The sequence below is a fragment of the Tyto alba genome, unplaced genomic scaffold (assembly GCF_018691265.1).
Source record: "Tyto alba isolate M040663 unplaced genomic scaffold, T.alba_DEE_v4.0 Super-Scaffold_13, whole genome shotgun sequence".
In the NCBI taxonomy this organism is placed as follows: domain Eukaryota; kingdom Metazoa; phylum Chordata; class Aves; order Strigiformes; family Tytonidae; genus Tyto; species Tyto alba.
In genome coordinates, this window is record NW_024881275.1 from 46,348,751 (window position 1) to 46,492,929 (window position 144,179).

The window sequence follows — 144,179 nt, forward strand, 5'->3', positions numbered from 1 at the left end:
AAAACATTTTATTCTCCTTTGATTTGTCTGAATAAATACTACATTACTCATTATCATCTATAGAGCATTTGAAGTGCTTGAACACATTTTGCTGCATGTCTGAATTTCTGTATTTTTGAGATATGCATGACATCAGTGTATGTGAAAACATGGGATATATTGGTAGACTGGTCCATTTCAGCTTACCTACCTTCCATGCACTGGCTAGTACAAGATGAGTCGACACACAACTTGATAAAAAAAAAACTTGTCATGTCTTCTCATCCCCATTCAGAATGCAGTTTTTCACTAGTGCTGGGGTGAATGAATGCAAATGACCAATGTCTGTTATGCTCTGTGTAATAGCAAAGTGAAGTTTTCATATCAAGTTTGAAAATGTTGAAAGTTAGTGTTATGGTATTATAGCTTTGGCAGCAGTCTCTTGAAACAGTGCAGTTGGGCATTCAAGGGGGTATTTTGGTAATCTACCAGTTTTATACATTTTGCATGCTTACTGAGGGAAGCTGTACCATTATAAAAGGTAGCTGAGCAACATTTAAAACAGAAAACATGAGATTCTACTGCCACCTGACAGTGTACTGGATGAGGTTTTCCACTGCTGGGCCAACCTGAGGGCTGATGCATTAGAGACTTGTGAACACAGGTTGAAATTTGTAGTCTCCAGGTTTGGATATAACATGGTTACTTGTTAACATCTGATAAATGGTTTTGTTTGTGTATATTCACATTCAGCTACTGTGATTATTTTTTTTTAAGATGGAATCCAGGATCAGTTGTGGATTAGGCATGTTATATATTATTTGTAGCTGCAGTTGCATTCCAGTTACTGCTTTGAAGCAGTCTTAAATCTCAGTAGATTTCTTCGTAAAAACAGGTAGCTTGCTGTCTGATTTAGATTAAGAGCTAATCTTTTGTTCCTTGGGACACTTCCTTAATTCTTTGCATCTGTGGTCTGCATTCATGAAAATTAAAGGCTTCTGCTGGTTGGATAGGTTTGTTGGAGACATATATGTTTAAAGAGATACAGATAGATAATGACAGTTTGACCGCACTCCTATATGCAGCTTAGAGATTAAGCACTTCTGAGGGAGCTGCTTTTAGTAAGGAAGGAATACTTTGAAGATCCGTGATCCTTTCAGCACATACAGACGACTTAATTTTGAGTGACGCATTTTTAATTGCTCACTTCTTGAAATATGTGCATAAAAAATTAAAACTGAAAATTGGGAGAAAATTACCTTCCTCTGCTTTGTATGTTTGGTAGTGTTTTCTGGATGATGTCCACATTTTTCTGTTTTTATTTTTTTTACTTATGTTTGCAAAACTTTCTTTAACAGTGGAGGAAAACCTTAGATGTGATCTTAAGTAAGCGGTGAAACATGAGTGCAAGTGTGTTATCTGGAACTGAAGATCTCTTTATTGATTCCACCTATTAAAAATTATAGAAAAACATGGCGTTTGGCTGTGGATTCTTCCAAGAGCCATTTGATAATTACTGAAAATTCAGTCAGGTTGACAGGATCCCTCACCTTACTTTATGATTTAATCAGCTCTGGTCCTCATTGGGGGAACTGGCCAATTCCTCTATCTTTCTCCTTTCTATATAGTTGAATTTTGGTGCTAAGAATCTGGGAGAGGCTTGGTTTGATAACTCAAATCTTGACAGCTGAACTATTTTTGGATGGGCTTTTTTGGTGTAACTCTTATTTAGCTGTATTGCCATCAAGAATGTTCAAAAAGTTGGATTTCAGCAAGGCCCTGTAAGCAAACTTTAAAAATTCAAGTGATGAACATGGACATAGTAAACTGAAGTGCTGATTTCTTTAGAAGATAAAGCAGCATGAGAACCACTAAAGGTCTGTCTTAGTGTAAGGCTTATATATTAAATTTTCTAGTTACAGGAATCTGAGAAGAGAGAAGTTAAGGTAAATCTTATATAAACATATTGAGTCTTATTGCTTTTAAAGAGGGTCGTTTTGAAGAAAAAGTCCAGAAATTGTGTTTTAATTAATCTTTATTAGATATTTAAACTTGATTAGGTACTGTGAATTCTCTCTGCATGTAAAATGTATATTTTCCATTCATGCTTATTATTGCACAATTAAATTTTGAAATGTTGAAGTGAAATCATGTCCTGAAAGCTAGGCTTGATATTTGCTTCTGCTGACTGCAAAGCTTGAGGTTAACTGAGTGTTGTGAGTAGGCTGGTGTTGTGTCTACCAGACTTCATATGTGGCACTTGAAGTTCTGTTGTGAAGCACCACCTTGACTCTTGCAGCAAATCATGGTGCCTTTTGGTACATGTTTGTAGTTCCTTTGTCTGTTAATGACAACTGACTAATACCGTGTCTTCTTTGCATCCAACCAGGATGCAGTTCTTGAAAGTGGGTAGCTTGACATGATTATTGCAAGAGCAAAGAAAAAACAGTGCAATATAGATTAAGGGAAGAGTAGAGAAGAACATCCAGACTCTAACCTACACATCATATGTTTTTTAATTCTCTCTTCAATGACCTATTCCTACCTCCCTCTACTAAAACCAGGTTTAGACTAGCAGAAAGAACCTGGTTTGTAATCTGCTTTTCCAGCTCTTCTGGAAGTGCTACTGACTGGCTATAGACAAGTGACAGTACCAATTGCTTGACTTTTTTTTGCAGAAGTTGCTATAAAGCAGGACTTGCAATAATAGGGCAGATTTCCACTAGTTATTTCTGAATTAAGTTGCTTATGTTACACTGCTGTTACATCTGGAGAGTCAGGCAACTTAGCTTTTAAAATAGAGATCTGTGAAGAAGAATTGGTGTTAAGAGTGTGTGTGGCTAGAACTTGACAAATTGAGGAATCAGTTGTTTTAGACCATGTTGGTTGAAATCAGTTGGTGCCTTTAACCTTTGGCATGCCTGCTGGTGTTTTCTAGTGCTGTCAGATTTCCTTGACCTTAACAGCAGGGAAGAGAAAGAAAATGAGCTGTTAAGCACATACCTTCATATTCAGTCATGGGGTTATGCTCACTATTGATAGTGGATAGTGATGCCCAGACATCAAGCCTGGGAGGAGAAGTTCCTCTGCGTGGTCATTTAGGTAAAGTTGAGATAGTTTGCTACTCAGTGGTAGCTTCCTTCAAGTACAGAATGGAAAATGTACTGCTGCAGGATATGCCTAGTGCTGATGAAGTACATTTCCTTGGAACAGTGGCAAAGCCCTCATCATTGCACCTGTGAGGGTGACTAGTGCTCATCAAAAATGCCTTGTTTATCTCCATTTTCTTAGTAATTCTAAAAGGATCCTCCAACATTGTCTTGACGAACACAGAGTAACACAGAGACTATGTCTCAAAGCTGCATGAACAGAATTAATGTTTTGTACAAACCAAAGCAGAGTTTGAGCGTAACTGAAATCTCGTCTGCCCTTTGGGACTGCTGGGTTACGTGCACCATTCCCTCTCCCAAGGCCAGACTGCAGTTTCCCCAGCAGCAGCATTATATTTATACAGTCATTGGCCATTGCATTCTTTGCTGCTCCCAGGGATATTTCAGGTGTAGCACAAATGTGGAAACCTTGTTGCTTCTTAGCTGTGTCCTTTATTGTCTAACAGTTGCAATGTAACAAATTTTTTGTAAGTAACTTAAAATTAGAGTTGCCTGTGCTTTGAGTCAATCCACATCTTCTGTCAAGAACTTGCAGGCGGTTGACATGTGAAAGCTGAAGAAGGAACGCATCATTTCCCTCCCCTTGATCCTGTACCTGGTGCAGGGTAGCTCTAGCTACCAGATGCCCAGTGAGTAGGAGCAAAGGGTGACTCGGCTGACCTGTGGTTCTGATCTTGATGAACCTTGAAGTGCTTGCTTGCTCTCTGGGTGAGCTTGTTGTAGACTGCAGTTTAGACTGCATTGAACTTCCAACATATGCTCCAAAAATGCAAATTAATTTTTATGAAGGATACATGTTGTCATAGAAGCTTTTGTTACTAAAAAAGGATTAAGAGGCATTGTGAGAACTTTCAAAACTCTGTAGTGGAATGTACTGTATATTTGCAATGTAGACTTCTAAAAGTGATTGTCATCTCTGATAAGGACTTAGCTTGCTCTGAGGTCCTTATTGTATTTACCTGTATCTGTGATTGTACTTTCTGTACCTGTGATTTTTCTGGTTTGGATGGGGTGTGGAAGGACAGAAGAGATAGTCAAGTCCTATTTTTTGCCATCATTCAGGTAATGCAATGTACTGAGTAATTTTGCTACCAGTGAAATGAAAATCATACCTGTATGTATATAAAGGTAATATAGACAAAATAAGCCTTGTTTAAAAGTAGATTTAATGTTTGGCACAATGTCCTTGAACAGAATATTTTCTTTTGAAGTGTATTACAACTTAACCAATGATCAATTAAAACAAACAAAATGACTTTGCATTTTTCTTTCTTTAGCAAGGGAGAAATGACCTGAATACTCAGAGCATTTCCACTGCTGCTTTCAGAACAATATTCAAGTGTTAAAGAAATGGTTCTCATTAGTATGTTGAGGTTACCTGAGCCTCCTGGAAACCAAGTATATTCAGAAGTGTCTCTTCTTTTGGAGAGGAGTCCCTGCAGTATGCTCTGTGGTTTGGCAGCTGAATTTTAGATTGCTGCCTGTATTGGGCTGTGAGGGGTTCTTGCACAGGACCTTGTGCAGTGTAATGTGATCCTGTCCCCCAAGGGAGGCTCTTGCATAGGTGTATCACAGTAATTGAAGGTCAGGAGAGCAGGGACCAGTGGACAAGATGGAGGAAGGGCGAACAGTCTGTAGGGAGGCTGGGGGAGTGGGACATATGATGATGGACGGCAGATCTGGGGAATCTGTGAGAGAATGCTGGAGAAGGGGGAATCATTGCTGGAACAGTACAAAGAAGGTGCCCAGAAGCATCTTTTGACTCCACACTCTCAAACAGGAATGGGGGAAGTGGGGTCTTTTATAGTTGACAACAAGCCACTTGGTGACATTGAGAGTTTGTTTGTTTTTTTGGGTTTTTTTTTTTTTTTTTTTAAAAAAAAAAGTAAAAGCATAGCAGTGTAGGATTACCACAGGGGATCCCCAAGGAGAATGGTGGAAAACTGGGAGGATATGGAAGAATAGATGGGCATGACCAAAGGAGGATGGGTGGGATAAGCATGGGTCAAGAAGGAGAAGCATTAGCAAGATGAGAAGCAGGCAAAGCAAAGTTGTGTTGGGGAAAGGCCATTGCCACTGGTAATGTTTTCCTTATTCTGCTTATTACTTCAAATAGTCTTGATGGGTTTATAAGAACTCAAGATAGGCCTTCTAGCATTTTCTCACTGAATAATCTTTCTTCCTGTATCCCATAGAGATAGAGAACATGCTGTTACTTTTGCTGTAAATTTATTTACTCTTAAGTGCAAAGCTGCTGAAAAAGGTACTGATAGCTACTTCCAGTCCTTTGCTGCTGCAGCAAAGAAAGATAGTTGGCTGCATCTTTCTTTGCCATATACAAAGCCTCTGGCTACTCTGACATATTTAGAGAGATTGAGTTGGGAGTATGGTCCACAGCAGATGAAAATCCTGCAGCATCAAGCTGGCAGGTGTCACTAGGTAATTACACTAGGTAATCAGTGTGTTACAAAGAAATAGCATGGCCTTAAGTTCAATGTCAAGCGGAGCAAACAAATTTGCAAGAGCCAATGGGGGATTAAAAAAAGGCATCAGAAACACTATGTAAAGTACTGTGTGTACTGTGGTATGCGGAGCAGCCTGTAGCAATACAAGCTAAAGCCTGCCAAGTCTGCACTGTGGGCACCTGATCGGGATGCTGGAGTGCTGGAGATGATGCAGTTTGACTTGCCTCAGCATTGCCTCTGTTGTGAGAACTTCTGGCAGATTTTTACTGTTTATGGCAGAATTGAGCAAAAAGCAGTGAAGAAGGGAAAATGGAGCATATAGGTAGGTGAAGATTTGAACTGGAAGGATCCCTTTTAGTACACACTGTAAGGGATTCTTCACCTCCTGTGATACATAAAACAGTGCTGACTGTTCTTCTGGGGTGGCTTCTGTTTCTAATCAAAGGTCTGGGAACACACAAAATCATGGCTGTGAAGTTCTCCGGTGTGTAACGCTGTTGGCAGATGTTTTGACAATTGACAGGGTTAACACAAAGGATACAGACACAAAGAAATAAGCTTTAGTTTAAAGCAGCAGAAAGAATAAGCAAGGTAATGCACCTAGTCATTACTGCATAAAGCTAGCTATAGTGATTAAGAAAGATACATCACCAATTGCCCTCAGACTTTACCATCACCCTGACCCATGCATCAGCTGGGGAGCCCCGTCACAGCGAAGGGTCGGAGAGCCTTTCCCGGCAATTGGGAAGTCCTACGCAGGGCGTCTACTCGTAGGTGAGGTCTCCGTCTGTGCTGTGAGAGGGCCCGGCTTTTATACAGTTTAACAAGCAAATCTGTACAACATGCACGGGAGATAGCTGGTGGATTGACTTGCCTCACTGAGGCACACCAGGATCTGGGCAGGTCCAAGGAGTTCCTGTTTTTCTTTAGGTTTAAAATTTATAGTTGCTTCCTGTTGCTTACTTACAGTTTTCAGAGGTTGTTCCCATGGTTTCATTTCATGCTGATAAGATGCTGGTTGCTGGTCAGGGGGTTCACTCAGAAGTCAACTTTAGCTCAAGGCCTATGGTTTAGACCTTTTTATTTCAGCAGATTCAAGAATTAAGTAGTTGTTTTTGTGGGGCTGTTTGGGGGCTAATGTTTGGTAAAGCCTCACTTGACCATTATCAATCGATGAACTTTGCTGCCTGCTTCCTTGTGCATGGTTTTGGTGAGCAACAAAACAGCAGAAACACTCTGGAAGTTGCACTGTGAGGAGATGGGATTGCCAGCGCACTGCCTCCCTGCAAAACAATATGCAATGTATTCAGCAGACTTCAAATGTCCAAGGTGAAACCTTAAGAGACAGCTCATCCAAATGCTCAGGAAGCTAATTTAAGACAGGCCTCTTCAAAGGTTTAAGGTTGCAGCTGCTAAATCTGTTTATTTCTACTTTATGAAACAAACTGAAGTACATTAGCTATGAATTTTGAGTGCCAGCCTAAGCCTTGCTGGCTTTGGAAAGAGGAATATTGTGTTTGTGGAACAATTTATGTGGAAAGTAGAAGGGAAGCGCCTCAAAAAATAGGGGGAAATCAGGACACCTGGTTGTACTTGTGCTTGTTTATGTAGGAATGTAACGTACTGTGAAGAGCTGAATGTTCCCTATCTTAGTATTAGAGCTTGGTGTTTCCACTGGATCTGCTCCTCTCCTGATCCCTGCTCACTAGGTCCTGTCAGTTGCATTATGAAGCTCAAAAATGCTAAGTGATATTGACAGCCTTCCTAGTAGACGTTAATCGAGTGTTTGACCCAGGGCCTTTCCTGTTGTCTTTGGTTCCAAGACTTCAGCTTCCTCTGGGCTTCTGGAGTTTCTAAAGCAATGGATTCATCAGACTTCATGTGGAAACTGAGCTTCAGTAACGCAGAACCAGAAACAGTCAACCTGAAGCAGAGAGCAGCTGTGATGTCTGATGACTTCTTCTTTCCTGCTGCATGCCTGTTCTGTCTGCGTCCTGTCTGTGATTGACCCTAGAGGCAAATAGGGAGCCAGGTTTGTTATAGGGATGTATGAACCATAAGAACTGGGCTCCCACAAGTGCTTCAGTGGGTTGAATTAAGTTTGTGAAACCAGTGCATGTTCTGCATAGTTTTACTCAGACTTTCTTGCATATTATGACTAAACTTGCCTCTCCTGCCCTCACTGACTCATCATCAAACCAGGGGTGAATGCAGGGGTTTTATTACCATTTTTTTTCACAACTATCTTGCTTCATGATGGAAGCTTCCCTCCCTTTTCCCACTCCCACTTCTCATGAGGCTTTGCTGTTCCTACCAGCATGAGCCTAATAGCTATTAGACATGGAAGTTCCTCATGTGCTTCTGTGCCCACCTGCTGCAGCTGCTTCCCTGCGTGTACGAGGCAGGGGCCACTTTCAGACCTCTGTATTTCTTCTCCTGTGTGGGGGGTGTTATGGGGAGCACATGTCCCACAGAGTTGAGCTGCAATTGTTTACCATCTCCAGATGTATAAAAGGGTGTTTGGGGATATCCTAGGACTATAAAATCTTCCTAGGAATGCAGCCAAGGGGGAGAGGCAGAAGGGACTCTCTTCTGTGCTCTGCTTTTCCTAATGCAAGCAGTTCTACTCTGCCTGTCTTTGGCCTCGTGGACTTCACAGTAGGTGATAATCCTCTCCATCCTGCCAGGAAAGGAGGTGGCTGCCCTAAGCCAGTCCTTCTGATGGCAGGTAGGGCTGTGGCCAGCACAGGTCTGCAAGGAAAAGCGGCAGCTTCTCCGCAAGAAGAGAAGCACTAACCTTCTTCCATGCAACCCTTGGGGTGGGTGACAGCTGCATTGCACCCGTGAATAAAATGCACCTGACTGCAAGTGGAATTACTTTTCAGAATTATGTTTCTTTGTTTTGATTGCCATCTGCTAGCAGAAGGACATGGTCATAGCCATTTCACGTTTGTATCACACATCACACTAACCATGTCACATGTGTTTGTGTATTTTGTATGTGAATGCTGCAGAAAGGGGTCTGCTTTTGGATGTTTGAATTTATAGAGCTGATGATGCCTGAGGCAGGGCTCACAGGGGTGTAGGGGGCTGGGGCTGGAAAAGCAGTAAGGCACCCAGCTCATCTCCCCAAGCTGTGTTTGGGAAGGTGCTGTGCAGCTGCTCCTGTTTCAAGCTGGAGCACTGCTACCTGCTTTCCTCCAGGAGCCCACAGGCTCTGCCTGTACTGCTATTTAACTGCTACCCCATGGTGTATGATCCACTACTTAAAGCAGGAGCAAGTAATCTACCTTGCTGTTGTCATCTCTGAGCTGGAGAAAAGGGAAAGATGAGACAATGCACCACAGCAGTCTCTGAACTGGGAGTTGGTGAGAGAGGGAAGACAATTGAGAAGAGCATAGGAAAGCAAAGGGCTAAGGAATAAGCAGGTAGATCACAGGACTCTGCATTGCATGTGCCCAGGCTGTGGCGAGTAGATGTGACCTCAGTACAGATGTGCAAGTATTTAGAGTGCAGATATTCGGACACAGTTGCCTTCGATGGGAGGAGGAAGAATAGACTAAGCAGCCAAAGCTTCCTGGCAGTGCAATCTGTAATGCTGTCCCAATACTTGCCCTGAGCCCCTGTAAGTGAGGCTGTACTGGTTGTTCAGCTCAGGCTACTTTACCCATGGTGAGGTTGTTGAGCCATCACCTGTGCCTGGGTGGTTCCAAAGGATGTCTGCCTGTACTGTCAAGCACTAGTCTGAGACGTGGCATCCTCGACATCTCTCACCAGTATCATATGCCACAAAATCCAGCTGGTCAGCATGTTAAATTCTTAAATTTGGGTACTGAATTAAGTTCTCTCCTGGTAAGTTCCCTGTCTGAAGAAAGATGCCAGCAGCTTCAAAGAAAATTTGGTCTGCGTTTATTTACCTTCATGCAGAAAATTATAAAATTCAGCCTAGGTGACAACAATTCACAAGGAGTTGATAACAACAAGACCTTAAAAAGAAAGATTTGAGATTTACCTGGAGGAATGGTTAGAAACTGCATCTTTAATATGATCAAGCATCATGTGTATGGTAAATAAAGTTAGATGAGCTTCAGCATCTAATTCTGTTGCTGTCAAGTGTAATGTGTCTGCTTCAACTGAGAAATAATAAATGCAGTTCATAAATTTCAGCGCTACACAAATACTGTTAGCAGATTATTCCTGATACTGGAAGATCAGCATATGCTGGAGGATTAGCATACACTGGAAGATCTATTGCTGTGATCCATGAAGACATTTAATACTTCCTATTCTTCTCCATAGATAAACTGAAATGCAAATCTATTTCCCAAAGGCACTTTTCATTGCACGAGCATTTGTTGTTTGTGCAGAAGCATACAAGGAAGGAGATGGTAAGAGACCGTGCACTTATACAGCAATGTGAAATTAAGGTCCAGGTCTGCAGAACACTGGGGAACCTTTGTATCCCTTAACTGGACAAAGGCTGCATCATTTTTAGTGATCTCCATTGGACAGTGCACTGAAGGCACACATCCACCTGCTGCTCCCACCTGTGTCCTCTTGCTAGAGCCACCTCTCCACTTTCTCTCATCAGGTCACTAGAGTTCAACATAAGCAAAACCAAACATTCTTCTTCTACCATTCTCTCAGAAAAAGCTTGAGTCTTATGACTGAAAATTTCCTGAAGCCTGTGTAGGAGAGCTTGGGGAAGGTGCACATGGCTGGGAGGAAAGCATTATAAAAGGTGCCAGGGGCTGTCTATGTGGGAGCAATGCTGACACCAGTCCCAAAGGCACATGTTTGCTCAGAGCCCAAGAGCCTGGATGTGTCCTGGCTTCATCTGTGGGCACAGCTTTGCTTCTGAGCTGGATCCTCCAATGTTAGAAAAGGGAGAGAGTAACATGTTTACCCTAAAAAGTAAAATGCTTTATTTTTAGCACTAGTTACTACATCAACATCTTGCCTTAGCCCTTCCTGTGTATTGCTCCGTAGCATCCCATGTCCTTTGCCAGGAGAAATGCTCTGTTGATAGTGGGCAATTTCTTCCTTCTTGTTCTTGGGTGCATTTAGGATGATCTCTGTATTTTCAGCCTCACACTTGTTAATAGGTTATACTTTCTTCTCTCGTGTGGGTCCACAGGGTTAATTATAACATGATTACTGAGGTTTGCTGTTTCTTTGTATATGACATGAATTCTTAGAATGTGAGAACCATGCAACTGCACAAGTTAAGCAAAACTTATGCTAAAGGAATTAGGCAATAGCGAAAAAAAGAAAAAAAAAAGAAGGCTCAAAACCACAGGACAAGAGCAGACATCTCTGTTAGACAATTTTGCGGCTGCGGCTAGAACAACCTCAACAACGTGTCTAATCCTATGGTAAGTTGCAGGTGCAGGTGATGCATCTTAATTAATTTTGCAGATGTGCTGGGTCTATGTGGTGGGGGTTTTAGGAGTGTGAGACTGTGAAAAGCTTCTTGAAGCACCCCTGGCTCCAAGCTGGACCTGCGTCTGGCCAGGGCCAAGCCAATTCGGGATGGCGACTGTGCCTCTGCAATAACATATTTAAGAAAGGGAACCTGAGAAGAGTTTGGGATTTTTGAGGAGGAGTTAGAAGAAGCACACCTACGCAAACACTGGAGCCAGTAGAAGGGGGACAGAGGAAGTTGGGAGGAGGTGAGCCAGAGCAGAGACCACTCCTGTATCCCATGGTGAGATGGTAGGGCTGCCCTCTCTGCCACCCATGTCAGTTTGCAGTGGAACAGAGGCCGACCTGCAGCCTGTGGAGGAGTCCACACTAGGACATATGGATATGCTTAAAGGAAGCCAGGACTCTGTGGGGAGAAGAAGCCCCCGCTGTTGTAGTTCATTGAGGGGAATAATACAGTATATTTCACATTTGCAGGTGGTCCTGGTTAATAATTGATAGACTATACTCCATGCTTGCAGGTGTATACTAAACTATAGATTGCAGGATCTTGGTATTTCAGGATTGCTAGCTGGGAACGGGCCTAATGGAATTGGCCCCTAAGCCAGGGATTGTGGGTTTGAGATAGGACTGGGATGGGAAAAAAAATCCCCCTTTATGATCATGAGCAAAAGGCAGACTTGTTAGGGGAAGAAAAAAAGAACATACATTTATTACAGACACTAACAACACGTAACAGAGTAGGACAGTGAGAAACATTGTCACATCTTGAGAACACCTTCCCCCCACCCCTCCCTTCTTCCCAGGCTCAGCTCTGCTCCCAATATCTCTACCTCCTCCCCACAGTGGCGCAGGGACAGGGAATGGGGGGTGCAGTCAGTGCTGCTGCTTCTTCTACCTCTTCTGGAACTTGTTCCTCCTGGTCCATTGTGGTCCCCCTCTCACAGGAGACAGTCCTCCACAAACTTTCTCCAACATGAGTTCCTCCCACGGGCTGCAGCGTTCCCCACACTGCTCCGTCATGAGTCACTAACTTTCTCTGACTGGATTCCCTCCCACGGCTGCAGCCCTTCCCGAGCTGCTCTGGCATGGGACTCCCCCACATGCTGCAATCCTCCCAGCACTGAATTACAGCAGCGGGGCTACCTTTTCCCATGAGACCCCGGCCTTCTTTGGGCACAGAACCTTGATCATCCAGGCAAAAAACACAGGCCATAAATCAGTGTCTGCTCCACCGTAGATCTTCATGGGTGGCAGGGGGGGGCCGCCCTGCCGTCTCACCACAGGATACAGGGGGGTCTCTGCTCCGGCACACCTCCCCCCTCCTTTCTCCCTCCGTTCCTCCAGTGACTTTGGTGTTCATGCAGCTGCAGCAACTCCTCCTCACCAGTCCTGCTGCCCATCACCACTTCCCTTCTTAAATACGTTATTGCAGAGGCGCAGCCGATTGGCTCAATTTCCCAAACAGAAGTGGAGCTGACGTGGAGCTGGGGGAGCTTTGAGAAGCTTCTCACAGGGGGATGCCCCGATAGCCCCCTCCCTTGCCACCAAAAAACCCCACCACTCATTCAAACCCAGGACATTCTGTTATGAGCATGGCTGAGCTACAAGGCTACAATTTCTATGTGAGAAGAGTCAAGTCAAAGGCCTCTTAAGCCCTGAAATTTCAGAAATTCTTGTTTGCCAGTGATACATTTGTGGTGAGCAATCACCCCCCTTCCCCTGAAAGGAATTTCAAAGTATTAGGAGGAATGAAGTCCTTCAAACAACCTACAATACCATGGACTGCGCAATGGGAGGTCAATACTTTTGGTTATTTAGATAGATTCTAAAAAATATCAGGGTTGATACCTTTATAATGGGTCCTACCTGTGTGTTTCCTATATTCAGATGTTCAGTTGTGTCTGGGATAATGTTTTTCCTCCTTTTACATGTTCAGTTATCGATGCTGAAGCCATTCAGTTTTGGAGCAATGAGCATGAACAAGAAAGCAGCCTGGCACTCCTGGCAAACATGGATTGAGGCAGAGCCTTGTTTTCAGATATGTGGCTTTCACAGAATTATCTGCTTATCAGCCTCTCTGCAACTCCACTGTTGGAGTCATCTGAAATAGTGGTGATTTTACTATTTTTGTTGCTATGGCATTTTTGGAAAGCTGAAGTGGTTCCCTGGTTTTACAGTATAGATGCAGTCATACCTCCACTTAGGTTTTTAGCTACAACTCAGGTTTCTGTAGTGAAGACCAGCCCATACAGTTGGGTACCTGGCTTGGGCAGATGTGCCTCCGTGGTGATGCACGGACCCTGTGCTGCCTGAGCTGTGCCCCTGAGCCAGGTCTGTGGGGTGGTTCTGTGGGAGGCCATAAGAGAGAAGGGGTTTCTGTGGCATTAGCAACATGCTGTCTTCCTAGCAGGAGAGTTTAGTAAGAAATTTATGCTTTGCAGTTCTTCTTTTTACTAAAGAGCAGAATAAATATTGAAGTGCTAGTAAGATCCAGCTGAACTGTCTGAATAATCCTCTAATAAACTGCATAATAAGAATATGAATTCTTCCTTCACTTTTTTCACAGAAGTAGGAGATCAGATGTTTGCACTGGTCCATAATTGATCTTTAGCAAATAACACATCTTAGCATCTTTCCTGCTTTCAGATATGCCAATACAGACTTTCAGTCCTAGGGACATGGAGGATGAGATGGCACAAGCTCTTCTTTACTTGCAGTGTCACGGTTTGCATAGTCACCAGGATTAGGTGCCTTCTATGTGGTGGAAGTCACGGCAGGCCAACTGAACTATGGGGCTTTGCATGAGCAGCTTGCAGTTATACAGACTGGTGCTTGTGGTGTGCTGGCTGGCAGAAATACCTTGCTAGGCAGAACTGATTCTGTTCCTGTTGCCTCAGACTCAACACCAACATCTGACAAGGGAGCTGGCTCAGAACCACTGCAGGGAGGACTGTTTTTGGAAGCTTGTACTAGGGCTTGCAGGGACTGCTGCAGGGAGCAGGGCAGCTCTGCGATGTTGGGTACCTGCTGCTGTCTTGGACCTCTGACTTGAGGGCAGACATTTTGGAAACATGATATATGACACCTGGGAATCTTCACGCTGCTTCCCCAAGGACCCCATGCTAGATCCACCTGCCTTGTGTGGCCTGGGTCCCTGGAAGAGGGTCTTGGTGCACTTGGTCTTGTGGCTCAAGGGCAGATCAGACCTTGGGGTTTCTGGAAAGCTCTGTGATACACTGTATGTGATGGTGTGAGCCCGAAGCATTGGAACAGCCAACCATGGAAACACAGGTTTAATGGTTCAGCGTCAAAGAAGGGATCTGCTCATCTCCACTGGCTCATGTTGTAGCAACATACCCTTTTGTGCCATGGGGCAATGGACTGAGTAAAAGGTGCCCTCAGACAGACCTCTGGAGACACATGGTCTTCTGATCCTGCTGCTTCCCCCTGCCATATCTCATGATTGAGCAGGAGACCAGGGGAACCAGCCTATTGTGTGTCCTCTAAATCCTGTCCCAAATATCTTGGAGAGGGAGGTGATCCCTGCCCCTGCTCCTCTTCCTGTCACAGCAGCTACAAAGCATGGGACACAATGCTCTTATGGGCCAAAGTTGTACTTCTTAAGTCTTCTTCATGCCCTTCTGCAACACACATCTCTGCCAAATACAACAGTGCAAGAGGATCTTCTGTTCAGCCCAATCCTTCCTCAGTGCTGTGGAGGGGCTGGCATTTCCCACAGACTCTCCTCCTGCTCCCCTGTGTCTGACAATTGCTCTGAGCCATGGGGCACAGCACCTTTTGAAGCTTCTCACCCTCTGCCTGAGAAGCACCTGGCATTGTGTGTGCTTTGGCCCCAGAAGAGGTTTTATGTACATCCTTCAGAGTCCTGCTGCATGTCTGGGTGCAAGGCTTGTTGGGTTGCAAATGATGCAGAGCACTGGGGCAAGGCACTCCCATCAATCAGGGGGTCTTGGGTGGTGGGAATCAGTTGACAGCATCTCCTTTCAGTCATCCACACAGCATGGTCTGCCTCCTCCTTGCTCACTCTCTGTAAGCCGGAGTGCACAGGACCTTAATTTGCTAGCAAACAGATGCATTGGATATGCAGAGCAGCCATACGCATAGCCAGTTTTACTGCTAGGAAGGCTTTAGTGGCTATGAAATGAGATAAGCTGAACAGTGTTACATTGGTATTGGTGGACAAAAGAATTGACAGTAAGGGTTCTGCATAACAACAACAAAAGATATATTAAGTCTGATGTTATGTCTGTTCATGAAATAATGAGCGTTTCCAAGTGTGTCCTAATTTCAGACAAAAATTAGAATACAACAAGACAAACAGAAAATGATGGGTTATGCTTTTGGAACAATGTACTTTAATTGAGCCAGATGGGCCCAGATGTTTCCTCCATCTCTGACTGAAATGATCACCTATTCAGAGAGAAATGTCGTGGAAGAAACTGTAACAAAGATTCAAGAGGAAATTTTTCACAAGCAATGATTACATTAAGGGGACTTCAGGCAGCTCTTACTGCTCTAGTGAGGCTAATTGTGCATGAAAATAGGAACGTTTGAAGGCTGACTTAAAGAGGTGCTTAACTGCTGCTCACAATTCAGTTTGCATTTTGATCTAAGAAAGACTTTATAATCAGCCTCCTCTCTCCTCAGCTGGCTGTGACTCCACATTTCCTTTTGATCATCTGCGCTTTCCATTCCTGGTTAATGCAAGCAGACCTGTTCTCTCTGTGTTTCAGCTTTCTTGATGAGTTTGGTAACAGCAACTATTTTTCTTCTAATCAGTTTTTAGAATTTTAAGTTGCACCTGCAAGGAATGGTTTTATATCACTGCAATGTTTGACATGATGAACCTAACCAGAGATCTTTGTAGGGTGTCTCACACCATAAAGTTCTTCCTGCTTCCCTGCCACATGCCTTTGAAGCTGCCAAGGGGTTATGCATGCATGGGGAGGTGGGAAGCATGCATGCACTCATATTCGGATGTGTCCACAAGAAAAAGTGGAGATTCAAGACTATAACATTAAGAGTCTGGTAGGTGTTAGAAAGATGTTGAGGCCATCAGGTCTGGAATGGGTCTAGGCATGGGAATGCTTGATCTGTCTGTCCTTGGTGCTCCCTTGCTAGCCAGCCTGCACTCCCTGTTCTCCTCACCCTCCTGGCTGCAGTCAGTCACATGTGGTATGATCAGAAAGAAGGTTTTGTCTATTTTTCTGCCCGAGGCTGTGGTGGTCAGGTGCAGGGCTGCATGGCAGTTGTCCTTGTACAGCCATGACTGCATACCTTAGTATCCTGTTACTTGATCCTTCTCTTTGTTTCCCTTGTCCTTCCCCTTCTCAGCTGAATCCCCTCCCAGATAAACAGCTCCCTCAAAGTTACTGCTTTTCCACTGGCTCCAGTTTTCTACATCCATACTCAAGTTTAGTATTTCTGATATGGCTATCCATAAAACCTCTGTCCCCTATACTATTACTGATGCAGTTCCTGCGTCACTACTGGCCTGGCAAGAGTCATTCCCCCAAAGGTCCCCAAAGTGCACCTCCCTGTGAGGTTTGGCCACTTCTCACATCTCTGAATGGCCTGTGAAACCCATTCAGCCCTCACAGTGGCCTGGAAATCTCCATATTCTTCCTCCATCACACTCTGTCTGGAAAAGCTGACAGATCACCTGCAAGGCCATGCCTCAGCACCCTCTGTGGGTTATCAATACTCTATCTCCACTCTTCATCCCAGCCAGGGAGAGAGGAGACACGGAGAGCAGCCACCCAAGTCATCCATGAAATCGCCTTGCAGGGAGGGCAGGAAAGACAGGGGAGGGTGTGACTCAAGGGAAACAGACATGACTCAGCTGCCTTGTGACTGACTTTTAATTAGCTCCTGTAGTATCCTGATGTTCCCAGTTCATCTTGTGAGATTCCTCTGGAGATTGGGCACAGCACCTTCTGCCTCACATGTTCTCCCGGTAGGATGGAGGTGGGAGCATCCCAGGTAAACTTCAGCCCCATCTTCCCCTCCTTGGATAATGTGCCACTCCAGAGCTGAGGTATTGCCCCACTCATGTGAGTCCTAGAGGCTGGCCACAAGCTGCAGGCGGGCAATGCCTTCCTGCCACCTTGCAAACTGCCTGGCGGGTCATTTGCCGGGGCAGCCCACAAGAGTGTTGCTGGGAAAGTAAGGTCATTGGCTTTGGCACTAACAAAGTCTTCTGAAGAATAACTCCCAGGTCTGGGGGTCAATTCTCCTCTTCCAAATGCTTTCAGAGTTAGGAAAAGGGGCCTCTCCTGCCTGGTCCTGCCTCCAAAGTGCTCCACTGCCAGACTCTGTGTTGGTGCTGTGGCTCTCCAAGTCTCACCACACCCCAAGCAGGAGCTGACAGGCCTTGAATGGCATGCAGTGGGGCCTCTGACTCTTCAGAGGGGTTCACTGGGAGCTGTGTACCCTTCCTCCATGAGCTGCATCTCAATCTAACTCAGCTGGGGAGGAGGGCAGGGGATCATGGATGAGGATTAAACTAATTAGCATTGCAGAGTGGCATTTCTCTCTCAGGTACATGTGACTCTGCTCCTCCACTGCTGGGAACTGGTTCCTTTTAAAGGGGTTTTTCCCAGGCTGGGGGAGCAAAAACCTCCATGGAAACCCACTGCTCTCTTCTCCCTGTTTGATGGGAGTGTTTGACTCAGGGATTCAGATTTGCTTTACAACCAAACAGGAGACTGTTTCCTTTGGCTAACACAGGTCAGCATGTTTCTCACCACATGACTACAATGCTGTTGCAGAATGGCAAGGGAGCAGGCACAAATGCAATGTCTGAGGTGGTACATGAGGTGTGGGAAGCTGCTGCATCTATCAAACATGAACAGGTTCTTCTTGGGAAGAGATTCTCTAAATAAGAGCAGTGGAGTGCTGGGCAGCATGGACCAACAAACATCCCTGCAGAGGCTCGCTCCTCTTCAACTTGGCAGCTTTCTTCCAAGCTCCCATTAAACATTGCAGCCAACTGATGTTTTAGTGATTTCTATGGGGGCCTGTTTGTAGGCTCAAATGTTCTAGAGCTGTACTGATAGCATAATAGTTCCCGAGCCAAACTGTCTTGTAGTTCCTGTTCATAGTATAGGAAAAGCTTAAAGCTGTTAGACAAGTCTTTAGCTCTGCTCTGGATTCCTGTATGTGGATTAATCACTAATAGCCCTAGGGAGCAGAGCTAATACTCATGTTCAGTTGATACAAGCAACACTACAAGCCAAACAGCTGTTAAAAAAAAAAAATATCCTATGAAGGTAGTAACTCCTCACCACCCCCTCACACCTGTTACTTAGTAGCTTACAAAATCTCATTTCTGCTGATGGGAATAAAGAGGCTTTGTTTCTCCCTCTTTTCAGTAGGTTTCTGGGTAGGAGTTAGTTGCAGAAACAAAAATCATGTGAGTTCCTGGCCTGATCTCAATGTAGGAAGACAGTGCCCTACATGACACTTTCCCATCCTGGGTACACCTGCAACAGAGAGCTGATCTGCAAACAGCAGCTGGGAGAAAGGGAGATACAAAATCTCTGTTCGTCCTCAGGCAGTATAGCTGCAGAACAACACAAACCTGCCTTGAAACATGCCACAGCAGCTGATTACCTGCAGCAATTGCTACCACAAGATCTCAGAAGTGCTGGATATTAATTTAGGAAACTGACCTTTAGGATAACCACCAGTCATTCCTCAGGCACCTCTGTTACGATGCACAGAAGCATGAGAACCACAACTCCCAAATGGAGCATGCATCCTGGGATGTGGGAACATCGTTTCCTCAGCTTTGGCAACCCAGATGAAACATTACTGATGATGTGGACAATTTCCATCTTGTGACTGCATCGCAGGCTTTCTTTACTTTTGGTGTGGTTTTTTTTGTTGTTGTTTTTTGTTTGTTTGTTTGGTTTGTTTTGTTTTGTTTTTTTTTTTTTTTTTTTTTGCTTGTTTGTTTTCTCTTGGAAATACAGGGTGGTAAGAAGATGAGGTAAAGACAAACTGCAGCACTGTGAGACACAGCAGCTCCTTAGTAGACTCACAGAAACCGTCCTAGGATTGCAAAAGCATCTCATAGCTCTAGTTGGCACTGGTGTTTGAGCACTTAGCGTATGAGATACTGTAAGAGTCACTGAACCCTTATCAAACAAAGGAACTTTCAAAAAAAAGAGGAACTGCTTGACAATGAATTTGGACACAGCATTTTTTCCCTGGCAAAGGGGTTCAGGCATTTTGAACCCTGGCATTCAGCAGATCTCACATGGAGGGACCCCTTTGGAGGATCCTGTAAGTAAGTATTTCAGAGAACTCCCTTCAAAGCAAGCATCAGTTGCACAGGGGAGTCTGAATATTTATTCAGCCTTAGCTCTGCCCCTTTGAGCATGACACAGCAGCTCCTCATCATGAACCCCCCACTGCTCTCAAGTCATCAGGACTGTGGCTTGTGCTGGGAGTTGCTCACAGAAACCGCAGGTGACAGCTTTTCCTATGCTGGAAATGCTGTATTTTGCTTCCTGGCAGCCTAGAAATGGGCAGGAATGTATCTGCCATAGGCAGGAATGTATCTGCCAGTACCTATACACTCTGGTTTCTTTCACAGGAAATACATTCCACCAATGTTGGTAAAGGAATATGGTTTTATCACCAGGTATAAACACAGTTTTATTGGTTTGGTAGCAGAAACAAAAATTTTTAGCAGTCTTTAATTTCCAAAATAATTTTAGTTTGTTGTGAAATGTATGATGCTCAAATCTTCCCATGAAAATACCTGAACTTTGTGGCTGTCGCAGCCTGTCCAGGATATGCCTTCTCACATGGGACAGGTGACAGGTAAAGGCAGAAAGAAACCTTTTTTTTTTTGAAAACTCACAAGGGCCAAGTTGCTTTAATAAATGTCATCTGGTTACCAGCAATACAGTGCTGAGTGAACAGAAGTCACCTATAAATAAATGATTACTAGCTCCTGGCCTGTGAAAGGAAATGCCTGCCTTAACACTACAGTTGGGATGGCTCTCAATAATGTCTCCAGCTCAGCCCTGGGAGGACACTTACTGTGGGATACTATTAAAATGAAAATAGCACAGGTCCTCATCTCCTCAAGCGGCTGCACCCTGGTCTGCCACTACACTCCACAGAAAGCTACAGCTGGGACTGTTTGCTGCCTCGTTGAAACATGTGCCCTGTCCTTGCTGCTCCCAGTGGGTTGGTTGATCAGGCAGGCAGACTCAGCTTCAAACTGGAAAAACTTGTTCCTGGTGATATAGCCTGGACTCCACATTACCAGGTAGATTGTGGTTCAGAGATGCCTGCTTGGTTTTCACCTGTAATCCTGAAATCTAGTGACTAGTGCATGGAGCTACTGGCTTGAATGTGCAGTCACCTTAGCAACGGGCTCCCGAAAACGCTGACTTCTCTCCACCTCTCCTCCCACATTTCCCTTTGCTGTAGAAGCTGGCTTGTCCTGACCCATAGGCTGTCTGGGGAACCCAAGTTTCTGAGGAGTCTCAGCCCCTTGTGTATTTGGGCATCAAACCCACTTCCACTACCATGAGCAAGCCTTCCATGCTGCACAGTAACCAGGAACCTCCAGCAGCCGAGCCCTGGCCTAGCACCAGGTTGCACCAGTGGACCATGAGGTTGGCTCCCAGGTTAAGACAGCCACTGGCAACCCTGTGTCGTCTTTGGCGAGGTCTGTTCGCACCTACACAGTTAAAAGGGATGTTCTTAAACCACCTGAAAAACAGGCATGGACTGACCTCTCTCACCTCCAAGGGCCCTGGAGAGCTTTAAATGGATGATCAAAGGCTGCTGAGCAGTTAGCACAAGTGGTGTCCTTGAGTGGTGCCCACCGCAGCCTCTCCTGAGCAGTTGGCTGGGAGATGGACGAGCAAGTGTATCATCATGAGGGGGGAGTCAGCATGTGCTCTTCTGAGGGGATTTGTGGGCACCAGGGGAAGACCCTTGCAGGTGAGGGGCACTGCACTGCCTGCCTTGGAGCTGAGGGAGCTCCCTGAGACAACCCCCTTTGGCAGCAGTGTATGTGCCACCCAGCATCCCACCACCATAGGGACTTCCAGTGCCCAGGAGAAAACATGCCATGCCTGAGTGCTTCTCCCAGAAACACGTTTCTGAGGGTTTTCCCAAAGAGAAAAACCTCCTGATTCGTGTCACTGCTGCCTCCTGCATTTCACAAACAACCTTAGTAAGGATGTTACTTGTTTCACATGTCTTGCAGAGTAAGTCAAATGCCTCATGAAAACTTAGAGAAACCTGTGCCAGCCTGGATCCTCTGTGCAATGATCACCCTAGCCCTCCAAACAGATCCTGCTCTAACAGGGGCATTGTGTCTTCCTCTTTCTCCCTAGCTAGTGTTGGGTCTAACAGTAACTAGATTTGGCTGCTTTAATGATATGATAATCATTCTCCTTCTGTCCTACTTCTAAGCTGCCTGGCATTTGGAAAGGTCAATGGTTTAATTCCTAAAGGAACTGAATACACAATTATTTTGTATCTGAATAAAAGAGATAGTGATTTTTTTGACACTCTGTACTGGGTCCCACCTAAAACTTTCATGTTAGTCTAGTTCCCCTAGTATACAGTTGTCCTGGGTTGAGTGAGTGGTGGAGTTTTTTGGTGGCAGGGGAGGGGGCTATCGGGGCGGCCCCCTGTGAGAAGCTTCTCAAAGCTCCCCCAGCTCCACGTCAGCTCCACTTCTGTTTGGGAAATTGAGCCAATCGGCTGTGCCTCTGCGATAACGTATTTAAGAAGGGACGTGGTGACGGGCAGTCGGACTTGTGAGGAGGAGTTGCTGCAGCTGCATGAACACCAAGGTCAGTGGAGGAACGCAGGGAGAAAGGAGTGGGGAGGTGTGCCGGAGCAGAGACCCCTCTGTACCCTGTGGTGAGACGGCAGGGCGGCCCCCCCCTGCCACCCATGAAGGTCTATGGTGGAGCAGACATTGATTTGTGGCCTGTTGCTCCTGCTCGGAATAATCAAGGTTCTGTGCCCGAAGAAGGCCGGGGTCTCATGGGAAAAGGTAGCCCCGCTGCTGTAATTCAGCGCTGGGAGGATTGCAGCATGCGGGGGAGTCCCACGCCGGAGCAGCTCGGGAAGAGCTGCAGCTGTTGGAGGGAATCCGGTTGGAGGAAGTTAGTGACCCATGACAGAGCAGTGTGGGGAACGCTGCGGCCCATGGGAGGAATTCAAGTCGGAAAAAGTTTGTGGAGGACTGTTTCCTGTGAGAGGGGGACCACGATGGAGCAGGAGGAACAAGTTTCGGACACTCCCCTAGCAGACCTGAGCCCGGGAAGAAGGGAGGGGTGTGGGGGGAAGGTGTTCTCCAGATGTGGCAACGCTTCTCACTGTCCCACTCTGTTAAGTGTTTTTGTTAGTGTCTGTAATAAATGTATGTTCTTTTTTTCTTCCCCTAACGAGTCTGCCTTTTGCTCGTGATCATAAAAGGGGGATTTTTCCCCATCCCAGTCCTATCTTGAACCCCAAGCCTGGCTCTCTGTCCCTTCTCATTGCCGGAGGGAAAGGGAGAGAGAGCTGCTGTATTGTGGTTGGCTGCCGACCAGGCCTAAATCACAACAACAGTATACCTGCAGTGCATGGACTTTGCAACTCCATCAAGCAAAGAAGGTTTATCAGCAAAAGGCACCTTTTGCCAGTTGGTGTACAGCATCTATCTTGTCTGTGGTAACACCTTTTAAAGAACATTATTTTATGAAAGCAGAGGGTGCAGCATCTATGTTACAACGGTCAAATGCACTGCAGTGGGAGTCAAATTGTCCAGGGAGATGGGTACAAGAAGGTAGGGCGATGGAGTGTGCAAGAGAGCTCAAGCATGGGTTTCAGAGCACTTGTGAACAGACCCACAGTTGTGCCTCTCGAGAGGATGCTGAGACAAACTTCCTCAAGGACCTAGAGGAGCTCTGGCTACAGCTGAGGGGAATTACAGAGTGCTGAGAGGACACATGTGCCTGCCAGAAACCTCCTGACCTGCCTAAAAATTACTGTGAGCTCCAGGGGGTTCATATTCTGTGCCTTTATTTCTGTTTCACTGATACGAGTTTCCTCAAGGGCAGACTGTCTAGTGCCTATTCTGACAAAAATCTGTCCCCAGTAAGGCTCATGATATCTTCAGGGTGGAACCATGGCCAGTGTGGCCACAACAGAGAGATGGCCAAAGCAGCACCTATCTTTGCTTGTTCAGACTGAGTGGGAAAGTGGAGAAGTGGGATTCACTCCAGCAGTAATGATTGGGTGACTTGTCCTGTTTTCCTTGAATAAGTAAGACGGAAGGTGGTAGGTGACTCCTGTTTTCCCTCCAGACTCAGCAGGCGTAACATCAGCTCTGTGGTGACCCTAAATGTCAGGCAGGTTCATGATGTAGAGCATGGGCTGTTGTTTAAGTAGATTTCTCAGCCCCTGGTCTCTAGACAAGAACTGAGTTCCAGGGGTTAGCTCAAGAGAAGGCAGATTTTGCAAAGGAACTGAAATTAGAAGTAATGTATTGAAAATTAACTGTGTATTGCAGCAGGTGAATTGAATGCACTATAAATATTAAACAGAATAAATGGTATGTGATACAAATTCTATAAATATAACAGAAGGGAATACTTGTACCAAACATTTTGAAAGCTTGAAGATATTAAAATAGCACAGATGGCTAGCCAAACATTGCACAGACTTCTGATGTAGCCTAGCTGGTTTTACTTTGGATTTACAAGAACTAGCCTCGCTCTTTATCTTGTAGTCAGTTTGAGTTACTGAGGAGATTGATGACACGGACTCCAATATTAAGACTGAAGACCCTTTATTATTCAGAAAGCTGTGTTTTTATCCCCCTACAAAGTTGTCCACACACCCAACATAAGTGCTTATTGGTTAACATACATTACTCACACACCTATTCTAAACATTTAATTGGCTAGCTTAACTACACATGTTTTTTCTCTTGTCACTATAACTTGCTTTTTACTTTTTTTGCTCCGGGTGTTCTTCCAAAGTCCTCTGTTGTTCACTGATAATTTTCTTATTTTTCTGTTATTCAAGAACCTTATTTTTTTATTATTCCAAAACCTTCAAGGTCTGTTTTCACCTTATTTTTCTGTTATTCAAAATCCTTATTTTTCTCTTCTTCAAACCCTTATTTTTCTGTTCTTCAAAAACCTTCAAGGTCTGTTGTGACCTTCTTTTTCTGTTATTCAAAAACCTTTAAGGGCATCATGACCTTCATTGATGTAAAATGTCTCCACAAGTTACTAGAGAGTAAAACAAACAAACAAAAGTCTGCATTACTTCTATAGCTTCTTGCTGAAGACCATGTTCTCTTGTTCCTTTTTTCTATTTGATCCAGCTTAATCTGAAGGTCTTAACATAATACTCACAATCCTTCAGAGAAATCTAAGGCCTCTGAAAGAAACTCAAAAAAATTATTGCCTTTGTTACATTCTGACTTCTTTTCATATACAACTTTGGGATAAAAGCAGCCACTCTGTTGTGTTTGCACAACACCCAGCTCAGCAGATCTGGTCCATCTCCAGGGTTTCTCTGTTCTGCTGAAAAGCCTGCAAACCTTCCCTGTGTTCCCCAGGCAGTCATCAAGCTTGCACTCCTGCAAGAACCCAAACTGGATCTCTGGCTGACTGAAGGCACTACCAGGTGTTTTGCTCCTGCACCTTCCTTTGCTCCGTGCCAGTCCTGAGACAATGCCAAGAGATCTCCACTCCCATTCCTATTAGCTATGCCAGCCTGGAAAACAAGCATATTCCCACTGCTTGTATAAACAGCTACGTGGTGGTATTCATTGTGTCCCATCTCTATATAAGGTGAGACACTGAGGTAAGCACCTGTGCCTTGCCGAAGAAGTGGACTACCTTCATTGCAGTGACTCCTAGCAGTGATAAAATAATGCAGGATTTCTAGCAGAATCTTGCTCTCATCAAAAAAACTATGTCAGCGGCTGCCATCGCACTGCAGTCCTTAAGCAAAATCTCAGGGATTAATTTGAAAATACTTGGATTAGATTTGGGAAGACTTCTCTGGAAACTTTGTAAAATAAACTCCGGTTTGGTAGCATAATAAAACAGGAAGGTCTGAAAGCATTTCTCCCATGGTGTTATGTCATATTGTCCTTTCCTTGATTTCCGTGCAGTCTCCTGTTCCCTACAAACTCCAAATGAAGGAATTCCTTGCACTGAGAAAATATAACAAAGCTGCTGCTTGACAATGGCTCTTGCATTTAGAGGTGTGTTGCTGTTCCTTTCCTGGAGCAGTCCTGGCTGTTAATACAGCAGTGTGCATCCGTCAGTGCCTGAACCTGAGCCTGGCCCCATGTAAATAATTGAAACCTCCCACAAAATAAAGTTCTGCTCATTCTGAGTGGGAAAAGCAGGTGCTTGGTTAATGTTACTGCCTTTTTCTCAACCCGTTCTTCCGTCAGCAGTCCCCAGATGGCACTGTTCGGCCATTTTCTGTGGTTTTTTTCTTGTTTGCCCGTTTTTGTTTTGTTTTGTTTTGTTTTGTTTTAACGTTCTTAGGCAGTATACAGTCTTTGAAGGAATGCTGTATCGTTCCATACAGAAGGAAGGGCTGCTCCCTATGAACCATAGCTTCATAACAGGATTGATTTTGGAGCCTCTCCCATACAAATGGATTCATTCTTTTTGACTGTCAGTGTTTCACAATGTTCTGCTCTCCTCAAATCCCTTCTTTCCATGACAGATCTCCTCTCTCACTTTTGAATATTCTTCAAGTATTGCAGGCAGCAATAAACTGTGAGGAAGATGCTGCTGTATCTGGATAGATGGTATATCCTGAAGTATCATACTCATAACCTGGTATCTTCCTTTGCAGCTCTAAATTTCCATTCTTCCACTGACAAGGGTGTCTGTGTTTCTTTCCCCTTTTTAATATCTTTTTTATGACTGCTTCCATTGTTAACTCATACTTCAACTACTTAAAGAAAACCAAGATAACTGATACGTTTTTCTCCAGATAGAGTCACAAGCTAATAAGGGATTTCTAAGCTCTTAATAACTACTAAGATTGCTATTGCTGTAGTTTGAGGAAAAACCAAAGAATAATTTTTGCTCTCGCACTCAGTACTCAAGAAGGGGGCATATGACCAGGTAAAACCAGAGTAACAGTATGTACAGAAATGTTCAGGGAGAGGAGCATGGTGGTGGTGAAACCTGTTCTCAGGTGGAAAAAATTACATTCCTCATCTAGTAAGGGAAATGATAAGGTTCAGAAATAAAGAAAATGTCTGTTCAGTAAGGTCATGTTAAAACAACAAAAAGAACATTGTGGTTTGAGCCCAGAGGGCAACTGAGCACATACACATCCCTCCTCTCCCCCCCCAGCTTCTTTCCAGGCTCAGTTTTGCTCCCAATTTCACTACCTCCTCCCCACCGGCAGCACAGGGGGCAGGGAATGGGGGTTGTGGTCAGTCCTGCTGCTTCTTCATGCTCAGAACAGGGACTCCTCACATTCTTCCCCTGCTGCAGTGTGGTGTCCCTCTCATGGGAGACAGTCTCCATGAACTTTCTCCAATGTCCTTCCCTCAGGCTGCAACTCTTCCTGAGATGCTCCAGTGTGGATCCCTCTCACATGTTGCAGTCTTCCACATGCCAAATTACAACAGCAGGGGCTTCTTCCCACAGAGCCCTGGGCCTCCTTTGGGTGTAGTCACCTGCTCTGGCATGGGGTCCTCCACGGGCAGCAGGTGAGCATCTGCTCCACTGATGACCCCAGGGGCTGCAGGGACACAGCTTGCCATCTCACCATGGGCTGCAGGGGAATCTCTGCCCTGATGCACCTCTCTCCTTTCCTCCTCCTTTCTTCCACTGACCTTGGAGTTCGCATAGGTGTCCGCCTCACAGCTCTTCCTCACAACTCCATCTCATCCACCTAGGTTCCCCTTCTTAAATACATTACCACAGATGTGCAGCCACCATCACTAATTGGCTTGGCCTTGCCCAGAGGTGGGTCTGACTTGGAGCTAGGAGAGCTTCAAGAAGATTCTCACAGGCCAACACTGTAACCTCCTCCCCCACTACCAAAAACACCTGCCACAAACACACAAACCCAGCACAGTGAGGCAGACAGACTTACTGTTACTTGGTTTAGGATGCTAAGGAATAACTGATTTAGCAACAAAGGACAGAGGTAGTAGGTGCTGACTGCAATAGTCCATTCAGAGACAGGACTGATCCATGATGTCCTATGGGTCATAAGAAATTTTTGACACAAGAAATAGAACTGGATTATTTAAGGAGATGAGAGCAATGATACAGCATGAGTTTCAGTAACCTAAAGTGGTAAAATTATTCTCGTGAGAATCAGCAGTCAGAATTTTTGTTATCAGCTGGAAATATATCAGATGTGGTGTAAGAGAAATGAAATGTGAGAGCATGCCAGTTACAAAATGATCAGAATACTGGTGAGGCACAAATGTAGAGAAGCTCTTCAGATATGTCATGGCCATCGCCAGCAGAGAGGAAAGAGACTCTCAGAGTCACAAGTGACCTATTAAGGCCTCCTTTGAAACATTGTGTGCAGCACTGGTCACTTGCAATATTGAAATGAGGCCCAGTGTGACAAAGGATAATCTTGGAGGATGCAGCACAGCCGAAAGGGGCCAAGGTGCAATGACAGTGTCCTCTACAAAGTCATCAGTGCAGGGGCATGGAAAACAAGTGTCCTGGGTTGAGTGAGTGGTGGAGTTTTTTGGTGGCAGGGGAGGGGGCTATCGGGGTGGCCCCCTGTGAGAAGCTTCTCAAAGCTCCCCCAGCTCCACGTCAGCTCCACTTCTGTTTGGGAAATTGAGCCAATCGGCTGCGCCTCTGCAATAACGTATTTAAGAAGGGACTTGGTGACGGGCAGTCGGACTGGTGAGGAGGAGTTGCTGCAGCTGCATGAACACCAAAGTCAGTGGAGGAACGGAGGGAGAAAGGAGGGGGGAGGTGTGCCGGAGCAGAGACCCTCCTGTATCCTGTGGTGAGACGGCAGGGCGGCCCCCCCTGCCACCCATGAAGATCTACGGTGGAGCAGACACTGATTTATGGCTTGTTGCTCCTGCTCGGAATAATCAAGGTTCTGTGCCCAAAGAAGGCCGGGGTCTCATGGGAAAAGGTAGCCCCGCTGCTGTAATTCAGCACTGGGAGGATTGCAGCATGCGGGGGAGTCCCACGCCAGAGCAGCTCGGGAAGGGCTGCAGCCGTGGGAGGGAATCCAGTCGGAGAAAGTTAGTGGCCCATGACGGATCAGTGTGGGGAACGCTGCGGTCCATGGGAGGAACTCATGTTGGAGAAAGTTTGTGGAGGACTGTTTCCTGTGAGAGGAGGACCACGATGGAGCAGGAGGAACAAGTTCCAGAAACTCCCCTCACCGAACATGAAGGAAGTGGCAGCGCTGACTGCACCCCCCATTCCCTGCCCCTGCACTACTGGGGGAGGAGGTAAAGATATTGGGAGCAGAGCTGAGCCTGGGAAGAAGGGAGGGGTGGGGGGAAGGTGTTCTCAAGATGTGGCAATGCTGCTCACTGTCCTACTCTGTTATGTGTTGTTAGTGTCTGTAATAAATGTATGTTCTTTTTTTTCTTCCCCTAACGAGTCTGCCTTTTGCTCATGATCATAAAGGGGAATTTTTTCCCATCCCAGTCCTATCTCAAACCCCAAATCTGGCTCCTCTCAGTGCCTGCCCTGAAGGCTAGACAGCTGGTATTACTCTAGCTGGTAGAGTCTGCTGACATATGCAGGGTTTCAGACATTTATACCATTGGAATCAGTCCGTCTACTTAAGTAGTTTTGCAACTTTTCATTGAGGACTTGTTCTTCTTCCTTCGCATTTTATCCAGCCCATTCAGACAGAATGAAAAACTACCACTGCATCAGAGAATCTCGAGATCTGTTCTAACCAACAGCACACGCAGGGATCAGGCTCAGTGATCCCAGCCTACGCTTGCCCCTCTCAGAGAACCTGCCTGGATGGGAGCACATGCGCAGTCCTAAAGTCAGGGTTTTCATAAGCAGGAACGACTGTTTACATCTCTGTACAACCCTGTGTAGAGAGAGGGGAATAGAGACATTGCTACTAAGCAGTATAAGCTTTGAGTGTGGGACTCTGGGGGAAACTAATGAGCAGCCTCTTTCTTCAGTTAGTCCTTGCTCTGCGGCTTTGCTTTCCCTTTGAAAGCAAGTAATTTCATCCTGCAGCAAGGAGCCAGTCTGCAGTCTACAGCAACAAAACAGACTGGCTTCCTACATCTCACCTCCTCAGGGGTTATATTCTTCAGTGATCCCTGGCTGCTTCAATCTGAAATCCCATAAACTCTGCAAGCATGGTCTCCAAAGTATCTAAACTTGAAGACAGACTATGTGCACACGTCTGTATGTGTAAAGCTAGACAATTAACTATTTGATGTGTATAAAGCTATTGAATTATTTTTAATTTATTTTTTGCTATTTAATTCTCCGGTATGTGCAGAAATTCCTGTTTTGTCTCAGATTTGAGAAGCAGGGTTTACACTGATAGTGCTTCTGCATTGTCTTTTGCCTCCACAACTACAAACTTTGGAGACTTCTCAGTGCACCAGGGTGGAGGAGGGAGATTCACACTTCAGTAAACAGTCTTTGCTAACCTTTTCTTATGTTTTACCATGACTTAAATACAGCAGAGACCTGACATACATTAAAATTGCCAAGTACTGAATGATGGAGAAATGACAGGAGAAAAAAATTACTATGTGTCCTTCCAGAATTCTAACTACATAGTAGTGCTTTCAGAGTGTCAGATTGCCTTTGAAAGTCTTTTTTTCTTTTTAAATTTTTATTACAGCTTCACTTAAGTGATATGCTACATGCCCCTCGTATGTAAAAATAGTGGTTTTTACCTACACTGGTCAATTTTGCCACTGTGCCCATTCCTGCTCCTCTTGTGTGTTCTCCCATACAGTACTGAATGTATTAGGGACAAGTTTAAGGAGTATCACTCTGAACAGAAAAAGGATGCTTGTTTAAACCATGAGCATGAGATGTTCACACACCTCACCTTGACAAGTTCAGAAGAAACATGCGGGTTTCACATAAACACGCACACACTTGCATGTGAAATCCTGCTAAATTAGGATCAGAGAGGGAGAATACCTGAGGCAGTTCAAAGAGCAAGGTGGTAAGCTGCAGGTCCCCAGAATTTATTAACTTAACAGCAGGTAAAGGGATCTGATTCCCTACAAGGGGATCAGTCAAAATAAGATTAAGTAGGAGGAGGAAAAAGAAGGAAAAAACCTGAGGAATGTGGCTGCATATTGGCTGTATTTGAAACTAGAGGAGAGGGGAAGATTCGGCTTATTTTTCCAGTCAAAATGTGAAACATAAGAAGTAAAAGAATCAGGAGAAAAGGAGCTGGGGAAGCAGACATGCTGGATACTGTCTCACATGTGCAGCATTTCATTAAGAGCTGGGAGAGGACACAGAGACTGTTGGAAGTTGGTGTGCTCCTCCCTCATGGGACATACCAACTTTCTGTCTTATCTGCCTTTTAATTGTTGCCCTAGTAAAGCCTTGACGGATGCCGGAGAGATCAAAAACATCACCTGGATGCTTTAAATGTTGGTTGCAAAGAACTTCACCAAAGTGTGTTCCTACTGGTTTAGTGCAACCAGTGGTAGGCCTGGTGAAGACAAGGCTTGGTTGGTTTCTGCCTGCTGATTTCTCAGAGGGTTTGGGGCAGTGCCTCTAGTGAGGGCTGGGCACAGAGCCTTAAATTCCTCCTTCCTCAAGACACAGAGAGGCAAGTTTGCTTGAGTGGCTGCACAACCTTTCTTGACACTCTGACATGAACATTGAACCTTTTAAAGGCTATTTAAATTAGAAAGTGCCTCTTGGCATAAATTGGTGCACACAATGTTGGTTGAGTGCTTACAAACTGGGGAGCAAACAAACTTTCCCTCTGAATTCTCATTAAATGACCAACTCTCACAGGGCACAAATCTCTATGCACGGTGGAAAAGGTTACACTCAAAAACTTGTAAAATGGCCACAGAAATATACAGCAGCGATTGTGAATATATTATACAATAATACACTTGTAGACTAATAGACAATTACTCACTGTGGGAAAATAAGAGAAGGTTGGTGAGGAGGACTGTAAACATGGTCAGGTGACTTGCAACTGGGGTGTTGAAAAACACATGTATCATACTAATTGCTGTTTGGCCTTGCGTGTTGGACAAGTAGAACATCTGTGTTTAGGTAACAGGCCTGTGATAGACTTAGCGGCACCCTATTGAACATGCTTGAGATTCCTGCCCTGCTTTGGGAAAGCACAGTGGTAAAAGATGCCTGTGCAAATCCCTGAAATACAGACAAACCCAGCAGGTTCAGTGATCCTCTAACAAGGACCAAGCTCCAGGTCCCTGTGTTTCTGCTTGTGTGCCTCTGTTCAGATGCTGCACTGGGGATTCCCTGGTTTGAAGGGTAATGAAATAAATTTACGCTTTGCATTTCGTCCATGATTTTGTGGTTGTTCCTGCATCCTGCTTGTGTCAGCTCACACACTCAGTCAGATCTAAAGTCTTGCACAGGGCTCAGATTTTTTCCTAGGTATTTGATGCCTGCAGTTAAGTGCAATAATAATGAACTTGGAAGCATGTTGCTGCAAGAACTTGTCAAATGGCAGTGGAGATGGATGGTGATGCTATTCAGTAAATGGCCAGAGATAGATCCTGGGGAGTGTGAGCCCCATGCCAGCTAGTGTATTGGTATCTGTGGTGAAATCCTTTAGCTTGAACAACAAAATTATGACCCTCTGTGAGTATTTGAAGGTATGGACCATGGAGAAAGATGCAGTGTTTGGGGAATTTCCACCTTATTCCTGAAAGTGCTGTAATATTTGCCCAGGAAATAAAAAGAAGACAAACATTTCTTACTTGCTGTTTTGTGATTTATAAACACTGCCTATGTTAGGGTGTTTTATATTTGTTAGTGGAGTTAATTTTTCTTATTTTCTCCTTGAAGAGTCTCATTCACTGGTTCAAGTTTTAAAGGAAAGCAGAAAATGCCCACAAGAAGTAACAAATATTTTCTGGAAATACAAATAATGTAACTTTGAGGCATGTTACCTAAAGACGTTTTAGAGCTTCAACCATACATATGATGGCCTGCAGTAAAGTCAGACATTTCCTCTTGCCCTTCCCTGCTGATTAAAAGCCTTGCATGTTCTCTTTGAATTTCACTGTCTATAGTCAGCTGCAGTTACCTACTGAATACTATCTTTCATGGGCTTTGAAAGTCATGCCTCTTGGAAGAAACAAACTGCATCTACAAAAGTGCAACTTCCTTTTAACATAACGGCTTTACATCTTCTTCATAAATGGAAATATTAGAAGCAGTCTGAGTAGATGCCTAAGGTGGTAAGAGGGACCAGAAAAAGTACTTCCTACGTGGCCTAAATGTAGCACAGTGCTCAGGGACATATTACCCAGTCTGTCATGTAAGCAGCATGAGCCCGCAGGACATAGGCTCCTTGACTTCTTCTCTGTATCTGGAGGCCCTAGGAAAGACTTCCAGGGATATGAAGGTATACAAAACTTTTACCCCAAACCCACTCACACATGCCTTTCACATCAAGGCAGCCTTGTCTAGTGACAGTTGTCGCAAAGCCCAGTAGGAACAGCTGGTCAGTGAAAACTGTCAGTAAAAGTACAAACTGACCAATCTAAGTGGGAAAACACTCTTAAAAACATGGTACAATGCATTTGGCTTGTCTTTACACAGAGCAGATCTTACTTTGTGTCAAGGGAAATAGCCCAGCAGGATAACTGTTCTGGAGCCCAATTACATCAAGTTGTAGAGTCACATCAGCATATACATAGCTATGGGATGACTGCTATAAACAGGTGAGGTGTCACACTGTCAACAAGCTGTTGTAGTGCAGCTTTGTCTGTTAACAAACCCCAATGAGCTTGGCCCAGGACAGTGACTGCTGGACAGGCAGTCTGTGGCTGATGGGGTACTCATATCAGGGAAAATGTGTCACTCACAGGTAAATCTAAGTTGTTCTATATGCTGCAGAAAACTGTACCGCATCTTTCTAGCACAGAGGTGGGACACACAGAACCTACTTGGGTAGAGATGAGAAGCATTTTTTTGGGGGGGAATGAAATCTCAACTTTTGAGGTTATATTCCTCTATCAATGAGCGTAGTGAGACCATTATCACCTCTGCTTCACTTTGTAGAACATCTTTATTTTCCTTTTTCAGAAAATTAGACTTAAAAACTTGTTTCTCCATCTGCCATGACCCACCTGCTACAGTCTGTATCCTTTCCAATGGAAAGGTCAAAAGGTTACTACTATTCATTGTTATTAAAAAGGGAGAAAAAAAAAAATTCGCTTGCCAAACACCTGCAGCAGTCACTGACTTTAGTTTCCTTCCTCACCTGCCACGCATCTTTTGTTGCAACTTTACATAAGATCTGTCATCAACAGCTCAAGCTTCAAACTTGCTTTGGAGGAGACAGTTCACAGAACTGCTATTTTCTGCAGCAAACATCAGCTCTCAGCCCAGGTTACTCTTGGGAAGCCGAGGCCCTGACACCTCGGCACCTCCCTTTTCCTTCTGCATCACAGCTCGGAGGCGGGGCGGCCTCACCCCGTGGCCCAGGGCCCTTCGAGCGCCGGACGCCAGCACGCTGCCAGCCGCTAGCCCGGCGCCGCCTGCTGATGCCATCCCTTACCGCTACGGCCCCTCGACACCCACACCAGCAGCTCCGCCGCCGGAGGACGAGAACCCCGGCAGCGAGGCCCGTCCCCGCCGCAAGGCCTGGCACCACCCCCTTCCCGGAGGGCGAGCGCGGGAGCCTACTTCCTGTTCGGGGTCACAACCGCTCGCGGAGGGGTTGGCTGGCCGCTGGCCAATAGTAGGGCTCCGTGGACGTGTATGATTGGCCAGCGGCGGGGGCGGGAAGAGGGCGAAGGGGCGGAGCGCGGCGGGTGCCGCCCCGCCGGGGAGCCGGAGGCGGGGGGGCCTGGCGGTGGACGGCACTGTTAGGGCAGGATGCGGTTGCGCTCGGGTGTGTTCGCGTCCTCCTGCCTCCTGGTGGAGGCCCTGGGGGTCGCGCTGTTCCTCCGCGGCTTCTTCCCGGTGCCCGTCAGGTCCCTGCCTCGCAGAGAGGCCTGGGGGGACCCTCCCGCCGAACCGGCTCCGCTCGGCCCAGGTAACCAGAGCAGCCCGCCCCACCCCCAGTCGCTGAGGCAACCTCCCGCTCCCGCGTCCTCGCGCCGGCGGCTTCTGGTCGCCAGAGCAACCGCGCCCCTTCCCGCCCGCAGCCCTGGGCAACGGTTGCCGCGGTAACACCCGCCCCGGGCCGGGCTCGCTGGCACGGCTGTGCCCCACGCTTGGGCCAGAGCCCGGCAGGGCGAGCGGCGGAGCCTCGGCGGGGCTGGGTGTGCTGCCGCTCACCGCCGCGCCTGCCGCCGTCGGTTTGCGTCGGGTCTGCTGGGTTGCGAGACTGCAGAGGCAGGAGCAGCCGCTGCGAGCCCGGTGCCGTGGGGGCCCCTCAGTGCTGCAGGACAGCTCTCTGTAGCGCCATCGTGTTTCCAGACCTGCTTCCGAAATTGTTTCGAACTTAACTAATTTTGTATGTAGTTATCGATCACTGCCAGCAGTATCTGTTCACGGTCTCAAAGAGCTTTAACCATCAGCTGTCACATTTTTGGAGGGTGTGCTTTTCAGTCGTTTTATTCCCCTCTCCCTATCTCTGATGCAGCCATCATACCCATACTCTTTAATGGTAAGTCGCTTGCATTAAATAATGTCATTTCAGTTACAACATTTCACATGTTCACTCTGTTAACTGACTGTTTGTGTCGTGCTTGGGTATCATTGTTTCTGTGATGCTCACTGTGGTGTGTGAGTGTCATAATGCTACTTTAGTGTAGACCTTAACACTTCAGTAGTGAGGAAAGCAACTGGAGTGACATGGGTTTCCTTCACAATCCAGTCAGATTGCAAAATGCACAATATTACTGTCCATTACTGTTTCTCTGAAATCATGGTCTCTACAGGTCCTACTGTATTCCTTAGCTGAAATTGAGGAACTAACATTTTCAAGCATATTTTTAATGAAGAGTCAGTAGAGGATATGCTGATACATAGCTGTCTTATATGTCCAGTCACAAGTTGTATTAAAAGAATGTGAAGAGGAGGAATGTGTACTTGAAGGAGTATTCACCAGTGTTTGGAGCTTGTGGGGTGAGACTTCAGGTTCAGTGGGCAGCTGAATTGAGTAGTATTTTGCTCATACAGAACTCTTGCTCGGGACATCAAGTTATGGTTACAGTGGTGGAACAGGACTGTAACTGCCAAACTGAGTCTTTAGCACCTCGTTATTGTTAATTCTTCTAAGGTATATGACATTATCCATGTTGGGACAGTATTACATAAATTGTGAGAAACAATGGAGGGCAGAGAAGGTTGTATATAGCATGGTGTGCTGATACCAGGTAAGCAGGAACACTGGAAGAATCTAATCTGGTAACAGACCTGAGTGTATGCTGGCAAATGGCATGCTGCTTTTTAGCTGGAGACTACCAAGACTGTCAGAGATGTTTGACAGGCTGCTGTGAGTGAAATGTTACATTCAGATGTGATTATTAGCAGGAGTCTAACGTGGAAGGAGACTGGGTGGAAGGGAAGTGTCAGACAATTGGGTTTTGAAAATAGCTTGATTTGAAGAGTATAAATGTGTACCACAGGGCTCTACAAAGACCTTGAATTTAGGTGTGCCACTAGTATCCTAGGTATAGGTAGGCAAAGTGGAATGACAGTGGAAGAATAATTCCTTTTGGTTAGTTCATGGGTTACAGTTTTCTTGCAGAGTGATCTCTTGGTCTGGATGGTAAGCTCTAAAGACAGGGGATTGCTTACGAAACCGTGATATGGAAGGCTTTCAGCCTACTTTAGATCTGTTCAGAAAATAGTATTTATTCAGTGCTTTTGTATTTCCTGAATGTTTCACTTTGTGACCCCTGACTGACATTGAATTCATGGTGTCTTGCCTGTGGGATGACTGTATAATAGTAAATCCTTACAGCACATCATAGTGATAAGTTTTTGGTAGAACCTGTTTTTTTTTTTTTCACTGCTTACAAAAGTTCAGCTTCATTTAAAGTAACTGCTTTCTAAATAACCATAGCAGGGATAAATAAGCATGCCTAGTGCAAAGATTTGCACAACATATCGCTTTAGCTATCTTATAGTAAGTATTTTCAGATGGCTTGTAGTCAACTGCTAGTTCCTTTGTACTTCCCAATACTTTGACTTAACTCATAAATGACACTGTAGGAGGGAGTTGTGAGTAGCGTGTAATGTGTTTGTGATCTGAACATTTATGGTGTCCTGCAAGTTTTGTTTCCCTAAGCAAGTGGATGGGAGTAAATTATGAGAAAGATTCAACAGTACAGTACATCCAGTTGTGTCTTCTTGTTTTTCACTAAGAGCCAAAGCATGCCTGCTAAGTTGATAATTCAAATCCTGGAAAAACAACATTATAATTTTAATCAGGGTTGCTGGCAGTTAGTGTTTTGTTGCTGTTGAGATTTCCTTCTTCCCCCTGTTGTGTCTTCTTCCCTGGTTTCCTTATCTGGAAAAATCACTAGCAGTAACGAGTCTGTGACTGTCAATTTATTGCTGCTTATCTATGTACACAAAAATACAGTTTCTGAAGTTGTTTTTGAGGTTCTCAAGAGACAACATTATCTGTGACCTTTCCAAATTGTCAACCCCTTATCCAGAAACATGTTTTATTGTAAAGGAATGTAAAAGCCCTAACTTTATATAATGCATGTGCTGAGAAGTTGATTTCACCACAGTATTGTCTGAGTAGAGATCTCTGGTTAGGATCCATTCTACTTCCCTTTTGTCCATTTGTGTTTTTTCCTGAGATATGGGACCTGTAGAGATTGAGCCAAAAGCTGCTGCTGTAAAAACTAAATGTCACTGTATGGACCAAGCTCAATGCAAATGAAGAGTTGCTGCAGCCATCATTAAGTCTTTACAAGAGAAGGAGGTGGGCTTGAAGATGTGACACTGCCCTCTACCCGATGCACAGCAGCATTTTACTGTGCCTGTCCATGTAGCATGTTCAGGGGATTCTGGAATTGGATTTTGGCCCTGCAACTGCCATCACCGAACTATCCTGGCATACAGTCTTCTACCTTGAAGGGTGCAAGTGTGCACCAATCTTTTCCCTTCAAATTTCAGTGACTCACATTTTCTTTGTAATTTTCCTGTTCTTTTATGGTGAGATTTGTTTGAGGGGCATTACTTGAGATATGATCTGATGTATAGAACTGGGTATTAGCATAGGTGAATGCTGCATCCTTATTCTAACAAAAGTTGTCTGTTGGGTATATGTAGTTCAGCTTTACTAAATTAACCACAGTGAAGGTAGCAGCTATCCCTTTTTGTTCATTTGAACATTCTCTGTTTCGTAGCTTTTCCTTAGTTCTCTCAATTTCACATCATGCATTCCTTTCACATTTTGTTTTCCTTCCTAGATGCTCTATTGGATTTTTTGTTGTTGTTGTGACATTCCTGTGCTGGATGGCCTGAAAACACAGCTCCCTCTGATTACTTCTCATGTGTGCTATAGTTTGCAACTTCTCGTTTTGCATGTAAAAATAATAAAGAATTTGGAAGCACTCAATCCTGTGGTGAAGTTGTCCTTTAACTTCTGCTTAGACATCGCTAACATTTGCTGATGACTTTTAAATAACCTTTTTTTGTTGCGTAGGAATGGTTTCTAACTGGACCAAAATTCCACCACCACTTTTTGAAAAAGTTGTCATTGTGCTGATAGATGCTTTGAGAGATGACTTTGTGTTTGGATCCAAGGGTAAACAGTTCATGCCGTATACTAGACAGCTTGTTGAAAAAGGGACATCCTATAGTTTCATTGCGGAAGCAAAGCCACCCACTGTGACTATGCCTCGAATTAAGGTAAGTAGTATTGTTTAATTCAAGAAAGTTTTAAAGGCTGAGTTGTTTCATAGGCTCGGAGTTGGCATAAAGGACATGTTTGCAATGTTACAGCAATTTGTGGTTGAAACTCACTTTGCTGTAGTAGTGCATGTGATAGAGTCCTGATTTACCATGGCCCAGAGGGGCCTCCTGCAGTAAAGGTCAGATCGGTGATCTAAGCAAAGTAGAGAGGCTGAGTAAGAGGAAGAGGTGGCAGCTTCCACATAAGTCACTTTGCCTTGTTTTGTTCCTTTATTTGGTAGCTCTGTGGGGAGAAGGTCTATGAGAATCAGTTAAGGGCTGTGAAGGCCCTAGTGCAGGCTTAAATGATTGACGTAATCTTTTTGTTTGTAATCATGGGAAGGCAGTGGCCTCTCAGTTGTCAAATTTTCCAGTTGTCTTCTATCCAAGAACATTTTTATTGGTATTTCTATGTGTTCTTGTAACTTTCGATAGGAAATCTAGTTTCATGTAAATTTGTTTTGTCATAGGGGTGTTTTTGCAGAGCTTAAAAAGAAAATTGTGCCAAGTTCTGGGTAACTAAAAGATTTATTGTGGCTGTGTCATCAAATACAGGCTTCTCAGTGATGCATCTGAGTGACATTTCTTGCACTGAAGAAGCTGAGGTAGTGAGCTTTGGTACAGCAGCTAGAAGGCCAGTGAGAGGGGGAGGGAGAGACAATCTGGTAACTCTTGATAGGTGGACTTCATTGCATTTTCCAGAAGATTCTAAGTCATTGTTTTGAATGTGCTGCCATTGTTACTGTTGTGTTAAGACAGTTTACTTAGGCCTTCTAAACAATCTTCTTGGTGATTTAATGACCAGTAAATGAAGCAAATTTCAGCTGGCATACAAAGTTTGCTTTTCTGCCCACTAATTAAGAAAATAATATTTTCACCTTTCTGTAAAGCAGTTATTATTTCTGACATTAGCTAGCATTGTGTTGTGGCAGGTGATGTGATATGGCATGGCAGCTCATGTTCTTTTACTTTATTATGTTTCTTTATTGACAGTATAATTTCTCCGCCCTCTGCTTCATTGCTTCCTCTTACACTAATACTGTCTTCTGAGTAATGGAAACTTTCTGGTTTCTGTTAGTATGTCTCTTTTCTTTTCTTGTTTTATGTAGGCTTTGATGACAGGTAGCATACCTGGTTTCATTGATGTGATTGTGAACCTCAATTCTCCAGCTCTGTTGGATGACAATCTGATATGGCAGGCAAAAACAGCGGGGAAAAGAGTAATCTTTTACGGTGATGATACTTGGGTTAAATTGTTTCCAAAGCATTTCATGGAATATGATGGAACAACATCATTTTTTGTGTCAGACTTTACAGAGGTGAGAGGCTTTATATAATCTCAAATTAAATAATGTGAGTACAAACACATAGTGGCAACTTCTAAGAATGAATGAGTAAAACTATTCTTGTTCTGAAATATGAACCAGGCAATTAAATAGAAATTGGATTTATTTGTGTTTTCAGTATTAGCAATGCTGGAGCTAAGCATTTCAGTCCCTCATGCATATGCTGTGGGAAGTGTTTGGGTGATACAGTAACAGTGTGTTACTGTATAATTTTCCTAAACATAAGATGTTCTCACAAAACTTGTGGTAAGAAGTTAGACCACTTGCTTTATTTAAAAATTCCACTCCCCATGTTTCCAGTTTGCTATCACATTTCTATTCATATATGCCATCTAGAAAAGGCCCATTAATATATAATCTTGGTCTCTTGGAGTCATACATGTAGTATCGGATGCTTTTGTAGTTGCAATATGAGTAGTGTTTCAGTATGTTATTATAGAGGGAACATAGAAAGTAAATGGTGTGAAACTTCTTATTCTGGGCACTCTAAAAGAGTACATAGTTCAGCAATTTTAGTTCATATTTTGAACCCTTATAATTTGTAAAACCTCAGGCCATTGACTTATTGCTACTGATGTAAATATTTTATTATCATGTTTAAGGAAGTTAGATCTGTCTAATATGTGAATTGGAAGACACTTCTAATTGGTTACTCTAATAAGACTTACAGAATCTTCAACATGGAGTGGAAAAATGCAAACATGCTGCTGGTTGATTATGTGGCTCTCAGGCTCTTTATGCAGTCTTTATGCTTTCTGAATATAGTCCATTGAATAGAAAGATTTTTATATTTTTTTTTAGGTAGTTATATCCAGAGTCAACAAAGCAATGTTGCCTGTGAAATTTTGTAAGGTTTTTTAATATCCATGGAGCGATATATGCAACTAAATATAGGTTGTCAACCTAAGTAGGAGAACATGTGAGGTAGGCTCCAAATAGAACTTTTCAAATAATTTTTCTTTCTTGGTATGTCATCACTTCTCTTTCTCATAGCAAGTTCAGTCTTCTTGTGTTTGCACAGTAGCAAAAATCAAGTTGAAAGAGCAGGAGTGTTTTTTTTCCACCGTGCTTCCAAACACCAAAGAGAGGCTTTTCCCTGTACCTACTTCTTGCGAAGTAACAAATCAGGAGTGTAAAGGATGCAAGTGACTGAAAATTTATTGAAACAGTTTTTAAAAGTATCTGTGGAAGCATGGCAACCTGTTTACTCTGTTTGTGTGATACCTCATAACCAGAAAAAAGTGAAATGGGCTGAAAAATCTGTTTTGTAAGACAGATTTTGTGACTTCCTGGCATGGAACTAATCAATCTGGTTTTTTTTTTTTTTTTTTTTTTTTTTTTTTTTGTTAACATTGTGAGTGACTGTAATTCTTACTGGCTTCTACAGAATTTTCATGGGTAGTGTGATCTAATTTTTCTATGCTTTTTATAAGAGATAAATTATTTTTACCTTTTAATTGCTTTCCTTTTATTTATGAGGTTGATGATAATGTTACCAGGCATTTGGATAGAGTGTTAAAGAGAGAAGACTGGGATCTCCTAATACTACATTATCTGGGGTTGGACCATATTGGACATATGACTGGGCCAAACAGCCCATTAGTTGGACCAAAACTTCATGAAATGGATAACATCCTGAAGAAGATTCATATTTCTCTTCTTTCAAAGGTAATGTAGCTTCTTCTTGGATCAGTGTCTGTTAGTTGTGGACTAACTTCAAAATGCTTGCTTCTCTTACTTCCCTGGCCATTCCTCAGTCTATAGGATAGTGTAGCATTTTTAAGGATTTACTGGCTGACCTTAGTAATATTTGTTAACAGTCTCTTCTGAACAGCTGTGGGAAGTAACTCCGCCCTGGTGTGTGGGGAGAGGCCTGCATGTCAAAATTCTCTTATCACTCATGAATTAAAATTGTGGTTGTTGCTTTCTAGTAATGAAATTCAGCAGAAGTAATAAAGGGCATGCATAGCTAATGGCTCTGATTTTTACAATTGTGAAGGCATACCTCATTCTTAGATATTGAAAAGATTCAAATGGAAATGGTGGTTGTAAACAGCATTTTTCTTATGCTAAATGTAGCACATAAATTACCCAATCTGAATCTGTTTTTAGATTTGGAAATACAGGATGTTATGTACCAAAATAGTCTGGATGTTGAAATACCAAGTCCTAATTCTAAGTGGCCTGAAGCTTTATTCTTGTTTGTTTTGCCAATTGCAATTCAGAATAGCTGTTCATAAAATTTCAATAGTATTTTTAGACAAATGGATACTAATGGATGAAAAGAGAGTTTAAATCCTGATTGTGGAAGTTATAATCTCATGCATGATGCAGTGGTTTTGCTGCAGTTTGTTAGAAGTTTTGCTTTTGTCAACTATATGCAAGCCTTTGTCTCAGTTTTTGAATACAGAAATAATAAAAGCTCTTTACTTTGGATACAACAGGTACTAGTAATAACTAGAGATGACAAAAATTTGTTTTATTATGGAATAACAACATTTGTTTTCTGCCATCTTTGATTCGTTAGCTCAAAATTGTTGGGACAGGCCTCACTTATGATTCTGTTTCTCATGCTTCAGAAAAATAATCATAATTTGACAACAGTCATGTCACATTTCTACATCAGAAGCACTTGAGAGACTAGAGACTATTAGAAATAGGATTTTTTAATATTAAAAAATCCTATTAATATTTACAATATTAATAATTTAGCATATTATATTAAAAACTCTATGAAGCTGAAGAAATGGAGGTGGAGAATGCTTCTCTGTTACTGCTCCTGGACTCTTGATTTTCTTCCCACTGTCTGATGACCTTTATTTAATCCTTCAAGTCAGTTGTTCGTGACTCTGTAAATGAGGGGATTTTTCTAAAGATTTTTTGTGTTTTTTGTAACATACTAACAAGTATGTTAGATATGTATGTGTGCCTTAACTGTTAAAAATGAATATTAATGCTAAACACTTAGTTGCAGACATCTCTTGTAATCTGTCTTGGGTGTTGCGAAACAATTTTAAAAATGGAATTTGAAAAATACTATGTGTTAAAATGAAAATGATAGTGAAGCATTATGTCTACATAGCTTGTTCATACAGTAACTTAAATTTATTTCTGTGGCTTGCAGGAAGAAGGTCCTCTGCCCAATTTGCTAGTTGTTTGTGGGGATCATGGAATGTCTGAAACGGGTAGTCATGGTGGTTCCTCTGAAGGAGAAGTGCGCACCCCACTGCTGTTTATCAGCTCTGCTTTTGGAAAGAGAAGTGGTAAGGATCAAATAGGCTTGACCTTATTTAAAATATATTGCCATCTCTAATTTGTATTAGCTCTAGAATTCTTCCTGAAAAGTGCTTTTTTTTTTTTTTTTTTACAAATACCTGGCAAGGAAAATTCTGTGTGACCTAAAGCTCTGATTTTAGCCAGAGTTTGCATCTGTGGTTGAAAACTTAAGTCATGGTGAAACTATGACTTAAGTTTTGTAACCACTGAGAGAACTGGGTGTTCCTCAGATGATAATCTTTTGAAGCGCTGTCCTACTTGAGTGTTGAGAACTAATGGGATCTGTTGTCAGGGACCTGGGATACTTGTAAATGGATAGGATTAGAAGTAAAATTCTATTTGAAGTGAGTTTTGAATTTTGTCTTTCTTGGTTGGAATATTTCCCTGTCCTCCATTCTTCTCAGACAGCCAGGGTAGTGGAATGAATGACAATTTCTCATAGTGAGAGTAACAGGAAAGAGGAGGGATTGCTGTTGTGAAAGGCAGAGAGATGGCAGCTATGAAAACATGACTATTGATTGCTAAATGTTAAAGAAAGAATGTGGAGCACGTATGTATTTACTGTGTCGGTCAGGCAGTTAATTTTAAATTATTGATGCAAATTTATCTGTTTCTGAAACTAATTTTCTACTTATATAATGTAACTTTAGGTAAGGGGTAAGAAGGAAATGGTGTGATAGAGAATCTTTAGAGTCTTGCTTCAATAAAGTCCTTGACTGAGTGAATTGGTGAAATGTAGTTATACCACGAGTGAATACTTTTTCCAAATAATCCTTTCCTCCACCTTTCATTCTGCCTCTTGCTCATTTCTGTCTGATTTCCTTGCTTTTAAAGCCTGTTTGCAGAACCTTGCCTTGTTTATCTTGTTGGAGGTTCCTGCAGCACAGGGGAAGTACATTTACCTATCTCTCATTTATAAAGCTGTTACCCACCTGCAATAGAAAGCATTGCTTGAGGAGTCATTGAACTCTTTTCAGTTATAAAAATAGAACAAAATCAAGAGCTGACCAAAGCTCTCAGGTAAGTTTTTGCTTTATAAATTCCACTGGTATGTGTTGACAGCTAGGCCGCATGAATGTAGATTCTGTAAATGCAGTCTCTTGTTCATTGGGATTAGTTTCTGTTACGTTTAAATTGAACACACAGTCTTTACAATACAGTGAAATACATCTGTTCACCTGTCTTTTGGGATTGAGTTTATGATTTCTAATGATGCCCATGTAAATATCCTTTAGCTTCCTTCTCATTGCTACAGTAATCAGAATTCTGGTGAATGCTCCTATGATCCTACTGTAAACAAAATGTACTGTGGTTAATTTGGTAGACCTCAAAATAGTAACCCTGTGGGCTTTTGCATTTAGTACGCTGTCAGAATATTACTTGTGTAGTCTTCTACAGAGATGTGTCACCCATGATTGGCTAAATGCATTTGGTACTTTGGCTTTTTTTTTAACCAGTTAAGAATTTGCCTTTAAAGATGAAATCTGAAAACTGCTGACATACAGGCACTCATGAAAAGAGGCTTTAGGGATTAGAGATGGCATTCTGTAGAAGTATGGGATTAATCAGAGCTAGATGAGAAATGAGAGAATTTCTGATGCTCTTAAAGGGAGCCTTGACAGTAATAAAGACTGTATATAGAATTATTTCTGTACTGTACTTCAGTTAAAACACTCAGTGCCTAGAGTTACAAAGAGAACAAAGTAAAAGCGTAATAAAAGAACACTGCTATATAACTAGTAAACCACACAAAGAAACAACTGGCTAGATAGTCTTAAACAAAAGGGTACTTTTGTTGTGAAATCATTGATGTGTAGATGTTTGTGGGGCTGAAGGCTAATCCTGATAACTGCAGTAAGGTAATGGGATCCCACACAGAATCCTTTAAAAATCACTTGGCTTGCCTGCATGGAGCCGTGAATTTAGTCTTCAGCATTCTTTACCTGACCTCTAATTCTGTTTGCCTAGCAACCTGATATTAGTTAAATTTTGAGGTGTTGTCATTACATTGAGAAGCTTCTAGAATGCTGTCAGCATTATTTTAGATTCTTATTCTTCATTCATGCATTAAATTAGTCTACATAAAATTCGCTTTCTATTCTTTCTAATGTAAAAGTTACCAAACCCTCTTAGGATGTAGGATGCAACTTGATATTCAGGTGATCTTCTGGACCATCTCTTTTCTTATTTGTATAACATGTTGTGTTTATAGTAGCTGCAAGCATTGAAGAGTGATGCTTCGTAAGAATTTAATGAATTTTAGTTTTACAACAGCAGAGGATAGCAGCTGAAAAAGATCACTCAGCTCTCTAGAATACTTGAAATAGCTGATCTAAGGCCAACGGAAAAATTTTAAAACTACCAAGATGCCAAATGTTTCTAGAGAAGCAGAATGGGCCTATTATTGAAATACTTTTTTCCCCTCTTTTTTTTTTTTTATTTTCCTTTTTTTTTCAATTCTAGGTCCTCTAACCCAACCTGAACTTGTGCAACAAACTGATTTAGCTAGCACACTGGCGGTAGGTCTTGGTCTACCAATTTCAAGAAACAATGTTGGGAACCTTATATTGCCAGTTGTGGGAGGCAAGACAATGAGAGAACAACTACGTTTTGTGCACTTGAATGGATTCCAGCTTAGCAGACTGCTGCAAGAGAATACACCTGTGTATGAAAAAGGTAAATAAGCTAAAAAAAAGTTACTTATACAAAAGCAGATTGTTTATAACACAGTTTGGACTTTTAGGTTCAAAAGTATAACACGGAACTGGAAATTAGCCATTCAGTTGAGAGCAGTGTTCAGAGAAATGATACTGAGTTCAGTCTTTACTGTAACCTGCTGTGGCACACTTCCTCTGAATACAGTTTTTTTAATGACCAGTACTACTACTAGTAGACAAAAGAGTAGAAATAATGATGAAAGAGTAAGATTAAAGTAAAACTGCCAGTGTAGTTAAATCTCAGTGGATTCATATCTGCTATCTGCGAGGTTAACTTACATAAGGCACTCATGCTGAGCTATTTGGAGGAATAGCACAATGGAGTGAGTTTTCTAATTTCAAAAAAAAGGTGCTTCAAGTAAAGCTGGGAAATAATTTAGACTAAGTTATCCTTTTATTTCATTCTTATGTATGAATTTACTTGGAGTGAGCACCTAGAGAACTTCAAAATTGCTTATTAAAAATACACATATGTGTGCGTGTGTGTGTATTTGGAGGAAAGAATACAAAACAAGTGGAAAAAATAAACCAAAACTAGCAAAATGTAGTATTTCATTAGGAAGCATGATACAAACTGCAGTATAAGGAAGCAAATTAATATGATCATTATGTAAAAAAAATTGAGTCAGAGGATGAAGGAGAATATTTTACCATGGACATTAGAAGATGATTTAAAGTGACTGTGAAGCTTGAAATCCTTGTCACTTGATTTATAATATGTTAAAACATTAAAATAATTGGATGAGAATACAGAGCTGTGTTAAAGCTATGAATAATTAAAATGGGTAACAATATAAAGTTTAGCAAGATGATCATTGTAGGTCAAAAATTAATTATCTTTAAACAACACAGCTTCTAATCATAATTAAACCATGACCGGGAGTCTAGCAAAATAGATGCCACTTATGGTAGCAACATGCCAATAGCAGGACCCATGCTCCATGTATTCTGATATTTTTTTTTTCTGACAGATTTCCTCACAACCCATTTGTGTCAAGTGAGGAAACTTGCCCTGTTGGTGGAGTTCAGAATATGATAGTGTTACTAAAAATTCCAACACAAAGCTCCATCTGACAATATTTCTTCAAGCACTGGTGAAACAAGCTGAAGCTTCTACCGTCTTCTGGTTTATATCTTCACTTTCAGTATATTTTTGTCTGGGAACAGCTTAACTTCAACTTGTAGCTTTCATCTGAGAAATGTGAGAAATTTTTATGCTACTTGCTTGTGAATGCAAACTGCTATTAGAGGTGCTACCCTACTGGAAAGGAGCTGAGGGGCAAAGCATCCATGATAAGCTTCTCTCCTTTTGGTAATGGAGAATCTTAGTAATATGGAACTAGATCCAAGTCATGGTAGCTTTTTTTTTGCAGATTCTGAAGGTGAATTTTCCCTGTTGATGTAAACTTCTTACAGTCTTGTTTTTCACAGAGTGTCCTAGGTGTACAAGGCTGTAGCTTAATGCTTTGGTCAGAACAATTAAGATTGACAGGGGAGAGATGTGCTGTTTGTTTAGTGCTGTTTGGTTGATATGGATGCTTCAGGACCTAGAAATAGTAAATAAAATGTCACTAACTCAGTGACTAATGCTGCAGTCTAAAAGCATGCATGAATGGCCCTTTAATTTGGGTGGCTTCTAAGTGAAGATAAATGCCATGCCACCTATCCCACTACAGACACATTCACATATCTGTGTATCTGTTGTGATTGCTATAGGAAAGGGATTATCATGCAAATAAGGAATTATATTCAGTAATCAGATTCATCTTCAGGAAGGGTGCCCATTTTTATAAAGGGTAAAAGTGAGGACGCTGGGAACTACTGGCCAGTCAGCCTCAATTCTGTGCCAGGTAAGCTCATGGAACCGATCCTCCTGGAAGACATGTCAAAACATATGGAATACAGGGAGGTGTCTAGAAACAGCCAATGTTGCTTCACCAAAGGCAAATTGTGCCTGGCAAATCTAGTGGCCTTCTGTGATGGAGTAATTGCATCAGTGGTCAAGAGAAGAGCGACGGATGTCATCTACCTAGACTTCCTTTGATACAGCCTCCCCCAACATTCTTGCTATTGCATTATAGAGAGATGGGTTTAATGAATGGACTCTTAGATGAATAAGAAATTGGTTGGATGGCCGTGTCCAAAGACTTATAGTTAATGGCTCAATGTCCAAGTGGCAACCAGTAACAAGTGGTAATCTAGTGAAAGATGTTCCTGTCCATGGTGGTGGGGCTGGACTAGATGATCTTTAAAGGTGTCTTCTCTTCCAACTTGTACCATTCTATGATTGTAAGTCAGGAAGGTGAGGAGGGAGAGTTGCCCTTTATATGAGAGAGCAGTATCAATGCCTGGTGCTCTGCCTTGAGGGTGGATAATGAAACAGTTGAGAACTTGTGGGTCAGGATTAGTGGACAGACCAATGTGGGCAATATTGTTACTGGTGTCTGCTACAGACAGACTGACTGGCAAGAGGTAGGAGGTTTGCAGACAACTTGAGGAAGCCCCATGTTCACCATCTATGGTGCTCATATGCTGCTTCAACCAACCTGTTGCAGTTCAAGCTGAGAGAATGGACAGTGAGGTGGACTGAAAACTGGCTCAGCTGCTGGGCTCACAGGGTTGTGATCAGCAGTACAAAGTCCACCCGGAGGCCAGTCACTAGTGATCAACTCCAGGGCTTGACACAGACCCATACTGTTTAACATCTTCGTTAATGACCTGGGAGATGGGACAGAGTGCCCTCAGCAAGTCTGCACACAGTACAAAACTGGGAGGAGTTGTTGATATAGTAAGTGGGTGTGCTACAATTCCAAGGCACCTTGACAGGCTGAGAAGTGGGCTGACAGGAACCTCTTAAAATTCAGTGAAGGGAAACGCGTAATTCTACACCTGGGAAGAAGTATTCCCATGAACCAGTATAGAACCTTCCTCTTTCCTCAGCTGTGGTGATACCACATCTGGGCTCCTGGGTCCAGTTCTGGGCTCTCCAGTACAAGAAGGGAGTAGTTATAATGTAGTGAATGGCCATGAAGGTGATGAAGAGATTCGAACATCTGTCATACATACAGGCTGAGGGTGCTAGGACTGTTCAGGTTGGATAGAAGACTTGGCAGGCATCTTACCAGTGTAGATAATACGTAATGGGAGGGAATAAAGAAGATTGAACCAGTCTCTACTTGGTGGTGTACAGTGAATAGATGAGGCAGTGAGCATAAATTTTGTTTAAATGAAAGAAAGCTTTTTTTTTAACGTAAGGGTTGTCAGACACTGGAATGAGTTGCCCAGAGAGGTTGTGGAGTCTCCATACCTGGAAACATTCAAGACCTGGCTGGACACAGTTCTGCGCAATCTGCTCTAGCTTACACTGCTCTGAGACTTTAGTTTTTATTTGTGGGCTATCTCATCAGGGTTGTGCTGCCAAGTCTTGAACTATACCATTTCTGAATTCCACAGACAAAGTGTGCTGACAGGTTTTTTAATGGAAAAAAACCCCAGAAGATAACGCAGTTAGACATCTCACATTTGCTGCTGCAGGTTGAAGCTTTCCAGTGTAGATTCTTGTTTAATAAAAACTGGTGGATCATAACATTTCAGTTGAATTCTAAGAGAAATGCTTATAACTGGGGCTTCAGTTTAAAGTGAAAGATGCTTGAAGGGATAGCCTAAGCCTTGCTTCTTTAAAAAAAAAAAATATTTTCAACCGTTCATTTCAAAAAGAGTAGATTCTTTTGAAGTGGAAAACATGGAATTCCTGCAAAGAGTATTGTAATTTGCAGCACAGAGATAGGGCAGCAGCTATTCGTACCTTGAATATGATGACTGAGTCATGGTAAGAAAAGATTCATACATTGTAAGGTACAGCATAATGTGTACATTCACTTCTAGTGCAATGTTTGTTTCATTTTTTATACAAAAAGGTGAATTCAGTTATTAATTGAGATGAATCACAGTCAGATGGGAAGGCAGAATGACCTTTATGTGCTGTTCCATGAAGAAGCCCTAGAGTTCCCTGGATGCAACCACTCCAGTGTTAAGAACAAACAGGAACAGTACACAAAAATATCTTTGCCTTCAGGTGTGTTTTAAGTAATATCTTATTAATAAAGAGCAGAATAGAGGCAGCTCAGTAACTTTTTTTCTTTTTTTTACTCATACAAACATGCATTTTCTAACCAATAGGTAGTACTGCATTTCATGGGACTTGGGTTTTGATTTTTTGGGGTACGAAGGAATCTTCACAGTTAAACCTATCTTCAGGTAAATTAAATTTTAAATGAGAAACTTGAAGCTTAAGTAAGGGCTTGATTATTTTGAAGACAACTTTTTGAAACATACTAATAAATGATAATGTGAGACATTAGGTTTTTTTTTTCTGATAGAGATGGACGCATGCAGCTAAAATAAAAGTCTGGAAAAAGATAATAAAAACAGCTGGCAAAAATTAAGAAGCCAAAGGGAGAAATATCTAGAAACACACTTTGGGTTTCTGAGTGAGTTCTTACCTCACTCAAAGTTCTTACAGTAGGCAGCTGTAGGTATCGAGTAATGCTTCCCTCATGTTCTGAACTCCTGAACATGCATCTGAATGATGAACTAGGATTGTTTCTTTGAAAAGCACTTCACAGTAGAATGAAGTCACACCTGAGAGCAATTTGGATGTTGTTATTAAAATGAGTGTCCACCTTTCAATTGGGAACTAATCAGGAACTTGTATTAGATGTGTGTGTTCATTGAAATAATTTGACTGTTACTGCGAGTTTTAAACTGGATAAGTCGCTTTTACATTATCCATTCTTTTCTTACTGGAATTAAGTGAAATTGTTATCAAACAGATGCTTGGGAAGCATAGCCTTTTGCTTGTGATAACATTGTAGGGAGGCTGAAGCAGAAATGGCTTATGTAGTACTATGCAAGTAAACCTTTGCCAGTGCTTTGGGGGACCTGTAACTGGACAAGCTTGCTTCAGATTTTGCTGCGATTTTAACTTGTCTTATGAGTATCCCATGGAGAAGCAACTTGCAAATGTTACCCACCAGTTATCAAAATGCTTCTCCAACAACTCAGAGTCTGTGACCCTTCTCAATTTATTACTTACTACATACAAATATGCCATTGAACAGTTATCATTGGAGGTTTCAAAGGAAATTTGGTAACTACAGTCCTTTATTCCTTTCTGTAGGACCTTTAAATAATTCACTTAATTAATATAAATGTGGGTTTGACAAAAACAGTCATCTTTCATAACATGGACAGAATGGATTTGGTGGGCAGTAACATGGAAGGAAGTAGATAAGAATGAAATAAAAGTGCTAAAAGGAGTCAAGGAGGAGGCTGGGCAAAAAGCATGAAAAGGGAGCAGAACAAGAGCAGAAGTTGTGGAGAGAATTTATTTAAATTTCAAAATATAACTTGAACTCATTTCTGAGTTCTGTTTAATGAAATAGTGTCGTGTAAAATCTCAGTTTGATTAAAGCTCATTTTAGATCATCCTTCTGGATTTCTGGATTTCCTCAAAAGTATGAATAGTTAACTCTTATTTCAAATATATTGGAGGAGGAACTTTCTCAGGAATCAACTGTTCAAAAAACTATGGTAGGGAAATGAAAGTCTCCACGTGCACTGGCACCTATCTCAATATACAAGTGTTTGCTGATGGCCAAATTGCACTTTCTAGCAGATGCAAGCCTTCTGCATAGCAGGATCAGCAAGCTTTGGAGTCCATTAGAAGAGTTAGGAGACCAGACTGGACATTCTGAGTTAAACACTGCTTTTTAAAATTCTCCCTTTGAGTTCAGCCTGTAGTAGATCATGAAGTGTCTTGTAGTGATGAGACCTACAAATGGTAAGCTCAGTTCTTTCATGACTGTCCAAGAATTGTGAAAATAAATACTTCATTCATCTTCATTCACTTGAAATATAATTAAAAATGTTTCTGGATTTAGTAATGTACTTGTGCTGAAAACGCATAACAAGGAGCATGCTAGTTTTTTTCCAAGTTTGGTACACTGTTGATCTACTGGGAGTAAAAATGAGCTGTAGCTTAAGTCTTTGTAACACCAAATTTACTTCAGTCATTGCTTTAACCCTTGCCATGTGAAACTGTACAGCAAATGTTTTGCCTTACTTCTAGCTAAGAAGGTAAAGATTGCAAAATGGGAAGGTAGTGATAGGCTCGTTATAGAAAATTTTCCAAATTGGCCTTTTTGCCCTTAAGTTGTCATTAACTTTCAAGTGAAATTGCAGGGAAATAACCAAGGTTGTTAATATGAAATGAAACTACACATTTATTTATTGCAAAAAATACAAGTATGTGTTAATTCTCAGACCTAGCTTAATGTCCAGTGAGATAAAAGTTTCTGAAAGTTATGCTCTTGCTTTCCTTGTGCTGTCAACTGAATTTATGTTGTAATTGCATCCTATACTCAATACTAATATCATATAGCATGTTGGAGTATGGGGTGATGCCTCTGTAAAATGAAGAGGGAAAACATACCTTAAGTTCTTTCAGGAACACCACTGGTTTCCACATCTATAACAAAACACAGAAACTGACCTAAGTGTTCTATTTTAAATAAATGCTCTTGAAATTAAACTTACATAAAGTGAATACAATGCTCTTCAGGTGCATGTAGGACTCACAGTAATAATTTTGTCAGAAATTGTTTTAATTTTTTTTACCTTGATGCTTGTAGGGAGTGTTTACATTTTTGCCATGCATGAACGAAATGATGCTCTTCCATTTTCACCTGCAGAATCTGGTTATTGTCACTGCTGAATGTATCTTTTTGAGAAGTTAATAGGCTATCAACTCTCAGCTTTTTATGAAGCAGCTTTTTGTGTAAATGTTTGGTAATGGGAATGTTGATGATGAAAATCAATGGTAGTTGATGGGAGAATAAAATAATAGAGTACTTCCATGTGTCCTTTGAATCGACTTGAATCATTGTCTCTCCACACCTACCCTTTGACATGTATGAACCAGAACAGTTGGTGTGAAGTAAAGGTTCTGTGGATTCAGTGAGGGGAAATACATATTGGAGAAAAGCTACTGCTGCTGTACTTGCAACGGACCTCTAAAATGTAGGATTTGGCTGTTTCCTTCTTTCCCATGTCTCCTGTTTTCCTCACTCATGCTTTTAAAATAAATGTAGGGAGAAGAGAGTAATTCATGTGTTTCTACAGTATAAGAGAGAAAGAAGAGACTGTAATGTCTCTGTACCTATATTAGAAGGCATACTCACATTAAAACCTGAACCCATAGAATTCAGTGGTTGAGTTAAAATTACTTCTTTCAGGGACATAGTCCAGTGCTAGTCTTGTCTTCATCCCCAGTTGTGAAATCAGACCACAGTCTTCATATGTGTTGTCAGTGTTCACCTGCAGTCCTGTTTATACATATATTTATCAGAAAACTTAATCAAAACTATATTTCTACAGGAAAATATACCCTAGGTATAGACAGCAGATATGTGTCCTGGAGGTTGAGTTTTTTCCTGAGTTTTTCTTAATTTATTGCTTGCTTGGTTTTGTTTTGGTTTTTATTTATTTTTTTTCAGGTCAGAATTTTTTTAGATGTAGATAGGCCATCATGAAATCATCTGCCACAAGACTCCCATACGTTGGTGGCAGCATCAGATTTTCTCTTTTTTAGTCAGGTTAGACTGCAGGCCATCCTTATACTATAGTAGAGTTACTAAGTTTCACTACCAAGGATTGATTCTCACCAGTTTAATAGTCCAAACACCTAAAGCCGAAAGGTACACTTCAGCTCTTAACTTGTCTATTACTGCTTCAAAATCTCATATCCTGTGTGTTTAACTTTGTTTTACCAACTGACTCTCACTAGCTTTGCAGCAAAATCAAGGTTTCTAATGCAGTGTGTATGTCCTTTGGTGTTTCCTCCAGAGCTATTTGATCATTTCCCACTTGGCTGGTACAATATGGGCTGGATAATGAGTGGGTCCAATAGAAAACATGACTTTTTTCAGCATTTAAAGCATTTGAATAAGTTTGTCCTAGAAACCTTTTGTAAGAGTAAATGGATGTTTTAATATTTTTGTCACTTAGAGGTCATGACATTTTATCAGATTAGGGATTAATTGCTTTTATTCTGAGTAACTGGCTCATTATGGTCTTGCTGCAGGAAGATAACGTAACCTCCTAGGTATGAAAAAAGTTTCAACCCCTATAACAATTTATTTTAATACTATATGAGCAAATATAAAAATATGATCATGTCTCTGATTAATCCTCCTTTGTTCATGGATCCTCTGACTTTTTTTTTTTTTTTTCCGTTTTTCCCTCCCTCAGATCCTGGATATGAACATTTTAAGATGGCAGAAAAGTCCCATAGTAATTGGATCAAACTGTATTTAGAGGGTAATAATTCAGAAATACTCTTAAATCTTGGCAAAAAGGTCCTGAAGCAATATTTGGAAGCTCTGAAGACTCTGAGTTCTTCACTAAGCAAACAAGTGGCACAATATGACATGTATTCAATGATGGTGGGGACTGTGGTCATTATGGAGGTACGAAAATACATTGTTCTGTAAAAAAGCTAAGTGCACAAACGTAAAAGTTTCTGGTTTTTGACTGCTTAGTGTATGCTCTTACTGGTCTTTAGAACTACTGAATATGAACTTTTAGAGTTAGCTGACTTTCTGCTTGGATGAGACTAGTATAACTTGGCCTTTAAAATGATTCAAGAGAGCTTTTCATATAAACTACTTATGTTTTGGTGTAACTATTTACTGTAAGTATGCAGATGTGCTACAACTTAAATTACTCCTGTATTAGTTAGCCTTCTACTTTGTGAGTAGCCTTACTGCATTAAAAAATAAAAAAGTCTGGCAAGTAAGTGAGTCACGGAATCACGATTTTACAACCAGTAAGGTTATAAAGTAGGTATGTTTATTCAGTGCTGGGTGCACGGGGAATAGTTTCCTCCAAATTCGTGCTCACCAGGAGCCAAAAGGGGCTCCCTTTTATTGTATAAAATGTTACATATTCATTATCTATCCTAATACATATGCATCACTACTCCAAGGATGAGGGAATATTACAATTAGTTTCGAGAAATCATTTACATATCCCCCCACCCCAAATTCCTCCTGTTGCGCTTGCACAGTGCTTCCTGGTGGTCGTGGGCAGGGGTCTTCAGATGAAGGCTCATAGTCTTCACTGTGTTCATTAGTTGACCCTTACTTCTGGGCAATCTCAGTCCTGTGGTCACGTACACCTTGTCCTTCAAGTCTGGGCTAATTTACAGCTCCTTTGTCTTTATGGCTCAGTGGTTTCAGTTCCCCTCTTATCTCAAGGACAAGAGATACCAGATGTGGCCCATCCTGTCTTCCATTCAATCACGAGGGAGTTACCTTCCTTTGATACGGACCATCAATAGCCCATCTTGTTCTTTCTTATTCCATTGCAAGGGAGTTACCATCCTTTGATGGATGGAGGCCATCTGGTGAGCATCCCAAGAAGGGAGGGGCTATCGGGTTGGTGTTAGCATCCCCTGAAAAGGGGGGGCTATCAGGTTAGTGTTTCCTCAGATCGTAAGTTCCTGCCTGTTCCTTTTTATCTAACAGTGAACATAGCTGCTCAGAACAGGCAATGCCTTGTGTGGGTGATTTTCACAATTCTGAGAATTGTTCTTTGTACTGATAGGTGTAGAGCTTTGATAGGAAGTAAAGCACCTACTATAAGATGCTGGGTTGCCACTTCATATCTCATGTAGAAATAAAGATAAGATATCCCATGTCTGGAATTTTTAGTGGTTCTCTGCAATTGATACTTTAGGCAAATCTCAAATGCTGAAAATAGCTTTTATGATAATGCTTTGAGAACCGTGCTGAAGGGATACCATACCTGGACACTGAACTTTTATGTATAGAAGCTTGCACTGACCTTTTAGATGACACGCCCATCAACTTTTGTAAAAATAAGTGTTGTTCCCTAGGATGGAATACCTACTACAAGCTTAATTTAGTCCTTGCATGTGTGCAGTTCTTGTATACAAATGCTATTGCAGTACTCAAGAATCTGCCTTGCTTTCCAAAGTCTTTTTGTCCTGATATGAAATTTCCACCCTCACTGAATAAAGAAGGGTAGGAAGTCTCACAGGTGATTTCAAACTACACCATGCTATAAATGCCATTTCTCAGATGAGGAGTGATACAGGGCCTAGATAGGAACAGGGGATGTAAGGGTTAATATGGGAATAGCAAGAAGGGGATGACGAGGGAAATAGTTGAGATAAGAGTAAGGGGATGACAAGGGAGATAGTTGAGATAACAGTTTGCCTAATGATTTGCTAAAAAGTAGATAGTTTGTAAAACATGAGGAGCTGAGGCATGGAGTCTTTAGGCTTTATCAGTACAAAGCCGGTTGGGACTAGACCTACGGTTTGGACAACAGCCAGTAAGGGACTGAGTCTGCACGAAGCCTGGGGTCACAGAGCGGACAGGAGGAAGAGGAGCTTGACTTCATCCCCAAAGACCCCAACGACCACCACCAGAAGGCACTGCGCAGACTCAATTGGGAGGAGATTATGGAAATGCTAATTATAATAAGAAGCGGGGACAGGTAATGCATATGTATAGGCGTATTGCGAAATATTATGGATATGTAATCATTTGCTCTATAAATATAAGGCAACGGTGCCATATCGTTGCGTACAATAGGAGGAGCTATCCCCTGTGTGCCCAGCGCTGAATAAACATACCTACTTTACAATCTATCAGATTGTGGAGTCTGTTTTCCGCACGTCAAGGAGAATACATCTAGGACATTTAGGACAGTGCATTTGCTCAAAAGAGCTAAATTTAGATTTGTAGATAACTACAATTCGAGCATTTTTCTATCATGAGTGCTGTCTTTGTTTTAATTGTAAGAGCTCTATTAAAAGGTAAGACCTAATCCAGTTTGATACTGTGAAACATATTTTCATAACAAAGTTGACTATGTGAAGTAGAATATGAAGAAGAAGGAAGACTACTGCAGTGTATTGGACTTTTTTGGTTTACTTTACTATGCCTCACTGTATTGTGGGAGGAATTTTAGACAGAGGCCTTCACAATAGGCAGTGAAAGATTACAGGTCGTCAATGGTCTGATATAGTTGTTTTTATCTTAATTAGTTTTAATCTTGCCCTAGCGCAGTCTGACTGAGCTCAGTCTAGTCATAGCTCCATCTGTGCCCCTTGCAAACCGTTTTAGCATATGGCTGAATTTTCCCATTACTTACAAAAGTTTGTACATGGATAGCAGAAATTATTCATGATATTATTCATCTCCACGGCTACAGTTACCTGAGAGGAAACTTGGAATTCTGCCTGATCTGTGTGCAAGTTACGGCAAAGTGAAAGTAAAACCAATAAATCAAATTAAGATGAGGAGAGGTACAAAAAATAAACACCAGGAGAACTCATAAGCTTGAAATACAGCATACACTTGTGTGCCACTATGAGAATTTTCCGTGGTCTGGGAAGCTATGTAACTCATCAGGATCTCTATGTGTATCTCTCACGTAGTGAGATAAATTGCCTTTGACAGAAGTGTGTATGTAACCTTAGGCATTTTCAGGTGACAAATAATGGGTCAAATTTGTTTGCTTAGGCATTATTTTGATACTGGGAGTTAAAGCTTTTACTCTCGCAGCAAATGGAGATCATGCATGCGATCATTTACCACAGGTGAGAAGGTGCATGGTAGTGTTTTAATCTCTGGTAACTTGTGTGCCCAAGCCCTTAATAAATGAAAACACAATCTTTGATTTTCTCATTTATATGGTAAAATCTTACCGGGGACAAAAAATTCAGCATACTTCTTCACAGTTTTTTTTACGAAGTACGTATACTAGCAGAGTGATGTCGATGACAACAGCATGATTTTTTGTGTGAATTCTCAGTGTATATTTTAGCTAACCCCAATTCTTTAAGTATTAATTTTCTATTTTTTTTCTAGGTCCTGCTACTGCTTTTGCTCAGTGTTCCAAAAGCCCTGAGCAGCCGGGCAGAATTTGAAGTGCCCCTCTCCCCTCCCCTCTTCTCTCTGCTATTTTATTTGATGTGTCTGATGCTGTGTGCAGTTCACGTCATTGTATGCACATCGGCAGAAAGTTTATGCTATTTCTGCAGTATGTCCTGGTTAACAGCAGTTGGAGTGATGATGCTGATTTCTGCACTCATGTGTGGTATTTTATCTGCCATTGCAAAGATATTTGAGAATTCAACACTTACACTGAAGGTAAAAGTATTACGGTTCAAAATGTTTTGCTCTTTATGGCATACTTTCAGATAAAGTTTTATAAAAGTTTTCTCTGTGTGTACTTAAAGAAATTGTTATTTGTAATGTAATTAGAATAATTTAAAATTGTAATTGAAATGTGGTATGTTCACTGTGGCATGATACCGATTCTTATAATGAAGATCATAGAAGTGCTTATTTCCACATTAAGAAATGTTCAAATTAGTGTAAATTATTTTGCTGTTGATTTTATAACATCAGAAACAGTTACGCTGTGTACAAATTTTATGCTCTTAAACAGTGATGTTTCACAATTGCAGTTAAAGGAAGATGTATGGTATTTTGCAACAACATGCACTGGTGATGATCTGTCCTTTCTCAAATACCACAGAAATTAATGAATAAGAAAATCCTTTGATGGAACCCTTTCTTATATTGGTATTAATGCTATTTTAAAAATAGTTTTGAAAGTGTAACGGAGCAAAATTAATCTGTCTTCTGATTTTTAAATTAAGCTTTTAAATTTTTTTAATTGTAAGAAATTGAGTTTGTTATAACCTTCGGAGTGCTCAAAAATGTTCTCAGTTATGTGAGTAGTTATCTTTGTAAACTACTTGATGAGTTTTATTGTTGTATTGAATAGGGTTCAGGCAGTTCCAATGAAACAGAATTCACAATGTCTTACTCTTCTTTCACTGTGAAATTTAGGATGCCAGGAACTGTTAGTCATACCATAAAATCAGCTTCTAGCTGTTTTTTCTGATACTTGTTATCTTTCAAAGATCTCTGAAATTCAGTAACTTTAATGCTCATAGTGCTCTATTCAGTGGTGCAGCCTCTGTGCAGTAGAGTCCTTTGTCCATCTGGGTTTCTTTGAATCATGCTTGGGGCTTTAGTACCTTTTTTTTCATGTGTGGCAACATGTGGCAGGTACATTGCTTTAATGATATGATGACATATTTCTTCAAGCTAAAAATACAAATTTCTGACTTAGAGAAACATTTAATAACTTCAATATTTAATATAATTTAGAAACTTCACTACTCCTAAGTGGAGATTAATATTGCACTCTGCAGCTATATGCTGTAATTCCTGATCTTAATTATAAATTTAAATTCTTATGAGTAAAACTGCTGATTTTTATTATTCAAACTATACCAGGTTATGATTTTGTTTCTGTAATTTTGGAATTTGTGTTATTCCTTCTTGGAAATGCTGCTTTTCTGTGAGAAGCCTTGAACTAAAGCTAATGCCTTTCTCTCAGGAAGACAGATTTTATTCCCCCTCCCTTTCAGATTTATTCAGTGCTATTTTTTTCAGTGTATTCAAAGTGATTAAAAAGGGAGTTTTTTGATAGAACAAGGTGTTTCATTCTTAGGTTCATCAGCGACATAAGATTTAGGTGTGTCTGTTGATCATTTAGACTGAAATAGAGTAACAAGTTAGCTAACAACATCTGCTTAATGAAATTAGGGAAAGAAGTTTCATCTTGGGTGTAGCTGCTAACAGAACAATCTTTGTACGCATAAATCACAGTTTGCTTTTGGTACTGAAAATTTTTATGTCAAAGCAGTGTTAAAGTTTTGCTGCCAAAGCTAGTGATGCTTGTGTATTGTTTTTTTTTTTTTTTAAAGGCAAATGAGAAAGTAAAATTAATCAATGTGAATGGAGAAATCTGCTGAATGAGATGTCTAGTTGTACAGTTTGTTAACACTGTTGGTACTTAGGGGTGTGTTGGTCTTTAAATGGGCTCGGTTCACTTCTGCCATTTCTGAGTTGTTCTGCTTAGAGCCTTTATTAGTTTTCTGTATTTTATTGTAAACAAGGTAGAAATTCTTAGAAAAAGTAAAAGGATGTGGTCTTGAAATAATAATGACCCAGTGTATTCTGTAGAAACTTCATGCTTACTTGCTGTGCAATAATAAACAAACACAACAGTGGAAGACAAACTCATTTTTCATCTTAATTGTTACCAGTTTTACAATTTTAGCAAACAGTAAGAACCTAAAAATGATGACTGTCTAGACCCGTGTAACATTTGCAGACATTCCACTTCAATCGAGTTGAGAGCAATGACAACAAATTATAGCTATCTCCTCCAGGTTGCGAGCCTCAAATCAATGCAATCTGTCACCAGAAATCTTTCTTATATATATAGAGATGGGTTAATTCCTTATTACACCCACTACCGTAGGAGTAACTTTGAAGTAGCTTTATATGACCCAGGAAAAATGCTTTCCTACTAGGTCAAAGTCTGGAATCTAGGAAGATGCTGCTATTCCTTGGCTATTGCTAAATTTAGAGTAGGCTGTTACCTTTTCAGTTTGGCCTGAGTCTTATTCCCAACTGTTCTTGGCACGTTTTCATCCTTGTTGGTGAGAGACAGCTGCTGGCATGAACAGCTTCCTGCAGGTGGCATATATATTTCTAATACAGCTGCTCTGTCAATGATCACAGCAGCAATTGCAAAATGCCTCCTGGTATTCAAAAGTTGAGTTGGGTGGAAGGGTTTTGCTTATGAAAGGAAACAATTGCTAGCTCCCTGATGGAGGAAAATAATTCCTCAAGGAATACATAAAAAGAAGCACCCATATAATCCATGCTGTCCCAGTTTTAGAATGAACCTTTCTGAGGAATTTAGAGGAAGTGCCATTTCCATACTCATAACCTGTTGGCCATTTCTGATGATTCCACCTAGTCAGCTATGCCTAGAGAGCATGGACAGGAGTATGAGTAAGGAGTCTTTATCTATCCCTTCTATTTCAGTTGTCTTCCTTCCCCACCCCTGATTTGTCTGTACATCTGCCTTTGAGGACTAACGGAGCAAAACAAGATACACTGATTAGATATTATATCCAGAATACTGTATCCAGTTTCATATCTTTGCCTCCAGCACCCCACATTCTGCATATGAGAAACCACTGCAGCTGGAACTTTCTTCCTGGTTGATGTTAGAGCTTTAGATCCAATCCCTTGTTGCTTGAAGAAGGATATTTCAACAGCAGCTTGTCTCCAGTTCCTCTTTGGTATCAATTATGAGACCACCTGGAATTCAAGAAGTGGAAAACCCCCTTTTTATTCACAAGTGAAATTCAGTGCCACTGTCAGTAGCACTTATGTAATTTTAGGAGAGGGATTAGTTGGTGTTTCTTTGGCATGAAGATGCTTATTTTCACATCACCTTTGAAAATATCTCCATATGGCTGTAGTGGAACTGTTATCAATTCAAGCATTTCCTGTTTGAACTAGAAAGGTGAGGGAATATCTAAAATTCGTGCCTACAAGTTTTCTGGAATTTTACCTAGATAGGACCTCAGGACATACCAACAGATGATCAGATCATCAGCTTCAAGTCGATAACACATGAATGAGGAGGCTTTTGGTAACGTTTTCCATAAGGTTTGTGTGTTGTTCATTTTTCCAAAGCTGGAGCAGATAGAAATAAATATACTGGATTCTCCATCCCAGGTCTGTCTGTGATTGTATTCCTATATGAAACTTATCTCAAAATGTGGCAAGCTGAAGTATGTCTTATGAAATGTAGGCAATAGTAATTCTGGTTGAGGCAGACTTAACTTTGTATCCAGACCTGTAGAAATTAATTTTCGTCAGCCCATCTTCAATCCTATTCCATAGGTGACTGGATTGCTGGATGTATATCTCATCTCATCAGTCAGATAAGTTTTGCTGTTTCTGTTCAAGTTCCAAAGCAAGCTTGATATATTTTGTAGGTTTAGTTAGTAAGTTCCTCCATTCCAGACATGTATAAAAGGAATGACGTGGATTTACTTTACATTTTTACCAGTCTCAGGGCTGTTCCAGAATGATATGGTGGGTTTTTTTGCAGATAGCTGCTTATACAAAGATAGAGCCCGGAGAATGTGAAAGGAGAAGTGGATAATCTAGTGTTGCTTGCAGTGTGGAAGTGAGAGGTTATTTACTGGTAACTGGGGCACAAATTCACACATTCATGTCCCACCTTCCATCTCCCTCTCCAATAGAATGCCTAGACTTCGGGGGGGATATTGGTTGTCTATATATGCTGTGTGTATATGCTCTGTGTTGATCTTGAAGGGCTTTCCATGTGAGTTAGGAATATTAAGCTAAAATATATTGTGAATCAAGGTGTCTGTGACCTGTGCATCTCCACAGTGTGAATCTGCATATGGGCTCTACTTTTGAAAGAGCTTTGAAGCCCTGCTCTTTTGAGCAGAATCCTGAATCAGGGTCTTGCCAGTAAAAAAAGCTAAAAGCCTTTCCTAAGCTCATATTATGCGATAAAGCATAGGTATTTTAAAAGTAATTAAGATAAGCTCTCCTGTTAATCACTTCAGAGCGTTTTTTTTCTTCAAACTGTTTCTGTTCACATCTGAAGTTTTCTCTGACGTGCTGCTCATTTGTAATGCTTTTTTTTTCCACTGTGGCTGAATATAGAAACTGATTACCAAGTTCATGAATTTTCTGAAGACCAGTGCAGGCAGTGTTAGCATCTGCTTCCTGACTGTTATTTATAGCTTCTGATTACTATGTTTCTAGCAGCACCAGTCCCTTCTTTTAATGACACTTTAGGCTTTAAATAGTTCTGCAGCCCTTTACAAATTCCAGAAAATCATCAAAAATTTTAACTTCTTGTTGATAGCTTCACTCCAGTTGCTTGGTAGTTGACTTAAGTATGGTGTTTACTACTACTACTAGTTGTATTTTTTCCCCTATTTCAGATAGAAATTAAAACCAATAGTCTTTCGAAAATAGAACACAAAAGTTAAAGCTCGTCAAATACAGCTTTTGAGAATTTTCATTATGCAGAATTATAGTGTTTTTTTTTTTCATTATGTAAACAAAATATATCTCTTTCTGTTTATTTTAAAATACCCTTAATTTAAAAATATTTTTATTTTTCCTCCTCTGTGTGATATCCTAACTGAATTGAATGATGAAAAATTTTTATGTAATTGTACCTAAAAATTGTTTTGCACTTTTTGACTAGGGGAAAAAGAAAGGTGATCGATGGTGCCTTTACTGGGTAGCTTTCAAAAATGATCCCAAACGATTGTGAAAATATAGGAGCAAGTGTGATCTGTAGTATTCTGTCGCAGGAAAGTTGTCATCATTGGGAATCAAAACTGAGTGCAGGGAGTTCAAATATCAGAAGGGAACAGAATAAGTATTTAAATTTTGGGTGATGGTGAGCATGAAAAATAAAACATTTCTCATCTGAAAAATTATTGTAAAATTCCTCATGCATTAACTATGGATGATTAATTTTTGTGAGAAAGAGTTTTATCATACAGAACCATACAGAAGTCACATAATTGAAATTATACCCAGAATATAGACTACAGGGGGTTTTATTTCAAAATGAAGAAAATGTAAGTTTTATGGGCAGAGATGCATATATTCTATTGTTTATGTACTGGTACTTCTGCAAGCTAGCAAAATACATTCAAAGATAAGACAAAGAGGCCAGTTTCCATGTTACTTAATTAGTAATGCTGTTGTATCAAATGTTAAAGCTACCTTGATTTGTGAGACTATAGGCTTAAACTGAAACCCTGGCATTTATAAATTTCTAAACCAAAGATTCTGTATTGTTTGCCAAGATACTGGTGAGTCATATGAGTCTCTTAGTATCTGGGGTGCCTGCTGAGTTCCTGAGGGTTGGAGACAATCAGCAGCTAGAAAGACAGAACTGTGAACATCAGAGTAGGACCTATATTTCTGTGCCTGTAAACCAGATCTAAAAACTAAGTACAATACAAATAATCTAAGGTCAGACAGTATAAAAAACTGTAATTATAACATTCCTAGTAAGGCACAGTTCATGTATGAGAGATTACCAGCGAATGTAGAAAAACTTGAGGAAGCTATATTCAGTATTTCTTAGATCATCAAGGCTCAGAAGATTATAATTTGCAGGATAATTTTTCATTTTGCCTAATGACTAACTCTGGTCCAAAATATGGTTTATCAATAAATGCCATTGGACTTTAATCCTTTGATGTGAATAAAGGAGTAAATTTTTTCTCTTTTCACTGGAGTTGTAAGAGTCAGACAAGCAGGCAAAAAATACAGTTTTCTGGCACTTGGACATTTCACAACAACGCTGTCATTTTCATGAGGCTTTTGCATGTTCCCTATTGATAATACATCACTTCTTCAGTTCTCATATCAGTGATGACAGCAACCAGATAAAAGAGAGCAACCTCTATATAGATTTTGTGTTACGTCTTATAAAGAAGACAAATTAATTGTATTGAAGACTGGTTCATTGTCATTTGTTGAGGATCTTAGATACCTTTGTTTCTGCAAGCAGATGGTGCTTATGTTCTCGTTCATTATTTAGTTAGACAAGATCTTTAAGGTCAGCATGATGGAATTACCAGAGTTTAAATTTTGTAGTTTAGCCATGTACTGTTCTTGTCTCAGCTTTGTGAATTTCGTGGTTTTTGGTCTCTGTATGGACCACATTGCTCTACCGTGTCCTTTTGATCCAAATACCAGCTTACGGTATTTGAAAAGGAGTGGTCTTTAGAGCACCAAAGAAATTTCAAATGCTAGTAAATTTAGATTGAGCCTGGGCAGTTTTTCAGATTATGATTGTTCTTGTGCTAAATTTTTGGTGTTTTTTTCCCCCATTATTGTTGTGCATAAACTCATGGAGAATTATGTGTTGTTTTTTTGTTTGTGTGGTTTTTAAGTGAATTGCCTTTGGTGTAATATATTTCTTTAATAACACAAGAAATGGAGGTGATTTGAATGGGTGATAACTTTAACTATGCCTCCTGCATTCTTTCACATACATCTTATAAAATCTTGATTTTGAAAAAGTTGTTTTCCTCAAAGCAAAATTCCAGATAGTGTTAACTAGCTTCTTGCATCAAGTGTGTTTGTTGTCCTCTCCATGTTACATCATCTTGCTTATTGAACAAAATTGCATATGCTACTGTCAGTAAATCTTAAGCATAAGTGAGACTTGCATCTAAGATGCTCACGGATATTTGTATTTTTTATACCCAGTTGTTACCTGTTCTAAGATTAGTGAGTTTCTATATTTTATATTCTATATTCTTCTAACAAATGACTTAAACAGTTCAGGAATTGTAGTACACTATGCATCTTTAAATGTGAATACATTCTCTCTCAGATTTACCTGTATTCAGTGCAGTTTTTAAAAGTTTGTCCATAAGGTCAAATGTAGGAGGATGGTGTGGTTGAGGTATGAAGTTAAAGAAATTAACATGAAAATTGGTTCAGAGATCTTTGTTTTGAAGTAAAAATGACTTTCAAGTTGTTTATCGGGTGTTTAAAATTCCAGTTTAAGAGATATTCTGTGATATTCTCTAACAGAGAAAAATTAATGAGAAAATAAAATGGTAAAGCATGTTTTTTGACAGTGTCTTTCCCAAAATGCTTCATAAGTATGCTACCCTGTTTATTAAAATATGCTATGAAGCCCCTTCTGGCTTTGGCGGTGTCCAAGGCTGGGGCACTTGTCCTGCCTTGCTGCTGGAGCCCAGATGTGCATGCCCAGCCTGGCACTCTGTCCTCATCTTTGGCTTAGACTTTGAGGAGAAGTTAAACAGACACAGGTCTATCCAGTCAGTGGCTCTGTGACCTCTCACACATAGGTGTGTACTCTAGACCCTCCAGTTGCTGATACAGACCTACAAGCTTGGTGATCCATGGTTGCTTTTCCTGTTGCTGACACCCTGACCTCTTGTGCACTTTGATTTCTCCAGCTGCTGGTACCTCAGGCACACAGTCCTGATGGCCTGTGGTCCCCACTTTGGTCTCTGGCACATGGACCCTCATTCGTTACAGTCACTGGAACTACAGACGTATGGGTCTAATGATCTGTGATCCCACTCAGGTTTTTGGCATTTGCTTTTACTCTCTCTGGTCTCAAGCTGCTGGCATGCAGGCTTGTCCCCAGTTACTTGCAGTGAGACCTTGCAGCACCCACAGGTGGGACAGAGAGTGGAGTTGCACAGAAAGATAGTTAGGAGAGGATATAATAAGACAGAACAGAACACAGTGATCAGGCACAGAGCTCAGTCAGAAAAGTGCACTGGCTGGCACTTGCTTATATGTGACTCTGTCCTCTTTATCCTTCCTCCTCTCACTTTGCCTGCTGCCTTCAGCCTGTTCCTCACCACGCCGTCTCTCCCACCTTTGGCACTTTCCTGATGGATTGCTTAATGAGTTTGTGTAGATCCACAGGCACCATCAGATATCCATAATACTCATTTTCTGTCACTTTGCCCTTATCTGTTACAAAGTCCAGGCTGACGCTTTTCAGAGCTATGCCTGTCATTTCTTAATGGCCTGTCAATTAATGGCTGAAGAGTTTTGGCCATCTTTATGATATCCCTTAGTGCTTACTTATCAAGCTTGTGTCTCTGTGTGGTCTCTTTATGGCATTCCATTTTACTCTGGATTCCCTGTGAGCTTGAAAAGGTCTTTAACCTGACAACGTCAATGAAGCAGATGCTCTCACCTTCCACATGCCTTTATGCTCTCTTTTCATCTACATTGTTGAGGGCAGTGATGATGAAGAAATTCCAAGTAGCTGCTGTGAACAGGAAATTGAACTAATGGAGGCATTAGACAAATAATATTATGGTTTTAGTTAAGCACAGCATGTGAAGTAAATAATAGATGGTTAAGGTTTGAAGTAGATGATGTGATGAAAGATAGATTTCAAGTTAAGCAAGGTTAAGGGGTGCCATCAGGCTGTCTGCAAGTAACTTTTGTTAATTTGAGTAGTGAAGTCTGTCACTGTACTGATGTTAGCACAGATTTAAACTATTAGAAAATTACCTATTATCTGTATCTCAAATTTTAATTTTGTAGGATTTCTATTTTTACTTCTGCAGCTGTGCAACAGGGAGAGAGCTTGTTTTAAACCTTCGGTCACAAAGTGGTAGGGATTCTTAATCTGTACAGTTGTGATGATTATTCATAGAGAAGTTTTTTCCCTTAAACAGAACGTAATTTTAAAAATATTATGTTGCAGTGCTAGCTAAATAGGCTACACTAAAATCATTCTTTTATAAATTTGGGGGGTTTTTCAAGATAGAAATAACTTGTCTCATTGTTTATTTTGTTTTCTTATAGGAAATTGCTGTAAGCACAGTACGAATGCTTAAACAAGTGAAATTTTTCTATACTTTTACCACTGCTGTATTTTTTTTTGTTTGCAGGATTCAGTTGTGTCCAGTTCCAGCTGGTCAGAAATAGATGTGGTGATTCTGGCTGGAACAGTTGGCCATGTTTTGAGTTTGGGGGCAAGCAGTTTTATAGAAGAGGAACATCAAACCTGGTATTTTCTTATCAATACACTTTGTTTGGTGCTGTGTCAGGAACTTTGTAGAAATAATTTTGTTCTGAAAGAATGTAACCCTCAACATAGCATCACTATGAAACAAAATTTTGATAGTATTGGGGAAGCCTCTGAGTACAAGAATATAGACATTCCAGCAGCCAGTATTGGGCATTCAGAATTGGGCAAGGCCACCTCTTCAGTCAAACTCAGAAAAGGATCAGATAAGTGGATAAGCTTAGCAAGTCCATGGATCATCCTTATTTGCTGTCGACTACTTCGATCGTTGAATCAGACAGGTGTCCAGTGGGCTCATCGACCAGACTTTGGACATTGGCTGACAAAGTGGGTATCTGATTTACTGTCATACTTTCTGTCTTATTTAAAAATTATTTTGTGTTTTGTTTGGTGAAATATGTATACGTTTCTATACAGTTTCTGTTTAGAAAGTGCTGCAAACATGCGAAGTAGGTAAATAGTGAAGTAACATAAGGAATTTTTCATTGCTATTTCATGCAGGAGTAATTCCTTGTGTACTAACAATAGTTTATAATCTTTGCCCAGCACCATGACTTATCTAATTAATGCCAATTATATGCGATACATTTATCAGAGGCAAAAAGTAAATATTTTCCATGTGTAAGTCAACAGTGTCTGGTTTGGGAAATTAAAAATTGCTTAATAGAGTTAAACCCTTGAAATTAAGGTGGAACATTTTGCTTAATTCCACACTTTATGAAGTTGCAGAAGACACTGCACGTAGAATTCTATCACAGGTATCTAACATGCGGGTGAAAAACTGAAGGAATTTTTCAAGTGTAGTATGATAAGCAAGAAGGGGAATTTTTTATAACTTGAAGTACACTGGAGAAGGGCTTGTACTTTTTCTGCTACCTTTTAGTATTGTGAAGTACTACAGTCATTATTCAGTGATAAAAAGTACTTGATACTTGAACTGTCTTCTGTACTTCAGCTGGTGGATGGAGAAGCAGTACCTTGTGACTGACTAGTCAGGGTTTTGCAGACAGCAGATGGGAAGGCTGTGACCTGTATGATAGAGATTTCTTGCCAGTATCTTACAACATGTAGATGAAATGTCACTCATAATTCATTAAAAGCAACACGAGAACATGAACTAATAGGAGACTTGTTACTTATTGGCATCATCACAGATGAAATGCTAATTGCTGTGACAGGCATGAGTACCGAAAGACATATGAGGGAATTTATGGCATAATAGCAGTTGTTTTATACCAAAGCTTTCACCATGCATTCTTCCTCTTGAGATGAGGTGAGGGATTGAGGAAGGAGTATCATATTTCCAACATTAAATCCACATGATAGAGAACTCCTGCCTTGTGAGCTAAGCCAGTGAGCCAGTGAGCAGGATGAGGTGTGATATGGTGTAACTGGGAGGATTTTTATAATTAATTCTGAGCATCTTCTAAAGATTTATTTGCCCAATAATTTAATGAGCCAAATGTCTTCTTCAGGCTGTCAGCCCTTTTATTTGGAGTGTAATAGTTCCACAGTGCCATGAACCAAGGACTTGATATTCTTGCAGCTGAAAAATTGTGTTTGTTTCAGAGATGTGCTTTTGCTTGTATGGTCCCCCAGGAATGTTTAATGACACTGGGAACAATAACAACCTTCTAAAAATTATGTGTGCATGCCTGGACTTAACGTCCAAAGATCCTTTCTTGGTTACATGTGCTTCCACCTCTGATTTCCTGGTGCTAGGTATGTCTGTAGAGGAGCAAAACCTGCTATAGCCTTGGGCTGTGGGCACTGATGGAGATAGCACAGGTAGAACGTAGCCTGCAGCTAGAACAGGTGCTTCTGGGGCTTCCTGATTTATAACAAAAGCTAGGAAATCCTATACACCCAGCTCTAACACTGTTGCCTGTCAGGAGCTTCCAAGCAATCCTCTCAGGCAAACCAAGGTTCTTTACACCTGTTCTGGGTTAGTCTTTTTTTTTTTTTTTTCCCCTGTTGGAGAGGGAGGGGGGAAAAAGGAGAGAGGAGGCTATTTTTATGTTGCACTTTTTTTCTCATGTGAATTAGAAATATCATGTTTTGCAAAATTCCTATCCATCTTTGAAAACAACAGAATCATAGAATAGTTGAAGTTGGAGAGGACCTCAGGAAATTACATGGTTCAGTCCCCGTATGCAGAGCAGAGTAATCTGGAACAGATTGCTCAGATCCTTGTCCAGCTCGGTCTTTGATACCTCTAAGCATGGAGGCTCCACAACTACTCTGGGCAACCTGTTTTCTTTTCCCAAAAAAATTCTTCCTTCTATTTAAACAGAATTTATTTTATTTCAGTTTGTGTCCATTGCCTCTTGTTCTTTTGCTGGACGCCACTGAGAAGGATATAGCTTCATCTTTTTTTAATACCCTCCATCTCCCATCAGGCTGGTAAGATCCTTGCTGAGCCTTCTCTTGTTGAGGCTAAACAGTCCCAGTGCTTTGAGCTTCTCCTTGTATGACAGATGTTCCAAGCCCATTACAATTTTCGCAGTCCTTCACTGTACTTGCTCCAGTATGCCCATGTCTTTTTCTGTACTGGATAACCCATAACTGGACCCGGGGCTGAGCACAGGGGAATAAGCACCTTCTTGAACCTGCTAGTAGCGTTTTTCATAATGCAGCCCCAAATGTTGTTAGTTGTCTGTGCTGCAAGTGCACATTGCTGGCTGATGATCAACTCAGTGATGATCAACTCAGTGTCCACATGTCTGAAAAGATGGTCAGACTCCAATCTGTCCTGATGTGTTTAGCTATTTGTTCCAAGGTTCAGGCTTTGTCTCTTCCCCTCGTTGAACTTCATAAGGTTTCTGTTGGGCCATTTCTCCAGTCTGTTGAGGTGCCTCTGAGTGGTAGCAGACCCATCTACTGTATCAGCCACTCCTCCCAGTTTTGTATTGTGTGCAGACTTGATGAGGGGCACTCTGTCCCTTCACCCAGGTCATTAATGAAGATATCAAACAGTATTAGCCCCGGTGCCACGCCCTGGGTTTGATGTGACTGGCCTCCAGGTGGACTTTGTCCTGCTGATTGCAATGAGCCAGTTTTCAGTCCACCTCACTGTTCACTTTCCTAGCCTGGACTGCATCATGTTGCCTGGGAGGATGTTATGGGAGATGGTGTTAAAAGCCTTGTTAAAGCTAAGATAACAAACATTGCCTGCTCTCTGCTCTTCTACCTAGCTAGTCATCTCGTCACAGAAGTCTGTCAGGTTGATTAAGTATTACTTCCCCTTCATAAAGCCTTCACAGCCGTATTATTAAAGCTGTCTGCCTCCCCGTCCAGTTAGGCTAAAGTACAGCAGGTAGGTATGAAAACCAAAACTTCAGAATTTTACAGGTGGATTGCTCCCTGTGCTTCCACACCAAATCATAGCCTCACATTGAGTATGTTTGCCTGGGTCTTGAAGCAAGTAGAAGAATAATGGTCCTACAGCTATAATCTTAGGCTATGACTGCTTGTTTGTCTCTAATAGTGTATTAAAGGAGCTCTTGCCTTATAAGGCAAGGTACCTGCTGTCTTGCTCCTCCCCTCACTGGCCCTGTATTTTACCAGCATAGCTGTTGCTTTGTCAGTATGGTGAACTAAATCATTGAATAGATGTGGCTGGAAAAATAACCCAAGACAGAGTGGAAAACTCATTGCTTTCAGATCGATCACTTCCCACTCTCATTTACCATCCAGCTTCACAGGCAAATGGGCTGACCTAGTAACAGGAATGCAGGAAGGGAAGAGTGTGCAAGCCAGCACTGCTGCTGTTGAAGTCCCTGTAGAAACAAAATGTAGAAGTACCTTCATCTTTTGAAGTGCTGCAGACATAAACAGTTTTTTCTTTCTGCTACTGTCAAGCATTCCATACAAAAATCCACTTGCCTTTTAAATCTGCGAAAGAAGCAATAATTCACAAAATTCTACTTTTAGGCACTTTAAAAAGATTGTGGAACAGTCCATGGTGCTGTGCCATGTCAGGGTAATAGGATGTGTTATTGAGGCTGCCACGGTTGTCCCTTCTCCCTGTCATTGGTGTAACAACTACTGCCATGTTTAGGGAGCAGGTGAAAGAGCAGAACCCTGGCATAAGTTGACTTGGGCTGCTGTGGAGCTACATCCTGACTTAAATTAGTGGAGCAGTTTTCAGTCTAGCAGGAGAATATGATATATGTTACCATGCTGACATATACTTCAGTTGCTTTATAGGGTTAAAAGATTGTCCAAATAGCAGCATTTGAAGTGCAGAGTTTTTGGACTTGAGTGATGGGTTATAGGTGAGTTCTTGGGTCTGAAATGGCTCACTGGAAAAGCTTCAGAAAGATCCGTCAACAATGCAACTAAATCTTTTTACATTCTGTGGTTTGTAGAGTATCTGTGAATTCCTATTTGGCGAGTATGGTTGCATTTTCTTTGGTTGGAGGTTTCAATGTCTTTGTTGCTTCTCCTTCACAAGAGAACAGGGTGGTAGAGATGTCTGTTTCCCTAGTGTTTTGATCAGGATTGAGATGACGTATTTTCCTTATAGCATAAATTAAAAGTTGGTGATAAGCTGAGTTCCATAAAGCACTTGTTCCTCTTCCCAAAATGCACTGCTAGTCTGTAAGGTTGATTGTTATTCTATTTTTAGTGTGTGTTTAGTTTGCATAGTTATGTCTTAATAACACATTTTTTAGTAATAATAAATTAGAACACTACTTAAATTATGTGTGCCCTTGTTAGTTTGAGTTAAAGCTACTCAGGATTTTTCTAGCCAGCCTTCTATTTTGTTGCTAAGATAAACTAATGAACAAACTACCTTCTTTTTTTTTTCCCCTGTATTGACCTGTTAGACATCAGTGCTCATGCTCAGACTAATATTTTGCTTATCTGGACAGTGCATAAGGGGTGCAGCATTTAAGATGGAGATCATTGTGCAGGTTTGTGCATGGAAAAACAAAAACAGCAAAACACAGATCAACCTACCTGTAGTGTGTTGAATTTGGCTACTAGGGATACATTCAACAGTGCTGAAAGAAAGAAAATATTCTTTGTTGTTTGCAAAGACTGCAAACCCTGCTACAAAGAAAGAAACAGAAAGACTTTTGTGGGAAAAAGAACAAAAAAATATCAGACAGTAGATGAAGCAGAAGAGAACTTGCAACCCCCAAATTTGCCTGAAAATCAAGTTTTCTTTTTAATTAGTTGGTATTCGGTTAGGTTTATTTGGTTCTTAATCTTGGTCAGAGCTGATACTTGGAAGGTGTCAGAGCTGCTGCATGGCTCACTGTAGGAGGAGTGAAGCTGTCAATGACGGCATTAGCTTGAAGAGAAGTGACGAGAAGCAGCAGCATCATGGGAAGATGATAATATATTCTTTTAATAATGTACTTAATCATCCCCAAATGCCCTTCCCCCCAAAGCTAGCATACCACATGGTTCCTCTGTATTCTATTGCACAGAGCAGAATGAAAGTAAACAATTAAAATAGGCTTTATTCGCATAAAATATGAAGTGTGTGTGCATTTATAATTCCTTTCACTCTACTAATATTTGCAGTAGTGGGGTGAGGTCAGAGCAGTGGAAAGAAATTTCTTTGATCTTCATTCTGATACCAGAATTATGAAAGTGTAGACCACAAGCTGCTACAGTAAGAACATACAGCCAAAGCTGTCTTTTCCTTCCCTTCTTCCCAGGTTCTGTCTCAGGAAACTATTGGTTCTTCACTTTCAATTTTATGGTTTGGGCAAAACCCATTACATTTCACCTGAGATCCGAGCAACTAAAATCTTCTTCCAAAATACCTGCTCATTTAATATCTGTAAGAGCCTTGGCTGGAAAAACCTTGAAACTGTAGGTGGTTTATGGTGATCTGGCTTCACTTGCTATAAATCCTTTTATTGTGTCTTCAGCAAACTCTGTGAAACACCGGAGTAGGTTTATGTGCAACAAATTTACATGGTTCAGAAAAAGTCCAAAATGGAAATCACAGAGGACTGTTACCAGAAAACCTAGACACAAGTTGGATATAAATCCCTGTTCTAGCAGTCAAGAATGCACCATTAGTGACTGATGTGTGTATGACTTTGAACATACCCTTGCTGTCCACTGGGCCTTCACTGAGAATTTTCGTTCTTTTTTGAGGGGTTACAGTATGATTTCAAAGGTTCACTGTAGGAGGGTGCAGCTGTTAATGTCTTAATTGATATAGCACCAGTAACTACTTCTTACATGTACAAATGATTTTTTTAATTTTTATGTGTTGCTATGTTAGATTTGCCTGCAAGAATCTCTTAACAAAAGTTCATTGACTTAAAGAGACAAAGGCAAAGATGATGATGATGTCCTGTTACTTATCCCTGATTTGTTTTATCTCACTCTCATACAGTGAGAAGCCAAGGAGAATATGGCCCGAAAGCTTTTAAAATTTTCCACAAAGTTTAATTGGAAAGATGCAGTGGCTACTTAATTAGTTCTTTATGTGTTGATCATAAGAGATGGTGCACGCACAATCTTCACAGGTTGCTGCAGCAATCCATTCACTGCTTCTGCTGTCTCCTTCTGTGGAGGAAGAACAATAGTGAGAAGAAACATCAAGACTACATTTTCTCTCCCGCAGTTTCAGTTATTATTCCTCTCACTTTCCTCTATTGGCCTGCAGAGAGCAGTGCATCTCTTGGGAGTCGTGAAGTTTTATGAAGCTGGGTCCTGCACAGAGAACTGGCAGGACAATTTTTCTGCCACGTATCCTTTCCTTTGTGCCTTTGCAAGCACAACAGCTGAAACAGCTTCTGGTCAATCTCCTGATAAGGTATATACTAGGGAACAGGAAAGTAAACCTTTGGAAGTAATATAATTTTTATTAAATCAAAGATAAAACTGGAGCTTCATGAGTGAGATTGGAGTTAATGTAGATAACAGTCCAGACTCACTGTCAGTTTGCTGAAGTTAGCCATCTTTTATCATGTCATTTTGAAGTGTGGAAGACAGAAGATGGAGCCGTTTGCACTCACACTTTACATGATGTTCTTAACAGAATGTAAATCTAACAAAATTAGTGGTTCTAAGCCACTTGGAATACTGGGAATATTTGCAGTTGGCAAGGGTTAGCGATTCTTGGATTACAGTGGGTTTTCTGAAATTGCATAGCTAGGTATAGTAGGGATTGAGTGTAGATCTTTACCCCATTACATTGTGCAGTGCTAATTGATGTAATTGTAGATTTAAATTCATAATATTGGCAGCATGTTAAACGAAATGCCCTTGATTCTGGAATGAGTGCTACCTATTTAGGATGTGGGGGAACAAACAAACTGTATCTGTAATCTTCTTGGCCATGATGAAAATTTTGTGTCTTTATCTCTTCTATGTATTGATCCAATACAAGGTGCTGTAGTTGCGTAAGGGAAACATATTGTGCTAATGTTTGTGTGTGTATGTTTTAAACTGTGTAAGTATATTTCTGGTCGTTTTGGCTAGGTAATGTTCCGTATGTCTAAAATGAAACAAATAAAATACATGTGCAGTTATTTAAAAAAGAGAGAATAGTTCTAATTCTATAGTTCAAAAATATTTCCTGCCTTATGCTAGAAAATCATATGCTGTCGTATAATCGAAATGCACTGATTCAAAACACATAAATAACAAACCCCTAGTTTAAAAGCATTAGACCCTGTTCCATTATGCGATATGCAGCTCAGTTTTTATATAATTAACAGAAAAACTAGCATATAGTGGAACACAATAATTAATACTTTTTAAACATGCATGCTTGAATAGAAAACCTCATTAATAAAACCACTTCTCTAAAAATACTAAAATATTTTACCATACCTCTTGGAAAGTTCATAACAGATGTCAGTGCAGTGATTAATTTGGAAATACAGTACTGTAGCTAAGGCTCTGTCAAATGTTTTCAGCAGTAATTACAGTGGTTTGAATATGTTTTTTGTTTGGTTGGTTTTTGTGTTTTTTTTTTTTTTTTTCCCAGCTCTGAACATAAATCTGAACTCTCCTTCTTGGCTGCAGTCTCCCTACTTATGATCTTCTTTCTGGTTCAAAGAAAATGCTCCCTGGTTTCAAAAATTGCTATGGCACTCGGGCTCCTGGGAGTCTACAGTTACCGGGCAGCTATTGGGAATGTCATATTTCCATGGCAACATGACAGCACAGATATTTCAAAGTAAGTTAATCAAGAGATATGTAACTCTATTTCTAGAGAGGTGTTAACACTTTGGGTATCAGGGGATGAGGTGGGAGGGGACATTATGTCTAGGCTGGAGTCACTTTCTTATGAATAAAACTATTTTGTAGGTGGCCAACACTCAGTTTTTGTGGTGTGTGTATAATTTTTAGCCTCATGAAGTGTCTTTCAACTGTGACAGATCAGAAGCCAGTCAGATAAGAATTAATATGAGGAAAATCTAATAGCTATATCCTGCATTTTTGCTACAAAGAAACTCCAAATGCACCATTTCCTCTTGCTTTAGATAGACTTGACACATTTAGCAAACCACACGTCAAGCTCATTTAGCTACTTCCTAGTTTTGAAAAATGCTTATGCAGTAATTGGGAGAGTTGCTTTTCCATACCTTTCTTTTGCAGGTTAGCATTCTGTAATGTATAGCCTTTCAAGATGTACTCAAATCCTTTAAGTTTAGGTTTTTTATATGGGTTTTAATTGTCTTGTAGAGCTAGTCAGTAACCGTGAGAAAGCTACTAGCTCTTTCACCCATCGCTACTTTTGGAATGGAGCTAGGTGGTTTTCTTTTTCTTCTGATACTTTTTACGGTTGGACTGAACCTGGCTCTGTTTTCCTAAATGTCAGAGAGCTGTGGAAAACTTCCAGAGTCAATTAGGTTGTTTGGTGAGGAGAAAAGGATCATGGAAGAGAAGTTATAAAACAGTTATCTTCTGGATGTAATGAACTTTCTCTCACACTCATTTTGAATTTGATGCACTCATTTTGAGTTTGGTGGGGATACAGATGGTTTCTGTGGAGCATCTTAATCAGGAGCCAGAGACTCACAAGATGTGCAGAAGTGGAAAAATCTCTGCAGGATGTTATCTTAGGACATATAGAAGATCAGATTTGCTAATGAGGCATGTTTTATAACAAATACCGATATGTATGTATTTCTATATATATTTACATGTATTCAATCTCTTCAAATATTGAAGATAGTTCTAATTGTATGCTAGTGTTAAGTTAACATGTGCTAGTTCTGCTGGATGCGAAAGTAGTCTTTACTTAATCTGAAGGATTTGGCTCTGTGTTTGAAACGTGCCTGATTTCTGAGTGTGACCTCTAGTTTTGCTTTGTGTTTGAGTAAAATCATTGCAGAATAATATTGTCCTTGCAATAAGAAGAAAAATATTGCAACGTGGGACAGAACAGTAATACAGCAATTGAGCCACAAATAAAATGCTATTAGAGAAATAAGTGGAATACCTAAAACACTAAAGGCAAAGCATTTACTGGGAATTGTTCATTCTGTAGTCAACGTATTGATCACTATTGTAACAAGAAAGATACAAGCTTTTTGTGTTATTTTCCCTTAAATAAATAGTGAACATGGTGATTGCTTAAATGACATCTGACCTTTATAACTCTGATGATATACTGGTTTAAAAGATCCTGTCATGTTTCAAAGCTTTATACACTTTAGATCTTCTGTGTAAGATGTTTGGTGAAAGCTGGTAGGGTTAGCAAATACAAGTTCTGACCTTTGTATCATCATGTGTTCTGGGCCTGCGGCAGGAAATGTGGTGCAGGGCTCATTCCAGATCTCAGTAAGAAAGAGCCAACCGCAAATGTGTAACAAATTAGCTGGTTTAATAAGATAGAGTAAAAACCAGGAAAATAGGTATTGAGTGCCTTCAAATGCTGGGAACCCTGCATTCATTCAGCATCAGACAAACCTCAGCTGAATGTTCCCGTGGCATTCTGTGACACACTGGTTCCATCTGTGGAGAGGTTCTACCTCCCTCCCATACTGCAGTACCTTTCATTTTGTGTATAAAATCCCCCAACCAACCAAACCAAACCAAATCCATGTGTCTACTTCTGCCAGGTCAGAACATTATCTCTTCATAACACCCATAACACCTTCACAACACATGCCAGCACAGGGGTTCCAGCATGATCCCTTGCAGCAGCTACTCATGCTAACACTGGGGCTTCTCAAAGCTTAAATACAAGGCTTAATAAAACAGACATGGTTTTCCCAAGGTCATGAACTCATCAAACACATTATCTTTGGCACATCTCCGAATACAACATGTCAAAAGAGATGGTAGACACATGTTAGTAGATTTCAGATGTTAGCTGATGTGTTGACCTATTGATTGTAGCTCATCTTTATTAGATGTATGATGTGATAAATGGTAAAAGCCTACTTAAAATGCCACCAGGAACAAAACTAGAACTTTCTTTTAAATATGTCTAGAGGTATCTTTAGTGTATTCATGACATGGAATAGCTCCAGATCCAGATGCAAGGTAGAAGTAGTTTTGGTAATATGAGAAAAAGCTGTAGGCAGCCATTGCATTTTTCATGCATAATGCTTTCTTCTGTAAGATGGATAATCCTTGCTCTGAAACCCTCCTTCTCTGTACCTTTTACTGAAGGGAAGTTTTTTGTCTGAATGTGACAACTGCTGGGAGGTAGATGAGGGAGAAGAGGCAACTGAAGTGTGTCCCACCTTCTATGGCTTACACTAAGATAACCTCTGAATTAAAAAATGCAAGGAAGTAATTTGGCTTTCTGGTTTCCCCAGAGCTCTTTTTAAAAGTGAAAGTTTGTGCAATGAAGATGAGTATATACCATACCAATACAAACAAAATAATAATAGTGCATTTGCTGAGAAATTGGGGTTTTAGTTTGAAGTTCTATCAACTGGTTAAGTTTTTACTTAACTCATTTCATAGTGACAAATACCCAAAGGTATTTTCTAAAGTTTTACTTCTAAGTCAGATGAAGAAATTTGAATATTTTACAGTAATGTTTACATCAGAATTACCAGAGATACTAAAAAAGGGCACTTAATTGCTGCATTAGCCAGGAACTCTCTAAACTTTACTATTTTTTTTTTTTTCCTTCTAAAGGAAAAAGCCAATGGGCCTTACAGGGGTTTTACAAAAGCTTGCTATTTAAGGGGATAAAATAGTAAAGCCCTTTGCATAGACCTTTTAGCTATGAGTTTGAACCTTTGAAAGCTAAACCACAGAACAGAGCACTGTATTCAGGTTTAGGAAGGCCATATCACTATCATGTGGTGGGTTTGCCTTTTTTCTTGGTTCTGTGGGTGCAAAAAGAAAACAAAATGTGTAAATACTTGCTCCTTATTTCTCTTTCCTGTATGTGGGAAAGAAAGATTGAATTCAAGTTCATTTGTTGGTAATAGTTTGAGAAGGAAGGTGACCTTCCAAAGACTGAAAAGACTAATTAAAATTTATTCTTAGAAATTTTGACTAGTGGTATTTTCTGTGGCAAGCTAGTTATACTAGTTACATGAAGTGTAACTATACTTTTATTTTTTTTTAGTGTCATGGTCTAATCCTGCACATATTATTAAATCCAGATGACTCAAGAATCCTCACTTCTGAGTGAATTATATTAGCCTTGTAGTAGACCATGTTTGTTCACCACTCGTGTAAAGTGATTGGTAATCCCTAAGGATAGTGTGTATTAAATTATGGATAAAGTGTGTAGATAATGTATAATTTTATCTTTTGCAAGATAAAAAGTAGATTTATAATCACAAAAATTTGAATATGCTCATTTGGTGAGTTCACTGGATTATTATAGCTCAGCTCACACTAGTGTGAACTGTGACTTAATTTGCCTAGTAAACATAAGAGTATCAGTTCATTCTGATGGATATCTGCTTTCACTTTCTTTGTTCCTTGGGCCTTGCACTTCTGGAATAGCAGGTCACAGTTTTTAAGCCTACTGATCCTTGCCCTTGTCAGCTGTTTGGACAAGATACTCTATTTTCTTCAGAAGCCAACTTTCACTGGAAATGAAGAGGCTAATGAATTTATAGGTGCAATGAATATAGCAGTAGGTGCTAAATACACCTACTACTTAAGATATTTTTTTTTTGGTAATGGGATTGCTTAGGGATTTGAAAAATGTGTGAAGTTACAAGAAAACAATATGCTGGCATAAACTAGCATACTTGTGTATCTGTGTAAGGTGAGAAACCGTCTGAAGTGTACAGAAATTTCAGACTGAAATAAAGATCTTCAAATACTATCACTTTCTTTTTGGTTGATTAAAAGGAAACATGTTTGTGTGAATGAGTTTGAAAAATCACTGGACAGCTTAAAGGGAACAGTCATTTTTAAGTCAGTTTAATTCCTGGAATAAAGTTTCCACATCACTCTTAGGAGTATTTTCGGAGAAATTCATTATGCTATAGAGATGGCATATTTGTATGAATGTACTTATGGATCTAGAACTTGAATAGTAATAACAAACATTTATTTTGGTTACATTAATTGACATATTTTATTTTTACAATTTAGGTTAGTTTTTAGCACAAGCTGTTTTTTTTGCTAAAGTTGGTTTGGGGGTGTTGTAATTTAAGTATAAACCATTTTTAGAGTTTTTATATTTAAGAAAGCTTGCTCATGAAATTGGTCAATACTAGCCTTAGAGTTTAACCTGTCTGGCAGAACTGCATTGGTTTTACACTCTCTTGAAAGACTTCTTGACCTGTGAAGCATATACTAGTAAGTAGCTCATCTTTCTGTTTATTTATTAATTTAAAAAAACTTTTTTTTTTTTATTTCCTCTTTAGGGGGATTACTGAAGCTCGTTTTGTTTATGTCTTTGTTCTTGGCATAGTCTTCACTGGCACTAAAGATTTACTAAAGTCACAGGTTATTTCTGCAGACTCCAGCCTGAAGATTACAGGATTATGGGACGTGTATAGTGGATTGGTTCTATTAGCAGCCCTTCTATTTAGACCTCACAATTTACCAGTCTTGGTGCTTTGTCTGTTGATTCAGACAATGATGACAAAATATATCTGGAGACCTTTGAAATTTGATGCAGCACAGATTACGATCATGCACTACTGGTTTGGCCAAGCTTTCTTCTATTTTCAGGTAAGCTGAATACTCTCCCTGCTACAGGGGTGGGAGAGGGAGGATAGTTTTTGAAAGAAATATTGTCCATTGTGAGCAAAATGTCAACTAAATCTCAGAGGGGAAGAGTTTACTGAGTTCTCAGAAGGGTTTAGTTTCTAACTGTATTATTAATGTTTTGTTTTCAGAACCAGGGAAGTATGCGTACCTGGATAACTTAGCCTCGATATAGATTTCCAAAAGTTTTAAAAATACTGGATACCTATACCAGGGGCAATTTTAGTCTGTTAGTGGGCCTCCTAAATAATGTTCTGATGATAATAAATTTAAAAATTTCAGCTGCTAAAAGTCAGATGGCTTTTTGTGCCTGATTCTTGATGCTTACAAAGCCTTTGGTAGCATCACAATAGGTCTACATACAGCTTAAGACTGAAGGGAAATTCTGTGACAAGGCAATGTCTCTTATGAGAATCAGAACTAATTACCATTCTTATTACATTCTTTCCTGGGGAGCCTTACTAGTTTCAAAAACATAGTTCTCAGCATTGCAAAGAAGGTTGTAATTCCACAAAAACTTATCATCAAAACTGGATAACAGGTTCTTTCAATTTCTAATAATGTTGGAAACTTAGTGTAGTAGACTGTTTTAAGAGGGCCTTTGTTAAGTTGGGAATCAGATTGTTTATGGTTTAGGAGGAGAGGCTTTCTGATTTGTTGCAAAATTTCAAGGCAAGGGCTGCCTTGGCATTACTTCTGAGGCATGGCTGAATGTGTTAAAACTGTGGTCAGGCTTATGGTACTTCCTACTATGTTTCTGATTCTGTTAGTATTGACCAAGGATTGGCTTGACTTTGCTCTGAGAGTACGTCAGGATAAGGAATTGCTGTACGGGGTAAGATCATGATTAATACCTTCCTATCCAGTTTTCCTGCTCAGAGGACATAACATTTCTTGGTTGAATAGCTTTTGCATGTCTTGAATGTTACTGTTCAGGCAGTCAGCCCTGATTATGGCTTTCTGAGAGCAGCCCTTAGTGGGGTTGGTAAGAGGCTGAAGGCAATCCCCTCTCAGTACTGAGGTACCAAGCAAAACCAGCTGCTGGAAATTTCATGGTAAGTAGGCCAGGAAGAAAATCCTAGTTACGGAAAAGGGACTAATAAGAAATGGTTTGAATGTTTTAATTAAGCACACATTTTCAGTGAGGATGAACTCTTGGTACAGTTGGCTGAGAATTTCACAGAACCACCAAATCACAGAAGAGTTGAGACTGGAAGATGCCTCTGGAGATCATTTGGTCCAACCTCCTGACATCTAACAGCAGATCAACCAGATCAGGTTAGTCTGGACTGTGTCCAGTCCAGTTTTAAATACCTGCAAGGATGAAGACTCTTCAGCCTCTCTGCACAGTCAGTCCAGGTGCTTGACCAGCCTAGCCAGTAAAAAAATCTTCTTCTGATGTTTAAACAGAACTTCTTGTATTTCACTTTGTGCTCATTGCTTTTCATCCTTTCACTTGTCTCTACTGAGTGACTGAGGTCAGAGTCTGACTATGTCTTCTTTACTCTCCCGCACCAGGTATTTATACACAGTTAACATTCCTGCTGAGCTTTCTCCTCTTGAGAGTAAACAGACCCAGCTCTTTAAGACAGATATTTGTATGACAGATACTTCGTTATCATCATCATCTTTGTGGCACGTCAGTGAGCTTTCTCCAGTACATCCATGTCTGTCTTGTTCTGGGGAGCCCAGAACAGGATCCAGGAGCCCAGGTGTGATCTCACCACTGCTTAGTAGAGAGAAAGGAGCATTTCCCTCAACCAGCTAGTGATGCTCTCCCTAATGCAGTCCCAGGTGCTGTCTTTACACAAAGGGGAAATGGCTGACTGATGGACAACATGGTGTCCACCAAGACCTCCATGTCCATCTCTGCCAAGCTGCTTTCCATATGATTATCCCCCATCCTGACCCAGGGCATAGATTTATTGCTCTCAAGTGCCAGATTTTACATTTCCTTTTGCTGAACTTCATGAGTTTCTTATCAGCCCATTTCTCTACTCTGTTGAAGTGCCTTTGAGTGACTGCAGACCCATGTGCTGTATCAGCCACTCCTCCCAGTTCTGTATTGCGTGCAGGCTTGCTGAGAGAGGCACTCTATCCCATCATCCAGGTCATTAATGAAGATGTTAAAAAGTATCAGCCCCAATGTCAAGTCCTGGATTTGATCACTAGTGACTCGCCTCCAGGTGGACTTTGTACTGCTGATCACAACCCTGTGAGCCTGTGCCCAGCAGCTGGGCCGGTTTCCAGTCTACCTCACTGTCCATTTTCCTAGCCTGAACTGCATCAGTTTGCCTGCGAGGATGTTATGGGAGATGGTGTTAAAAGCCTCCTTGTGAGCTGCAAATGTGTTAGATACATGCAGCCTATGCATCTTCAGCCAATATAGTATGATGGAGTGGAAAATAAAGACTTTTCTGAAATAATCTATTTGCTGTGTAAGTGTAATTGGGCAGGTTAAATTTTGTTTGTTCATTGATCTGAGTGCTGCAAAAAACTAGGGAATAACTTCTATGGAAGAATTTCCATGAACTTTGGAAAACATGTGCAGCTGCTTCAGAAATAAGCTATCAGAGGCTACCAAGAGCATACCTTCTTCCATTTGACCTTGCTGTGGCAAACGATTTTTCTATAATAATAAAAATGTATTTATTCAAGACCAGTAGAAGGTAACAGTTAGATCTGATAGCATGTATTGGGTTTTTCTGTGGTTTTATACTGGTGTTAGTGGGAAAATATAAATGTGTTTTACAATTTTTCTTTTTAATGACTAAGTTTTTGCACTTTCAACTAGCCTTGCAATTGAGGAGTTGTTTGTTTTTTAGAAGACTGGAATAAGTGATTTTCGTTTTAATTGGCTGCACGTTTGGTGTTGGATATCCTGCATTTTCAGGGCATCACTTCAGGGCCCCAACACTCTGCTGACAATTTTGACATTTATTCTACATGTGTTTCCTTTGGAAATAGTAACTTCCATCATGGTACACATTTCAGCAAACTTGAGAATATTTTAAAAAGTAGCTCTGACATGGGAGTCTCTTGCACATAGCATGCTGCTGAATCACATCATCCAGAGCTCAGAAAGGAGAAATCCTCCATTTCTTTGTTGTGAGCCAGATTGCTTGATTGGTGTTTGTGCATCTCCTGTCTCTCTAAGATCTGGAGAATAAAGGGTGATAGTTACTTATCAAAACTTCTGGTAGAAGCAGACCGAAGCTTTTTTTCTTCCATGTTGTTTCCAATGCTGGTTTATTATTAAGACCGAGATATGAAACAGACCAGATCCGGGTAATGAGTTGCCTTTTTGTGTCCCATCACATGTCTGTAAACTCCAGCTTTGAAGAGATTCTTCTAAATTTAGCAATGGCTTAGCAAAAATTTTGACAAATTCTTGACTCTGTCTTGAACAGGGCCCTTGAAAAAATGTATCCATTTCAAAATAACTTGCCAACAGTCTTTTGCAAATTTGTTTGGCTGTCTACATGGAAAACCAAGGTGTATGCCTATTCAGCGTGCCCAAGACAGAATAAAATGATGAATGAATTGTAATAGAACAGGAGGGATTTTAGAAAGAACACTTTTGATTATGACCTATTTATTTATTTTCTCTATTTTTCTCTATTTCTGTTTCTTCTATTTCAAAATATCCTAGAAATGTTTTAAAAATAGAGAAATCAAGTCTGCTAAGGGAAAAAGTGCTTTTAAAAATCAAGGCAGATGGAATTTTCTTCCATGCTTCACTCCTTAGAGAAGCAGTTTTCAGTTCTGTTTTAAAAATGCTGTAGGGACATTCATATTAGATGCCCTTTCTAGGATAGAGATTAAGAGTTTTACCAAAATACCACTCTTCAGATATTAACTTTATTCTTTTATTCTCTGATGAAAAAATTGTTCTGTCAATATGGAAAGTAGCATATTGAGTCATACAAGGCTAAGAGGAGGGGTTTTTTGACCTTCACAATCGAAAGCAATTATCTGATGTGCAAAATATTAGCGTAGAAAAGTAGAATGGTCGACCTGGTATCTTATAAAATTGCAGAGGCTACAAAGGTTCCTCAAATCTAATTAATGCTCTCTTCAGTTGGTAAATTTCTCCCAATTCGTTCTGAGAATAGGTTTTCCTGTCTGGGACTGTAGTTCCAAGGATGAAAGAAACTTCCAGAAATTATGTTTTATTTCATACTCTTTATATGTAGGTTTGCTCAGTATGTAACATTCTGATCTGCACTACCAGGGAAAATTGAAAACCTGACAACCTGCAAAACCCACTTCTTCACTAATGATTTGTCTTTGATGCATTTAAGTTTCTCCTTTCCTTTCTTTTGAGTTCATAGTCTAGAGCACAAATGACTTGTTGCAAGGGAAAAACTGCTCAGTTTGTGTAGCTTAAAATCAAGATTGAAGAAATAATTGATTTATTAGTGACAGATAATTAACTAGTAATCATACATTAATGGCACCTAGCTAACTGGCAGTCACTGAACTATACCAGATGTACAACAGATAAACAGTCACCAATTTCTATGCCATTTTGTACACCTGATTTGAAAAAGATCTAGCCCCCACTGGGACCCCCCTCTCCCAAACACATAGAAGTAACCTCCCCTTCAGCTGTTTTACAAACACTCTCTTCTCAGGGCAATGCAAGTTCCCCTGTTTACTCACACCTCTTGTGACAGATGGAGGCACTGAAGCTTTAAGTATTTATATATATCTCATGAGTACCATAGACAAGTGACCTCAGGAAAAGCCATAGATGATTTTTCATGGTTATGTGTACTTTCCATCTCTTCCTTACCTGAGTGATGGAAGGTGGAATTCTGAAAGTACCCACACTCTTCATGATGTAGCTTTCTGGCTTAGTAATAGATTTTACTTGTTTGAATAAACCATTTTTTTTTTCCTTTACCTTGTGGGAAAAACAAGAAGGTCTTTGCTTGGTGACAGCTTTCATTTGTACAGTCTTTATGCTTGGAGGTTTTCAGAGCTTGGCTGGATAAAGTCCTGTGTTATTTATGTGGAGCTAGGTAAAACCACTTCATTTTCTTAGTATTGTTTTAGTAGTTAAAATCTTTGCTTTATTTATTGCTTTGTGTAAATTGATGAAGATAAGCAAAGTTAAAAATACTCCAGTATTGTCAAACAGATATGAAATGAAAACATCTAGTCAGAATGGTACTTATTTGTCAGGTTATTATTGCAAGCTTGAAAACCTCTTGATGAATTTTTCAACAAGATGGAATGATTGATTATTTTCTCCTAAGCTCTCAGTTGTCCACATCACATAAGTCATCAGTCACTTCCCAGAAGGATACTATATCATTGCTACATGCCCTTCAAATGTGGTGACAATAGACATAAATGTTGTGGTTGTTTCTCTTAACTATAGCAGCTCCTCTAAAATGTATGTTGCTGTAAATGTTTCTCAAAATGTTTTAGCTACCTTGGATGAAAACTCATAAATGAACAAAAATTCCATGTATTTATTAGTCTTGTAGTTTTTTGTTCCCATCCTTCCCAGTATATTTACAGAAGAGGAGAAACACAGTAGAGTCTCAAAGTCTTTAAGACTTGTTTATACTTTCTGATATTTTTTATCACTGGAGGAGAACAGAATAGGTTTGTACATTTCCAAAATCATTTATATCTAATGCATCTTTCCTTTAGGTAGAGAGATAGACTGGGTGATATTTTAAAGTGGCTTATAGCTTTCTCTTCTTGTAATTTCAAAGCATTTTAGGATAGTTTACATTGAAGAGGACCTCAGAAGGCCCATAGTTCAACCCCATTCTCAAGAGTAGTGTCAGCAGTGAGGTCAGGCTGGGTTGCTCAGGGTCTAGAAACCTCCAGGAATGGAGACAGCAGAACCCTTCTGGCCAGCCTTTTCTAATGACTTAATTTTTTCACCTTAAATTATTTTAAATATAAGTTAGATAATTAAAATAAATTTCTCATTCTATGCTTGTTTATAGAATTCCAATTACTAGAAAGGCATATAATTATGTGAAAGGCTTGGTGGAAGTGCAGTAATAGTCTGCTGTGTTATCATTAAACAAGTCAGAAACACATCAGTTTTGTCTTTCATCTCTACTTCTCAGTTCAGTGAGAGTCATTGAGATACTGCAGGTAATAGCTCATGTTCAGTGAGTGATGTGGTATCTGAAAAGTTTTCAGAAAAATTATTGCAGCTTTGAAGAGGGTTTTAGATTGTTTTCATTACTGTCTATGGAAGGATTCTCCTCTGTTACTGTAGCAAATATGCTGGGTAGCTTCTCTACCTAGTATTCTTGTATTTGTGCTTCATTGATCTAGATCATGACAGATTATCATGGAATGCTTTTACACAATAGAGCATTGTCTCCTGTCACTTTCTGTCCTTACCACAATAAGCTATTGTACTGTTTGAAATATTTAAGTGATACTTTAAAATAAAAGCAGACACCCTGAATTGTCAGTTGTGTATTGTGTGGAGTATTAGAAGTTATAAGCTATGAAAATTCCGTTCAAATATATGAGGGCTCTTCCAATAGGAGCTGTGGAGCCATCCATGAGGCTCTGCAGGTTCCTGGTGAGAGTGGGAAGTTTGGACACTTAATATCAGTGTGGTTGGAGTTGTAAGTGTGTGGATCCAAGTGTGTGCATCCTTGCTGTCCTTGTTCTACAGCTACATCACTTTAAACAAAGTCAAAGTTAAGTTGAGTGAGCCCTGTGTGAAAGGAACCAGAGGGAGCTGGGGAGAACGTGGAAAACACTGATCCTTCTTCCTGGTTCTTTCCTCTGCCCTCACTACCTTCCAGAGGAGAGTACATCTTTTTGCCCTTTGTACAGGAGCAGTGACATGTACTCCCAGGTGCTGCATTTATTCTTGCTCCATCTCACATGCAGTGGGATGGGGAGTTGTCCTGAGATGCCAAGGGTCAACCTACGTGTATGTGCAGATGGAGTAAACTGTGAAGAGACCCTTTCAGCTTTTAGAGCTGTTTCAGGAGATGGGATTTTGCCATCCCTGGTGCCTAATTACTTATGTACCTGAAAAAGCTACCTTTTTCATGCTTCCCCATGTGCTCTAGATTTTGTTGGCAACCCAGACATGAGTATTTGATGATAACACTTCCCTGATGGGGTAACCTGGGGTTCAAGAAGACTGCAGTTGCTAAGGTGGGAGGAGATCAGGTTGGGGGGAAAAAGGGAGCTGCCACTCCTCATATGCTCTGCTGGAACTGGGTCTGAGGCTATTGGCGGTAACAGCCCTTACATTTGGGTTGTTCTGGGATTCTGTAGCAGGGAAAGTAGAGTTTGATGGCTGTTAGAATACCAGTGCTGTAGAAACTGATCAGCTTCTCCAGGTATGGTAGGAACATCTGAGAGCTTTCACACTAGTCTGAGGAAACCTATCTGTGACCAATTAAGCTAAGAAATATTCTGCCTTAAACACAGGATATTTTTGCTACTTTAGGCATTTGAGCAAAATTAAAGACTTGGGTATTTTCAGTGGAAAATACATCCTCCAATTTTATATTATCCCTTGTTACTTAGTGGTCTAAGTCACTGAAAAAGAAAACTAGGTAAAACATACAAGATTTCAATAGCTCTTGATACTTTAATTGCTGTATATTCCTTATGTTTTTCTAGCTTTTAAATGCCTTTTATTGATGATTCAGGCTATCTAGGCTGACTTTTGGCCTATTTCAATGCAATCTATGATGGTACAGAGACTTGGGAAGCAGAAACCTCTGAATTTGCCTGTGTCAGTCTGGTTACATGCAGCAATTTATGTCATGGGGCAGGCAGGTGAACAGTGTAGCATTGCGCTACAGCTCTGAATTAGAGCCCTGTTGTATCTATGGGCAAGAAATACTGATTTCCTGATGTAAGTTTAGGCAACAGGCCTAAAATCTTGGGTTTCAACCATGTGTGATGAAAGATGTGGGTTTTTTCATTACTGTGGCTGAAAACCGCAAGACTAGCTGCTTGCTTTAAACTTTTTTTTTTGGATGTAATTTATTGAACAACAGGCAAGTTAATTTGCAGGCAAAATAAGACAAGGAAAAGATTATGCTGTTTATGCCTTCATTAGTTTAAAAATCATAAATAGAAGCTCTTGTTTGGTAAGCTGCTTTATTGAAATTCCGACTTAAACAATATGGCTGTACAGTAAAGTGGCCTAAATATCACATCTTTGGCTTGTGCAATAATTATTCTAATGTATTCTAAGTGTTTCTTTGGACATATTTTAAATCTTTACTTTTCCATTCCTGTTTTCAGGGAAATTCAAATGGCATTGCTACTGTGGATGTTTCAGCAGGTTTTGTGGGACTAGAAAGCTATGTGGAGATACCAGCTATTTTCCTTACAGCATTTGCAACATATGCAGGACCTTTGCTTTGGGCCATACATCTGCTGTGCTACTTGAGTTCTGAAGTTAGCAGGTAATAATGTTTTGAACTAAAGCAATGCTCTTCTACATACTGCAAATATAAATACCTTCCATATATTATATACCTTTTCAAACAAACAGTTTTGTTCACATAATTTTTTTCCTTGGAAGTTAGTTTTCTATTAAGAAAATGCATGTTCTTTTTTTGGTATGAGTTTGTATTACCTCACTCTTGCATTTTTATTTTCTCTGCAGAAGTTTTACACTGGGAATATATGAGTATGTTTTACTAATTTTGTTTCTTGATGTGCACACAGTTTACTGTGCTAAATTATTTAAAATTTTATTATGTTTTGTTGTAACAGCATGTGCTGCCTAAAAATGCTCTTCTTGGAACCTATTAAGCAGGAGACCTGAGAAGGACTTTTTAAAGTAATAGAATAGAATTCAACTTAACTAATGTGCTGTTCTTTGAATGTTTGTCCTTGTTTGGCATAGTGACATAAAATGCTTTATAAATAAAACAGATTTATTTTATTGTATGTTACTGATTATTACAGTCATTTGTAGCTAAAATATTTGTACTTTTGGCTATCTTGTGTAGCAAATGTTTTAATGTAAAATTAATAAGTGCATTTGGAATTTTGAGATGACATAGTTGGAAAATGCTTATGTAATGTAAAGCATGCATGTAAAATCCAACCGGACTCTCAAATACTGCATGTAGCTCATCATCCAGGACATTCAAACTGAGAGATGCAGTATGTTAAAATAGAGGAGTTGTAAATTCCATATCATATAATATTAATGCACAAATGCAAAAATTTGCTAAATTTTCACAGAAATAACATTTGACAGTGACTAAATTCTTAACATCCCAGAATCTTTTCTCTGTTATCAGTGGAATTTAAATGTACTTTTTAAATTTTCTTTTTTAAATGGGGAACAAAACGTTTCAGTGAGCTTGGCAGGTGAGATTTTAGACAGTATTTAGTTTATCACAACTCTTTGCCTCATGCATTATCATCCACTGTAAACTTTTGCCTTCCCTTTATCTACAGACCTTTATCTAGTCTCATCCTGGCAGTGCTTTTTGTTTTCTGGCCTCTCTCTTCTCCTTTTGTTTGTTTGTTTTGGGCTGTAACTACATTGTGAATTTGTGTTGGCATGTGTTTGTTCATCAAAGGTGTAAGGAGATGGAATCCTTACAGCTGATGAAGCTGTCTAGACAAGTAGAGGTTTCTGAACCAGGAAGGACCTGTTCTAACAGGCAAAATTCCTGCACAGTCGTTGTGTCCATAGCTCCATATCAACAGGCACCTTTAACAGATGGAGTTATTATTCACCTTATTCACTGATTTGCCTGTCTGCCACATGGCTCTCTAAAGATGTCTAGCTCTCTCTATTGCAGTGGAATTATGCAGTGCAGTGCTGGGCCATTGTACTGCTCTAGTAATGCACTTCTTAGTGTGGACTGAGACTCACTGTAGAACTTTACCTCTTAGTTTGAGGCCAGCTACCTTCAAGTCATCTTTGACCTTATATAGATCAATACTGCCTAAGTACTGGTCTTTATGTATAACGCCTCTGAAAACCAGCCTTTTCTCTGTTCATTCTGATATTTTGTGCTTCAGGGGATATAGATACAGAATACACTAATTACTGATGTCTGGATTTGTATAACCACAGAAACCTCTTTCTTAAATTTTCCTTACTACCTGGTCTCTTGACACCAAACTCAGTTTTAACTCTGTTTCTAATGCTCTTTGGTTTACCTTTAGATACTATTTTCCTCTATCAATACACCTTCCCAGTATCTAAGCTCTTCAAGTTTTCTCCATTGTTTCAATTCTGTTTAAAGTTACCCTGTACTTATAAAAAGCCCCAGCTCTTGTCTTCTAGTAAATATGTGACCCATAACCCTGAGTATTACTTAGATTCTATTAATCTACTGGTTTTCCCAATTCCTTTATACCTCTTCCGTGCTTTCTTTAAAATAGTGCTAGGCAGTTTCACTGGCCACATCTATGTTCCTGTGCTGTTGGGTTTTTCTAGCAGTCCCACTTCCCGTTCTTCATTATAACACTGTAGGTGCTTTGGAAATGGAGCTTTTTGCTTGTGCTTGGAGGACGACAAGCGCAGTGGAGTAAATCACCTCAGTGCTATTGTCTGGGGTGGGAAAAGGAAAGAATAAGAGCTCCTGTAATGGTTTTAAAGAGCTGAAGTTTTGATGTTATTTAGACCATAAACTGCAGACTGTGATGAACACTAACATAGAATGAAGAGAAAATTATACCACAGAGCATGTTTTTTAACAGCTTTTCTAACAAAATAATAAAAAACTTTAGGTAACAAAATATTTGACAATAAGTACTTGTGCAGTATTGTTTCAGATACTGTACCTCAGTAGTAGTGTTGGTTGTTGTTTTGATCTTGGTTGAATTTTTGAAGATTAAAAGCTCAGCTAGTAGTGTTGCAAGGTACAGTGCTGGTTTAAACTGCTCTCAAGTGGGTAGCTGTGACCTGTAATACCCACATCAATTATGTAAGTAGATTCCATCAAGCAGTTGTGTCTATAGGTGTTTTAAGGTTCATTTGGGTCAACTGGTATGCTAGTTTCCTCTACAAAACAGCATATAACCCTGGACTGGAATTTCTGTAGCCCTTGATACTTGTTTAAATTGACATGTTATGGTGCTCGGAACTTGGTCTGTACACTTTTTATTTTACTCTTGTATATTGCTGTTGCTGGTCAAGTGGTTATTTCATTACTTTATTGTCATTCCTTGCAGCCAAAGCTGAAACTGCAGAAAGCAGGTGTTCAGTTGCTTCATGTGTTTTCGTAAATGTATGGCAGACTGAGCTTTTTAGAAAACTGCTGGGTGCTTTAGAATGTTCTTTATAAAAGCTTCTTATTAACTGTTTAATAAACAATATGTCTTGCTCAGTGCAGTTCAAATCCTTTCCATTTTCTGTGAGGTCCTGAGTGCAAGATGAAGATCCTTTCCCTTTTTCCTCCAGATAGGAAGTTGTAAAAGAACTCAACTGCTCTGTTTTTTTGGAGTATGCTGAGTAGGCCCTGTTAGATTGCCAAAGGTTGTCGTTAGGATTCCTGACCCATCCTGTTACAGTCTTAGCTGAATGGATATGCCCAGAACTGCTCAGCAGTGCTATTCTTAGTGAAGTCCCTAGCATCCTGCAGCCTGTTTTAGAGCTGTTGCATCTGAGGAAGTTGACCTGGACAGGGAAGCCTGACTTCAGTGCTATCTTTCTTTATTCCAGCCACTTAGCAGAGCCCTTGTAATTTGTAGCTGAATCAGTTGGGTTGACTTACCAGAGCTTCTTGCTGGAGTTCTTAGAAGCTGAACTCCACTGGGGCAGTACCTCCTAGGGGCAGGTACAAATGAATATCCTTCACTCTCTCTGCACTTTGCATTTACAAAATCACAGAATACTTGAGTCTGGTGTCCAACCCTCCAGTCCAAAGGAAGGCCAACCAGAGCAGGTGCCTCAGGGCCATGTCTGGTTCGTTTTTGAGTATCTCCAAGGATGGACATTGCAGGGTCTCCTTGGTCAACCTGTTCCAGTGTATGGCAATGCTTGCAGTAGAACAGTTGTTTTCTGGTGTTTAAGGGAAATTTGTTGTATTTCAATCTGTGCCCATTGCCTTTCATCCTTTTTCACTGGGCAACACTGAGAAGAGTCTGGGTACATCATCTTTACTTCTGCCCATCGGATATTTTTGAATACTGGTGAGATCCTCGCCGAGGCTCTACTCGAGGCTAAACAACCCCTGCTTTCTCAGCCTCTCATTTTATGCCAGATGTTCCAATTCCTTCATCATCTTTGTGACCTTTCAGTGGACTTGCTCCAATACACCAATGTCTGTCTTGTACTGGGGAGCCCAGAACTGGATCTAGAACCCTAGATGTGATCTCACCACTGCTCAGCATAGAGGAAAGATCACCTTCTTCAACATGCTGGCTCTACTTTTCCCACTACAGTCCTGGGTTGACTCAGGGTAACACTGCTTGCTCAAGTTGTTGTCCACCAGGAACAACCTATGTCGAGGCGCAGCAGACCCATCTATTCTATCAGCCACTCCTTCCAGTTCTGTATTATGTGCAGACCTGTTGAGTGGCACTCTGTCCATCATTCAGGCCATTAATGAAGATGTTAAACAGTACTGGTCCCAGTGTCAAGCCCTGGGGTTGATCGCTAGTTACTGGCCTCCAGGTGTACTTTGTACTGCTGATCACAACCCTGTGAGCCCAGCATTTGAGCATCTTTTAGTCCACCTCACTGTCCACTTTCCTAGCCTGGACTGTATCAGTTTGCCTAGGACGATGTTAATAGGAGACAGTGTTAAAAGCCTCCTTGTGACGTGGAAGTGCATTAGATACGCGTACCCCATGTATCTTTGGCCAATATGGTAAAATTGAATAGAAGATAAGGAGGTTTTGAAATAATATAATTTCTCTGGAAAAGTAGTTAGAACTCCTTAAGCAGTTTGCTTCCATCTGATCAAACACGTGGAACTATGAAATATTCTCATATGGGAAGGTGAACATTTCTAAAATAATTAAGTGGCATGTGATAGACAGTAACATGGATATTACTGCCACTTTCAGTCCTTCAGGCTTTCCTAAGAAACTTGGCAGCTTAAATTTGATGGGATTTTCACAGACAGAAATAGTAAGAACTACTCTTTGGCTTCAGTCTCCATGGAAACTGTGCAGTAACTCTTGAAACTATTTTTGATACAGGGAGTATGGATTAAACTGATGACTGAACTTAAAAAAATATTCTCTGTGTGACTTGCATAAATTCTAGAGCACACCTGATTCACGTAAAGGGTAGTTTTTACAGTGACTGTTGTATTGCTCTGATCTGAAGTGGAACTTCCGATTTTGGGATCCTTGTGATAGGGGAAAGGGTCATGTTGGATAATCTGATTTATATTATATGACCTCACTGTGCAGTACACTCCAGATGGATTCAGTGTTCAAGCTCATACCCGAATGAAATTGTCATGTGGATAACGTTCACAGTATTGTGTAATTATCACTCTTTAGCTAGCCATTGTGATAGTTTTCAGATTACTTGCACATTGGAATCTGTATTTTAATTTGTTTAACAAGTCAGGTATCAGAGTGAATTGGTGGACATTTCCTAGCATTAGCAGGCTACATCCTTGTTGGCTTTTCTTCCTTAGTGATCAAAACTTAAAACAGTGCTTTCATGTTAGCACAGGACTTTCAGGTATTAAAAATGGAAGTTGTGCCAAACAGAAGGATGTTAATAGTTGCAAAACTTTTAACGTTATGTCATGACCTTGTTCATGTAGAATGCCAGCACAGCAAACTTAAGTTTTGCTGTGAATTCTTATATAATGCTGGTCTAAACAGAATTAGGACAGCATGCTAGCTAAAGGAATTTTAGCAGTTAACATCAGCTTTTGCCATCTTCAACCTAATGTGTTTGATTCATTGAGTCCCCCATTCACAATGTATGTTAATACATTAATCCTTTTTCTTTCTGATTTAAGCTGGACATGCAGTGACTGTTTCAATAGACTTTTTTTTTTTTTTTCCCCAAGTCCCAGGTAGAAAGTACAGCCCTCCTTAAATACAATGGAACAGTACAAACATTTTTCTCTGAACTCCTCAGTATTTTACATAAGTAGTTTTTAATTCTGGTTTCACTCCATTCTCTCTTCCTTAGGTTAATTAAAGTTGAAAAAATGTTTGCAACTCAGAATATACTGCTGCTACATTCTCTAGAATGGTAGTACCTGTTGTCTGTTGTGTTTGCCAGCGGTCCTATTCTCTAAATAAAAAAATAAATAAAATGTATAGAAGAAGGTATATACTTGCTTGTTAATGTGCATGGAAATCTGGAAGTGATTTGATAAGATTGGAATGGGGTTTTATTGCCACAAGCCAGACTATTTTACTCTTAGGTATCTCCTGACATGCTGTCATTGCAGTGATGGCTGGAGATTTCCTTTAGACATCATTAGTACTCTGTGATGGATACCTCTTCATTCATTCCTTTGTCATGCTGGTAAGACACTGCCTTTTCCTATGAGGTTTCCTACAGGCAGATATGGCTCTTAGTATTTAGAAGTATTTTCTTAGTAGTGAAAAGTGATCCAGCAAAGTAGGGTTGCCTGCAGTTACCTCTGTTATAAACAAAGGACATGTCACTTCAAAGCTATTTGCAAAATAAACATCATCCTCTTGCTCCATGTTGTCTTTTAGGAGCTGAAGCACTTTCCATGTAAATGTTAAGGAAAGCTGTGTGCACAGGACTTTTAAATACACAGATTTGGTGTGGGTTGGGTTATTTTTGTTTTGTGTAGACAGGAGTAAGCATATGAACAGATTTGGAACTTAAAAAACTGTCATCTAATTTTTTTGGTAGAGTCGGTATATGTAACATGAGGTTTGTTTCCTAGTAATGACTGATGATCCTAATTAAGAACTTGTTCTCCAGTGTGCTAGGTACTGCCCAAATGCATTGCAGAGTTGGCTACACAGCTTTGAAAAGGTCTTATTGATGCTGTGTACTGCCACTGATAGGAGATTGTTCTCATGAACTGAACTGCTGGCCTTTTTAGAGGTCACTTAAGCTAAGTGTGTCACACATGCTTTTTCATTTTTAAGTGGTCTATCACTTTGTGAGTAATCTTGAATTGAAATGAAAGGGTTCTGAAATTGTTTTTTATTTCTGCCCAAGTGCTAATTTGAGGTTTTTATGGCTACATTGTCTTCCTCCTCATGCTCTTATGGTGTTCATCTGACTTACAGAAATATGCTCAAAAGCACGTAGCTGAGTTGACTGTACAGCCTTCCAGTTCTCAGTGTATCTGTAGAGCTACAAGCTGCTTCTTACTCTACCTAGAGTGCAGGTAGGCAGTATCATCTTGCTGTACGAAAGGGTATAGTATTTCACCTTCACTTTTGTTTGGAACATCTGCATTGTGAAACAATGTTTTTCTGCAGTCCTATACAACTAAATTACAAATGATGCTTACACAAAAAGAGTTCATTAATTATAATACACATGTAAGCTTACTGAATGTATTAGGAGAATCAGCATTAACGACATTGGGCATGAGTAGCCTAGAGGATGCCAATTTCAGGCAGAAATTTTGGGATCCAGTGATAAGCAACCAGTTTCTTCAAAGCATGACGACAATCTAGACAGGTTGTGTTAGCAGGAATCAAGAAAGACTTGAAAAGCCTCTGGAAATATGAAAAAAATAATGAAAGGAAGGTTGGTTAAGTTTTGTTTCTGTAAATAAACTTCTGGCAGTCCTTCATATTATTGGTGAACTGTGGCTTTTGGAACTTCACAGAGGAAAGCTAACTTGCATCAGAGTTGCAGGATACCAAGTGGTCATGTGGCATGTTACTTTTAAAAATCGTAGGTACTGGGATGCAATAAAAGGAATTTTAGTAAATTCTGATGAAAGGTTTGTCTGTATTGACATCTAAGAAAATTCTTTGATTAGTCCATAGAGCTGTTAGTAGAGGAAGGACCCTGAAGCTTAGTGCTGCTATAAAATTAAGTTACGCTTTCCTGTGTGCGTCCCCTCTGACTCACTGTTGCTCATTCTCTCTTGCTTGCTATCCCTCTCTCTCACTTGCTTGGTATTCCTCTCTCTACTTTGCTTTGTATCCTCCCCATCCCTCTCTTTTGCTATCTCCTTACCACTCCCCAAAACTCTGCAAGCTTTCCTTCTCTCTTGGACACAATTAATATCTCTTTCACATGCTTTGCTTCTCACTTGCATGTGCTTTGCCTCTCTCCCTCTCACACTTGCCTTCTCTCTTGTGCATTCTCTGTCTTGTCACAAAAATTTGCAGCTGGCCCATGCCAATTGAGGAAAGAGGCAAGGACACAAAGTATAGCATTACAAGAATAAATATTTATTCTTGGGGGGTGTCAGACAAACTGGGGCACCCTGAATGTGGTTTTACACAGTGTTCTTATGCCTTTGATTATGCCTCTCTCTTGCTATCCCAGTCGTTCTCTCTGTCTCCTGTCTTGCTATGCACCTGTCTTCCCTGCATGCTCCCCTCTTGTTTTCTCACCCTTTCACAGGTGCTTCCCCTCCTCGTGCACTTTTATTGTCTCTCACGGCTGGGCTTACATCATATCTCACGCATGGATGTTCCCCATCTCATGTGCAGGCTTTTCCCACATCTTGCATGTGTGCTTCCCACCTCTTGTGCATGTGCTTCCCCTCCCTGCATGTGCTTACCTGTTTCTCATGAGCTTCCCCACTCTTGCGCTCTCCTCCCCCATGTGCTTCTGTCCCTCTCATGCTTCTGCCCCTTGCAAGCATGCTTTCCCCATCTCATACTTCCTCATGTGTTTTCCCCTCACATGCTTCCTCCCTTACACTTGCACCCTCACAATCTCCATGATGCTTTCTGCCCCTCTCATGACCACTTTCTCCCTCTCCCTGTTGTGCTTTTTCCCTCTCATGCACAAATTTCCCTGCCTTGTGTGCACTTTCTCCCCACCTCGCATGAACTTCCATGTTCTCTTGCATGCTTCTCACTCTCTCATACACACCTACACCTGTCATGCACTTCTTCCCTTCTTGCATGTGCTCTAGCTTCTCTCACATGCTTCTCTTCCTCTTTTTTGCCTGCTTCCTTCTCCTTTGTGCTCCTCGCCTGGCTGGCATGCTTCCATCTCTTCTGTGTGCTTGTTTGTGTGTTCCCCTCTTGAATGCTTCTCCCTTGCTCTTTCACGCCCCTGTCACACATGCAGTCTCCTACTTGGGCTTGCACTTTCTCCCTCTCACCTGCATGCTTTCCCTTCTCATGCATGCTCTCTATCTCTCATTTGAATGTGTTTTGTCTCTCCCTTGCTTGCTTTCTCTCTTGTGCACTTTCGCTCTCTTGTGTGTCTTTATCTTCTGCATCCTTCTGTCTCTTGCTTTTCCTTTTTCCGTTTTCCTTTCTCTCCTGTAGATTTGCTCCTTTCGTGCATGCTCTCCCATGTCTCACACTTTTTCAGTCTCTCACACACTCAAATTACTACAAATTCAAATTGCTTGCACCTGCCATCTCTGTCGCAAATTAAATCTCTTACCTGGGTCCTCCTTCTCTCTGCCACCTTCCCTCTCTCACATGCCTTGTCTTTCCCTGGCACTTCCCTCCCTCATTCTCTCTTTGCTTCTTTGTCTCTTACTTTCTCTGTTTTGTATGCTTTCCTGTCTCTGACAGGCTTTTCCTTTCTTGCATACACTTTCCCTCTCTTAAGCTTACAAGTGTCTCACCTGTGCTTTCTCCATCACACTCACACTCTGTCCCTTCTATCTGTATATTTTTTTACTCTTTCCCCACTTCTCCTCCCCCCATCCTCTTATTGGTTTCTCACTCTCTTGCTCTCACTTCCCCTATATATTTCTCTCTCTCCCGCCCTCTCCAAATTTTCCATCTTACTCAGATGTGCTTTCCTCCTCTAACATTTTCCTGCTTTTGCAGTTTTCCTCTTTTGCTTGCACTTTCCCACTTGCACTATTTTGTGCTTTTCTTCCCTCTCTTGTGCTGTTCCTTGCTATCTGTTGCTGTCCCTCTCTCATGTTTCCCTTTTCTCTTGCTTTCCCTTTCCCTCGTTTTTTTTCATTCCCTTCTTCCCTTCCCCTCCCTCTCCCCTGTGCCCTTCCCACCCACCTTGTTTAGCCTGTTTTTCTGTCTTCCCCTGCCTTCCCCCCTCCCCCTTTGCTCTCTCTCTTGGACTGTGCCTGTGTCTCTCATGCTATTCCATCTCTAACAGATTCTTGCTTGTGCACTCACTCTTGTTCATTATTTCACTCTTGCTTGTTCACTTCCTCCTCTTGCTTTCCCTTTCCTTAGCTTTCCATTTGTCTCAGACATGTTTTCCCTCTCTTTTGGATGTGCTTTGCTGTTCTCTTGGATGTGCCTTCCCACTCTCAGGTAAGCTTTCCCTGTTGCATGTGCTTCTTTTCTCCTTCTTGCTTTCCTTGTGTCCCTTGTGTGCTCACACTAGCACACCCTCTAGCATGTTTCTTAACATCTCTCACATTCTCCCTGTCTTTCATGCTTCCACTTCTTTCTTCCATGCACACTTTCCAGCTTGCTCACTTTTCCTTGTGCTTTTCCCCCCTCTTTCTTGTGCTGTCCCTCTCTATCTTGTGCTGTATTACCTTGTGTGTCTCTCTGACATGCTTGTTGTTTGTTTGGCTTCACACATGGCTTTCTTCTCTCTCATGTGATTTGCCCGTCCAAGAGTGGTTTTCCCCTCTCTCTCCAATGCACTTTCCCTCTCTCACACCCCTGCCCTTGCTTGTCCTTTGTCTAGGACACACTCTCCCCTGCCTCATTTTTGTTGTATTTTGCACTTCCTTCTCTTGTTCTGCCTCACTTTCCCTTTCCGTTCACTTTGCCACTCTGCATTTTGTTTTTCCCATCCCTTGCATACTTTTCCATCTCTGAAACATTTCCTTTATTGCATGCACTTTCCCTCATTTATGCTTTCAGTGTATCTCATGTGCCTTCTACTCTCTGTGGTTCATTTTCTCTCCCTCTATCACACAGCATGCTCCCCACTATTCCTGTCCCCCGCTGATGCATTTTCATGCTCTCACACACACTTTGACTGCCTGTCATGCTTTCATTTTGTCTTCTGTGTGCTTTGACTCTGTTGTGTTTCCTTTTTTCTCCCGTTTCCCTCTCTTTTGCTTTCCACTCTGTCTTTCTTTCCGATTCTCCTCATCTTGCATGCTTTCTCCCTGTTGCACAATTTAATTTCTCCTGCTTGCAGTTTTCCTTTTGTTTACACTCCTGGATCTTGTGATTTTCCTTTCTTGTGCTAGCACTGGCTAATCCTTGCTATGCGTCTCTCTCTTGCTTCCCCCACTTCACTGTCTTATTCTCCCTTCTGATTTCTTCTATTTTCCCTCTCTATCCCTTTAGTTTTCCCCGCTCCTTCTCACTACTACCCTTATTTGCTCCCTCTCTCTGCCACAGTTTCCCTCTGTATCTTTTCTCTCTCTTGCATACTTTCTCTGTCACCTGCTTTCTTCTCTCTTCACCTTTCTTCTCTCTTGGGTGCCCTTTCCATGTCACATGCACGTGCATCTTTCTGTAGTTTCAGAGTTTTGCAAGTTTCTCTTGCACTTGCTTCTCCTTCTCTTCCCCTCTCTGTAACATGACTTCTCGCTGTAGCACAATCACTTCCTCTCCTGCTTGTACTTTCCTTCCTCATGTTTTGTCTCTTATGCTTTTCCTCCTCCTTTTGTGCTATCTATATCTCTCACTATCCTTCCTTCTCAATTCCCTTATTTATCTCACTTTCGCTCTCAATTTCTTGTTCCTTTTTTCTTCCCTTCCCCCTCACTCTGACTCTCCTTTCACCCTCCCATCTCCCCTTCCTTTGTGTCTCTCTTTACCCTCACTTTTGCTGTTTCTCAAGCACTTTACTCTTTTGATTTCCCTTTTGTCTTACGTTTTGTGCCTCTCTCACACTGTTTCTTTCATGTCTTTTGTCCCTCTCTCACGTTTTGCATTTCTTGTGTGCTTTTACTTTCTCTTGCACTTCCCTCACTTTCTAGCTCTTTCTCATGCTTTCCCCTCCCTTGTGTGCTTTGCCATCTCTGACACAGTTCTCTACTTTCATGCATGCACTTTCCCACTTGCTCATGCTTGCAATCTCTTGCTTAATCTTTCCCTACTTCTGTTGCTTGCTGTCTTTCTTTCTATTGATTGCTGCCCCTACTTCTCTCTCAGTATCCCTCTCTCTCCCCCTTGATAACCCTCCCTCTTTGTCTTTCTTACTTTCCCATTGCCTCAGGCGTGTCTTCCCCCTCTCTCTCTGATTTGCTTGTTCTCCCCCCTTCCCACAGATTTCTCTCTTAAACTTCCTGCCATCTTGGTCACCCTGTCTGACATGCTTCATCTCCTGCATGCGCTTTGCCTCTCTTGTGAACATGCTTTGCCTTTCTTGTGAACATGCTTTGCCTTTTTCAGATGCTTACCTGCTCTTGTGATTAGCTTTGCCTCTCTGACATGCTGTTGCACTCTGGTGTACTTCTGCTTTCTCTGGTGTGATTTCCCTCTTGCTCATGCTTTCAGTCTCTTAGTTGTGCTTCTCTCTCTTATGCTACCTGTCTGTGTCTCTTGCCACTCTCTCTGTCTTCCTCTCTTTCAATCTCTCCCTTTACCTCTCACCTTGTCCTTCACGAGCCTGAAAATGATTGTTCCATCACCTTCCCAGGGATCGAGGTGAGGCTGACTGGCCTGTTGTTCCCTGAGTCTTCCTTTTGGAAGACAGGAATAACAGTTGCTTTCCTTCAGTCCTCAGGCACCTGTCTCAATTCCCATAATCATTCAGAGATTGAGTGTGCCCTTGCAATGACATCAGGCAGCTCCTTCAGTATTCATGAGTACATCCCATCAGGTCCCATGAACTTATCTGTGTTCAGTTTGCTAAAGTGTTCTCTAATGTGATCCTCTCCCACCAGGGGTTGAGCCTTCCTTGCTGTCTACTTTCTTTGTGTCTGTGCTTAGATTTCTGAAGAATGGTCTTACTAGCAAAGACTGAGGTGAAGAAGGCATTCAGTACCTCAGCATTTTCCATGTTTTGTGTCACCAGGTCCCCTGCTGCCTTTAGCAGCAGGAACATATTTTCCCCAGTCATTCTTTTCCCATTCATGTACTTGTGTAGAAGCCCTTCGTGTTGCATTTGACAGCCCTGGTCAGATTCAATTCCAAGTGAGCTTTGGCTTTTCTAACTACATCTCTGTAGGCTCAGACAGTGTCTCTGTGTTCCTTCCAGGTTACCTGTCCCTGCTTCCACCTTCTGTATGGTTTCTTTTTATGTTTGACTTTTGCCAGGAGCTCCTTCTTTATCCATGCAGGTCTCCTGGCATTTGTGCCTGAATTTCTGCTCACGGGGATGAACTGCTCTTGAGTTTGGAGGAGGTCATCCTCAAATATCAGGCAGTTTTCCTGGACCCCTCTTCCCTCTAGGGTCTTTTCCCATAGGATTTTCAAGTAGATCTTTGGAGAGGCCAAAATCTGTTTTCCTGGAGTCAAGGGTTGGGATCTTGCCTTTTGCCCTCTTCCCTCCTCTCAGGAGTCCCTGTCTCATGGTCACTGCAGGCAAGGTTGCCTTTGAATTTCAAAAAATTCTTCCCTGTTTGTGAATATAAGGTCTAGCAGAGCACCTCTTCTCATAGGCTTCTCTATCAGTTGGGTCAGGGAGTTGTCATTGATGCTCTCCAGGAACCTTCTGGATTCTTATACCTTGCTGTGTTATCCCTCCAACAGATGTTGAGGTGGTTGAAATACGTCATGAGGACCACAGCCTGCAAACATGAGGCTCCTTATAGCTGTCTGTAGAAGGTCTCATCTACTTGTTTTTCCTGGTCAGGCAGCCTATAGCAGACACCCATTACAATGTCACCTGTGCTGGTCTGCTTTAAAGGCTACATATAAGCTCTCTCAAAAGTACACCCAGTTCATCCTCAGCTTTGAAGGCTGTGAACCCATACCATAGTTGAAAGCCTTCAGGTGGAGCAGGAGCCTTCCTCTTGATGCCAGAAGTCACTGTCTTCCAGCTTTGGCCTTCCGCAGAGTTTTCACTTACCATTCTGCGAGGAACAGACTTTTCCTGTGTCTGCACTGCAGTTGGGGTCCAGGGCCCTTGAAGCTACAGAGTCTCTGAGAAGATCATGGCTCTCTTTCATCCTCTCTGATGCCACAATGCCTGCTCATTTCCTCCCGTAACTCCTCCACTTGCTGACACAGCTCTTCAACAACAGCATATCCACTGCAGGAAGGAAGACCATCTCTGCAAGCCTTAGGGAGAGGTCTGTGCAGTCACTGCAGCTGGGGACTTGCAGTCCTGCATCTGCTATCCAAAATTCAGTTTGGGACAGCTGGTCCAAGAGCTACTGGAGAATGTGCTCTGGTGCATCACTACCATGCCTGAGAATGTTTAGGCTAGTCTGAATTAAGATGAGGATCCATTCACCCTTCTGCACAAACTGCTGGGTCTCTTAGCTATATTCTAGGCTTACCAGCTATGTAGAGGCTTGATCCTTTCTTCCCACTTATCTGTGACAAAGACTTCAGGCATCCTGGGTCAAGGGCAGATGACTGAACCCATTAGAAACTGCCGGAGCTTCCTCAGGTCCACAGACCTGTGACTCCCCTTACCTTGTCCTTACCTTGCAGGAGCATGTACCCTCAAATTTTTCAGAGGGTTCCCAGTGTTCCTGGGTCTTGTTACCAGAAGCTCCCAAAGGAGAACCCAAAAACTGTTGTGGAAGCTTTCTTGATCCTTCTCTTCTGCTACTTGTCTTTCCCTCTCCTCTCTCTGTTGCAATTTGTTCCTCTTTCCTCACACTTGTTCCCTCTGCCACTCTATCCTGCTCACTTGTGCTCTTTCCCTCTCATTTGCTCTTTCCTATCCATGTTTTCCTCTCTCTCCTTTTTTCCTCTGCCTCTCTTTTCCTGTTGCTGTCTTTCCCTCTCCATTATTTCTTAGCCTTTCTCTCTTATTCAGTCCTTCCAAGTCACACTTTCCCTTTGTCTTCTCTCCTGCTCTCTTCCCCGCTACTGTTTTCCCCTCTCCCTTGCTGTTCTTACCTCTGTCTTTTGCCTCCTTGCTCACTCTCTACATAACCTGCTCCCTCCTCTCATACACACACTATCCCTGTTGCTGTCCCTCTCTTCCCTTGTCACTCTGAATCTGTCCCACTGTATGTCTTTCTCTTTTGATCTCATTATCTCATGCTCACTGTCTTTCCCTCTGCCTCGTTGCTTCTGCATCCTTCTCTCATGTTTACTCCCTGTCAGTCTTTGCCTGTGCTTGCTCTTTCTTCTCCCTCTCCTTTCCTTCTTACTTACTGTCTTTCCTTGGCTTTTCCTTCCCTCTGCCTGACTCACTTTATTTCCCTCTCACTCTTTTCTATCTGCTCTTTTTTCTCGCTCAATCACACTCTGGCTTTCTTTGCCCCTGCTTCTATTTCTGTCTCTCACTCAGTCTGTCTACCCCCGCATGCTCCTTTCCAAGTCTCTCTCCCTCTCACTTGTTCTCTCTCCCTTTGACTATCTTTTCATCTTGCTTGCTCTTTCTTTCTGCCTTTCTTGTTTCACTCCACCTTTGTCCCTTCCTCTGTATTTCCCCCTCTCTCAATCCTGTTTTCTCTCCTCTTTCCCACTCACTCCCCTCCTCTCTCTCACCCTACCTCTGATCACTCCTTGTCTCTCCAGATGTCCCTATGCCAATTGTGCTATTTTTTGTTATTTTCCCTTTCTTTCTCTGCTTTCTTCTCTCTTTCCCTCTCTCCCCTTACTCTGCACTCCTTTCTTTCTTGGTCTCTGACTCCACCTCATATCTCTCTCACAACAACGTGTGCTCTTTCAGTGTCTTGGTGTCTTTCTCTCTCCAACCCTTCCCCTGCTCCTGCTCTCACTTGCCTATCTTCTCCCCTTTCATTCTCTTTTATTTCCCCTGCACATGCAGTCTCTTCCATGCACATTCTCTTTCCACCTTAATCTTTTCCTCTTTTCCCACTCTTTTTCCCATTCTGTTTTTTCTCTTGTCCCCTTGTCTCTTTTTCTTTCTTACTCCCCTTGTCTCTCTCACCCTGTCCCCATTCCCTGTTTCCATTTCTCTTTCCCTATTACTAGCCCTCTTTCTGTCTCCTTCCATCTCTCATTCTCTCATCCTCTTGCTTTCCCTCTCTCCCTCTCCCTCACTTTTCCCCTCTCTTTAGCCTTTCTCTGTCAATTTTCTCTTCCCCATTCCCCCCCCATCTCTGTCACTCATTCTCTGTCCTCTTTGTCTCTTTCTCTACTGCACCCCACTTTCTTCATCTCTTTCCCTATATCATGCTCCCTGCATACCACTGTTTTTTTTGTCTTCCTGTTCTGTCTTCCCCCTTTCTCTCTCCTCCTTTCTCCTTTTCAGTCTTTCTCATCCTTCTCTTTCTACTTTTCCCTTTTCCTCACCTCTTTTGTCAGTCTTTCTTTACCTTTCAATTTCTTAGTCTCTTTGAGTTTCAATGTTGCACTCTCTCCCTGCCTCCCCTTCTATCTCTTCCCTTCCCTGTTGCTCTCTTGCCCCTTATAACTGTTTTTCACTCCACACCCTTATCTCTCTTCCACTTTTCTCTCCATTGCTTTCATACTCTCTTTCTCCATAAAGTCCCCAACCTTTTGTCTCTTTCCCATTCTCTTCCCTGCCCCTGCTCCCTTTTCCTCCCTATGTGTGTGTGTGTCTTCCTCCATGCTGTGTCTGTATCTCTCTTTAGGCTTCCTTTCTGTCTCTCCATGTCTCTCCCTTTTTTGATCTTACCCTCCTCCCCTTCCTCTCTTGCTCTCTGTTTCTCTCCTTTTGCCTCTCCTTTTCTTGCTCTCCTTTTCTCTTTTCCTCTCTATGTGCTCTTTTTCCCTTTCATTCTCTCTGTCTCCATCTTGTTCCATCTCTCCCTCTTGCCCGTGTTCCCTCTCTTTTTGTCTCTGCCCTTCTCTCTCCCTCTCTTTCATCCTGCTTGTTCCCTATAGATCACACCCTGTCTCCTCACTCACATTCTGTTTCTCATACTTTTGCTTATTTTCTCCCTCCTACTTCTTCTTCCTCTCTCTCCCTTGCTCCCCTCATCACTACCTTCACTCTCAGCTGCCTCTGCTCTTCTCTCTCTCCCCTTTTTGCTCTCCCTCTCTTTCCTTGCTATTGCCCTTATACTTTCTGTCTCCTTTTCTCTCTATCCCCCTCTCTGTCCAACAGGTGATGTTCACATTTTCCTCTGAGCTGCCCTTTAGGTTCCTTGGCCAATGAACATACTCAAAATGTGAAGTAACATCTACAGTCTTCTGAAAGATGTGTCCTGTCAGTGTACTTTACACTTTCTGTGTCAGAGCCAAATTAAGCGTTACAGCATCACCAAAGCTATGGCATGAAAAATCCTGTACTGATTTTTCTGCATTCTCCTCAGCTAGAGTCCAGTGAGGATCTTCAGCTAGTATACCAAGATATCTTCCTCAAAAGTCAAATTAGGCTTGTACTTGATTTCTCACAAAGGTGAAGCCATTCTTGTTTACTGTTCCTTCTGTGTTTCATGGTACTGGCATAGTCTCATCCTTTGCAGAGATCCTAGGGAATGGGTTTACAGGTCCTGCTGTAATCCATTTTGCTTGCAAGAGAGAGTGTGGGGTTCTATAGTCTTCATGCTAATATTGAGTATTTTTGTTTTAATTACTCAGCTTCTTGCAAATTATTTTTAAATTCAACATACCTATAAACTTGCCGAAATAAAAAGTATGTGTGATAGTTGTGCTCAGTAAGAATATCTTTGCATAATCCCAGAAGCCACCTCATTGCACCACAAGGGAAGATGGGTCTGTGAAGGTGAATCTGCTGCACATGGCACCAGAAAAATCTCTGAAGAAAGTTGGGGACAATATTCTGATACATTGCATAAAGTATACACAGTACACTGAAAGAATTGTCTCCTGTTTCTCTTCAGTACTTTGGATATTCCTTCCTCTTAATTCTGAAACAGAAACATTCAGACTGAAGCATAAATCTTCAGATTGAATTATAGTACTTTATTTCTTCTCTACAATTAGTAAGGGTTTCGTGATGATGCTGGGTTCTCAGTGGTTCACATTACTGCTCAAGCAGGAGCAGAACCACTCAGAGGGGCACTTCTGGAAAGAGAGGACCATGTTTGTAGATTTTTGCTTACATACTTCTTTACTGTAGAAATGTTTCTAGATGTAACGTGTATTTATTGCTGTTAATGGCCTTACCTTACTGTTCTTAGTTGCAGGGTTTTTTTCTTTTTCACTATTTGTTTCCTGTCCTCCTCTGTTCTGTGGTCAACATGACTGACTGCTTGGTTCTGGTTGCAGTGGATAGGAGGATGCTGTCCTTCTGTGTTATCCAGGATTCTTCTGTCTTCTCATACCTTTTCTTGTAGTGAACAAGTTCTTCTCAAGTGTGTATGTTATTGGGGTGATGGGAGTAATTTGAGGAGAGAGCTGTTATTTTAGGTACGTTACAAGTTTTAAAATAGTTACTGTAATGGAAAAATATAAGAATGAACTGACTCTGCCCTCAGTGCAGAAGAGCAAGTATTGCTTCACAGAACCATAGAACAACCCAAGTTGGAAGGGACCTCAAAAGATCGTCTGGTCCAACGTTTGATTGAAAAGGGAGCCTTCATGAGATCACCTAGCACCCTGTCCAGTTGCATCTTGAAAACCTCCAGTGACTGGGACTCTACCACATCACTAGGGAGATTGTTTCAGTGATTGATTGTTCTCACTATAAACACTGTCTTTCTTATACTGAGATGAAACATATCCTGATGCAACTTATACCGATTGCCTCTTGTCTTCTCCATGTGGTACCTAGTGAAGAAAGCACCTCTATCCTCTTTGTAGCCACCCTTTAAGTACTAGGATACTATGATGAGGTCTCCCTGAGACTTCACCAGGGAGCAGAGACCTAACTCCTACAGTCTCACCTTGTAAGGCAGGCTCTCCAGCCCTTTGATCATCTCTGGTCCTCCTTTGGACCCTCTCCAACCTGTCCATGTCTTTTTTTGAACTGTGGGGACCAGAACTGAACACAATACTCCAGGTTTGGCCTGACAAGCACTAAGTAGAGCGGGATGATCACATCTCTATCTCTGCTAGTAATGCCCCTGAAGATGCAGCCCAGGACCTGATTTATCTTTGTTGCCACAGCAGCACTCTGCTGACTTACGTTCAGCTTGTTGTCCCCCAGTACCTGCAGATCCCTTTCAACAAGGCTGTTCCCCAGCCACACAGATCCTGGCTCGTACTGAGCACTGTGGTTATTCTGTCCCAGTTGCAGGACTTTGCACTTGTCTGTGTTAAACATCCTACTGTTCTTGCTAGCCCACTCTGCCAGCATGTCCAGGTCTCTCTGTAAGATGGCTTTCCCTTCTGACATGTCCACCTTACCACACAGTTTAGTGTCATCAGCAAACTTGATGAGGGTGCTTTCAATCCTATCATCCAGATCATTTATGAAGATGTTGAACAGCTTGAGGCCCAGTATCAATTCCTAGGGGATCCTACTTGTGACAGGCTGCCAGCCTGAGTAAAAACCATTGATCACCACCCTGAGTGTGGCCTTGTTGGTCAGCTTCCTACCCCATACTTACTTAAATAATTTGTGCCTCGCCCCTCTAGAAATGCCTTGTGACACTCTTCATGTGTCCTGTTAGACTCGTATATTCTAAACTAGTAAGTTTGATTTTAATTAAATAACACAGTAAGAGTCTATTTTAAGTCTCTTCAGAACCCGCCTGTCCAGAACAATTGTTGGATGCAATTTTTCTTTACACCTTTAGCTAAGATGATAAAAAAGAGATGTTTGTTTACAAAGGTGGGCGGGAAGGCCTATAGATGCACCTTAACAGGAAATCAATCTGTAAGTTTCCTTGTTATTCCCTGCATGTATGATGCTGTTGTAAAATGCTTCAGGCTTTTTTCTGCTGGAAGTCTTCAGAAGTACTAAGTGGATTTTGGAAGAATACTTGTAGGAAATTGGCTGATGCTGAGCTTTGAAATAATTATGGTTTGTGTTTTACTGGTTAGGAATTTTAATGATGTAGTTATATCTTGTTGCTTTAAAATCTGGGCCAGTGTCAATAGGAAAAGACTGATCTAACTTTTTTGGTTTTCTTGGAGCTGAACAGAGTAACATGTGCTAAGGATTAACATGAACAGAGCCTTTTAGGAAAGCTTGAGACAGTGGTAACAGGCAGGAACAGTCACTTCATACCAGTGTATACTAGTATGGTCTGGCGCAGTAGTGAACTAAAACATACCAAGCAGAGCACTCAGTATTTCACGTAAATCCTATCTTGGAAGAATGGGTGGAACTCATCAACATCCATTGTAGCTTGCATGGAGAAAGCTGGTTTCCTGAGTAAAAGGTACCTACTGAAAAGGAGTAACTTCTTTGATGAAGAAATCTAGAGATTACTTGGCCATGTTGCCTAGAGTGCAGTTTAGCTATCTTTTTGCCGTCAGTCTCAAAATAATCACGGATGTTTGAGCTTGTGAAGTGTTTTCTCTTTTCTGTAAGAGTAGGTAAGGATTGATCAAGTGAAGCTGAAAAGCAGAGAGCTTCCAGTCCATTGCAAGTTGACTGCCACAAGATCAGTATTTGGGGAAATGATCACATGCAGGGGATGAATTGGATCTAGTGGATACCTTTCCAGTTAGGTTGCTAAGATTTTTAGAAGCCTTTACTAAAGGTACAGTTGATTTCTAGCCCTAGCAGTTAAATGATGATAGTAGCCGTTCATAGTGGCTGTTCAGACTTTCTGGTCCAGTGCCAGCAAAACTGCATTCCTATTTGCAATCTAACATAGAGCTTTGTTAGGTACCCAATTTAGGGAGTTCCTCTGGAACTATTTTCAGGGCCCAAGCCCAATTGAAGAAGGGAAAAAGGAATCTGAAATTTCATTGATATATGCCTTGTGGTTTAGATAGAGCTCTATTCTAAGGAGGTTAGCTGGTAGTGGATGCCAATGAGAAGAGTTACCTCTGCTGGATGACTGAGACTACTTCTCTTTCTGACAGAAATCTCCCAGCACAACTGATTATGCCATCAAGAAAAACTGTTGATATGATCTTATTTTTCCTGCTCTTGATGCTGAAATTAAAAGAATTGAAGTTTCAGTTCTTAATAGCTCTTCACATCTAAGTCTGTATGAGAATCTGCTGAACCCTATACTACAGTGCACATATACTACAGTCCACTGCAACTTACTGCCATGGGCAGTTGACCTTCCTCGGGTAATTGTAGCTCCTCTGCATTGCTTCCTGGGAAGGAAGATGCACAGGAAAATCAATGGCCGTCCTGAAGTCCTTTCACTTCCATGGTTATAGAATATACTTGACAACCCTTGTAGCTTGCTGGCAACTGCCGTTTTTGACATCTGTGCATTGGCAAGGTCTGGTGTAAAAAAATGAGACTCTATAGAATTAATGTTGTTCTGATTGATAGTCTGTACCAGAGTAGATCATATAGATTTCCAAAGGACTCTTGGTTCCCTTGGATCTGCTAAAAATGTAAAGTGTTTTTCCATGACAATGCATGATTGTGTTCTGTAATCTAAAATAGCATTGTAAGAATTATACTAGGTAAGAGTTGGGCGTGTGGGAGAGATATCTGACTTTTTTTCTTGCTGCTAAACTAATTGATATTTGCTTAGATCAGAGGAATTTCTTATAGATTGCAGGATACTCTAAGATGTCACAGACAGACACTTGGAGTGCTACAGGGTTTGTTTCTGACTACAACCCTTTATTAATATATACAGGACAGATTGACAAAGTGCCAACTGTTCTTCAGAGAGCAGTAAACAGGGAGATCTTGCAAACTGAAACTGCATAAAACCTAGAAAGAAGAGTGCCACCAATACAGTAAAAAATGTTAATACAGTAAAAATTGCCTTCAAATATGCAAATTCAGTCTCCCCAGTAAGAGATAATCTAGGCAGTGATATTCAGCTAGAAAAGAGAAGCTGGAAGGGCAGAAATGCTGAAGGATAACTTTCATTGAAAGGATTCTGCCTGTTTCATACTGAAACTCTCAGATATGACTCCCCTCCCCCAATCCCAGAAGAGTGACAGTTCTGGGATATTCCTCACTCATGTGCTTGCATATTTCTAAAATGTTTATTTAATTCAGTGGGTTAGAACAAGGGTTGGAACTATGTAAGACAGTGTATTTTAAAATTCCTCGTGGAAGCATTTGTAGGGCTGTCTGTGGAGGTTTTTTGCTTGATTTTTAAACTGCAAAACTTGTGCCACCATCTGCCAAGTATTCTATATAACTGGAAGACATGCTTTCAGAAGAAAAGAGTTATTTTTCTTTCGTGTTTTTGACATCATAATTTTTTAATTCTATAAACCTTGTATTACCTATTTTAATAGCACCTTAGAGATGGATTGAGAGGTGAAAGATTTGTTGACAAAAATTGTCAATTAGGATTTAGGAGAGCCAAAGAAGCAGAACACCTATTAATAGCACAATTTCTTGGCCATATTTTTCTACATTTAAATATTCAATTAAAAGAGAGGACTTTTGTTGAAAGCCAGTATGTGCTCTAGTCTACACTTAATGTTTTCAGTCTAAATATGGTATGTGTAGTGATATGAATCTGTGGTGTTCTTTGCTTCAGAAATCTCCAAAGGCATTGTTTTTCCTAGATCTAGCAATATTCAGCATTAATCTTGCATGAAGTCTGGATATGCTTTTTCATCTTCAACACATTTGGATTTCTCATTCAAGTCTCCAGAAGCTAACTTGATAAATGAGCTCAATATTAGAGGCTGGGTACTTATTTTTTCACTCGTGCATTATGCAGAGGCCTTAATATTGGGCTGGTTCTGTCAGAACATGCAGGTAATGTGTACAGTTTACATCCCCCTATGCTCTTCTTCTTTAAATAAGAAAAGGCCTTAACTGCTGTGGAGACAGTTCGGTGTTGAGTAGTTATAAGTTGATGTTTTAGATGTGTCCTATAATCTTCCGTTGTCACTGAAACAGTACCGAGAGGTTGCAAGGTTATTCATTACTGCCTGATCCAGCTCATTAGCGGTCGAACACAGGAGTGGCATGCTGCAGCCAGCTTTCTGTTCTCTCCTGGTGACTTATTTGGGAGTAATTTAGGAACCAACTGAACTACCTGGATTGCCTTCGTCACATTATCAGCAGCAGCCTAATGCCTGGCCACTGTGTTCCGTGTGGCCTGGTGAAGCCCTGTACCCTGTGGTCACCCTGTGTAGAATGAGCAGAAGGAGCACACAAAGTCATTATTCTTAGCTATTCAGCTAATCGGGTGCCTGGCAGAAGCAAGAAGAAAGAATGGTGCTGTGCTCAAAGAACTAAGTTGCTGCCTTAACATCAGAGTAGCCAGCTAGGTCTAACTGCTTCTGCTCGGTCATTCCAGTACTATTTCTGCAACAACACAGGTGTGAACTCTTATATCAGTTCCAAATAAACTGAATTATCCTGCTATTGACCCCCACTAACAGTTTAACTTTGTGGATGCAGTGTGCTTCTGTTGCCTTCTCTAAATTGTGCTGCTGCATTTTACTGTGAAACTGTCCAGGATTTCTCTCTGCATGTAGGTGTCTATGTTTTGTTGAGAGTTAAAGCAAGTGCTGAGACCTTTTGAAAGTAAAGGTATTATATAAGCAGAAAACAGTTAAGTAATTTTACTATATCGGAATACAGAAAGAATTGTACCATTTACCTATTGATTTAGGGATTCTTTGCTAGTAATCATAATGTGAAAATGCAGAATTTAAATGCTACTAATAAAGATTGCTGTATGCTCCCATTCCAGTATAAAATACAAGTATCTAAAATATTATGTGTACCTATTTTTGAACAAAGAAGTGAACACACAGAGATTCGAAATCTTCCAGCCAGTTTCTTCTACATAATTAAAATGTAGCTGCTTTAAAAAAATTTAACACCATTGATTTACAGTTAGGAGCTTTCTTACAATACGGTACTGAATGTGTTGTTAGGTGATCACAGACTAGGGGAAAAGATATGAACTTAAATTTAAAATGCAGGAATCTTGAAAGACATGGATGTATAAATTTGCAGACACTCTCACTTCTCTCTTTCAGGATTCCCTTGAAACTCCCATCATTGAGCTTAATGAATGTGTTAGCCACAATCATTGATAGCCTTCATCTAGGTAGTCTATGAGGTGCTTTTTTTAACTCTAAAAAACGGTTTAAAAATTGCCTATTGTCTATCTGACTCAAAAGAACATTTCCTCTATTTATTCAGCTATATTGTCTAACTACTACAAATACTGTTTTTACTCATATCAGCATGAAAACAGCTAAGACTTAGTGAACTGCAGTTTGTCTAATCCTCGTCGACAAAATCAGTTATTAAACATAAAGCTGGTTGTTTACACAAGCTCACTGAAGGTGAATATAGTTATGCAGAATCACAGAGCAGCCTGTTTCACTCCCAGGTTACAGTTTCCTTGGCTAAGCAGTGAGGGAAATAGTTTTCTGTGAACTAAATGTGTGTTTTGCAATCATTCATACCTGCTGTTCTTAGCTGATTTTTCAACTGTTTTCATGACCTGTTCTTCCTTCTACTGAAAGCCTTAAGAATTTTGCTTTTGACTGCTGGAAAACAGGGCTGTATTCTGATTAATTTGATGTAAAGAACAATAAGCTTAATGCTTTATGTAAAATACTGCATTCTGTAGCTTAGTTAGTCATAAGTGACTAATTTACATCTCACAGAAGTGCTAGTTATCTTAAATTTTTATTACTTGGAACAAGATCAGGATTGAAAACTGGGAGAAGCAGAACAGATTCTCAGATCAGGATTTCGGTGTAAAACTTTTCCACTTTTTGCCAATGTATTCTTTTGGGAACTGATGAGGTAAAATATTTTGATAGGGAGAGCAAAGTGTTCTGCTTATTATTCCAGTGAAATAGCTTTATTCCTTCCTTTTGTCTGAACAGGTAAGCATCTGAATTTGGTGTAAATTAGTCTCTGCAGATGTGGTTTGGGGGAAGTGAACACATGCCAACCCAGTATCATTGCTGTGAGTTGGCACCTCAGGAGAGGGAAGACAACTGAAGTGCAGAAAACCCTTTCATCTCCATTTTCATCTGACTCGTATCACCAACCACAATATCTCAGTGTGGCATATCTGGACCATTTAGGGACCATATGGAGCAGACATTTCTTGCAATACAGTAGGCCCAGCTGAGCTAAGCTGCTGTGACAGGAAAGCAATGTATTGTGCATGTAAGCCTAAGAATATGGTATTCTGTGGAGAATATTATATTAGCTAGTTTTGTAGTTTTCTAATAGCACAATTTTTATGTTGCTTTGTACATTGTTACAGGCTATGGACAACAGTATACTCTGGCAAGTTTAATGCCCTTTACGAGGGGAACAGACTCCATCCGATTATCTGTTGTGCAGGTTAGGTAGCTTTGTGAAGAGTACTGAAGTCCTTCTCTGCCTCTTACCATCTAGATTCTGTGGCAAGGCACTGAAAGGCCAACAAGAGATGAAGCTATCTTGAAGCAATTTCATTGAGATTTTAACAATTAGAACAAAGTATATTAAAGCACGGAGCCTTTTAAATGTGAGGTGAACTACTGGGTGCCTTTATTGCAGTGACAGTTGCTATACTTACACTTAACATACATTAATAGGATATATAGAGGTGATAAGAGCGAGCTTTATTAGTTACATCCTTGCATCAATAATCAGTTTTCTAACACAAAGTGGAGATCTATATTATTTGTGTTGTGAAATAATGCTAGAGTGGAGGAACTCTGATGTCTTTACTAAGTTTGAATGAACTCCTCTGTTTTTATTACCAGGAATTCAGCAGCAGTGGGTCACGGCTGTTTCTGCTATGCTGTAATGCGTTCAATTCCAGTGGCCATCTACATTGTTTTGGTAACAGGTCTGCGTTACCACCTGTTCATATGGAGCGTCTTCTCTCCAAAACTACTTTATGAAGGAGTGCATGTGTTCATCACAGCAGCTATCTGCATGTTCTTCACAGCCATGGATCAGAACTACTCTCACAAAGTGCAAGATTGAAAATAAGTGTGTGGTACACATTTCTGCATTGCAAAGTCCAGTGTGTCACTGGAATGGAAGAAGGAAGAAGAGTAGCTTTAAATCACTGTGCAAAATTTGAAAAGTAACATTTTTTCTTTAAGTCAAGATCAGGATCTGAAGGGCCTATCCTGTTTTAAAACTGAGTTTGCTTTAAAAATGTTGAATTGAAATAAACTGTTCTTTCATGGATAACTTTTTTTCTATAGATGTCATTATAGCGCTCTCCAAATAGAATGGCAATGTTACATGATTTGAATTTTAAAACTTACATCTTATTATAAACACAGACCAGTGCCTCATGGGCACTGAAAAAAATCTTTTGCACATACAATTTTTTTAACCTTCTTAGCCTACAGAATCCTAAAAACCTATGATTTCTTGGTGCTGTTTACAAGATCTTATATTCATTAGACTTGTTGGTTTTTTTGTTTGATTTGTTTCTAGTGTGTGCACTGTAATTATTATTAAATTATTGAATTATTGTACAAATATGCTAGGTAAGATTTTTTTTGTTTGTTTCTTTCGCATAGGCAGCATTTCTATTTAAAGGCAGTATTTTCTTTGTAAGATGAGTTCAATTATTGTCTGTTACGGATTTTGATCTGCCCTTCAGGCATTGCATAAGAAACACTAATGGGCTAACAAAGTAGCGAATCTTCTGTGGAGTCTATTCACTGCAAAAATGTTGTGTTTCTTTTTATTAATGTATAAATGTTAAATCAGGTTGGTGACAGCTGTGCTGAACATTTGGTCATGTTTTCCATGATAAGGTAAAGAGTTATGAGCTGTGAGCAGGGCAGTTGGTTAATGGGCTATGTTACCAGCAGAATAAAAAGTTGTGTTTGCATCACCTTCCCCTGCAGCGACCTGTACATCCATCTCACTTGAATGTGCTATAATTAATTCCTAACAATGTTGTTTTCCTTGCTTCTGTCAAGAAGATATATGTTGACGAGTATACTGAGTATCCCTTATATGAGTTTTTTTTTCCTCATATTTTTGTCCACATTAGCAGGCAACAGGATTTAATCTAAATGTGTTAGAGATGCAGCAGAAGAGAAGAATATAGGGAACTTTAACTTTTGTTATAAATCTGAAAATATAAAAAGCTTTTAAGACCTACATAGCTGACATCACATTTGCTAGGATCACTGATACACTTTCGTCTCATGCTTCAGATAGAGTAGATCTCAAAAAGTAGGCCTTTAGTTTTTATACATTAATAATAGGCCACCTTGGTCACTAATAATGAATTTTTTTTTTCAACTATAAGACAACAAAATTTTCAGTTCCTTGGCTATATTGTTGTTCATCTGGAGAAGAGACTACTGGATCTTAATGTCATTCACTGTGACCTGTTGGAAGTTTCAAAATTAAATACTTTTAATAAGTTGTTTTTCACTGCAAATTATATAATATTTAAAACAGTTTTTATCTGTGAATGTTGTACACATTTACCATTTCCATAATTCTCAGTATTTTTCTGGTTACCTGTTGCCTAGCAACCATATGGGGATTATTGACATCTTCTCTGTTTGCTTACTTGGTTAATTCCTAAGAAAACCTTCTAATGCTCATACAGAATAAGTTCATAAGATATTTGACTCAGAGATAAAGAATGCTAATAAAAGGGATGGAGGGGGAGCTACTTCTGGGGTACAGAATCCTAAAACAATATGGGGTGACATTTAGAAGATATTTTATTCCTTCCTTTTGAAATTTTTTGCTTCTATTGTCTCTTTCAGACATTTTATCAAATAGTGGAATCTAAACTATTGTGTGTGTATTAAGGTTACATTTCTTCAGATTACTTAGTTAAATAATCATAGCGTCCCCTTTCCCTCTGAAGTTGAAAGATGTCCAGATTGAATCCAGGAGAAAATAAATGGCTTGAAAAAACTCTTACTTAGGTCTTCAAGACCAGGAAAGAAGGAAGAAAGCGGCATATAGACTTCATCTCTGTCTTAAGTTAACACATGAGTTTGGGTGATACCTCAAGAAAACATGGTGCTTTCAACTTCAAAATTGTCATTTTTATTCTTTTTCACCATATTAACTTAATCACCTTTTGGGCTATGGCAATGAAAAGCTGAGGCAGTGAAGAAATTAATTGGTTCTTGCTGCAGGCAAACTGACTTGAACTTGGGAATTATGCAAAAATAATTTTGTTTTAAATCAACATGAAGTTTTGGCAATTGACCTGAATCTACAGAGAAAGCAAATGCCTGAACATAAATTCTCATCTTGCTAGTTAGCTGCTCCCCTTCCTTCCTCAACCCAACTGCCCTTGTCATGTTCAGCATGTCCCAAACCCTCAGACAAAGAGACAAGCAACATGGGAAGCAGGACTGGTACATGGGATGGTTTCTGCTCTTCTGAGCATACTTGTTTCTTCTGTCCAAGTTCTCTGTCTTCCTACTCCGTCATGGTAACAGCCTGGGCTGCAGCTTCCTCAGGAGTACCCTGTGCAGGTACAGGCACAGACTCCTTAAATATGTTGTGAGAAGGGATGTTGTGTACTTCTCTGTTTGGATATAGTTTTGACACACAGTAAATTTTTCCACTTCTTTGCTGCTGGTCTGAGCCAGGTTCAGCCATTTACAGTGGTCTATAGCTTCCTCTACTGGGTTTCACTAGGTCACTGCCACTCAAAGCTTGTAACATAGGTCCAGTATAGTCCTAAAGATCCAGAGCGTGTTGAAGCTTGAGCTAAGAAGTGACTCTTGTAACTTAATTCAGGTTGAAGAAAAAAAGGAAAAACCTATTAATAATTCAGATAATATATGTCTGTGTTTCTGCTCTAGGAAAAAAAAAAAAAAAAAAAGTTTTCCTTGGCTCTATGTAAGCTAGCAGAACATCCACACCATGCACCACAGCCTTTGCAGCAGTCAATGAATACATGCTGAGCCACTGCTCCTGTGAGGTGCTGTCTGTAAAGGTCAGGGCAATTTTTTGAATTCCTCATGTAAAGCATTTGCAAATTAAACAAGATTTATCTCCACAACTGCACAGTCACAGGATGAGGGGCCAGAGGTGCAAGTTGCCATGAAGGGCTTCCTCTAAAAAAACAAGGTTTCCCAAAGTGCTTCAGCAGCACAGGAGAGGGAAAGAAACTATGGTCCCACTGATGACTGGGGCAGGAGAAGGAGCTGAAAGTCCCATTCTAGGCTGCCCACTCTAACTCTGAAAGGCTGTGATTGGGTGATGTTCATGAGGCTAGCATTGCACCATCTTCCAGAACTGTAAGGAGGGTCTGGAGAATGACTGGCCATCAGCCTGTCCTCAGTCCACAGGCAGATGATGGAGAGGGAGACCATTTCCCAAGAACTGGATGGAGGGGAAATGACCAAGAGGGATTTACCAGGACAATCTGTGCCTGGTCCATTGGTGCCTGATTACCTTTTTTGAAGAGATGACAGATTCTTTGGAGAAGGAAAGAGCACTGGCTGTTGGACAACTTGACTTTAGCAAGGTCTTCAGCATGGTGTACTTGGTGTCCAAGTGGTGACCTTTGACTCGGTGGGCTTGGAGGTGGGAGGAGTCAGTGGGCTCTGTGGGTTGACTTCACTGGTGTGAGGTCCCACGGTTGTCTGGTGAACAGTGGTGTCCCTGGGGGACAATGCTAGGGCTTTAATTTAAGATCTTAAAAGTTAAATTGCCTTAATTTAAGATCTTAAGCTTGATGAAGGGATAGCAAGACCAGGGCAAATCTGGAGATGTTACCAAATTGGGGGGAGAGGTGTATATGCTGTAGGGGAGGGACACCCTTTGGAGGAACCTTGGTAGGCTGGAGAAATGGGCTGCCAGGAACCTGGATACAGCCTGGGCAAGTGCTGAGTCCTGCTTCTGGCTGGGAGGAACCTGGTAGTGGTGCAGGATGGGGCCCGTGGGCTGGGGAACAGCTCTGGAGCCCCAGTGGGCAGCACTGACAGCTTGATCCTGTTTCCCAGCTGATCAGTATTCAAGGAAAAAACATACACACACATATGTTTACATAGACAGTTTATCCATCCCAGTGGCCTCCCCTGCTGCTGGCACCCAGACAGGGGAACACCAGAGGTCTGAAGCCATCTTATTAGTGAGTCCAGCTTGAAGTTTACTGGTGTTCACCCATACCTACTAAGAGTAGAGACTGCACTCATGAAAAAGTAGGATTTAATAAGAGGATGGGGCACACAGTGGTGATGAAGTGAAGGGCTCCGTTAGAAAAATACACTATCAACCTGTTTATATTCTGCCAACCCTTTATATCAACTTTTTTCTCTGGTTTCCCATTTGTTCCTCCCAAAGCCATCTTGATCCTTCTTTTTCCCCTCCTTTGTTCCTTTCCCAAAGCATTACATAAGGTCTTACATGTTCCATCAATAGCCTTAAAAATGTCCCATACAGTTTACAGAATCCCTAAGTGCTCTTCCCTGCGTATCCCATAACAACTCCTGTGCTCCTTCACGCAGTAAGCTCCTTCAGTCTGCAAGGTCTTCCAGGAGAGGAATTTCTTTGGTTGACTAATCCTGGTGGGCCTCACACCAGGGACAATTGTCTGATTGCTTAGTGAGTGATTAAATTATCATCTAAATAAATTACTATAAATTACTGATTAAGCAGTTAGGTTAGTAGAGATCCTCAGCATGTCCTTGTCCATCTGACCCTCTCCAGACCTTTGTGTTAACCATAAATAGTCTTTAATCACCTAAATTCACAATGATTAGTTTTGATCTGGGGATGTGAAACTATCAGGGAGCTCTTTTGGCTTCAGTCAGCTCCCGGGAGGGAGGACATGGAGATGATGGAGGTAGGCTCTTCTCAGAAAGTCACAGGGACAGCCCCAAAGTCAGCAGGCAGAAGTTGCAATATGGGACATTGCCAGAAAATCAGAAGAGTCTTTTCTCCTCTGGGTGCTTACTGTCTGAGATGGGTCCCAGACCTGACCCCTGGGAGATCTTCCCATCTTGGAGCAACTTCATTTAGTTGGCCCTGCTGTGGGCTGGAGATTGCATTGGGTGAGCTCCAGAGGTCTCTTCCAGCCAACATATTTCAAGGATTCTGTGTTTTTGCTATGTTTAAAGTTGACTCTGCAATTTTTTACTGACCATTCTGCAGGCCATTTCCTGAAGTCAAAGAGCTTTGTCATTGATTTCTTAACAAAAATTTTAAAATTTAACCAACCGAAAACAAAACATCTTTATCACTGTTTTTTTCTTTCTTTTTTTTTTTTTTTTAAGAAGTAAGCACCACAGCTGAAAACTTGTTAATTTTGGTTTTATTTTATGTAGCAGCGTACTTATATGCTAGATAAAATAAGTAAGCATCACTGGAAGGAAAAGTTTAATGCCATCTGCCCTTATCCATGCCAGCTTCAGTGCCTCCGTAGCTTGAGGATTCACAGATTTGATGACGAAAGGTCCTATTTTACTATTGCTTCTTTTATGATTCAGAGGATTCCCCAAAATGTTCAGCTTGACCTTGGTGTGATCTCTGTGGGCCCATGCTGGGTACATTTGGTAGGACACACACACAGAGGTGACTTAGTTTCTGAAGTTGTTTTTCTGGCTTCGGACTGAGAATTAGGCCTGTGAACATTAATTTCTGCATTTTGCCTGATGGGGGACATAGGTTTATCCCAAAGGACCTGTTACCTCCCTACATTTGATAAAAAGCTTGGGTGGCTTTGTTGAGTAGCCATGATCCTTCTACAGCTGTCTACCCCACTGAGTGTAACACCATTATCCCCCCCACTGGAAGGGTATTGAGGACATGTTTTCAGCATGATACTAGTTTAAGGCGTAACTCAAGTTCAATCTGTGCCTCAAAGCACACCTTTTTGCCTGATGTTGTTATCTTAAGAATGAGGGTGCTAGCCACTAGAGATGGGCTTCAGCATAACACTTAATCTCAAGACTGACTATGCATGGTAAAATTTTCATCACCTGTGCATTTTTTATACCTGATTTTACCACCGCAGCGTGTTATATTTGGTGATGTCTACCACAAAGACCACTGGTGATGCAGAACACGACACAGCACAGCTCACACAGTAAATGCACACCCAGTACTGCATGGTTGGTGCACTGGTCACCAGAAGGAAGACATGAGGTCCAAAACACTCAAAAGCCCCTGCAGCTGTTAACCTGAGAGTTGGTTATATCTAGTGAGATAGGAAGTTTAGATCTTAGTTTTTCCTTATACAAAAAATGAAAGCTGCTTGAAGGCCAGCTTTGGAGGCTGTAGAACTTCCCAGTGGTCAAAACAGGCATGCCTGGTCCCAAGGTTTTGCTGAGCTGCAAAATCTGTTTGTATGGAGTGAACCCCTGAAAAAGCTGAGTCTGTGGACCCAGAGATGACACTGAAAAGTAGTGTAGTGTCTGCAGTTGTTTAGGCTTGCTGGTTTGGAACAAGTTAGTGTGTCACCAATTGTGTACAGCAGTTACTGAGCAGATTTAGTCTGTAGACCTCTGAGTGGCTGGGCACAAGATCAACATAGAGAAAATGTGCTGCTGAATCAGACCTAGGCCATGGAAATCAACATTTTATTCTCTAAAGGGGAAAGTGACAAACAGATCCACTGGCCCCAATTCTGCCTTGGTCTATGCTATGCATCTAGTACTTCCTACAGTTGGCTGTAGAGGCCTATAAGTGCTTAGCTGATGAGAAACGCAAAGCATGGAGACAGCAGTGAAGTTTTAGGGCAACATTTGCGTGTATTGTGTTTTGGCTTTTTGTTTTGAAGAAATGCTTAAAGAGAGACTAACATGATTGGTGCAGCTCAGTTGGCTGGAGTCAACAGCCTGGGGCAGCAGTTTAGGAGTGGGTGAGTAGCCTCTTGCATTTTGGCTGCACATGAACTCGCCCTGCACATCATTGCTCATGACTTTTGGCAGTGGCACAAGAAGCCTAGTTTCTCCACAAAAGCCATGCTGGAGGTGCCTTGTCAACAGAGGAAGACCTTTGGTCTTCCCCTTTAATGACTGGGACACAGGAAACAGCTGCTGAGAAAAGACAGAGAAATGCTGGAGATGCAGTTATGGCTAGGTTTTTGTTGTCTGCAGCTCTGCCTGTGACATGTTTGTGGGAGTGTGAACACCTCCTTTCTGCTGTGGCTGTTGACAGAGTGTCCGGTGTTGCCTGTTTAGCCTTGCTGGGCTGTATGCCGTAGCACAGAAATCCTAGGCTTCCTTCCTGATTTCCCATAAACTTCCTGGGTTAGCCTGTGGAGATACATCATGGGAAATAAACATGTGCATACCATCAAAGAGACTGCAGCACAGCACTTCATGTAGGCACTTATGCCAAGATGCCCGCATTTGATAAATCCTTTGGTGAACAACAGCATGGAACACAGCTTTGTTTTACAAAGCACAGCCTAATGTGTGAGTCATGTTAAAGATTAATATGTGGAGAATCACTCTCCTCTCACTTGCATATTTGGCCACCTAGAAGCAGGTCCCTGTGGGAGGGTTAGGAGCCCCACACTTTTCAGGTCTGTGTGCATGGAAGGGAGTAAGGGAAAATCCTGTGAGAGCATTGGGGCTCATTCCTGAGGCTTTCAGTAGAGGACTGAGATTATCCCCAGGTGGGACAGAAGGAGCACTTCAGGGAAGGTAGAGCTGTGGTGAGGGAGGTATAGGGACAAAACAAAGTAAGAGTTACTGGAGACAACTGGGTGTATTTTTCCTGTTGGGTAGTTTCTGCAGGGTGTCCAGGGCCAGGGGAAAGTGCTGTAAATCCCATCTGCCCTTTTAACACATGCAGCATCTCCGAGTGAGCCAAAGTGAAGCCATTTTATGTGAACCCCAGGGAAAAACAAACAAACCACAAAATCAAGGCAGTTGCCTGACTGGCAGTAATAGTTCACCTACATAAATTCACAATAGTTGACTTCCAGTATGCTTTCACCTCAGCATCCCACTCAGAGAAGTTTTACTGGTGGGGGAGAAAGGGGACATAATGAATCAAAATGTGTGTAACCTTATTTGTACTGGTGACCTGTTACAACCAAACCTGGAGCAAAGCAGAGGTCTTATGATAACCTGAGTTCCTGTATCTCTCTTCTAAGCATCAGCAGCGTGTCATGGACAAAAATCTCAGGCCGTGTCCCTGCTAAAGGCTGAGCAGTCAGCACTTAGCTATTGTCTAGTCTACATAAAAACATCTGTCTGACCAGTGTATGCAGGTATGCTTTGGGCAAAGGATGAACGTTGAAACCAGGCTTTGCTAGTTCCCCTGGTCCTGGAACAGCTTTCTTTATATGCATACTGAAGAAGCTCCTACAAATTCCTTCTTACTCCAGAGAGAGAGTAGTATCTGGAGTCACCTAGCAAATGTGCCTCGGTAGCAGAATTTTACCTGGCTTTTGATTTAGGCTTCTTAGCTCAGACCATGATCAACGCCTGCAGCTCTGCCTTAGCATCTTTGCTGTGGAGACTGGACAGCTGTTGCCTGTTTTGGTTCCTGAGTACAAAGTGTAGAGCAGAAATGAGACACCTTTTCCATACTTCTCTGCATTGCTACATCTGTTAGTGTATGTGAAACTGTCTGCACTGGACTCTCACCTCAATAGAAAGGAAGGCAGAAGTGCCACACAGCCTGCCTGGGACTTGGACTGTGAGTTGGGGGTCAAAGCCTATTCCCCTTCACAAGTTGTTGTGGGGACATGTCTGGGGGCTATCTGCTACCAGAAAAGGTACAAATTACTATCCTAGCTTGAAAATCAGCAGTTAAGGAGAGGTCAGTCTTTCCTTCTGCATCCACTGGAAAACTGTGTAGAGTCTGCTTACCTTTGGGTGAATTTTGCAGAGCCAACGTGATGATAGTGAAAGTGTACCATGTGCTATACCATGGCTAGCAGTCAGGTATGGCACAAACAAGCTATTTAAAGCCTGAAATTCTGATGACAAAATACTAGATGATTAGCAAAGTAATTTTACTCCTTTTGCAACAAATGTGCTCATTTGCATGAAGAGTGCAGTGAACATAGATTAGCTGAAACAAAAGCACAGAGATTGGACAGTTTTTCTCTTTGATGCAAAGATTATAATTAGTTCGTATTTTTGCATGTGATGGTTCAAAAATGTCTTAGCTGAATATAGAGCAAGTGTAAATTTTCTGGAAGTGCTTCACCTGCTGTCAGATACTTAACAGCACCCTCACAATGGATTTTTTTCATCAGATCATTTAGGTTTTCTTACATTCTTACATGTGACATCACCCCCAAAACCCTCTAAAGATACTGTTACTGTTTAATGGCCTTGCTCCATTTTCACTGAGATTGAGGGAGTTTTGCTCATACTGCCAAGAGAATCCTAAATTGCAAATCATTTCCAGTTCCCACCATTGAAATCTTTTGCTTGTTTGATGCTATATTGTTTAAAATGTCTTAAGTACTCTTAGAAAATAAAGGCCAAATCAGTTTAATTCTGCATTTGAAATGTCAGTGTCATGCTGCTCTTATGTAGGCATATGCATATTGAGTATTATTTTCTGAGTGTAGTTGCCTCAAGTGCTGTTGATCATGCAAAGAGAATGATGCATTCTCTGACTCAAGTGTCTGACAATCAAAGATCCAGATCCTGCAAATACTGAAGCATGTGGAGCAAGTCCTCTCGAGAGAAGACACAGACATCCAACTACTCTTGTGTTCAAGGCTGGGGTCTGCATTTAGCAGACTGAAACCAGCAGAAGCATACATCTCATCCCTGAACAGTACTGGCCACTGGCGGGATTAGGCTTAGTAGGAGAGAAGGAGGACTAGTGCGGACAGGTGCAGGTAGGCAAAAAGCAGTGTGGATAGAGTGTTTGGAATTAGCCAGCTGGGGCACAGAAAACATCAGGAGGACAAATGCGCAGAGAAATAAGAAATGAAGACTGGGAAATGAGTGAATCCAGGGGCAAGCTGTGATCCTTCAACTTACTGGTGGTAACATGAAAAAGTTATATTGAAATCTGTTTTCAAGATGTTTGTAGAGGTATTGCTGTGACTAGCTTCACTCCACTTCATTCCTGAATTGCAATACCAAGGAAATAAAGCAGGGGTTGGAAAGTTTAGGCTAAACAGACTGAGAAGGGCTGGAAAATGATACCAGTTTGAAGACCAGTGACATTTATAGGAGTTGTCAGTTCAAACTGACTGATATTACTGAGCACCTTCCCTCTTCATTTGAGGAACGTTCATTCTGTTCTACACTGCATGATTTCTCATGAACAGTGTGGTGCATTACAAGTTTAGGGCACTGAGATCTCATAATCTGTAGTGTTTTCTGTTGCCTACTAATCTTTAGCCTGGTTTGCCGACTAGCCAGCACTTCATGGGATCCTGTCATGGTCACCCTCACAGCTACAGATGTGTTCAGAGCACTGTGTCTTGCCTGTATCTACCTACTTGTGGAGATAAACAGTACAAGAAAGACATGGACCTTTTGGATAGGGTCTGGAGGAGAGCCACTAAGATGATCAGGGGGCTGGAGCACCTCTCTTATGAGGACAGGCTGGGAAAGTTGTGGTTGTTCAGCCTGGAGAAGAGAAGGCTACATGCAGATCTTACTGTGGCCTTCCAATACTTAAAGAGGGTTTATAAGAAAGATGTGGACAATCTTTTCAGTAGGGCCTGCAGCAATAGGACAAAGGACAATGGCTTTAAACTAAAGGACAGTAGATTCAGACTAAATATAAGGAAAAAGTTGTTTAGGGTGAGGGTGGTGAAACACTGGAACAAGTTGCCCACAGAGTTGGTAGATGCCCCAACCCTGGAAGCATTCAAGGCCAGGTCGGACAGGGCTCTGAGCAACCTGATCTAGTTGAAGATGTCCTTGCTTATTGCAAGGGAGTTGGACTAGGTGATCTTTAAATGTCCCTTCTGACTCAAACCATCCTATGATTCTACGAAAAACAGGGAGGGGTTAGGAAAACTGTAAATGTAATGTACAAATATTCGTAGGTGTTACATCATGAGCATTGCTGGAGTTGATAGTACAGAACAATTTCCTTTTTCATGCATGAATGTTTTACAAAACACTCATCTGATAGCTCTTACTTCACTGAGTTGCTTGCTCCCTGAAGGTAACATCTGAGGAAAGGCCCTCCCACAGCTTGTTAATAAAGGAGGGAAGCTTGTTTTAACAAGGACCAAGCCAACATTTTGAAAGTGGCTGGGAATTTCTTTGTTTAAAGAGAGAGGTTTTTGCTGGTGAAAGAAAAACCACAGCAACCTGTGAAGAGGTATTATATCTGGGAAATTCCTTCTTTTCTGGACATGCCCTCTTACAGGAACATGCAAGATCACTGCAAGTGGAAGAGATCACGTGTATTTGCTTCTTTTTCCTATTTCTTTGGCATCTCTTCTACCTCCCAGGCAACTTCTACTCTCACTTGCTGTATCCACTTCAGCTGCTGAGTGCCTTGCACTATTCAACAGCACACAGGCTAGATCATGGGAACACTACTATTGTGTGCCTCTTTCAGGATGCATCTCACAATTTTGTCCATGCCTTTCTGTGTATGTGTTTGTCCATCTCCTGCACTTCACATAGCCATGTTGAAAGAAACCCAGCTAGATTTCAAGAGGGGGGAAACTTTTAGATAGTAGTCTCATGCCTCTACCTCCACAGGGCAATTACTGCCTTGTTGGTATGTACATGGAGTGTTGGGGGAGTGTCTGGGGTCCTGTTTCAGTAAATTAAATAGCAGAGATTAAACTCATCCTCTTCTGCACACTTCTTCATAACTGCTCTCTGTCATGTGAGACAACACTTATAGAAATCCGAATATTTGAGACTGGTAACTGAGGAGGCCAGTAGCATGCTACTGCTTGGCAGCTGTAGCTGGTCCAGGCTCTGGTCCTGCAGGAGGAGACATGAGGAGGGCAGAAGGGGGAGAGTTAGCCTATCCTTTCTTCTGCTGTGTCTAAGTAACGCATCTGCAGGAAAATATGCTTCTAGCTGTTCTCAGGTTTTCCAGTTCAGGCTGAACTCACAACATTGATTTTATGGTTGGAGGGGAAGTTGATAACTTCAGTCACAAAACAGGGCTGAAAAGTGGCAGTGGCAGCTTTTTCTCCAGAGCCCTCTGATTAAAGCACTCAACATGGGGAAGACAAGGGGACAGTTATCTGAGTCCCTCCAGCACCCAGGCAGTCAGGAGCACTTATCCCATTATCAGTGGTATGTATTTTTACCCTCTTCTGTTGACCCCGTTCTTGAGTGTCCGTTGTTGCTGAGGCCCCTCCCCACCAGTTAGTGAGCTGTATTATTCTGTGTGCTATGAATATTTACATGTCTTATGCAAGCTGAAGAACTTCATGGGAAATCAAAGAAAGCTGTTCTTAGCACAGGGATCAGCCCTGCAGAGATCCAGGTTAGACGTCTGTGTGCACAGGAACAGTCTTTGCAGGTCAGATCTGGAAAGGGCATGACTTGTTGTAATGTGGCTGAGAGAAATGAGACAAGGCTTGAAGCAAGAGACAACAAATTTTATTAGATAAGGTAAAGATCAGTCGAATTTTTCTTGTATGCATGTGTACACAAAGGACATGCATGTGAGGGAAATACTAGTGGTAAAAGGCAGTGGGGGTGGAAGGCAAAGGAAAACACGTGCAACCTTCCAGAAATCCTCCTGATTTGTCCTGATATGTGGCCTTCTGCAAAAGCTTGTAGTAGAAGCAAGCTTGCTTCACTGAAGGTGGTCTGGACAAAGCCCTGGAAGCATCTCCCTCCTATCTGATGTACAGGAGGGAAGGGCTCTGCCATCGCTGCATGTCTGCAGGGAGTTTTTGACAGATGTCCTTTGAGACTGGTGTCCTTCGAGATAGGGTTCAGCAGTTCCATCCAGACTAGTGAATGTCCATGTTCATGTAAGTGTCTAGACAGAAGTGATTTCTCTGGTGTGTCTGCTCCTCTGATGTGTGAGGTGCAACATTTCAATGGTTCCTTCCAACTGCTGAAGGCTTTTCAGACCTCAAGAGCAAGTGTTTTCATGACCTCAAACACAATTTGTGAAGAAAAGGCAAATTTTTTTTTTCTCCATGTGGAATAGGCAGGGTTATGTCTGGTCCAGAGGGAAAGACTGAAAGAAAAGCAACACAGAGTTACAACGGACCTGTGGCCTGTTAAGAACAGTCATGTCAAGGTCTGCACAGAACTCTGCTGTCTAATGTACCTGGGAGGGTGCTGCTGGGCATGCACTTCTCTAGAGAGCAGCCAGTGAAAGCAAGAAGTCAGTTGATGAGGTGCTTTCAGGCAAATGTGCCGCTCCCTTGGGACATTGCCTGGAGGACCCCAGGGGTGCCAAAGAATGACACTTCCCAACTGAAATGGCAGATGGGGAGCTCTTGATTTCTGCATCTGGCTTCTGCCCTACAGAAAGCCACCACAGTTTTCCCATGTGTGTAAATGCTGGTCTGAGAGACTGAGAGATTTTATTTTTCAGAGTGTGAAGTTTTGGCACAGGTGGGTTGTGAGTGGAGACAGAAAACCCGTATCTGTGATGCTGGACACTAACACTGCCTGGAGGTCACTGTTGCTTCTGTCTCACGATGATGTATACCAGGGGCCTTGCATAGTGCTGCACAATTCAGCTTGAAAGTGTCAGGCAGGTTATGGAAACTTCTGAGATCCTCAGTGAGAAGGCCAGCTTCTGCAGACATGGATAGCTGAGGTCAGGTTTTGGAGCTTATGCCAAGGCAGCTGCACTGCAACTATATCAGGGTGAGCAGCTGCAGTGTCTACTGGAGCAGGGTGTAAAATCCAGCCCCAGGTCAATGCAGTCTCTCCATAGGCTGATTTCAGTGAGTTTTCACCCTGTCCCTGAAAGTGGGTGCATGCCCACACACGTTGCTGAATTGGGGCCCCAGCCGCTGGCCTCCCGCCTTACAAAGGCTGCTTCAGGATCTGAGCAGCTGGAGCTCCATGCATGGAGACTGTGCTGAGGCATCTTCTGGTGAAATGAACAACAAACTGAAAAAAAGCCCTTACATTCAGTTGTCTGCTATCTGCTGCCATTAATCCACTTGAGATAATTTGGCAGCAGCGATCAGAATTAATTTATTTGAGATTTTCAAGCTATTGAAATTTTTTCCTCAGGAAGCTTTCTGTTGAGTTTGTGGCCTTTAGGGATTAGTTACTATTTAAAGCAGCAGTGTATGAACTTCCACAATGGCTTCTGCTCTGTCTGTCCATCTGAGCTGGAGGAAGAAGTGATGTGGGTGCAATTCAGTGCTCTGCTGCTCTGCCTTGGCTCCTCCATCCCTGGTGATGACACATTGTACCAAAGTAAAAACTGTAAACTTAAGAATTTAGAGACAATTTTATGATTGCCTAAGCATATCAGAATGTTACAGACATCATCTCAGCAAACTAAGATATTATAGACACTGCTTTAAGACAACAAGGTGTAGAAATAGGCTTAGCAGAGGAAATAAAGGAACTTGTGCTCAGAAAAGTGAATTTGTGGTCAGAAACTGCAGATTATGGAGTAAGAAGACCAGTAAGAGCATACTGCACGTGCTCAGGATGCCCCTGAAGAACACCACAGACCCCTGCAGAAGGCCCCTGAAGACTGCAAGCGCATGTGTAATTAGTATGCAGATATTATAATGAGTTCCAGGAAATAGAAAGTGTATGTATGTAACAGGATAATATAAACCTTGCTTGATGAGATGTTTGATGTGCACGCTTTCGAGACACAAGTCTGCATTGTGTCCAGTGCTACAGCACTGCAATAAAGAATGCCTACCTTCTAAAACTTCAAATTAAGATTTACAGGGTTTTGTTGACTGATTTTATGGTATCAGTGGGATTGATCTCACTGAGTTTCTAGCATCAAAGTGTGGACTTTCAAATCTTCCCGTGTGCTGGGCTCTGCTCTATGACAGCTAATGTTGCATTGGAAACCTGTACAGCCTTGACCTCTCCAGGAAGGGTCTGTTACTGTTTGACAGCCACTTCCTTAGGGCTAAAGCAGCTGTTATTCCCTGCTTGCTTCTTGACAAAAGCAATTCAATCTGCTGCTTCCACTTGCAGAGTTCATCCTCTGCCCCAGGGATGCCAATCTTCAGTATTGGGAGTAAAGCAGCTAAATAGAAAGCATGAGCTATGAAAAGTGGCAGAGGAGTTTGGGGAATGGTTCAGGGACATAGTGAGCTGCTGTGTGAGGGGAGCTGCTTCTCAAGTTGTTCAGAGCAGAAGCAAGTGGCCATGACCAGGGACCTGGACATGCTGGGGCTGCTGTCTCCCTGGCCCAGTAGCAGCACGAGCAGGAGAGCCCATGGCAGCAGTACATTCAAAGAGCATGTGCCATGTTTCCCTGCCTGCCTGAACATTTAACCACATGATTCATATCTGTCATGCCTGGATGTCCATACCTTTTTTTAACAGACTCTTTGACTTGGGTGTACACAGTGAGGACAACTGGAGTCACAGGGGGCTGTGGCAAAAGCCTGCAGTCTGGAAACCATCTGCTGAAAGGCAGGTGCTTAAAAACTCACATAGAGGCTGAGATCTGAAGTCTGACTTTCAAATGGGTGCAGAATATGACATTTCCCACAGGCAACCATTTGGAAACAAAACAAAATTACCCAACAGATTTGTCATCTGTGTGCCTGACATAAAGTTTTAAAGTTTTCACCTTCTTTTGATGTCCAGGTCCACATTTTCCAACCTTTTTTACTACAAAGAAGCTTTTGCATGCTTCGCAGTGGGAATTTAAAGGGGGAGCCAGGATGAAAAATAGAGTAGGTGCATTGGATCTTCTGGTATTGATCTTATAAAGGCACTTGTCTGGTGCTGCAACCCAACATGAGGCCCAAACTTGCATTGACAGGAACCTTACCAGCAATCCTGTGTTTAGAAGCTATAGCTTCATTTCCCCTGGCAGCTGCTGGAGCAAGCCTTGTCCTAACTCCTGGGCAGACTAATTCTTTGACCTTACCTTTAAACTGTGGTTTAAAAACCTGCCTATGTTTTTTAACTGTTTTAGATAGAAATTAGTGCTCAGCCCACACCTTCCTATTTTCAAACTAGGAATTTTTAACTGAACAGAAGTATACATCTGTGACAAGAAGAGATGGCAGCTAGAACTGTCCTGATAACTGGTTTGCATTGGCAAGTTACTACAGAAAACTTTTCAATCCAGCAGTATTTTAGCTGGCACATATTTAAATTGGATCCTCTTAAAATAGCATAAGTTATTTTAGAAGCCTTTATGCCTTGAGCTTCTTAGTACCTATTAAGAAATACTAAGTGTGCATTCACTACGCTAAAAAGAATAATGGAGAACTCAGAGCAATTAGTTCTATGTGGGATGCTTAAAGCGTTAACATATGAAGTGATTATTTCCAAATTAAGATACCTAGAGTTGGAAGTGATCATAATGTGACTTCTGTGGCTGAAAGACAGAGTAGGAAATACAGAGTGCTGGAAGAGTGTATGCGTTCTGAATCAGGATTAAGTGTCTATGTGTGCACTCCCTCAGCACATTGCTATGGCATTAATATCCATCCATATATAATTGATTTTAAAGCCATTCACTCTAGGAGTCAGTTTCTGTTATCTGAGAACTTCACACAGAGCTACTAATCTCAGCCAATTAAAAGCAAATAATGTTATTTGTTATTGTAGAGCTGGTTTTATTGTTTCCTTTTTTGTACATAGGAAGAAATTGTATTTTCAATGGGAAAATAACCACTGCTGTCACAACAGAGAGAAAAACCTTTTGCCCACATCTTCGTTTTGGATGGATAGGCATGTGTCAATGCCACATGATGCTGGAGTGACATGTGCAGGGGTGAGCTTCTGTCAGGTGTAGCTTTGGCCACCCTGCTGCTCCTTAGGAGCTTTGTGATTTTGGGAGCATTAATATTTGCTTCTCCCTGGAAACCCCAGGGAGCTTTGGGCTCCTCAGCCAATGTGGGATGGGAGCTCTGGGTAGCAGTGGCAGTAACACCTTCAGGCTATGAGATGCTTTTTCAGCATGCAATCATGAGAATGTAGCAATAGCATGACCTGCAGAAAGCTGAAAGATGATGCTGCAGGGGACCAGCAGTCAAGACAACTGGTCAGCACCTGCCTCCCCTAGACCCAGGGTGAGTCCATGGTGAGGAGAGGATGGCAGGAGAAGGAGGGACCCACACCTCAGACCAACGTGGTAAGGCAGGTTGAAGCAGTGTTGGGAGGTAGACAGGAGTAGTTGTGTTAGAGGCTGGAGCAGCGGCAGTTTGCAAGTGTATTTTTGCAAGCCTCTGGTGTCTATTCTGAAAAGAGAGAAGTACCGCATGGTGGGGAGAGACTGTAGGGATGATAAAACTAGTGCCCATTTTCTCTACTAAGTCCATCCTTGCAGCTCTGCCTGAAGAATCTAGAATGGACCTTCCTTTGTTTATGTGAGCATATCCCCATTATCCCCATTTCTGGACCTTTTTCTGTAATGTGTGTTTATAAAGATGCTAATTCTGTCCCCCTCTCCCCCCAAAGAAAAAAAAAAAAACAAAACAAAAAAAACCATAAAATGGAACATAAAATGGTGCATGACAAAGAGTTTGACTTAAGCCACAGCATGGTAAAAATTTCATGCTCTTTCTTTTAGCTTTTCCTGCTGCTTGGAGCCAGCAGTTTAGATATATATCTCTGTAACTGCACAATCCTGAAGGACAGACATTTCTGTTCACTGCTTGGGCTGCTGCAGCTCTTTCTAAGTCCACCTTATTACTGAAGTTGCTGCTACTTATCCAAGGAGTTCAACACACACACACCTGCACACACTCACATACACATGCACATGTGCACACACACACACAACACAATTGGATAGTCCTGCATGGCTCTACATCCAAAAAACAAACCAAAATACATCTGGTCTGCATTTATTCTAAAAAATTACCCCTAGTCTACTGAATTAATGACTTTTCTTCCTTTTGCAAGGCGCTAACAGCTATGCTGTTAGAAATGAAGGGTAATGTCTGCACTTGGGGTTTTCTCCTTACACAAAATTGCCTGACTTCAAGCTCCTCTGTGTTGTATTCAGTGGCCTGCTACAGCGTCTCCACATTTATCAGAGGACATGCTAGGTTTTTCAGAGTGTCTTGCTTAATAGTGGAGCCAAACAGCTTCTGGTGTTTTTAAAAATACTTCTCTAGTTTGAAAGGTTCATACAGCAGACATTTGTTAACAAACAAAAGCACTGGTTATTTGCATCTGCTAGAAAGACAGTAAAATTAATTTAAATCAAATTGAAACCTATTGAGCTCATGACTTACCTGGGCCATGTTAAATGGACCTCAAGAGGGTGTTTAAATACACCCCTGTGGACTTTTTCATCAAAATGACTTCTAAATGAAAGATGTTAAAGCAAGTGTTTGTCTTCCTGACACAAACCTCAGAGCATTTTGGGCTCATGCTTTTGCTAAGCAATATCTTTCAATTAGTAGTAACTGCTCAAATGGATACCCTGGAGAAAACACATAATGAAGAAGAAAAGTGAGACAGTAACTGGATTTGAGCTCTTCAGGGAAAGATGTCTAGGGTCTGCATCTGCACAGTGGGAGCTTTAGCCCTGGTTGGGACCTTGGAGCGGCCCTTTAATACTCCCTAATGACAGGCCAGGTGGCTCAGGACAGCTTTCCAAGCACAGCTTCACCGAGATGGAGGCCCCCCTCCTGTTCCTCTTGGCAGGATGTGAATATGGGCAATCCCTCAGTATGGGGCAGACCTGGGACAGACCCCTTCATACATTAAACAAACAAACAGCTGGAAATACCCTCAAGGTTTGTTCCAGCAGTAGGGCACAGAGAAGGAATGGTAATCCACTTTCTCCTCCTCCCCCCACTCTGCAAGAGACCACCCTGAACTTTGCAGCAGTGATTGGTGGCATTGCTGCAGTTGGATGCTGGGTGAAAGAATAGCAACTGTTTGCAGACCAGCAGCCTGCCACCTTGGTCAAATCCTGGTTGCCTCAGGTGCTCAAATAACTGATGTCAGGAATGTACATTGGCCATGATGCAGTAACATAAAATGAGGTGCGACCTGGGGGACTCTGTCCATGTGTGGACATCAGCACTCATAATGATTTTAAATTTTTGAGCTGTGTCACTGCTCAATGAATGTCTGCAGCATGGCACAACAGACATGGCAAGGGGACAGAAGCATGGATCCTACCTACAATGCTGCTTGTCTGTGGCAGTGAGGCCATGGCCACAGCATGCTGCCTATCTTTCTTGCTTTTGGCTTTTGCTAAACAAAGTGCAGAGCTGGGGACTGAAGTCCTACTCTGCCCTGGACAGCCTGTCTCTTCCAGAAGGTTATTCTGGCTGGTTTGGCATATTTCAGTCAACCATGACATGGGCTTGCTGATGACATCCCCCCCAGGATCTCCTCTCTGACAGTTAAAGGGACAAATCTTGATGACATGGCCTGGGATGTGTGCCAACACATTACCTATTGCTGGATAAATTTGCTCTTGTTGTTAGGAAGAGAGGGAATCCTGTTGTCCACTGTAAGGAGCCAGACAACTGAGAGACATGCTGCTGGATTGGAAAGCAGCATTGGGGGGTGGCATAAAAGAAGTTACAGTACAAAGACTGTGGTAAACACAGATGGGAAAAGGAAATAATTACTGAGATAGGTCACTTACTTCTCTATGAAATAGCCTGGAATCTGTTTGAGCTGGGTGCAGGCAAACCATTTGGACAAACAAAGGTCTTCCAGCTGGCAGCAAAGAATGTAGTTCATTTTCGGTATGACAGAGCTTATCTCAGACATTCACATGGAGAAGTGTCCCAGAGCAAGTCTGGGACACAAACTGCAACATCAGTGTGGAGATGAAACAATGGTGTCGCCTCTGTGCTTGCCACTGCAGTGACTGCAGTAGAAATTGTGTCCAGCCCTGAGCCTGTAGCTCAGAAACACATTGCTAATTTAGAGGAGGCTCTAAGAAGAGCAATGAGAACAGTTAGGAGACCAGAAAACTTGCTTTTGTAATGAAAGAGTTGAGCGTTCAATTTATTTGACTTATCACCCAGGAGGCCAGAGGCTGACTTGATCCACATCTCTAAGTACCTGCCAGGAACACGGATGTGACGACAGAGGGCTCTTGGTCAAGCAGGCAGATGGATAACAACACCCAGCCACTGCAGGTTAAAACAAAACAAATTCAAAGCAGAAGTGAAGGCCAACTTTTACCAGCTGTGTTAGTGGAGAGCTGTGGTGGGATCTCAGCATTGCTCCAGAGGTTGCCCCTTGAATCACAGCACTTCTGCCAGCAGCAAGGGGGATTTAGCAGAGGAGCAATCCCTGCCTTGCAGTTCACCTGGGGGAAAGCTAGCAGGGTGGCATGGGGTTGCTTTAACACCCAGGGTAGTGCAGCTCTGTGGATGGCCCCACTGGGGCTCAGTCTTTGTCCCCACAATAACTTGCAGGTGCTGCATCCTCCAAAGTGGAGGAATCGCACAGGAATGCAGCACCAATGCCTCTCCCCCGCTGGCTCATCTCAGGGCTTGCTTTACTGCTCTCCAGGGGCATAGAGCAGCCTGTGCCACTGGCAACTTGCTCTGTGGTGTTGGCTCTGCAGGAAGCACTGCCCTGGCATGGGTTGCTTGGCCAGGTATCGGAAATGAGGGTGCCTATCTCTGCTGATAGGTCCTCCAGATGCTCAGGCTCCTAGATACTAGGGAAGGGACTGCTTGCAGATCAGGGAACTAGCACCATGTCCCCTCACTCCTTTATCTCAGCATAACCTTTTGCTACTCATCCTTGGGACCCTTACCCTCCCTTCCATCCCAACTGGATGCCAGATCCCCCCTATTCTCCTTTGTGCTTCAAGAAGGGAGAGGTCATGCAGGTAGTATCTCCTTAGCCTAGACAAGGAAGACCAAGGACACAAGAAGCATGGGCAAGGCATATGTGATTACCACTGTAAAGTCAAAGCCTAGTTTTGGTAGCATGCATATTTGGGCTGTCTATGTTGACCCCACTCTAGGTGGTATGCAGAAAAAAACAGGTATCTCAAGCTAACTGAGGTGGATCAACTTCTGTCTCTCCTGCTTGGGACTATCTCATCCACATTTTGTGACAGATGACTCTCATGTCTTCTGGATCCCATGCACTGTCTGTGTGTCTCTGAAACAGGATAGCTTTCTGGGGTAGAGGTCTACAGGATGATCACAGGGACCTTTTGTGGGTACACGAGTGTCTCTCCGTTTGTCTGGAGAGGGTAATGGAAAAATAATCCTATCAACTGTGCACAGTTTTCCTTCAAGAGGGAGTTAGATTGCATGAAATCATTGCTACCTGTCTGGGATCAGATCTGGGAGCGAAAGAGACAGTGACTAGACTTTGGCTGTTGACATGACTGTCTACTGCTGCACTGAAGTACTATTTCACTGCTATTGCTATGCCTGGCTATATTAATGCTTCATAAGACCTTGCACGAAAGCTCAGAAGGGTTTTCCTTGATAGCTGAAAGGCCAAAATTTCATTGTTATCCCAAGGATTAATTCTAGTGCTCAGACAGCTATGTAGTTTTCTTTCCTATCTATGGAAGTAGCTGATACTGTCTCTCAGAGACTGCATGACTTCCTGAATGAAAAAAAAACAGAGATTTTCTGTGAGCTGCTCTGCTCCATTGCTGAGGAACACATGGTATTTATTCATAGCAAACCCCTTCACCCTTGGAGAGGATTTTCTGTTCTTCTTGGTGAAATATGCACCGTAACACTGAAGTCCTCTAAAGAGGACATATTCTGCTTGCAAGGGAAAAGCTTTAAAAATGAGTTGGATTTAGCATTTCCTCCCTTGGAGGGAGGTGAGAAAAGTATTGCATGCATGATATGGGTTGCTTTTATACAAAATTTTGTTCCTTTTCTTAACACGTTCCACTGCGATAAGAAGGGACTATTTATTACCCAAAGCTGTAATGCTCTTCTAACCAGAGGCCTAACACTGGCTCTCCTTCTGTCATAAACATTTCAGACTAGAAGCTGCAGACCTGGGCTATGTCCCATCTGCATGTACACCTCCAATGTTTAAACAGCTGTGTAAGTCAACTTTGCATTTTGGAGGAAAACATGTTCCCTGTCTTACAGGTTTCTCTTACAGTTTGGCCTGTGCGGAGTCTGGTTGCAGCTCTTGTGATTTCCTTACTTTTCCTTTACTCTAGGTGTTTCCCATGGTGGCAGCCAGCTTTCTCCATGGGCCTGCTCCTTTCTGTACTTTCACACCAGGCAGGGAAGAGGCAGCAAGTGCTGGTACAAAGTGAGCCTTGGGGAACACCTGCAGCTTCCTTTTGTTGACTCCAGAGGCCTCTCTTGAGTTTGTGGTCTATATAGCTTTGGACTAAAGACAAGTCCTTCCCTGACAAACTCTGGAGACTGCATGTGTGCTCAGGGTTTCAATCAGCAGCAAAAGTTCTAGTGACTCCATTGGCTTGGAATAAGGCATGGTAATACAAGCCAGGGGTGAAACCGAAGAAAAGAGCTACTACATGAGCTGAAGAGGGTGAAGGGAGAGATGGGATCGTTCTTCTTTTCTCCTCCATATGAAATTCTATAATAAAAGCCCAAAAGACTTGTTGTCTGTAAGGAAAACTGATTTTATAATGAGTGAGTAGGAGATTTCTGTTCTGACAGGATGGGCTGGCTCAGGGCTTATAAAACTGTTATTCTTCCAGCTCTTCCAGATATGCCATCTTTGCTGGAAATGATGTTTGGCTGAAAGCTGCTGTCTTTGGATTTTTGCCTGTAATTCCAGATGTTCAATAACCTGTTTAGAGTTGTTATGCAGAAATTTAGAGTCCATGCACTGCAAATGAACTGGTGTATCCTGTGATGGTGCCCTATTTGCTATACACTGAAATGCTGTGTTGAACTTTTTGTACGCAATGCAGAGAGGGTCATGTGCTCAGGATGCCAGGTGATCATTGCACAAGTTTATCTGTGGTGTGACACATGCTGTGCCATGAGCTGGACATGCATGTGCATGATTTCTGTCCTGGAAAACCCTCCATGACAAGAAATACGGAGCTGTGTTTGGGGGGAGTATGTATGTGACCGAATAATTAAAGTGCTCTAATGGTTAGCAGGCTGTTGAAAACCTCTACTTGTCAAGAAAGGGAGATTATCTTCCCCCTGAGGCTGACCCCCACTTTTGCAGGTGAAGTCTATAAACATATGAGGAGGAACGCTTGATGGGACCACAGACCACCCAGCTCAGGTATCCATAGTCCACAGGACATGGACTATGACTAGTGACAAACACTCTACTGGAAAAGTATAATATGGGAGGTAATATTTGGTAACAGTTTGGCAATTCACCTAAAATCCTGTTCTTGACACCTCTGACAGCTAAGTTATGTGGTGAAAAATACTTTTTCCTGCTTTTTGATGGGCTGTTGTGGAGTTGAATGATGGCTCTTGCTCTGTGATGTGAGATTAGTGATTTCTTGATTGTCACTCCATGACTGTCCTCACCTCCCCTAGCTGTCCCTCTGAAGCTGAAATATGTCATCTGTCCTCATGGAGGGGACTTGTCCTTTCCTTGGCCCAACTGTCTGCCTCTGGTACTTCTGCTGTTACAGCCGCCACTGCAGCATTAGGCAGCAGGCCACCTCATGTGAGTACAACCATTTCCTACTCACTTTCCCCACTCTTAATCTCCAATCCTCATAGCATGGCACTTCAAGCATCCTCTTGATACTTTCAATCATGGCTCTCTTTGCTGACCTTTGGAAGGTGAGAGTGCAAAATGTCCCTGACGTGCTGTGAGCTGGAGGTGAGAGAGTAAATTTTAATTACCCTCTGGATCCAGTGGGTTGGACAACCTCTCCTTGCAGCCCAAAAGTGCTGTGCATTCTGTTCTGTAAATCAAGTACTTTATTAGATCCACTGTAGCAGAAAATGCTATGTAAAATGGAGCATAGACTTATCTTAGAGACAGTAGTAACAGAATTAAGAAGGGAAATATCTTTGACTTACTGGGGGGAAGTAATTTAGGAAGAAATTGGAATGGCTAATTAGAGAAAATTATCTCAATCTAATAATTTAAGGCTGATTTAAATGCTCCAGTCTCTTTCATGTAAGGAAAAATTTCTTTAAATAGCTTAGATTATTATCAAGGGATGTAAGTTTAGCGGTAGCAACAAATTTTTATAAATTTTCCATCTAGAAATATTGTTAAAGTGGCACCCAAATTATTGAGACAGAGATGTAAAAATCATAGTGGGCTTCTGTTTTTTTTTTTTTTTTTTTTTCTTGGGGGGTGGGTGGGAGATTGGAGACAGTTAGAGGACATGGAAAGATATTTATGAAGTTTTTTGAAGTTTGATGTAAAGCATAAGGGCTAGAAACTTTGAGATCAAAAGCCATACCTGCATGATTCCTGAATTTTAAACTATCAAAAGAAGCATTTAATCTATTGTCAAAATCCCAGGATTTATAAGGTTGCCAGTAAAAATACTTCTTTTTCACAGTAGGCATCATACTGCAAATTCCTAAAACATTTTTTTTGCTTTAAACTAAGAAATTTTTAAAAAAATCTCAGGTTAATCAGCTACCCTTCATTAATTTGATTTTTTTACCCAAGCCCACAGCTGTTAAATTAAGACCTTGGGAGTGATGTTTGACAACTTTTCCAAAGCAGAATTCTGGCTTTCACCTGCCAAAGACCTGAAGTTTTGCAGGTTGTGCTGCCTTGGAGGTGGTAGTAGATGATCAGCTTGCAACTGCAGAGTTGCAAAGGCATGACGAAAGTGGGAGAGAAAACCTGCTTGTCCCATTGTTCCAGTCTCCTTTGCCTTGGTTGGGGTTGTCTGTCATTTCCTTGTTATTTCCTTTGCTTTCTAATGCAGTAGTTTACCAGCTGAAAAGAATCCTCTCCCCGGACACCTGGTACCTGATTGCTTGCTAAAACTCTGATTGTTCAAGAGAAGCCTTGGTTGGATTTTACTGATTTTCCAGTTAGAAGAGGACACTCTTTTTCTGTCTCCCTAGTTTTTTATGGTGCCCAGGCTATTCCACCTGATGTGAATGAGGCACTGTATTAGAGAAACAAGGACAAAACAGATACTGGAGATGGATTGTGACTACCACTGTCTCTGTGAGAGTGCCAGACCAGGATTTGCTGCTGTCAGCACTGCACTTTTTCTGCAACGACACGAAACATTTGGATACCAAATTTTTAGTTCCTACTTTCATGTACCTTCATTCTCACAAGAACTGAAAGCAAGCCAGCTGACAGCTCCTCCCTCACTCAGAAACCCTCCTTCCTTTCAAAATCAGTATAAATTTGTTGCATAGTTACATGTTTGACATGCATCCCAGCACCAGCCTCTGTATGGCCTTTAAGCTGTGCGTAAGGGAGAGTTTGTATGGGAGACTCCAGAAAATTGCTTTAATGAGTCAGTACTGTATAGCCCACACAGGGTTAGCTTTTTATTTTTCTCCTGAGAGGCTGTAACCTATTAAGCTACTCTAAGATGCAGCTCTACCCTCACAACTCTGGGAGGGATGAATGCCATTTAGTCACTGGGTAGATAACATATCTCATGACAGTATCTGCAATTACCTAATGAGAAGTTGTAGGATATTTTTTCCCTTCGGGACATACATTTTCAATGTGATTATGCATCTCCTACACCAGGGATGCTTTGCTTCAGCTAGTGTAAATTCTGCTTTTCACTGCAATTTTTGCAGAGGAGTGGGACAGATTCCAATATGTTCGTCTAGAATAAATATGCAGTGATTCATATTTTCAGTAGAATAATTCCATTATGTCAATGTTACTATACTAAATGTGAAATTATTTTTTGTTGTTGTTGTATGGCACAGTTCTGACAGTATTGTGTATTGAACAATGTTAGAAAAGTGGATTAATTTCCATAAAAGTGGTCAGCACTCCACTGATGTGGAGTTACAAGCACATTATAAGCATGATGTGTCAGCTTTTGGACCAGAATACAAATGGCTCCTGAAGGTATCTTTCTACTTACAGATTTTATTGTTAGTAACTCTAATAATGGTAAAATGCCACGATGACTCCTTTGTGCCACTCTGGTACAAAGCTGTTGAGCAGGGCATGTACTGAGCTGGTAACTGCATTCCCAAATGTTCATTAGCATTTAGCCCACAACTTTTGTAAACAAAATGGGTATTCACCTTAAATTACAGAAAGGAGTTATAAGAAAGTAATCAGCACATTTAGTACTGTATGTATGCTTTCAGGCATAGATCAACCTTCAGCCTCAGTGGAGGCTGGAAAGAAAAAACCTACAAGCAGGTTACTTGGTAACAACATAATGCCCAAGACTTTCATGTCTTTCCATGGAGCAGCTGATTCTTACGAAAGGATTTTATCTGGACACACCACTGGAGTTTTCTTGTATCACAGATGCTGTGTTTACAAGTGCAGTTAAAGACTTTTGGAAGGGATGATGTAATAGCACGTGGGGCAAAAACTGAAAATAGGGTCAGATTCTGATTCCATTTGGATTAATTTTAATGTGGAGAAATTCCAAGAATTTAAGCAAAGTTAGTTTGCATATAGCTATTGTAAACTGAGCCTGAGCTTGCTGCAAGCTGCCACACAGTCCATCCCCCCCAGCCTTCCTCCCCCATGCTTAGGCAGCATGCTAGCCCAATATTGTGCTGGCCACAGGGAAATGGTTGTTTTGTGTGGGCTCATGCTTCTTGGTGCCTCATTTATTCTGTGGTTTTGCAGAGGTTGGGAACCAGCAGCCCAGATGCCTACATCAGACCTAGGTTCCTGCCATCTGTTGCCATCAGAAGGCATGGTAGCACTCAGGCTGTACTCAATATGACAGTTTCATATACCTTCTAGCTGCATCTGTGATGCCCTAAATGTGTCAGTATGAATCCTGATGGAGAAAGGGAACTTGCAGGGGTAGGATGCAGCTGCATGAAGCAAGAGAAGACAGTAAAGGCTAAAGCAGCATGACAGAGAAGAGGTGGGGAGGCAGGGTATGAAATGTAGGGGCAGAGAATGGCAGGTCAGAGCAGGGAGAGGCTTGCGAAGGAAAGAAACAGCTGTTAAAGTGGCTTGAATCAGTGTGGAGAGCTTTCATTGAACAGGCCAAAAGGAGAAAGGGAAGTCTCTCCTCCTATTTTTAGCCAAGCAGCTGAATTGCTCCACTTCCCTGCCCGCAGGGGTTGGGTGGTAATGGAAGCCACCCTCTGAACAGGAGCAGGGATGTGCTTTCCCTGCATGTATGGCTGATTTCTGAGTGCTGGGTGATGGTATGTGCTGCAGCGCAGACCTTGCCTGAGCTGAAGTTCAGGAAAATTTAAACACTAACGGACCTGGCCACGGATGGGCACATGCGTGCTGCTGGTCATCCCAGGGGACTTGTGGGCATTGAGGGCTGCAGGTGGCTTTCCCCTCATGACTGCTGGGAGACCATGGCTGTGCCTGGGCAGAGGTATGTCCCATCCCACAGACAAGCTGCCCATCAACCTTGTGCCGAGCAGCTAGTCTTCATTTCAGCACTTGGTGCATTCCCTGTGCCTGTGAGCTTGCATGCTACATCATTTTAGGTATCTTTGGTAAATTCCCAGATACCTAGGGAAATTATCTTCCTAATTTATCAGCAAGTACTTTTCCAGGGGGGCAATTCAGTGCAGCTAAATTAGGTTCCTGCCTTGCTCTGTGCTTTGAAAGAGCCTTTATCTATGTATAATGACTGCAAAGTACATACTTCCAGCTCACATGTGTAAGGTGATGCTGTATATATACTACAGATTTCCCCTGGGCCATGTCCAAGAATTAACACCATGTATTTCTGGCCTTGTGGGAAGGCATCTCAGAAATACAGATGAAGGGTGTGTCTTGTTGAGCAGATAGAACAGGAGATGATGTGTAAGACAGGGTGATAAAGGAAGAAAGAGGATCAGGGCCACGCTGACATGAGTTTTAACCTGATTTACAAAAACCTGCCTGGGTTTCCTTTTCTGCAGGGAATTCTTGGTGATGTATTCTCCGGAGCCATTTTCATCAGTGGTGGTCTGTGGAAAAGTGTGAAAAGTCAGTTCATTGTGAAGATTTTTTTTTTTAATTAACTGTACTGGGTTTGTGTGGAGGGCTTTTTGGTAGTGGGGGAGGAGGATACAGTGGTGGCCCCTGTGAGAAGCTTCTTGAAAGCTCCCTCAGTTCCAAGTTGGATCCACCTCTGGCCAGGGCTGAGCTAATTAGCGATGGTGGTTGCACCTCTACGATAATGTATTTAAGAAGGGGAACCTGAAAGAAGCTTGGGACTTGTGAGAAGGAGTTGCGAGGAAGACACCTATATGAACACTGAGGTCAGTGGAAGGAAGGAGGAGGAAGGAGGGGAGGTGAGCTGGAGCAGGGACACTCCTATATCTTGTGGTGAGATGTCAGGGCTGGCCACCCTGCCACCCACAGAGGCCCGCAGTGGAGCCGAGGTTGACCTGCGGCCAGTGGAGGAGCCCACACCATGACAGGTGTCTGAACTTAAAGGAAGCTGGGACTCTAAGGGGAGAAAAAGCCCCTGCTGCTTTAGTTCAGCACTGGGAGGACTGCAACATGTGGGGGTGACCCATGCCGGAAAAACATGGGAACAGCTGCATCCCATAGGAAGGATTCATGATGGAGAAGGTTCATGGAGTATTATCTCCAGTGAGAGGGAACCATGTGGAGCAGGGTAAAATGTGTGGTGTTCACCCACTTCCCAAGAAGGAAAGAGTGGCAAGATGACTTGGGGATGATCCCCATCCCCCTGCCCCCTGAGCCTCTAGGGAGGAGAAGGTAGAGAGATCATGAGCAGAGGTGAGCCGGGGAAGAAGGGAGAGGTGGAGGGAAGGTTTTTTGGGGATGTGGTGGTGCTTCTCACTGTCCTACTCTCTCTGTTAAGTGTTGTTGTTGTTAGTGTTTGAATTAAAGTGATGTTCTTTTTTTTTCCCCTAACAAGTCTGTCTTTTGCCCATGGCTGTAATGAGCCACCATTCCCTCTCCTTATCTTGATTCCCAAACCTTTTTCTTCATTTTTCTCCTTCCCAGCACTGGGGGGGAAAGGGTGATCCGCGTGGTGCTCAGTTGCCCTCTGGGCTCAAAGCGTGACATCAACATTTTTACATTTACTGTAAATTTAATCTCTGCCATCACACCCTGAGGATGGTGTTTGAAGAAGAAATGGATGAACTGACATCACCTTTTTGTCTTCCAGGGGTCTTCAAATAGAAAAGGAGATTAAATGTAGCAGGTAGTTCACCACTGCCAGGATTACATCTTTTATGCAGAATATGGACATCAGGTTTAGTTTTCGGTTTAACAATTTTGAGTTATTATGCACAAAGGGTGGGCCCAAGGGTACCACAAAGGATGGGGGTTTTGTGTCTGTCCATTGAGATAATCCCTTGCAGCTCAGCTTGTGGATGGTGAAAAGCTGAGGTTTTCTGGGGTTGTGTGGTTTGACAAATGCAGGCAACGGCATGGCTTGTTGCACTGTTGCTGTTGGTGCCCTAGGAATAGACACTGCTGATTCATCCCCTACAGATGAAGAGTGGTGTGAATGTGATGACCATAACCTAAGGGGACAGGGCCTAATAAAAAAGGGCCCTATCAGCATCACCGGGCATCTGTGGCTACAAGATAAGCCATCTGTCCTGATGTATCTGCTGTCCTTGCTTAGTTTACACTTGTGGTGAGGTGAACAAACTCCCTGGGAAGAAGCTGGCTGGAGGGAAGGAGGACGAGCTGGCGCTGAGTTACAGGCAGCAGCAGCCGTCCTCTGGATACCTTTCTTTCCTTCCACTTCTGTGTGGAAGTGAGAAGCTCTGGCAAAGATTAATGTTAAGTCTGTGTCTTTTCTGAAATCCATTTAGGCACGTTAAAGGTATTCTGTGCCAGTGTCTTTGGGTCATTAGTTTGTCTAAGTGTCTCAGATCAGTGTCCTGAGGAATTTGGAACAGTGAGAGCATTCAGTACTAGTTTGTCTCTGACATGTAGGAGG

General features: G+C 41.6%; 1 protein-coding gene across 2 annotated transcripts; it reads left to right on the plus strand.

Moving 5' to 3' along the window:
• Positions 1 to 33,741: 33,741 nt before the first annotated feature.
• On the plus strand, positions 33,742 to 115,082 carry PIGG (phosphatidylinositol glycan anchor biosynthesis class G). Of its 2 annotated transcripts, none has more exons than XM_042787692.1 (13): positions 33,742 to 34,288; positions 37,868 to 38,073; positions 39,225 to 39,434; positions 40,941 to 41,129; positions 42,586 to 42,724; positions 45,201 to 45,413; positions 53,765 to 53,982; positions 57,418 to 57,699; positions 66,903 to 67,366; positions 75,009 to 75,200; positions 79,825 to 80,134; positions 88,436 to 88,599; positions 113,981 to 115,082. In XM_042787692.1, the coding sequence occupies exons 1-13, from the start codon at positions 34,129 to 34,131 to the stop codon at positions 114,204 to 114,206; spliced, it is 2,973 nt and encodes a 990-aa protein (XP_042643626.1). In that variant the 5' UTR covers positions 33,742 to 34,128; the 3' UTR covers positions 114,207 to 115,082. The 2 variants fall into 2 exon arrangements, with proteins under 2 accessions (XP_042643626.1, XP_032837625.1); XM_032981734.2 differs by lacking the exon at positions 33,742 to 34,288 and adding an exon at positions 34,296 to 34,864.
• The last annotated feature ends 29,097 nt before the right edge of the window (positions 115,083 to 144,179 follow it).

Excerpts from the sequence above, each read along its gene's own strand:
- PIGG (XM_042787692.1), top strand. The coding sequence starts at position 34,129 with ATGCGGTTGCGCTCGGGTGTGTTCGCGTCCTCCTGCCTCCTGGTGGAG. Across the intron at positions 39,435-40,940 it reads TTGTGTCAGACTTTACAGAG|GTTGATGATAATGTTACCAG; the intron begins GTGAGAGGCTTT and ends TTTATTTATGAG. Across the intron at positions 53,983-57,417 it reads GGACTGTGGTCATTATGGAG|GTCCTGCTACTGCTTTTGCT; the intron begins GTACGAAAATAC and ends TTTTTTTTCTAG.